Source organism: Podarcis pityusensis (assembly GCF_964106645.2).
Source record: "Podarcis pityusensis genome assembly, chromosome: 1".
Taxonomy (NCBI): Eukaryota; Metazoa; Chordata; class Lepidosauria; order Squamata; family Lacertidae; genus Podarcis; species Podarcis pityusensis.
Window position 1 is genome coordinate 134,143,409 of NC_138028.1, and position 124,321 is coordinate 134,267,729.

At 44.9% G+C, this 124,321-nt stretch overlaps 3 protein-coding genes across 7 annotated transcripts; 2 read left to right on the plus strand and 1 right to left on the minus strand.

The window, feature by feature from the left end:
* The first annotated feature begins 9,749 nt into the window (after positions 1-9,749).
* Positions 9,750-92,180, plus strand: MLPH (melanophilin). Of its 3 annotated transcripts, none has more exons than XM_081016916.1 (17): positions 9,750-9,951; positions 25,371-25,499; positions 35,127-35,348; positions 36,580-36,716; positions 40,470-40,508; positions 42,021-42,112; positions 43,032-43,151; positions 44,298-44,499; positions 48,804-48,967; positions 61,179-61,262; positions 63,044-63,247; positions 78,414-78,569; positions 79,102-79,194; positions 80,560-80,652; positions 81,903-81,960; positions 88,290-88,387; positions 89,614-92,180. In XM_081016916.1, exons 2-17 carry the CDS (start codon positions 25,387-25,389, stop codon positions 89,638-89,640), a joined length of 1,902 nt encoding a protein of 633 aa, XP_080873042.1. In that variant the 5' UTR covers positions 9,750-9,951; positions 25,371-25,386; the 3' UTR covers positions 89,641-92,180. The 3 variants fall into 3 exon arrangements, with proteins under 3 accessions (XP_080873042.1, XP_080873041.1, XP_080873043.1); XM_081016915.1 differs by lacking the exon at positions 9,750-9,951 and adding an exon at positions 10,463-10,509; XM_081016917.1 differs by lacking the exons at positions 9,750-9,951; positions 80,560-80,652 and adding an exon at positions 10,463-10,509.
* A 3,573-nt stretch (positions 92,181-95,753) lies between these two features.
* Positions 95,754-100,137, plus strand: PRLH (prolactin releasing hormone). Of its 2 annotated transcripts, XM_081021613.1 has the most exons (4): positions 95,754-96,166; positions 97,732-97,920; positions 98,912-99,081; positions 99,889-100,137. In XM_081021613.1, exons 2-4 carry the CDS (start codon positions 97,871-97,873, stop codon positions 100,050-100,052), a joined length of 384 nt encoding a protein of 127 aa, XP_080877739.1. In that variant the 5' UTR covers positions 95,754-96,166; positions 97,732-97,870; the 3' UTR covers positions 100,053-100,137. The 2 variants fall into 2 exon arrangements, with proteins under 2 accessions (XP_080877739.1, XP_080877738.1); XM_081021612.1 differs by having other exon boundaries at positions 95,754-97,920.
* A 2,823-nt stretch (positions 100,138-102,960) lies between these two features.
* On the minus strand, positions 102,961-115,236 carry RAB17 (RAB17, member RAS oncogene family). 2 transcript variants are annotated; one of them, XM_081019425.1, is made up of 6 exons: positions 115,083-115,236; positions 109,497-109,674; positions 106,940-107,091; positions 105,543-105,668; positions 104,942-105,035; positions 102,961-103,163 (listed from the first exon to the last, which is right to left on the minus strand). In XM_081019425.1, the coding sequence occupies exons 2-6, from the start codon at positions 109,669-109,671 to the stop codon at positions 103,039-103,041; spliced, it is 672 nt and encodes a 223-aa protein (XP_080875551.1). In that variant the 5' UTR covers positions 109,672-109,674; positions 115,083-115,236; the 3' UTR covers positions 102,961-103,038. The 2 variants fall into 2 exon arrangements, with proteins under 2 accessions (XP_080875551.1, XP_080875552.1); XM_081019426.1 differs by lacking the exon at positions 115,083-115,236 and having other exon boundaries at positions 109,497-109,693.
* Between the last annotated feature and the right edge of the window lie 9,085 nt (positions 115,237-124,321).

Below are 124,321 nucleotides of genomic sequence, written 5' to 3' on the forward strand. Positions count from 1 at the left end.
TGAGGCAACTGCCTCACCTTGCCTCATGGGTGGGCCGGCTCTGCCTCTAACCGCTGCACTGCACTGCCTTCATACTAAAAGTGGAGTCTCCAAGCAGGTATGAAAGGCGACCCTGCTCTCCACATTGAAATAAGGTGACTGAATGGTGGAAGGACAGGAATAAATCTCCCCCAAAGTTTTCATCAGTCCTTGCCCCTGCCCAACAATTTTGTGCTACTTTTATATATTTTATGGTAATATTTGTACTACTGTGGTTTTCCCATTAGTGATGTATGGAAGTGAGAGCTGGACCATAAAGAAGGCTGATCGCCGAAGAATGGATGCTTTTGAATTATGGTGTTGGAGGAGACTCTTGAGAGTCCCATGGACTGCAAGAAGATCCAACCTCTCCATTCTGAAGGAAATCAGCCCTGAGTGCTCACTGGAAGGACAGATCCTGAAGCTGAGGCTCCAATACTTTGGCCACCTCATGAGAAGAGAAGACTCCCTGGAAAAGACCCTGATGTTGGGAAAGATTGAGGGCACAAGGAGAAGGGGGCGACAGAGGACGAGAGTGCCTGGCGTGCTCTGGTCCAGGGGGTCACGAAGAGTCGGACATGACTAAACAACTAAACAACAAACACACACACACACACACACAAATTATCTCCAACATCTCAGTATCAAATATTTGAATATTTAAATGCTTGCTTATTAGAATGTATGACTATGCAGGAATTAATTTCTGTAGATCTTGCTTCTGTGGATCTGGAACAGTTGGAGAGGGTGCTTGATGCACCGGTATGCATTTAAGCAAACTTAATTATAGTAGATTTGAACATGCTCAACTCATCCTGGATTAGAACCAAAGCATTTATAAAAAAAAATTACAAAGACATGTTACTGCCCTCCAAAATCAATAGTAATTTTTATTTTCCATAGGGATTATAAATACAATGACCCAAATTTTATTTTTGAATGTGTGTTTAACTTGAATTTTCTTGTAACTGTACTGTTTCCTTTTTATTTCCTCTTTATTTCATTAATACATTATTAAATTGTGGTTTTTTAATTAAATAATTAAAGATAATAATAATAATAATAATAATAATAATAATAGAAGAAGAAGTCTGTGCTCTGGATTCCACACCCACAGGTTCTACTGGAAGTGGCAGCTCTCCAAAGCGTCATGAATGGTTGGATGTGAGATGACCATGCAACTTCCATCTTCAGGCGATCCCTTTTCTGAAGCTGTGGGTTAAAAGAGATTGAAAGAGAGCATACTTTGTGTATTTGTCAGGGAGAGGAGGAGTTGCGTCTTGAGCTCTTTCAAAAGCGAAGTTTCCCATTGTTGAACTTTTATTAAATGAACGCCCCAAGGTCTGAGCAGCTGTCTTAGGAACATAGCCTAGATAAGTCCCCTCCAAAAGACCCAGAGGCTGGAGACAGATGTTTCCCATTGTTCCCCACTGCTGGGACTCTAACATAACTCCCTCCTTGATCACACTGTTTATGAGAAAGCCATGTACACTATAGTTTTTTCTTGCTTTAATGGAGGGTTACACAACAAGTAATAAATGAAATTCCCCTTTCTGGCACCCCATCTTGCTGCTCTGGGATTGGCAAGCTACATCTGGGTTGGGAAGAGTAACAGAATTCTCCTTTCAAGGCAGCAGCTGGGCCCATTTTGGTTGAGAAGATTTAAGTAGGAACAGCAATGCTTAAGGAGGAAAGATCTTGACCCTTTAGCTGAATATTGCTAATGCGTGTTTGCAGCTGAAAAAATAGAGGTTTAGATTTGTTTCCCTTGATGCAGATTCTCCTTTTCAAGCATATGCAATTTGCAGAAGATGATTAATTATCGCTACATGCTCCCCAGTTCCCCAAGCACCGAGAGCTTCCATGGGCAAGGATTCCATTTCACTTGGATGTGAAATCACTAGAAACTTGTATCTTGGTAATATTTGTTCTGTTTACAAATATACAAGCAAAGCATAGCAGAAGCAAGCAGACAGTTCTGCAGTGGGAAGCAAATCCTTTAAACTTGCATCAGGTTCCCAGAGATCAAATGCTACAGCCCAGCGCTCTGCAAACAGGCTGACCTAAGCTTAGTCAGCTCCCTCTTGAAACTCCCAGCTTGCTTTCTCTTCTCTGTCTATCTCTGTAACCTTGGGGTACAGATGCTTCAGGTTACAGACTCCGCGAATCCAAAAATAGTACCTCAGGTTAAGAACTTTGCTTCAGGATGAGAACAGAAATTGCGCAGCGGCAGCGGGAGGCCCCATTAGCTAAAGTGGTACCTCAGGTTAAGAACAGTTTCAGGTTAAGAACAGACCTCCAGAATGAATTAAGTTCGTACCCTGAGGTACCACTGTACATGTAAACTGGAAGTTGCTTCTTTGCCATCCTGCTAACTTGGAGAATGACACTTTCTGAAGGCTGGGTTCAAGGCCATCCAGAAAACCTGTTCCGCACTTGTTAAAGGCAGACTGTGTTCCTTTCATTACAGTTCCTCACCGCTCAAGACATCCCAACTCACACAAAAAAATATTGTCAAGGTTAGCTCAAAGCACAGAAAGGTGCCATGCCAAGGTGTTGTGAGGGGTGTATGAGGGCCCCTGATCAGGGGTGTAGGATGGGTGGGCGGTCTGCCCCCGGTGTCATCCATGAGGAGGGTGACAAAAAGGCACACTGCAGGACCCTGCGCACGGTGGATCGCCCTGCCACCCCCCTCCCCCCCGGGTGTATGGCATGGCTACCACTCTGGGTACCTGCGCAGCTAACTCTGCCACTGTCCGTGATCCCCAGGTCTTTTGCTGTGGACTCTGGCCTGTTCTTTAAAAACAACAACTTTGCTTGTAGGCCAGCTGGGAACACAGCAAAGTCCTGTGTTGGCAAAATCCTGGCCACCCATCCCACTAATTTCCCAGAGGCATTGATACATATGAATTGTTTCTGCAGATTTTATGCAAATTTGTGCCATGGTCCTGTGCCTCAAGTCCTGTAAGACGTAGCAGCACCTCTGGAGCAGTGATACGGCAAATATTGAAGTGTTCGGAACAAAAGATACATGATAATCCAAGAGGTTAGTCCCTCTTGAAGAACTTCTCTATTTGACCTGGGCCTTGCTAGAGTTTGAGACTTTTACAACTGGATGTTTAAACAACTACTCTCCTGTAGATTAGCTATGGAAATAGTTAAACTTTTCCTTAATGCATTTAGAAAAACACACCCACAGCTGCATAGCCTCAATTCAGGGGATAGTTGGGGAAGAAAGCCATAATAATTTATGATGTTAGTTTACAGGGCAGTATGAAAATTAATCCAAGTATGTTGAAACTGATGGGTCTTTCCTTTTTCTGGGTTTAAGATAAGGCCTCCAGAAGAGCTGGGTACTTAGAGTTCTGCTATAATTTATAGTGAGGAAGTCTGCTTGTGTAGGAAGAAATTTGAATTGTCTGCATTTTAACGATGAAATGATTGCTCCACCCTCACCCCCACCCCTTGCTACTATGGAGTACAGTTTCATACATTAGCCTTGACTGTGTGCACATGCAAGCAGCTCAGTCTGCACATGTGTAGTTGTGTAGCACAGTTCTGTGAGTCTATGAGTTGGCAAGTACACCAGTCAGCTGCCTGGCAGGAAAAGGAGACAGAGGGAGCTTCTTCCAGCTCCTTGCTCGCCTTGCTGAGCACCTAATTCCCACAATCACTGAATATCTGAGGCACCTCTTCACGTGTAATTCCAGCTGCTGGACTGGGCTGCAGAATCACTGGTGCATTCTCTATTTGCAAGTGTGTTTCTTCATCTAACAATGGTTATAATGCAGACGAGGAGAATTGTAGAGTTGAAAGGGACCCCAAGCGTAATCTAATCCAGCCCCCTGTAATACGGGAATCTCAACTGAAGCATCCATGACAGATGGCCATCCGACCTCTGCTTCAAAATCTCCAAGGAACCTCTCGTGACAGTCTATTCCACTGCCAAATGGCTCTCATTGTCAGAAAGTTCTTTCTGATGTTTAGTTGGACTCTCCCTTCTTGTAACTTGAAGCCATAGGTTCAAGTCCTACCTAAAACAAGCTTGTTCCCTCTTCCATGTGACAGCCCTTGAGATATTTGAAGATGGTTCTCATATCTCCCCTCAGTCTCCTCTTCACCAGGCTAAACATACCCAGCTCCTTCAACCATTCCTCATAAGGCTTGGTTTCCAGTCCCTTGATCCTCTTGGTTGCCCTCCTCTGCATGTTCCAGCTTGTCAACATCCTTCTTAAATTGTGGTGTCCAGAATTGGACACAGTATTCTAGGTGTGGTCTGGCCAAGGCAGAATAGAGTGGGACTATTACTTCCTTGATCTGGGCATTAGACTTCTATTGATGCCACTGAGAATAGCATTAGGTTTTTGTTGTTGTTTTTTGCTGCTGCATCACGCTGTTGACTCATGTGAAGCCTGCAGTCTACTAAGACTCTGAGACCCTTTTCACGTGTACTACTGGTAATCCAGGGGTCCCCCATCTTATATTTGTGCAGCTGGTTCTTTTAGGATATTGTGATTTAATCACACAGATTTACAACAGCCTCCCACTCTGCCAAGATTAAACTCTGCAGAATAAAAGTAGAGTGTATTTTGGAGGCAAAGCAGTCGGGTATCAGTCCTATTGCAGGGATGGGTAACCTATAGACCTTCAGTTAATGTTGGACTCCAACTCTGATCAGCCCTAGCCAGCATGGACTGATAGGAACATCTGGGGGACCATAATTTCCCCACCCCTCTCCTACTGAGAGCAACAGAATTCAAGCACACGGTTTCATTTTGATGACATTTATGTGGACAGATTTGTACGTGGAAGTTTGCATTGAACTTCCAGTGTTATGAGGTGGGACAGGATTTCTTTCCATTTCCCTTCTCCAGTAACAGGAACTCTTGAGAGAAAAGCCTTTTGTTGGGTTGGCTAAGAAAATAACTGAAGCCATTTACACTTTACAAGTATATAGATGTAGAATACTGGATGGGAAGCCACCATAAGGGCCGTCCCACCCATGAGGCAAGGTGAGGCAACTACTTCAGGTGTCAAGATCCACAGCGGAAGCAGATATGGCCTCCAAGAAATGCATTGTCTGCTGCTGCCGCCACAGTAGCTGTGACACCTGTGGTGCACTCCTTGGAAGCTGGATCTGTCATTGTCTTGGTGGAACCCCAAAATGCTGCTTCTGTAGAAGTTCTGTTGCTTCTCTCATGGAGAATAGGAGGTGCTGCTGGTCCCCCACCCCACCCACCTTGTTCCCAGTGTAGATCTTCACTCACACCATTCAGTGGTTCCTCTTGGGTGCCAAAATGCCTTGAGCCCTGTGTATCTTGTGGCTACATAGGAGGTTTCTGCTCCACCAAATGTTTTCCAGAGCTGGTTTGTGTTTTCCCTCCTAGGAAAATCCCTTCTATTCATATATCCACGTGGGCCTCAGAGCCCACACAGATGATGAAACCATCCCGAGGAAGCAAGACAGAAGTAGAGGCAGAGTTATCCTCAGGGATCTTGGTCATTCCATAGAATCATAGTATTGTGGAGGTGGAAGGGAGCCCAAGGCTCACCTGTATTGCTCTGCCAAGTGATGGGAATAGGTTTATCACCCAGCAACAGCCGATGTGTTGTGAAATGTTTATATGGTTTGTCTGAGAGCTCTTCTGCACATCACTGTGCAATTTGGGCTACAGGTGGGTGTATGTTTCCCCCCCAATGCTCTCCTGTGGAAGAAGCTCATCAGGAAACCCTTTACCTGAAGTGGGTGCAGGAAGGGGTTTTGCTTCCTTTGTCCGAAAGCCTTTCTTAAAAAGCCAACCCCCTCCCCCCCGGACTCTGAAAGTGAACACGGCCCAAGAACTCAGGCACCTCACTCCACCACCTCCTGCTCCCTGCACAACTTGTCAAGCAGCTTGCAGAGTCCTGCTTCCGAGCCACACACACTTTTCCCTGGTGCGCTGCAGAATATCAGAGACCGCCTATTTACTCTTTTTAAAAAATCAAAACATTTCCAGTAGAATTTGTTTTAAGAAGAATAATCAGCAAGATGAAAGATTTAAGAAGCTGCTGAACAGAAACATAAACTATAAAAAGTGAATCAAAGAGGGGAAGGCGACCACATTCTGAAATAAAAGAGAGAGAACCTGCTGAGAATCATATCTGGCAAATTAGCAATGCGGTGAACAAGAGGAGTGACAGTTTGTTTCCTCTTCTGAGTCTGATCTCTGGTCACAAGCCACCAAGCCAGTTCCAGCAAGATCGGGGGAGGGACGCACATGGCAGCCCACATGCCGCTTGTTTGGTGTTCCAGAGAGGAGCAAGATAAATGGAAACTCGTTGCAGGGCAGATCAATAATCAGCTGCCCGGACATTTGGAAAGACAAATTGGATTCTCCTTAGGTGGCCTTGCTGAGAGCATTTGCACTGATGCACCCAATACGTTTCCAGCCGTGGAGAATTATCAATGAAATGCATGTTATTCAGATTGTCCCTGAACTTCATGCAAGCCCCACTCTCCTCCCCCATTCACATCTGTCCCCCCCCCAGTGGCAAAGCTACCTGCTCCAGCACTGGGCGCGGCGTACATCCAGGGGCGGGGTGTGCATCCCAGGGGGCGTGGTGAGCGCTGAGTGTCACGGGGGGCGGGGGCCATGATGTCATTCCCCCCCAGATGGTACCCGGGACAGACCACCACCCCACCTTTGTCTGCCAGTGCCTACACAGAGAGAACAGGCCAGCAACTTGTGAGAATTTGATTATGGCTGAGATGCTGCAGGGAGGGAGTCAAACCTTTCACAGATGGGGGAAATGGCTGTTCTGTTGGTGGAAGTAAATTCATAATGGGGAAAATGCCAAAGGGAAAGGGAGCCATGATGAAATTTGAGAGGGGGGGGGTTGCACTTCCTTTAAAGGAAAAGCAGAAACATCTAGTGATCTGAAAACAGCTCTCGCATATGTCACTTAATTTGGCCTTTTCATGGGCCCCTTTGTTGAGCAAAATCAGTTGAATCTGACTTCACTTATGGATGATGGTCTGCCCTGAAGAACAATGAATGGCTTTGTTCAGAGCACATAAAGCGAGCACACAAAATGAGAAGGGGTTTTTTTTGGAGGAGGCCTTGTTTTGTACTTAACTGATGTGTACAACATAGTTTAGAATTTACATGTGACTTTAAAATTGCTGTAGAATCATGGAATTGTGTCATTAGAAGGGACCATGAGGGCCACCTAGTCTAACCCCCTGCAGTGCAGGGATCTTTTGCCCAATGTGGGGCTCTGAGATGAAGAGTCTCCCTCTCTACTGACTGAGCTCTCCTAGCCTCTTCCACTTCTTGCATTGACCACACAAGCAGCACAAAAAGAAAAGCAAAAGGTGCTTTCTGTGTCGTCCATGAGGGTGCCTTTGCGTTTTGGGGGGATACTCCAGAGTCAATGCAGATGAATGCTAGACACAGGAATACAAAAGAATACAGATGCAATTAAAATATTGTTGTCCCATACTAGAACAGATTGAAAAGGAGCCAGTTTGTACATATCCTGATAACATTGCAGTGATTAATAGAATGCAGCATGGATTTGTCAATAATAAATTTTGCTAGATTAGTCTCATGTAAGAAGGCTGTGGCATCAAAAAGGTAAAGGTAAAGGTACCCCTGCCCGTACAGGCCAGTCTTGACAGACTCTAGGGTTGTGCGCTCATCTCACTCTAGAGGCCGGGAGCCAGCGCTGTCCGCAGACACTTCCGGGTCACGTGGCCAGCGTGACAAGCTGCATCTGGCGAGCCAGCGCAGCACACGGAACGCCGTTTACCTTCCCGCTGGTAAGCGGTCCCTATTTATCTACTTGCACCCAGGGGTGCTTTTGAACTGCTAGGTTGGCAGGTGCTGGGACCGAACAACAGGAGCGCACCCCGCTGCGGGGATTCGAACCACTGACCATGTGATCGGCAAGTCCTAGGCGCTGAGGTTTTACCCATAGCGCCACCTGCAAAACATTTGATAACGATCCCTAATATTTTGGTTAGCAAACTGATTGAATATGGTCTAGACAATAATATTATCCAGGGGATTTACAGACTGTAATTTCAGACTGTAATCTTTGAATATTCTTGGAGAATGTTTAACGTTCACACAGACTGGAGGTGGGCAAATGTTGTCCCCACCTTCAGAAAAAGGGGGAAAGAAGATCCAGATAACTAGGGATGGCTCAGTCGGTACAGCATGAGACTCTTAACCTCAAGGTCATGGATTCAATCCCCACTTTGGGCAAAATATTCCTGCTTTGCAGGGGTTGGACTAGATGATCCTCATGGTCCCTTCCAACTCTACAATTCTACTCACTTGACCCATTGATACCAGGAAAGGTCTTAGAGCAGATAATTCAACAAGTCAGTCTGTGAGCACTTAGAAAAGGATGCTCTGAGTACTAAAACCCAGCATGCATTTCTCAAAATCCATGCTGGGGTTCCTGCTGCACTTGGAAGGGGGGTGGACTGATGGCTGCCAAGAGCCCTTTCAACTCTACCATATCTCTTTTAAACCAAACCAACAAACAGATTCAGGTGGTTAAATGTCCCTTTGCCACGGGAGAACACATCACCAGTGGGGTATTTTATAACTTTGCATATTTTATTAACCACATGTGAATAATAGTGCAATCCCTTTACATAAAAAATCAGGCTGACAGCATTTTTAATTGATTATACCTCCAAGTCAGTCCAGTTGCCTGGCATTGAAAAGGTTGCCAAAATAATTGCCCGCTCAGAGCGACTTGGGGAGTCACCCACAAGGGCTAGTCTCCAGCGCAGAGTTTTCTATTGACACAAAGCGCAACTCAGCACAAAGGAATTCAAAGTATGAATTCACTTTTCACATTGTGTTTGAACAGGGAGATCAGGTTTAGCTGATAAGGAGTGAAGAAAATAACACAGCTGCGAAGAGCATTATGCAGCCCATGAATGTGCATGAGTGAGCTCTTTGCAAAGGGGTGTTTAGGAAGGCCCTCTGCCTGCGCTGCTCACACACATATTTGAAGAACAGGGCAGCAGGTATTTCCCACTTTTGTCTCAGAAGATGGGAAAACCCTGCTGAGTCTTGGATGGAGCATCTTGCTTCCAACCGTGGGCAGCAGCGGGATGATTCGAGAAACCCGCAGGCAGGCGAGTGAGGCAACAGTCTCCGTCTTTCTCTGAAGACACAACTTTTCTCCTCTGGATCTCAGTGCGAGTTGCTTTTCATTCGCCTCGGGCTGGATAGCTTACCGTTTTGTATATATGGTTTAATGGTTGCGTTGTTAACTCACTGTGATTTCAGGAAAGGCGGCATTAAAATATTTCAGATGGTTAAATACGAGGGACAGGCTACTGCCTCTGCAAAATGAAGGTTCATCCTAGCAGCCATCCTAGCCTTGCGCAACCCGATCTCGCAGTGGATTTGCTTAACCCGCTAACCTGCTTTTTATTGATGCAGTTTAAAAAACCTTGCTCTTTCAAGTCCCACTCAGATTTAAACACCGAGTGACTGGGCCATTTATTCCCGCGCCCTGACCAAGTGCCCCACATGTGCCCCACAGGTAGCCCAAGCAATCTTCCCCGTAGTTATTTAAAAAGCTGCCAGCGGCTGCAGCTCTCCCGTCGCCTTTCTCCTTCTTCTTCTGCTGCTCCTCTTCTCCTTATCGCTTTAGCTGCTGCTGCTGCTGCTGCCCAGGAAGTTGACTGGGAGGCCAGCGCTCGTGGGGCCATGTGATCGCTGCGCACCGATTAGGTGGTTGGATCTGGTGAGCCCTGGGCGAGGGGAGAGGAGGATGGGAACCCAGCACTGGAAGCATGTGACAGCCACATAGTTTTGCACCACCTTCTAGGACAGGATTTCCACCGAGAAAGAGACCAGAGAGAGGGCTGAGCAGCACCCAGGAAGCAGCAGCAGCAGCAGCAACAGCAGCGAGCATTGCAAGGTAACCGCAGCTGCGCAAAGGGCGATCCCCAGGGGGAGAAGCGCACTTGCAACCTGCTGCTTGCCTGGGCAGGCTCCAGGGGGCTTGTTTGCCAGGGGCAAAGGCAGTGAGCGGCAGCCGAGCGAGGACCTGGCGGGCGTTTGCAGGGCTGGCACCTGCCGGCCTGGCTGCCAGGTCGGGGGCAGAGGAAGGACCGGGAGCGAGGGGCAGGAGGAAAGGGCTGTGCATTAGGAGAAGGGCTGAGCTGGAAAGGACGGGCGCATCTCCGCGCGCCTCTCTGCCCGCGCTCCGCGCACCAGGGATACGCGAACTGGCAGCAGTAGTTCTGTCACAGTGAAACCAACCTAGAGGAGGGATGGGAGAGTCTGCTGCTGTCCTGTGACACTGAATGCTCTCTGGCGCGCAAAGAGCTTGTGACTTCCTGCTCATGGGGACGCCTCTTCGCCAGAGGCGCCCCGAGGCCGGTTGAAGGTTAATTTGGGAAGCAAGAAGCGCCATGGCTGCACATGGCTGCAGATGACTCCACATGCGCCCTTTCTGGCAAGGCTGCCGACTGGGGTAAAAAGAGCAACTTCCTTGACTTCTTCTTTCCTTCCGGAGATTTAAATGTGGGTTCATTTTTACTGTTGACATGTTGTAACTGGAAAGGCACATTTCTAATTTATTACTGATTTGTTCAATGCAAACTATGGAAATAAAGCCAGTGCAAATCTATAAAAGGGTTCCCCTCCATGGAAACTCCCCTTTCAATAACACTTTATTGAAATATTTATGAAAGTGCTTGAAATAGTTTTGTCCAACAGCGGATCTATCTCGTTTTTTTTTTTTTATATATATAATTTTTTATTGCGTTTCTTTTCATAATTTTATACATTCCAAACAATACATAAAGTAACTAGTGCAAGAAACAATTTTATGACTTTTTTTTAACAAAATAAAAAGAAAAACCATTGGACTTCCCCACACCCTCCTGGTCCGCGTTCTTTGTAATAGCAATATCAGCAATTTGTTACCTTATTTCAAACCTTATTACGACTTTCAATTATTATGTATCCGTATTCAATATATCATTTCTCAATTTTGATACCTTTTAAATAAACATAATATGTTTGGTTCGCTTTATCTTCTTTTCCTCATTTATCACTTATTTTACCATTTACCTAATCATATTTGCTGAAAGCATAACATTTCCAATAACATGCACTATCTTAAGATTCATACACCTTGTAATTTTTTTGCAAATAGTCTTTAAATTTTTTCCAATCCGCCTCGACTGATTCTTCGTCCAAATCTCGGATTCTGCCGGTCATTTCAGCTAGTTCCATGTAGTCGGATCTATCTCGTTTTTGATCAGGAGTCAGGTTTCAGCTCCATGGAAGTTGCAGCAGTATTTGGACAACTCCTTCTGTTTATGGAAAGCTATAGGAGGCCAGTCTAACAAATAGACCCAAAGCCCCAGAAGTTGTTAATGGCAAACAACTCGAATATGCAGATCGCTCTCAACTCCAGCCAAGGGACTGCAGATTGTTTTCCAGACCTGCAGATCAGATGATGCCCAGAACTCACTGTCTGGAAACTGGTATGTGGCCAGCTGACTGGAGTTGGGGCTGATTTGCATATTTGTTACTTGTTCTCAATAAATCTAGTCATTTGTCATTAATAATAATAATAATATTTACCTTTTTACCTTTAATCACCACCACCATCATCTGTGGCTATGGCCTTTTGTTAGATTGATTATCTTTAGCATTTATTTTAGATTTCAAATTATATTAACTAGAAGGCCAAGCTTAAGACACGGCGAACGTTTATGCAGAATTTACCACCTGCAATTACAATCATATTCAGTGGTAACTGAGGGTACTCTGAAATTGTGTAAAGGACTGTAATATGCCATGGCTAGAATGATGGGACTGGGTGTCAGAAATCCAGGATCATAGAACTACTTTGCTAGAAAGTTCATTGATATGAATTGGGGAGCTTGACCTGATGTACCTATCAGGTTGTTGAGGTGCTAAAGCACTGCTTTGAACTCCTCAGAAGTGTGGCATTACAGTGGTACCTCAGGTTACAGACGCTTCAGGTTACAGACTCTGCTAACCCAGAAATAGTACCTTGGGTGAAGAACTTTGCTTCAGGATAAGAACAGAAATCATGTGGCGTCAACAGGAGGCCCCATTAGCTAAAGTGGTGCTTCAGGTTAAGAGCAGTTTCAGGTTAAGAACGGACCTCCAGAACAAATTAAGTTCTTAACCCGGGGTACCACTGTAAATGAAAATTGCATCTCACGTCTGTGGGGATTGTAGTTTGCTAGGATTCCACAACCCCATTAGAAAAAGTGTCCTTCGCTGTCTGTTGCTGATGCTCAAAAATATCCAACAAGTCCAAACTACTGTTGTTTATCTCCTCCTTGTCATCCCCCCACCCTTTTGGGTGTGACTTCAGGATAGCAGCAAAAAATGGGAGGTGGGCTGCAATTTCTCACAACTTCTGTGTGCCTAATGCACCATGTTATTTCTTCTCTCTGCAGGGGGGTTAGACAAGGAGCCAGCATAACCAATGTCACTGTGCAGGTGGACGGAGTCATATTTGACAGAAGCACGTCTGGCCTCTTTCAAAATAACTCCGCAGACCCACCCGCTAGTAGCCGGTCTACAGTCAGCACCCATATCTTTAGGAAGAGGCTTTTGGGCTGTAGTTATGGTTTAGCCCGGGGGTAGGTGAGTGTGGAGCTAGTCTGTTACCCTCCAGAGGTTGTTTGGCTCCCAACTCCCATCAGTCCTGGCCAGCACAGCATGCTGGGAGTTGGACTCCCAATAATTTCTGGACTCTGTCTTTGGTTTCCCCATGTCCGATCCTAGCAACATTCTAGTATTCTGGAATTTCAGCAGAATTTCCCACAAAGTCTTATTTTTGTTCTTTAAGGAGGCATGGCATAATGGTTGAGGTCCCCTTTGGATGATCACTGTTCTGTTGGAGGGATTTGGTCTCACACCAGCATGTTTAGGTTTGCCCAGTTAGCGTGGATTTAAAGCACTGTTGGGCAACAAACTAACTTTTAAAAAATCATTATTTTTATTATAAGGAAAGTGATGTTCTAGACAGTGAGGGATAATGGAAAAGTGGTATAATCTCCACACAAGCAATAAACAGATTGCCTGGAGAAGGCCTAAGAGACAGAGCGACAAATCAGGAGGTTCCTGTTCAGATATCAGCTCTGCCACCTTTTCTAAGCCCCAGGGCCTTCATAACATGGGGGTGATACAGACCTACCTTTCAGGATTGGTGTAAGAATGAAGTACTTTGAATGCTCTAAAGCACTGTATAAAAGTTAAGTAGTATTATTCGCTATCTTCCATTCTTAAGCAAGTAACAAAATGATTGACTTGACCAGGTTTCCAAATATGGGGTGCATTAACTTGTGGAGCTTATACAGTAGTGGTAGGGAGAAATTGCAACTGCCTGCTTTCCTTCTGGTGACCTCCAACTTTTTTTTTTTTAAAATAATATTTATTAAAGTTTCAAAAGAAGAAAAATCACATTAATAAAAAAATTAACAATAAAAAGGAAAAATACAAAGTAGAAAAAAGAAAAAAACAATTAAAAACAATTCCATCTTTTCTTCACTTCTTTTACGTTTACTTGTTTCCCGGACCTCCTCATACCTCCCTCTTTTGTATTCCAGTTCAATTTGTTAATCCAACAATTCCTTTCCCTCCTTTTTAGTCCTAATCTTTAATCTTGATATATTATAACATTAAATTTCTACATATTAAAAACCAATTTTTCCATATTTTTTTGTACCTATACCGCTAGAAACCACTTAACTTCAATCCAACATCATTCTAACATTCATTAATTTTGCAATATTTCTGTAAATAGTCTTTAAATTTCTTCCAATCTTCTTCCACCGACTCTTCTCCCTGGTCTCGGATTCTGCCAGTCATTTCCGCCAATTCCATATAGTCCATCAATTTCATCTGCCATTCCTCCAGTGTGGGTAAGTCTTGTGTCTTCCATTGCTTTGCAATAAGTATTCTTGCTGCTGTTGTAGCATACATAAAGAAAGTTCTGTCCTTTTTTAACACCGATTGGCCGACTATGCCCAGGAGAAAGGCCTCTGGTTTCTTCAATAAGGTATATTTAAATACCTTTTTTAGTTCATTATAAATCATCTCCCAGAAAGCCTTAATCCTTGGGCACGTCCACCAAAGGTGAAAAAATGTACCTTCAGTTTCTTTACATTTCCAACATTTATTATCAGGCACGTGATAGATTTTTACAAGCTTGACTGGGGTTATGTACCACCTGTATATCATTTTCATAATATTTTCTCTTAAGGCATTACATGCCGTAAATTTCATACCTGTGGTCCACAACTGTTCCCAGTCAGCAAACCTAATATTATGTCCAACGTCTTGTGCCCATTTAATCATAGCAGATTTCACCGTTTCATCCTGAGTATTCCATTTCAACAGCAAGTTATACATCTTTGACAAAATCTTAGTTTTGGGTTCTAACAATTCTGTTTCTAATTTTGATTTTTCCACCTGGAAGCCGATTTTCTTGTCCAAATTGTATGCCTCCATTATCTGATAATAATGAAGCCAGTCTCGCACTTTGTTTTTTAGTTTTTCAAAACTCTGCAGTTTCAATCTATCTCCATCTTGTTCCAAAATTTCCCAATATTTCGGCCATTTGACCTCCATATTGAGCTTTTTCAGAGCTTTTGCTTCCATCGGTGACAGCCACCTTGGGGTTTTATTTTCCAATAAATCCTTATATCTTATCCAAACATTGAACAATGCTTTCCTGACAATGTGGTTTTTAAATGCTTTATGTGCTTTGACCTTATCGTACCACAGATATGCATGCCATCCAAATACATTGTTAAAACCTTCTAAATCCAAAATGTCAGTGTTTTCAAGAAGCAGCCATTCTTTCAACCAGCAAAAAGCTGCTGATTCATAATAAAGTTTGAGGTCTGGCAGGGCAAATCCACCTCTTTCCTTTGCATCTGTTAGTATTTTAAATTTTATTCTGGGCTTCTCGCCCTGCCAGACAAATTTAGAAATATCTCTCTGCCATCTCTTGAAACAGTCCATTTTGTCCACAATTTGCAATGTTTGAAACAAAAACAACATTCTAGGCAATACATTCATTTTAACCGCAGCAATACGGCCCAGCAGTGAAAGCTTCAAATTTGACCAAATTTCTAAATCTTTTTTCACTTCAGCCCAACATTTTTCATAGTTATCTTTAAATAAGTTCCCATTTTTTGCTGTCAAGTTGATCCCCAAGTATTTAACTTTCTTGACCACTGTTAAACCTGTCTCATTCTGAAACCTCTCTCTCTCTATTGGTGTTAAATTTTTCTCTAAAACCTTAGTTTTTACCTTATTCAATTTAAATCCTTGACCAAATCCTTGAATCAATTCTAAAACCCTTTTGGTACTAGATTCTGGCTCCTGTAACGTCAGTACTAAGTCATCTGCAAATGCTCTCAATTTGTACTGTTTGGCTCCGACCTGTATACCTTGAACCAACTGGTCCCTTCTAATCATGTTCAGCAAAACCTCCAGGACCGAAATAAAAAGCAGTGGGGAAATTGGGCAACCTTGTCGTGTCCCTTTTTCTATCTTAAATTCTTCCGTCACCACATTATTTACAATTAATTTAGCCTTTTGTTCTGAATAAATTGCACTTATACCGTTTTCAAAGCCTTGGCCTACCCCCATGCCCTGTAGATTCTTCTTCATAAAACTCCAAGAAATGTTGTCAAAAGCTTTCTCCGCGTCCACAAATATCAAAACTGCTTTAGTGTTTATGTTCACTTCTAGTTTCTCCAAAATGTCAATTATGTTCCTCATATTGTCAGACAAGTGTCTACCCGGGAGAAAGCCCGCTTGATCTTTATGAATCTCTTCCATCAACACTTTTTTCAGTCTCTTAGCCAAAATGTCTGCAAAAATTTTGTAATCCACATTAAGTAATGATATGGGGTGGTAGTTCTTAAGTCTTTTCAGTCTCTGTTTTCGGTACAAGTGTAATATAAGCTTCTTTCCATGACTCTGGTGCTCCAACTTTTCTCATTATTTTGCTTCCAATACCTTGAGCTGCTGAGAGTGGCATGATTATTAATTTGAATCACAGGAGAGAGAGAGCTTAGATTGATGGGTCGCATTGGCAGCAGTGATCTGGAGTCTCCAGTCTCCTCTAGGTTGACCTTGTTCCACCTTTGCAGTTCTGTTGCAGGACGGAGGGCTTTCTGGCAGGGCCAGGTGACTTGGGTGTGCTGGGAATGCCTTGCACAGCTGCCCTTCCACCTGTAGGCCGCTTGAGTGTCCCCACTCTGACCCTCGCTGGGCTCGTTCCTCTGTGTTAATAGTGGGACGGGGGACTTAAAGCAGAACCATCTTCTCCCATCAGCGCATCACCCAGAAGGAGAAAAGACACATTTTCTGAAGCCACTTTTGAGACCCTTCTCTCTCCACCTCCCTTCCCTTTTAAAGTTCATCACTTTATATCATGTTTCAGGATCCATTTGTCCCTTGCAGTTTCTTTTGACTAGGATAATTGTTCTTTAGAATTGTGTTAAGTCAGTAAGCAACAAGGCATAAATATTAGGCCAAGTCTGCAGAATGTAGGAAGCAATACTTTCTCTTATGTGTGGCTGTGAGATCACCAAGGGTGGGGTGGGGCGGTTAACCATGGGGTGTTCACTCTATTTTGCCTTTGTCAGACCCCGCCTGGAGTCCTGTGTCCAGCTCTGGGCACCACAATTGAAGGAGGATATTGACAAGCTGGAAAGTTTTCAGAGAAAGGAGGCAATACCAGGAGAATCCATCCTGGATTATTTAAACTGAAAGGCTAAAACTAGTCTATCTAAGCTTCTCTTTAAGTTGCAAAGGGATGGCACTCTGCTCACGTGAGGAAGGAAGGATAATAGCTAATAAATATATCCTCTCCTAGCATCTAATTCACATCCCAACATAGGTTATGGGCCAAGATTAGATTATTTTTGAAGTATTTTGGTGAATGCAGCTTAATTCTCTTAAGAAAGAAGAGAGGTCCGAAGCAGAACTCTTTCTTTTGTTTCTTGGTGAGCATATGGTGACTCCATTGTCTCCACTGTGAAGAGAGATTAGTCCCCACTTCCCTCACAGAGCAGTACCTAGGTAGTGAAGATTTTTGGTCTTAAATTTTCCTTTGGAGACTTTGTTCTGGTTTTGAATTTAGCACATTTTTCTCCAACTTTTGAGTTTTGGACATTTCCTCCGTTTTTGAGATGGCCAATGAGGTTTACTTCAGTGATGCAAGCCTCAAGATGCCCAGATTACCATCCTTACTCAATGGGGAAAGTATCTGTTGTTAATAGCAAAGAAATACTAGGTGGCATTAAAAGTAAAAGGCCTAAAGGCAATAACAAAGAATCTAGAGCTCCAATCAATGTATGAGAACGGCAGAATAAGCAAGCAAGAGCCACAACTTTAAGCAGCATTTCAGATGCCCAGGTTGTGCATATTAAGGAGACTGATACTGCAGCCCAGATACTTGAGGCCCTGGAACTTTCATATGGATTTGCAAGCAAAAGTTTCCATAGACAACGGATGCAAGATTTGCTGAGGCTCAGGTTGAATTCTAAGGCAGATTGTCCCAAATATGTGACTGAGATCTTAACACTTCTCGAGAAACTAGAACTGTCAGAGTACCCAATGCAGGAAGAGCAAAATATCTGCGATTTCCTAGGGTCACTAGAACCCAAATTTGGGACTTTTGCAACTCTAATGGATGGGAAAGAGGACTTGACTTGACTTTCGAAAGATTAATTGCCTGTTTAAGAGAGGAATGTGTACAAAGGAGAGAAGAGTCTCCAGTCAGGAGTGCAAAAGCCAATGATTCTAGTTATGTGTCTAAGTGTCAAATGAAGGGCAAAGCCATATCTATGAAAGTTGTGTGCTTTAATTGTAATAAAGAAGTACACATAGCAAAAGCAGGGCAAGCAAGGTTCTGGAAACCAAGCCTTATGAGGAACAGTTGAGGGAGTTTGGTTTGTTTAGCCTGGGAAGGAGGAGACAGAGAGGAGGTATAAGAGCCACTTTTAAAGTGTCTCAAGGGCCGTGTAAGTCCTAACCGGATTAATTATTATGCTTGCTGAAGCAGGAGGCTCATATTTAACCCCTTTAACTCCTAATGCTCGAAACCTGGAGGTAATGTTAGTTTGTGGGTGGGGAAAACAATCATCCAAAAGTGGATGTAGATAATTTTATACATGTAATTTCAGATGCACATTTATGTTTGTTCAATTGAATTGAATTGAATCAAAATCTTTTGACATTTCCATTTGTGGCGCTTGTTTCACAGCACACTGAAATTATCAGCCATAAGCAGATGGATGAAGGGATGGAGCACTGAAGGCTCCTCAGCCTTTAGATCCATCCCTTTCACCTGTGGCCACGTGAGAACAGACTGATAGGTATCTACCATATATGTGGTGCTTTCCAGAACAGACACTGCATCTGTCTGCTATACTAAAAAAACAACAACAACCCCAAGTCTTAAAATCCATCATATTCAGCAAGACTTACTTCTGAGTAGACCTACATAGATTTGAGCATTCTAACTAGAGTTGAAGCCATGGTGAAAATTGAGGCAGAACATTCCTTATTCTGGACGAGTTAATCCAGAACGCTCTCAGCTCTGACTCTGGCAGCTGGCAGCAGCCTCCTGAGGGAATGAGTCTCTCCCTTGACTCGAGGGGAATGGACAGCCAGAAGCAACGTCAGCCCAGCAGACACGTGTGTTCGCCTCATATTCATACCATGCCTCCAGAGAAGTGCCAGGCGGCCCCTGCTCCTGCCTGGAAGCTTCTTAGCTTCTCCCTATCATTGTTGATACTGAAGAGCACCCCAAAGATCAGGGGGCCCCAGAGCACCATCTGTTGTGTCACAAGAAGCTGCCGGAGCTTTTCTGGAGACAAGCCATTGAACACAGACAAACATTGCCAATATCTGTGACTGTATGGCTAAGTGCTTGGGAAAGCTCTTCCCGCATCACAAAGCACAGAAATGTCAATGGGAAGCAAAACAGAGGAGGCAAATCATGCTATTTTGATATGAATTCACATTGCAAGCATTCTTCACACATAGGTGGCATGCATGAGAGAAGGGCCGCAGATCAGAAGTAGAGCACCTGCCTTGCATGCAGAAGGTCCCAGGTTCAATCCCCGGCAGGGGAGAGCCACTGCCAGTCAGTGTAGACAGTACTAAGTTAGGTAGAACAAAGGTCTGACTCAGTTCTATGTTCCTATAGGTGGTGTAGTGGCATTGTAATATCTATGGCAGAGATCTGTAATGTCATCCTTAAGAAGACTTCCCTTGGACTCAGAGGGGTTAAACCCAGTGGCAAATATCCCCTTTCTGGGCAAGGTGCTTGAGAAGGTGGTGGCGCCCCAGCTTCAGGCATGTCTGAGGAAAACTGATTATTTGGATCCACTCTGTTCCAGTCTGGTTTCAGGCCTGGTCACACCACTGAAATTGCATTGGTCACCCGGACTGAGGACATTTGTCAGGAGAAAGTTAAGGGGAGTCCAGCCCTGCTCGTTCTCCTAGATCTCTCTGCAGCTTTTGGAACTGTGGGCAACTGGAGGATACTTCAGTGGTGCCTCAGGAAGGTGTGGATGGGGGGGGCACTGTCCTAAAGGGCTCCTAGGAGGCTCCTGGGAATTATCCTGGGGTGTCCCACAGAGCTCCATCTTGGCCCCCATGCTATGTAACTTCCAAAGGAAGCCTCTGGGAGCTGTCATTGGGAGATTTGGAGTGAAGTGTTGTTGAAATGCTGGTGACAACCAGCTTCATCTCTCTGTTCAGACTGAATCAGGAGAGGCAACTGAGGTTTTAGACCAGTGCTCAGAGGTGGTGAGGGGCTGGATGTGGGCCAGTAAACTGAGGCTGAATCCTGGAGAGACAGAGGTATCCCAGCTCCTCATGTCTGTGAGGTGTGGAGGCGGCCTATCCTGGATAGGTTAGCACTCTCCTGGAAGGAGGCTCAGGTAGCCTTGATGGCTTGGAGCTCCAGCTGGTTCACTAGTTATAGCCCCTTTTCGACAGATTACTTGGCCACTGTACTCCCTGCTCTGGTAACTCCCAGATGGGATTATTAGAAGGTGCTCTACGTGGTGTTGCTCTTGAAGATGACTTGGAAACTTTGGTTCATCCAAAATGCATTAAGCAGGCCAAACTGGGGTGGGATAAGGAGAGAGGGAAAGTTCACTATGGGTAGCGTTCTTGGATATTTATACAGTAAACTGAATATAAGGTGACTGAGCAGCCACCACCTCTCTTACAGGGTGACTTAACAGGGTGTATGTTGCACAGCCTCTCTTTAAGCAGAAAGCACAGGGGTATGCAATATACAGGCCTTCCCTTTGCTTAACAACCATCATAACAGTAGTCATTTTGCTAGGTTAACATAAATATAATCTGATCTTGATTGCATTACTTCTGCAAATAAGTTGTGTGCTGGCTTGTTCACTGGAAAAAAAATGGCGGAAAATCAGCTGACAGTCATGCTGAATTCATTTTCCCTCTCACAAAAGGGAACAGTCTTATACTTACTTGGGTGTTGGCTGAGTGATCCAGTTGTGCGGCTCTGTAAGATCCCACTAATGGACTCTAAATCTTATAACCAGGTCATCTTGTCTTTGTAAAAATATACAGTGTCCATGTTTAAATACTTCAGATGCCCAGTGTTGTGTGATAAATGCATCGTCTAAGTATGACTTGCACAAATAACATTCACTGGCAAGTAAAGCAATAGACCGCTTACCAGTATCAATTGGGAGCAGGGATTGCAGCCGAGTGGGGCCACCAAAGGTCTGGGAGGCTTTTGGCCTCCTGCATCGCCAATGGATGACGTCAGCTCCTCCATCAGCCGCTAGGGTGCTTGTGTCCCCCCACAAATTTTGAGTTTAAACTGCTTATCAGGGCAAAGCAAGCAGGCAGTTTCACAAGGGTGGATCTGACTGCTACGTCAGTCAGGTCCACCAACTGACCATAAACACAGGCTGTGCTGGCGCTCTGTGGATCTTCTAGTCCAACCCCCTACACTACAGGAATTTCAACCAAAGCATCCATGGCAGATGGCCATCCATTTTCTGCATCAAAACCTCCAGTGAAGGAGAACCCACCGCCTCCCAGTCTTTTCCACTGTCAAAACAGCCCTTACTGTGAGATGTTTAGTCAGAATCTGCTTTCTTGTAACTTGAAACCATTGGTTAAGGTCCTTCTTTCCAGAGCAGGAGAAAACAAGCTTGCTCCACCTTTCATGTGACAGCCCTTCAGGTATTTGAAGATGGCTATCATACCTCCTCTCAATCTTCTCTTTTCCAGGCTAAACATACTCAGCTCCTTCAAGCTTTCCTCATAATGCTTGGTTTCCAGACCCTTAATCATCTTGATTGCCCTCCTTTGCGCATGTTACAACTTGTCAACAGCCTTCTTAAATTGGGGGTGCTCAGAATTGAACACACTCTTCCAGGTGTGCTCTGACCAAGGCAGACTAGATCAGTACTATGACTTCCCTTGATCAGGACACTCAATTTCTGTTGATGCAGCCTAGAATAGCATTCACCCCCCCTTTTTTTTTTTTGCTGCTACTGCTGCATCATCAAACTGTTGACTCATGTCAAGGTTGTGATCCAACAAGACTCCTAGATTCTTTCCACATGTTCTGCTAGTAAGCCAGATGTCCCCCATCTTATTTTTTTTGAAGCTGGTTCTTCCTGCCTTAAGTGCAGAACCTTACATTTGTCCCTATTGAATTTCATTTTGTAAGCTTGGACCCAGGTATCCAGTCAGCTAAGGCCATCTTGATCCTGATTCTGTTTTCTGCGGCATTAGCTGCCCCTCCCAGTTTGGTGTCATCTGCAAATTGGAGATGAGCATCCCCTCAATTCCTTCACCCAAGACATTTATAAAGATGCTGAACAATGGTCCCAAGACAGAACCCTGTGGTAGTATCCTGTGGCACCCCACTTGTCACTTTTTTCCAGGACAATGAGGAACAATTAATGAGTACTCTTTGGGTGTGGTCAGTTAACCAGCTGCAAATCCACCTAACAGTTACCTCATTCAACCCACATTTTACCAACTTCCTCGTAAGAATACCATGGGGGACTTTGTCAAAAGCCTGACTGAAATCAAGATACACTAGGTCCACAGCATTCCCCTGATCCACCAAGCTTGTGACTCCATAAAAAAAAAAGACATGAGATTTGTCTCACATGACTTGTTTTTGAGAAACCCATGCTGGGTCTCACCGCATCCTTTTCTAAGTGCTCACAGACAGACTGTTAAATTATCTGTTCTGGGCCTTTCCTGTTATTGATGTCAAGCTGACTGGTCAGTAGTTGGCTGGGTCTTTCTTTCCTCCGATGGAGACAACATTTGCCTGCCTCCAGTCTGCAGGGACGTGTCACCTGTTCTCCAAGATTTTTCAAAGGTAATAGGCTCTGAAATTACCAAATTTTTCCGTCTATAAGACACCCCCATGTATAAGACGCTTCCTATTTTGGGGGACTCAGATTTAAGACAATGGGGGGAGATGGCCCAGAGTATAAAACACCCCCAAATTTTTGACATTATTTTTTAGGGAAAAACCTAGTCTTGTACACGGAAAAATATGGTACATCTGCAAGTTCCAGTAGGACCCTTGGATGCAGCTCATCTGGCCCTGGTGATTTGAATTCATTTAAAGTAGCTAGGTGTTCCCTTACTACCTCTTTTCCAGTCTTAGGCTGCAGCTCCCTCCTTACATCATTTATTCTGTTATCACCAGGTTGGGCATCACTTTCCTTTTGGGTGAAGACAGAAGCAAAGTAGGTGTTGAGCAATTCCGCCTTCTGTCTGTCAACCAGTAGCATTTCTCCATCTTCTCCACACAGAGTACCTACCATCTACTTGTTCTTCCTCTTGCTTGGAACATGGTGGAAGAAACCTTTATTACAGTGGTACCTTGGGTTACATACGCTTCAGGTTACAGACTCCGCTAACCCAGAAATAGTACCTCAGGTTAAGAACTTTGCTTCAGGATGAGAACAGAAATCATGTGGTGGTGGCGCAGCAGCAGTGGGAGGCCCCATTAGCTAAAGTGGTGCTTCAGGTTAAGAACAGTTTCAGGTTAAGAACAAACCTCCAGAACAAATTAAGTTCTTAACCCGAGGTACCACTGTATTATTATTATTAACCTCTTGTGCAAGCCTGAGCTCATTCTGGGCTTTAGCCAGCCTGACTTTCCTGCTGCAACTGTTGGTGTATACTCCTCCTTTGTGATTTCCCCCTTCTTCCACTTTTTATAACTCTGCTGACTTGGAAGCCCCTTATGCAGCCACACCGGTTTCTCTACATTTTTCTTTCTTGTTGGAATTGTCTGCATTTGACTTGGGTCACTTTATCTGCTTTCCCAGTTTAAATGGGCCTTTTCTCTGGTTTGTTATCTAGATGCAGTTATAAATTTAATTCAGACTCATAATGAAGCAATCTTCTATTTCCGTAAACTGAAATGACCTGACATGTATGGTCAGATAAAGGCCCTGTTGTTCATTTTGCCCTTGGAAATGATAGCAGCTCATAAGGAGTGCCTCTGCCTGAATCCATGCTAAGCAAAGTTGGCCTGCGTGTGTGAGATCAGCAGACTTTCTTGGCAGACCTTTCTGTCTCTTCACTGGCATCCTCCACAAGTTCAGTTTACCGGATAACTTCCTGGAGAAGAAGCAGCTGAACTAGTTTTTTTCCTTCTGGAAAGAAATCTACCCAATGTTAAGTCTGTCCTGTGTATTATTGCCAGTTCCTTCAACTCTGTGGCTCTGTAGAAAGCCCTTCACACTACAGTGCCATTAGCCTTATCCAGTGTGCGTTGCTTGTTTGACAACTGTGCAAAGGTAGGGGATTGCTGGCTGCCTGACGTGCATTTCAGGGCGACGGGAATGCAGTTCTCCCTTCATTTCTCATGATGGCTGCAAACTGTCTTTTGACAAAGTCCACCATGAACTTCTTGCAGAGAAGCTGGTAAAATGTGGGTTGGATGAGGTAACTGTTAGGTGGATTTGTAGCTGGTTGACTGACCAAACCCAAAGAGTACTCATTAATGGTTCCTCGTCATCCTAGGGAAAAGTGACAAGTAGGGTGCCGCAGGGCTCTGTCCTGGGCCTGTTGTTGTTCAAAGTCTTTATAAATGTCTTGGATGAAGGAATTGAGGGGATGCTCATCTCCAATTTTCAGATGACACCAAACTGGGAGGGGTAGCTAATGCTGCAGAAGACAGAATCAGAATTCAGGCCTTGGTGGATCACAACCTTAACATGAGTCAACTGCAGCAGCAAAAAAAGTGAATGTTATTTTAGGCTGCATCAAGAGAAGTCTACTGTCCAGATCAAGGGAAGTCATAGTCCCACTCTATTCTGTCTTGATCAGACCACACCTGGAGTCCTGTGTCCAGTTGTGGGCGCCACAATTTAAGAAGATGGTGGTGGTAGCCTCATTTAATTTATTTGCGTGTTCAGACCCAGAGACCTCCCCCTTAAATAAAGACACATTTGACTCAAATTTTAGTTTTGGTTTTTGGCAGAATTTAGGCCACAACTTTATTGATTACAGAAAACTGAGTGGTTGCATAGGCTCTGGTTCGACTAGCTCCCTACACCCTTGCAGGTAGCACTGACCCAGAGCTCTATCATAGGTAAGCCAAGAGTGAACACCTGGATAGGCGGAAAGCCTGGAAACAGACTCTGTTCACTCCCCTGGACTCAGGCACAGGCACAACTGGCTTTTGGGGTTGACCAAACCAAGTTGAGTCCCTGGATTCCTTTAACGGAATACCCTTCACATAGGGATGGCAAGACCATTCTCCCATCCCTATCACCTGAACCAGTGCCTATCTGCAACCTTACAAGTTGTAATGAATTGCTACGCGGCAGGCGAAAACCAAATGGCAACAGCAAATCAGTCAAGTGGGGGAAATTCCTGCCATGCCCCTGTCCCAACGACAGACAACACACGACGGCATAGCAAGGTCAATCGCAAAAATGCCCTAAAATTAGGGAGAGGTGGGCGGGTGTTCCGATGCATGAGCCGAAAGGGGAAGCTCTGGGACACGTGCAAGGGATTATATAGGTCCCTCGATCTGTTTAGACTGCACCCCATTGGCCAGATTAAACCCAGCAATGAGGGACCTACCAATCGGGTGTTGTGGCTATCCAATAGACCCACCCACAACCAGGAGGTCAGTCTCCAGGTCTCACCACAACACGTGCCCTCTTTTAGGGAGGAAACGATTTATTTTAATTAAACAAATATTATTGGAGAATAATGAGTTCTAACCTGTTTGACACAGTTTACCCGACTTTTGTTCTTGATTTTTAGGTGCTGTTTTCTAAAGATGGGAAGGCGGAAACTGGATCTTTCCAAACTGACAGATGAAGAGGCTGAGCATGTTTGGGAAGTTGTTCAGCGGGACTTCGATCTGCGGAAAAAAGAGGAAGAGCGTTTAGAGTAAGTGGCTAAAACACGAGAATAGGAACTTTGATGATTCTTCAAAAGGGAGGCCTTTAGTATTTGTCATTTTCAAGCTGTTTTCCAGCTAGCTTGAATTACTACTGCTAGACACATGTTGGGGGGGGGCTACAAAAATGGCTATGGGATAATATAGATAACGTCATCACAGAATTTGTTAATATTTGTAATGATACAGTTTAATTTAAATTTAAAACTTCCTAAATTTAAATAGGAAAATTCTTTTACCACTTACTAGCTGTTGCATGCTAGATCTTATGAAACAGAAAAAGCAGACTTAAATACATGAGATTCAGGAAAAGACAGGCATTTAGTGAATGGCTGGAAAAATATGTACTGTACTTTTGTATTTTGCTTGGTCCATAGATTTATCTTGTAGACTTCTCTAGGAGTTGGTTGGTTGGAAAATGCAGCTTATACAAAAACACTCCATCTTCTCAAAAGTCTCAGTTATGTGCTTCTGAAAGTACAGGTTACAATTTTTACGCCTCTCTGGCTCTCTGTTTCAATGTCAGCCTTGACCGCGTGCGGCTGTGATGTCACTTTGGCACAGCAAGGTCAGAGCTACCCTCACAGCTCCCAGAATGCCAATTTAAATTTTTAAAAAGAAATATCTGTTTTTTTCCAGCCCTTGTTGTTTTGGAGATCTATTTAAGAGCCAGGCAGCAAGTGCTTGACAAAGCATCAGGAACAAGTTTAGGAAGAGTCCTTTCCACGTGGCAGTGAATCATGTCCCATTTCTCATATATCCACGGTGCTGTTAAATTATGATCATCAATTGCTTTTTTAATCATTCCCTGGAAGAGCACAGGATGCTCACAGTACGTGGCGCTTTCCCTTTCTCTTCAGAACAACCCTGTGAGGTCGGTTAGGCTGAGAGACAACTACCATATTTTTCGCTCTATAAGACGCACCAGACCACAAGACGCACCTAGTTTTTGGAGGAGGAAAACAAGAAAAAGAATATTCTGAATCTCACAAGCCAGAACAGCAAGAGGGATCACTGCGCAGTGAAAGCAGCAATCCCTCTTGCTGTTCTGGCTTCTGGGATAGCTGCGCAGCCTGCATTCGCTCCATAAGACGCACACACATTCCCCCTTACTTTTTAGGAGGGAAAAAGTGAGTCTTATAGAGCAAAAAATACAGTAACTGCTAGTAATTCTTCCTCAAGTGTTCAAGACTGCCCTGGGATGGATGGAAGGAACATTTCCATGGTATTGTTTTGCAGTATAATTTGAAGTACAGAAATGTATAGTATTTTTCTAGGCACAGAAGAATTGTGAATGCATAGATGTAAAATGGAACCTTTAAGGAGTATATCCACAGCACTGCAGAAACGGTATTCTGGCAGTAGGGAGAACAGCTTAGCTCTGCATAAAATTCTCAAACAGCAACTTTTGAATGCTAGAAGGAAATGAAGAGTTAGAATAGTTATTTTTCTTTCTTTCTTAATCCTTACAACAGGAGTCAGGGCAGAAGGGGGAGCTGCAGGAGAATTGGAGCGGCTTCGTCAGGGTTTTTAGTCCTCTTTAGAATAATTTAGTTTGATGGTGTTTTTACCAGAGAGGACCAGCTGCCGTACTGCAAAATTAAAAATAAATCAGTTATACAGTTGGGAGTGCCTGTACCCTGCCTTGAAGAACAGAGGTGAGGATGTGAAAGAGAAGCATGCAGTTGCCATGTTTTTTGGGAAGAGAAGGAAAAATTAATTCACTCCTCTTAAAGGAATTATTTACTTTGAGGGAAGAGGCAGGAAGTGAGTCATCAGATGGATGGCTTCTTTAATGTGTGCACTGACATTCATGGTTTTACAGTATCCATAATGAGAAAAATAAAAACTTTCCTATGTCCATGTACTATGAGTGGTCCAGGAGGAAATGCATTTTTAGACCATTATAACCCTTCTGGGCTTTTGTCAATCTGCTATAACCCTTTCCCTGAGGAGAATTCATTATATTCATTCCAGATTCATTCTCTCAACCTAGATTTCCCAGGAAGGCAGTACAAATTATATTCAAATACCAATAGATCTGTTCTTGCAATCTGGAGAGTTTTTGATCCCAGTAAAATTACACGACCTCCTTTACTTCTACTGTTTTTGTAAATCTTACACCCAGTGTTTAGGGCAATCCTCCTTTCCCCCCTTGCTGCCTCCATTGCATCCTCTTTGTACTCCCAAGAGGAGATCTTTTGAGTGGTTTGAAACTAATTATACACTAGCCCGGGGGGGGGGGGGCACTCAGTGACCTGCTGTGATTAAAAATAAATCAGTTACACAGTTTGGAGTGTCTGGACATGCCTTGAAGAACTCTTTGTATGAGTTTCAGTTGATGCCGCTCCAGGATGTGGAAAAGGCGCTTGGCCAGGATTGTGTGGCCACTTGTGTGCTTCATGGCTTACACTACCCAGCAAGGAGGTGACGGGGTGGGCCATGGAAATGACTATTGCCTTGTTACAAGAGGGGGTGGTTGCAGGCCACCTAACAGGCCACTGGGTGTGGCCGTTCCTGAAAAGAACTTTCCATGGATCTTGAAGATCCAGATCATGACAGACCACTTGCAAATGTTCCCTCTTGGGTGAGCTTCTTAAGCTGGCAATCTGCAGCCAGGCCCAGGCCCTCCAGGATGAGTGATTTTCTGGGCCCAGTTCAATGTGGGTTGAGGCCCAGTTTAGGCACTGCAGTTGTCTTGGTTGGCCTGTATGATTATGCTTGTCAGGATAGAGGCGAGGAGAGTGTAACACTGTTGATGCTTGACCTCTCAGTAGCTTTCGATACCCTAAATCATGGTATCCACCTGGAGCGACTGTCTAAGTTGGGGTGGGCAGCACTGTTTGCAATACAGATGACATGCGACTCTTTTTCTATGGGAGTGGTAATACACTGGTGCTTAGCTGCTCTAAAAGACAGGATAAAGGCCGATAAACTAAAATTCAATCCAGACGTGGCAGAGACACTGTTAGCAGGTGACTGCTGTTCCCCCAGATAAGTAGTGTTTACCCAGTCCTGGATGGGGTTGCTCTCTGATGACAGTTCATGTTAATAGATTGTGGGTACTCTTGCACCCCTTGTTGTCAGGTGGCCTCCATGGTTTGGGGTGCCTTCTAGCAGGTTCTGTAGATTTTTTAGCATCTTATCGCTGCTTTTGGGGGTTGATCATTTTAATGGTGATCAGGCTTACGCTTGTAGGGGGAAGTGAGGTCCCAAATACTGTGTAATCACTTTCAGGGTTTTAGTGGCTAATTGTTTTGCACCTTGCAGGAAGCCATAGGGACATACAAGTGAGCAAAGGCTCACCATGAAAGAGCACCATGTTGGTGTATGTTGCTAAACTCACACCAACCCGACTCCCCTCTTCGCTGACAGGATCGGAAAGAAACCTCACAGCACCAGCTTGGCATTGCATGCGGACGAGTGTTTGTGGTTTGATTGTCTCCAAACAAGCCATGAGAGGAGGTAAAGGTTTGTTATTGGCTTCCTCCTGTGGTTTGTCTGGAGAGAAACAAATGTGATGCTTGTTCCCCTATAGTGCTTCAATGGGGTGGAAATGAAGTCATACTTTGTAACTATAGTTTACTCTGACGTAGGACTTGTCTCTTGTCTCTTTCACCTTCCACTGTTGTTTGTATCTGATCCCTACAGCAGCCTCTACTTTGCTATGCTACTCATGGTCCCGATGCCTTGGAATTTAGCCTACCAATTGTGTTCTAATTTGCTGATGCTAACTTTATGGTCCAGCTAAGCCCTAGTGCTAAGAGTTTTCTGACCCTAATTCTGCAAAGACTCAGGGACATTTCATGCATTCATTCTCAGTTTAATACTCTCCAGTCAGAGAAAAGGTACTATGGGGATTGAAATGTGTATTATCACTATGTGGGGATTTCTGCTATTGCCACAGTACCCAAAAATGGCTGCAGAGTGGCTGAGCCTATGGTTGCCTGTGGATAGTTAGGTGGTTAGAATTGTTTCATGAACCACTTAGTTCCCAAGGGATCTCCTGCATGTGGGCAGCCAATGCCTCCTGCAATTGCATGGGGATAAGTTTGCATGAGCCATCACTTGTGCAGATACATCACTGCTCTTCTTGTAGTTTGGGGAACTGGGAAAACTGCTGCAAAGCTTTACAGCCCCCCCCCCCCCCCGTGATTAGAGGGCTACACCTGGTTGCATGGATGGGAATCTGTGAATTGGCTTGCCTCTAAGTATGTCTAGTAAAAGTTGTTCCTTACCAAGTTCAAGAACTGGAAACAAAGATATTCAGATTGCAAATCTGACTCCAGGAGCAGTGAAAGAATAGAGAACAGCTTTGGAACCTAGAATTGGGCTTGCATGTTGATGAGCTTGATTCAGTGTAATGAGGATTGATCTCTGGTTTTTCCTGACCACTGACTCTGAAACCAGCTCCCCCAAAGTCTGCCCCTTACGATTTGTAATTGACACAATGCCAAGGTTTGGAACACATGGTTGGGATAAAACATTTACAGCAGGTCCATTAATGCTTTTAAAGCACTTGTATTAATGAAGTGCTGATAAGATAGCTGATATTCTACCATGCAAAAACAAAGATGAATTTATTTACCATGGTTGTTTGGCATTGTTGCTCAGTTTCCAGAGTCCTAATGACGTTGAGGTATGTATACTTTTTTGAGGCAGCAAACTAGTTCCAAACCTTCATGTAAAAATATGATACGAAGGGAGCAGCCGTGCCTGCTTATTCATGGGTCTACCACATGTTAGGCTTAAAGAGGTAGGAGTGATTTTTTTACATCACCAGGGATGTGAAGGTGAGGAGAGCTGAACCCGGCTGCTAGCTCCCCATGCTTTGCCCATGCAAATACTCTTCACCCCCAGCTCAGCTCACTTCTGGTGTAGGAAGAAAAGTACCTGAAACAATGGAGAACAGAGTCTGCATGGGAGTGAGGTGGAGGCCCAGATCTTCTCATCTGTTCTCATTTTGGTGTACAAAGTAGAGCCCCATCTCAGCTTCATACTTGAATGAGAGGTGTCTGCTCTCATCCCACTCAGCTTGGCTTTTGGGACTGCATAATGTGCACGAGGCATTTTCCAATGACAAAAATGATGGATTCATTTAAAACCACTAGGTTAAATTTACTTGGAGTTTATGAATAAGCAGATATGAACAGTGGTAGCTTTTCCACCCACTAGCTCTTGTAGGAGAAAATGTTCCCTTCATTGCCTCAACACCCAGCTGTCTGCCCCCAACACCTTGCTGTTCTGAGTAGGTCCAAATGAATTTGGCCAAAGAAATGAATGAATGAATAATACACTTTTGGAAGGAAATCTGTTACATTTTTGGAAAATCCAAGTTTATAAATACACAACACATAAGCATCACTTCTTGTATCCCTGACGACAAAAGGCCTGCTTCATTGAAGGGCTGGATAGGAATTTCCAAGACGGGGAGTTTGTCACATCCTTGCCGTCCCTCTTTGATGTGTTGAGTAGTACCAACAGGGCTGCCCCTTAAGCACTAAAGCGAGTGCCACTCCCATCTTCATCACATCTTCTGCTTAACTGAGAGTGGGTGTGGGGTATGGAATCACAGAGTGAGCAAGGCTCAAATCCCCACTTAGCCCTTTTGCTGGCGGGGTGGTTTTGGACCGGGCACCGTCTCTCAGCCCTGTCTGTAGAGGGTGTGGTCAGTGTGGTCCAGGGGCTGGAGTGTTGGACCCGGTTCAGATCCCCACTGGGCCAGGAAGAATGACTCTGGCTGACCCTGGGGCAGCCACTATCCGTCAACCTACCTCACAGGGTTGTGGTGGGGATTAAATGAGGAAGAGAACTATGGACCCCACCTGGAGCTCCTTGGAAAAAAAGGGGCCGGACTTAAGTGCAATAAACGCATAAATTCATGAAGACATAAATAAATGGAGAGGGAGGACTGTGCACACCACTCTCAGCTAAGGGGAAGGGCAGAATAAAAACAAAGTTTCCCATTCAATGCAGTGGGATGTAAAAGTGGTTCTGTTTGGCTTCGCAGTGGTGTGGGTCAGTATCTGCTAGCCTCATGTTCTCCAGAAGTTTGGGACTCACTCCCATCGGCTCCAGCCAGCACATCTGGAGGGCACCACATTGGCAAAGGCAGATTTTTGTGTTGAGAAGGTTCTTTGCATACTTTGCTCTGTCTGCACTTCATGGCTGGCTTTCCACCTTTTCTCAAATGCTTATTGGACATTTTGCTATTGTGACAAGTGAGAAAACTGCTGTCCTGTTAGTACTCCTCTGCCCTGTCTTATGCAACCTGCTGTTGCCACACAACTTGGCCTGCCTTTGGGTACTCTGGTGGTGCCCTCAAGCCCTCCATCCCTTTTGGCCTGGGCATCCTTGGGCCCTGCCTCACTTGCTTTTGCCAGCTGAAGAGGTGAGGAGGGTGGCACCCTGGGTTTGAGTCACAACTCTTGCACATCTCCCCTGTCCTGGAGTCTTCTCATCTAGGCAAATGCCCAGTGCTGGCATAGGCTCAATGGCTGGGCTAATCTCGTGGACCAAACCAGAACCCCAAACTGTCAGGTCTTCTTAATGCGTCACTTAAGCATTCATGTATACAGAAAAGTTGGCTTTCTGCAAGTCCTAGCTAAGATCAGTATCTTTTTGTCTGTTTCTTTGGAGGTTTCTGTAGCTGGTCACACTCCCAGACACAGCCTTAAATAGGAAGAGAAAACATTTCAAAAAGGTGTGCGTCAGTTAATGTACCACAAGAGCATTGCTAATTACTCTCTAGGTGAAAAATTTCCAGCCCTGCCTACATGCCTCCAGGGGCCCATCCTACTAACCAAACATTGCACTTCTTACTTGTAGCCCCAAAGGCAAACAGAGTGCCGTGTCTATTTCTGGTTGCTCTGAAAGCAAACAGAAACCTATCGCACAGCCTGGCAGACCCTGTCCTGCTATAATCCAGTACAAAGGCATTCACTTTGGTTCGAACCTCACCAGAAGGGGTTTTTAGACACCACACAAGGGTGTTCTGCTTGGAGTAGAGTTTCTAGAGTGGTTTTGCTTTCACATTGGCTGCATGTGGATGTCATGATAAACAAATCATAGTTTAGTGTGTCACGTACCAGCCTGTGGAAGTCTTGGGCTTGTTGCTGTCTCCTCTTCTAGCACGGCTGCAAGAAGAAGTTCAAAAGCTTTAGTTTCCATTTTAAATTAACTGCAGTTTTAGCTAAGATTAATAACAGGATTCAGAGCTTAACTATGGCTTGTTGAAACAAGCCACCTTCACAACCCATAGTTTGCAGCAGGGTTGTTCTGTTCTACTCTCAACCTTTCTGATAGTAAAAGCTTTTTGACTCTCCTTCCTTGGAGGTTTTTAAGCAGAGGTTGGACAGCCATCTGTCATGGATGCTTTAGGTGAGATTCCTGCATTGCAGGGGGACTACATGACCCTCGAGGTCCCTTCCAACTTGACAGTTCTCTGAAACAAACCACAGTTGAGATTTGCCACAGGTTAGGCCGACATAGCAAGCCACAGATCAGCATAGGTCCCACTTTGGCTTGCAAGGCTGTTTTCTCCAAACCCCAAACTATGCCCACGGCCTACAGCTGGTATCCTATGTGGTGTCAGGTGAGATCCAGTTTCCCATCCCTGCCATAATGAAAAGTGAAAGTGAAAGCTTCCCAACATTGCTACACTAGCAGAGGGGAAGGGAGCGAGAAGGTGCGTCAACCAGAGGCTCCAACAAGCTCCTTCTCAGAACTGGGGGAAATCAGGCCCTGCAGGTGAATCCAGCCTCCCTCCAGGACTCTCTGCCCAGCCCTTGGGACCCCCACCCCACCTAGAGCCTGCTCCTCCCACTCAAGTGCTTTTGCTTATCCTTAAGGGGACCTTGGACTGTGACCATTCCTCTTGTTTGCCCTGGTGTGCAAGTGTCTGTAAACCCCGACTTTTGCATGGTTGGAATGAATCATACCATGCAAAGGTAAGAGCACATCCATTGCTCAGCCACTTTTTGGCTCCGGTCACGCCCACTTTTGACTAGCATGTGTGCTCCAGAAGGTCATCCACAAGAGAATGTGGTCCTTGGATGGAGCAAGGTCCCCCACCCCTGTGATTGTACCCTGGTTTATCATGATGCCCCAATGCAGCCACTTTCTGACAGGTTGAAGCATTTCTGTTTTCAGCTAAGAAGGAAAAAAATCTGTTGAAGTACCGTGCAAGAGACGGACATTCGTAGGATTGTCACTAACAGCTTTGGTTTTTAAAGAATTATGGAAAGTGAAAGGGTGTCAAAACTGCAAAGCAACTTCTTTATACAGTGGTACCTCGGGTTAAGAACTTAATTCGTTCCGGAGCTCCATTCTTAACCTGAAACTGTTCTTAACCTGAAGCACCACTTTAGCTAATGGGGCCTCCCACTGCTGCCGCGCTGCCAGGGCACGATTTCTGTTCTCATCCTGAAGCAAAGTTCTTAACCTGAGGTACTATTTCTGAGTTAGCAGAGTCTGTAACATGAAGCGTCTGTAACCTGAAGCGTCTGTAACCCGAGGTACTACTGTAGATTATTTTCTTGTTGTGAGCAGGTACCATCTTAATGGTCCCCTGGAGGATGTCCCAGGAGCCATTGGAATGAGAGGTCTGCCCTTGGATTCCTTCTGAAAGGGATGGTGGAAATGCCCCCCAAGAGCTGTGGGGGTGGGGCAGAAAGGGTGGGGGTTTGATTGGATCCCTCTTTAATATCAGGATAATAATACTGGTCACCTTTGCAGGGCTACAATTACAGCAAGGAAATATATGAGACGTACTTTGAGTACTGTACTCTGAATCATACAATTATTATTGCTATTATTGCAGCCAAAACAGTCATGTAGGACAGATTCCCAACCTTCTTAAGAGGACATATGTCTGCTTGTACTTTGAGTGCTTTGATAATATACTGTAGACAGTGATGATGTTGCACTATATTTATTTAATGGAAACCCATAACGTTTTTCTGAGTCATGAAGCTGAACGTTGGGTGTGGGTTTCAACAGAGTTCCATAATGGTTTGCCACTAATCTGGACTCTCTGTTCCTAAACAATCATCACTGGAGCCAAATATATGAAATCAGGCAGAGGCAGATTGGGAAGTTTTCTCCATGAGTTTTACCACCCAGATTCAGAACTCCCCATGTAGTGCTCTCTTAAAGTCCAAGCCATCGGCTCACCACTCACCCTGAAGCAGTGAGAGAGATACATTCAGTGGCCAGAGGGAAATACTAGGTTGTCCTAGCCTTGATAGGTGCAGGTTTGTTACTGGTGAGAATTGGAGGATTGTAGAAGAGCCAGGAGATTTCCAGTTCAGATCCCACCGCTGACACAAATTCACTAGTCCTTTACCCATCAACTTGCTGAGGGTTTGGTTGTTAAGAATTACTCAAACAGTATGTGAAATGTTCTGAACCCCTGAAATGTGCTAAGTATTAACTGAATACAAACATTTGTTGGAGCCTGAACAAACCGTTTTCTCCTGTTGAGTTCTGAACCAGCTTTTAGGGCAGAATCATCCAACTTCTCTTCTGTGCCTTCTGGCTAGATCTTGAAGCCTTTTTGCTCAAAGCTTACTTCCTGTATTCAGATGCTAAATACTTCTATTATCATTTTTTCAAAGGGAACTGAAAGGCAAGATTGAAAAAGAAAGCACAAAGCGTGAGCTGCTGTCCGGTCAATCCCACCTCAATGAAACTCATTGCATTCACTGCCTGCAGCCCTTCAAGTTCCTGGTGAACAACAAACGCAAATGCTTAGACTGCCACTTACACACCTGCAAAAATTGTAGCAGCTACAATAAAAAGGAGGAAGGTTGGGTGTGTGATCCTTGCCGTTTATCCAGGTAAGTAGGACAGATTCTTGCTGTTGCTGCAGTTTGTATAGTAGTGGGCCAAAGTAGATGTGAGATTGGGTTCTGTCTGGTACTAGAATTTCTCACAGGTTTCAGTGTTTATCCACCTAGCCCTACAAAGAACACCCGAAATGATTTTATTTTCATTTTTTATTCCTTTGCGTGAACCTTCTTCAAGTTCCACTTAATACTCCAGTATATCCAGAACAGGATTGAACTGGTGTTGGAGGGTTGGGCAGGTGAGTGGTTGCAATAGGGAGGTGCTGCGTTGTCGTTTGACTTTTCTGTTTTCAAAAACGGGCAAAATGAAATGGTCATTGTTTCATTTTTATCCCATCCTTTACCTAGACAGCTCAGGGTAGCTGCACACACCTCTCTTCTTCCCCTAGCCCTGCGGGATAAGTTAGGCCTAGGGACAGGGATTGTTCTAAGGTTAAAGTCCAGCGCGTAAGATGCTCTCTTAGCAATTCATTTCACTTCTGCTTTGCTCAATCCCCAGCATCAATTCCCTCAAGCTTCAGGCACTCATCTGCCAGCAATGTGACTTGAGGATGCTTTCTTTAGTTTTCACAACAGGCCTTTATATTTGGGTATTTTCCCCCATTACAGTGGTGTGAGGGGAAGCACAGAAGAACACCTGCTGATCCCACCCAGTCCCTCACATCACCCTATAGCATGAACTCCTATAGTAGGAAGCCTTTGGCGCTTGTAAGACCAGCGTGCCGTGTTGCACAAGGAGGCTGCCCAAGTGAAAAAGTTCATGGAAGGAGGTGGAGCACTTGCAGAATCTGTTGTTGCCGAGCACCAATCTTTTTTCTCTCTCATTCCATGAACTTGGTTGCGGAATTCCCTGCTTCCCTCAGAATGTTTTATCCCCAGGCTTGTGTTACCTACGCAGGACACTACTGGTGCCTAGAATAAGGAGCTGGGCTGCATCCATGGCTGGGCCGGCCATGTTCCCCAACAGCCACTCATTGAGCACAGACAACTGAAGAGGAGCCCCTGGACATGAACAGCTGCTCCTGCCAGGGAGCAGTCAATTTGTGGATGGAGAGGCCAGGGCTAATCTGGCTCCATGGCAATGGAAATGTTACCTTTTTGTGTGTTTTGTGTTTGTGTGGTGCAGTCAAAACGGCACTAAAGTCAACAGGTGTGTTTTAATTGATTGAAGGTTTGGGATCATACCTGTGTACATAATCCTTTTTTTTCTCCTACTGGACAGGATTGTGAAGACTGGATCTGTGGAATGGTATTATGAGCATGTGAAATCTCGTTTTAAGCGGTTTGGAAGTGCTAAGGTGATGCGGTCGCTCTACGGAAGGATGACGCATGGACAGAAAATGAATCCTACCTTGCTTGGTATGGCCAGGGGTCGGGGGGGTGTCCTCTCAGTATCTTTCTATACAGCACTCTGAAGGTTCCACAGAGTAGTAAAGGTAAAGGTCCAGTCGCAAATGACTCTGGGGTTGCGGCGCTCATCTCGCTTTACTGGCTGAGGGAGCCGGCGTACAGCTTCCGGGTCATGTGGCCAGCATGACTAAGCCGCTTCTGGCGAACCAGAGCAGCGCACGGAAACGCCATTTACCTTCCCGTCGGAGCGGTACCTATTTATCTACGTGCACGTCAACGTGCTCTTGAACTGCTAGGTTGACAGGAGCAGGGACTGAGCAATGGGAGCTCACCCCATCGCGGGGATTCGAACCACCGACCTTCTGATCGGCAAGCCCAAGAGGCTCTGTGGTTTAAACTGGGTACCAAATTAACTGTCACCACAAATCACAATAATTACATCTGAGTAGCCACAGTCTGTTCCCACACATTTGGAGTGAGTGACGTGGCTCCAAAGTTAGAGAGTGTGGTTTCTCAGCTGGCTTGAATCCCAGCACCTTTGCTTTTAGAAATTAATCACCACTGGTGAGCGGTTTGGAAAAAGTGAATTGCAATGAGCTGTTTGCCCTTTCACTTAATGCTAAAATTAGGGGCACACACTTGGAAGTTAACTGCAGTTGATTTAAAGTTAATCCAGCAACAATTTTTTAAGGCAGAACCATTGGTTACAGTTCCTGGTAGCAACCAATCTAGTGTTTAAGGGTGTCATTAACATTAACTATTGAGAGATCGATGGCAAATCTTCCTGGAGCATCTGAAGGTGGTCTCTGTTGAAGAAAGTCAAATGAGGCTCTTTAGGAGCTATGCAGGTATCAGGTTCCCCACAGCGAACAAGATGCATAAGACTGGCCGAGCTGCCATCTGTGAAAACACAAAAATTGGTGATTGCCCAGATCTGTTTTAATTTTGCAGGCCAAGTAAAACAAAATGTCCAAATAAGACATTATAGAAACAAAATAATGGTAGTAACAACAACTACTTCTACTTTTACTACTATTTCAAGCAATTGTTGTCAGGTCGTGTATACACTCATCTCTCTGCAGTTTTCAAGTGAACAGTCTTTGCATGTTTTTGTAGTGCTTCTAAAAGTCACAATGGGTGGGAACAATTGGACCAAAGAAATGAATGTGTACCATCACCTGCCAGCGAGTGTAGTATAAAATGACCTCCCATGAAGCTGCTGTTCACCATTTTTTGGGAAACGTAAATGGCACAGCAACCATTACATGCATGTTTTTCCTCACAGAGCAAATGGCAATTTAGGGACTGAATTACTTGGGGGAATGGACCGGACAAAGGGTTGAGATCCACTAATTCCCATTGCTGTGATGCAGGTCCAGATTGCCCCAACCCTGGATGAAACTGCAGTTTGCCAAAATTTAAAGAAATGGGAGGTCTGACCACAGATATTTGCCACCTTGCCTCATTTGGCCCTCAGCTGTGAGGGAGATATTTCAGAACACACTTATTGTTGGCATCCATCTGTCTCGGGAGACAATGGAAGAAATGCAGACTAAACAGGCCTCTCTGGGCTCATCCACACTTTTGCTTGTCCCTTCCTTTCTAGGCACAGGTCTGAGTGGTTTTTTTGGTTTGTCCTACCACTTTCCCCAGGAAAAGCTCACTGTTGAATCAGAACATCAATCTGCAAAAAAACCAATTGACTTTGGTTCTGATTTAGCGGTGGGACAAGCAGAAGTGTGGACAAGCTTTCTTTGCCTGACTGTCCTCCAGGCCTGCCTTCTTAAGTGAGCCAGTGAGCCAGTGTTGCATCTTTAAGGCTGGACATTTCATCCTTAAGTCTTGTGCAAGAAAAGTGAAACCTGATCCCGATACGTTATTTTGCTCATGTGGAAGTTTGTGCAGCCTCTTGCTTAAGCAGAATCGCTATAGGTCCTACCTTTTTAGCCTTGTGGAAGACTGCTAATGGTTATTTTCCTTCTGCTTAGAATTCTTTGAACCCAGTCCAATAGATCTGCTCTGCAGCTGGAACATAATGACTTGCTGCTGGCTTTCCTGGGACACATTGACCTCCAGGGTTCATTCCAGTGAAGCATTCTCTAATATGGCCAAAGCTTTCTAATGGCTGAAACATTTGCTTCCGGCTATGAAGCCTTGTTTTGTCTATTTGTCTCTCTATCTTCCTTTTCTATCTGTCAAATACTGATGCAGTAGGCTAGCCCATTGGGAGCCACTGTGTAATGAAGACCTCACAGTTTGTGTTACCAAATGCATCACTGGAAGTTTATTGTCTATGTACTTACGAAGACTCCTTGCTTATCCAAGAACTCTAAAGCAAATTAGAATAAAATATGGAATATATAATGAACAGCATTATTGAAAGTAATATAAAAAACAATAATTCTGGAAACCTACAAACTTAACAATAATGATATGTTTAGGAGAATCTCAGATTCTTTCTCTCATGCTTGTTAATTCCCCCACCCTCTTTAGACCTGCAAGAGTTTAATGTCTGAAACTGAAGGCACTCTTAACTTTGGAGCACATCTTAATCACTGGGACTTAACTTTGGAATACATGCACATTATCAGGCCTGAAAGTGTGTGCATGTGTCTGCATAATGCATTTTGTTTCTATTGCTCATACTTGCTGAATTGTACCTGGCCAATAGATGGCAGTCTTGGGCAGTCTTGCAGGTTTGTCATGTGAAGGCGAGCTGCCATTTACAACACACTCCATGAGAAGTGACATTTGGAAACCTCTGGCTCATTAAGGAAGAAGGTGTTTCTATGGGTCTTCCTTGTTTTCAGCATGGGATCTTTGGGAAAATTTGTATCCCTGTTCACTTTTAAAATGACAGCACATTAGTTTTATACAAAATCATACCAAAATCATGCCACGGATGGGGTCATTTACATTAGATCCTCCTTCATTTGACTGATGATATCTGGGGTTTGGGATCATTAATAAGCAGAGATCAATATGGTTAACAGAGCACCCTCTGATTCTGGCATGCTGACAGAGTGGCAGCAGAATCCTCTGCAAAGCAAACCAGGGAAATCCACGCTGCTCTGTTGCCCCTTGGTTATGGGTCTGCTGCAAAAGTTGGTTGTAACATATCAGGTGCATTATATTGTACTCATACAAATGGCTTCATGCAGGGCTGAAATTACCACCCTCAGTTCTCCACGCTGTTTTGGCATGGGCTGCATTTCTAGCCTGATGCTGATGTCCTGGGGCCATAGCATCAACCCAGGACCAGGGGAACCCCATGCTGTTGTACGATGGGGAGATGCCTTTCTCATGTTCCACATTTTGGCACTGTGGTGACCCCAGTTATTATTCCACCACATCTTTGTAAGTGTTTGCTAGCAGACCGGGTTATAGGAAAAGCCTACAGAGATATAAATATATCTACCCTGTATACATATTACATGTGTCAGTGGATGTTGATTTAAGTGGAAATCAGGCACAAGTAACTGTTTCCTAACAGGAATTGCCGACCTAAACTTGAATTATCCCTACAAAAGGTAGCTGCTCTCAAAGCCAATACAGCATTTTTTCAGGAACTAACTTGCATGTGACCACAAGCTTGTTGGTTTTCAGTCTAAACTGGGGCTCCAGGCTGATAATAGATGCTATTTTTAATTGTCTTTACCAGTTGTACATACATGCTCAAAGGGATAATTATTCAGTCCTACATCAGACTTACTGCAAAATATGTTTTAAAAGTATTTATGTTGCATTTTCCTCTTATTCTAGGTCTTCATGACAGAGTTTATAGCTTGCCAGACATCAACAGTAAGTGGCTTAAAACAAACAAGCAAACCTATACACCCTGCCCCACCAAGAGATGTCAGGATTGAACCTGGAACCTACTGCAGGCAAAACAGATATTCTGCCCCGGAGCTATGGTCTGTCAAGGACAGAGGAAGGGGACTAAACTGGCTTTGGCATCCCCATAACATGGGAACAGCAAACATTCAAGCCACAATCTGAGCCACTTACCGTATTTTTCGCTCCATAAGATGCACCTAGTTTTTAGAGGAGGAAAACAAGAAAAAAATATTCTGAACAAAACAGTGGATGTATGATTTTTGTGGTTCATGCTGTGGCCACAGACATGTGATCTGATGGTGAATTCGGGGTGACCCAATGCAAAAATCCTGAGGATCCATGTGGATCCGTGCTTTGTAACCACATTTTTGCACCATTGCAGCCCCAGGAAACAGTGAGTGCGTGATATTTTTTTGGTGCAGGCTGTAGCCATGGACATGCTATGTGATCTGATGGTGAATTTGGGGTGACCCGATGTAAAAATCCTGAGGATCCATGGGCTTTTACCTCCCCCCTCCCAGGCAGCCTCCGCTAGCATCCCTTATCTCTCTTCCGTTCCCACCGATCAGCTGTTTCCTTTCATCACTCCCTTCCCTCTTGTTTGCCTTAGTGTCTTTTCCTTAGCTGGAGCAGTTTTTTGCTCCTCCTTTTCTTCTAATTTCTCTCTTTATTGCTTTAGTCTTCCTGTTTTCCCCCTTTGCAAGTTTGCTCCCCCCTCCCAGGCAGCCTCCTTTATCTCTAGCATCCCTTATCTCTCTCCCCGATTGGCAAACGATCAGCAGCTTTGTTTCAACACCCACTTCCCTCTTTCAGAAAAGAAAAGAAAAGAAAAGTGCATGATCTGCTTTTTGCCCCTGGGCAATTTGGCTCCAGGGACCATGCATTCGCTCCATAAGACGCACAGACATTTCCCCTTACTTTTTAGGAAGAAAAAAGTGCGTCTTATGGAGCGAAAAATACGGTACTTGGAAGTGAGCTCCATTGAACTTACTTCTGAGTGAAATGCCTAGGACTGAAACAAATGCTGTGCATTCAGAAAATCTATAATAGCAATGATCAGAAATGAGGATAAGGTGGTCTTAGGCTGAGTCAGACCACTGGTGCCTCCTTCAATATGCAACCCTTTCCCAAAATCTCAGAAGCTTTCCCTCATCTTTGGAGGAGAGCCATAGCTCAGCTGTAAGTGCATTTGCTTTGCATGCAGATAATCCCAGGTTCAGGGCCAAGCAGCTCCTGGACTGGCAGAGAGGCCTTCTCAAATGTTGAGCTGCTGCCATGGCTGGACCAATGGTCTGACTCTGTATAAGGCAATTTCCTATATTCCTGTGTCTTTCCTGCTAATACCCTTCCTAGTGGAGATGGCTGACACATTCTGAATGTAAAGCATGCATTCTCCTGCTAAGCTACAGCCACTTCCTGAGTGCACCTCACATGCCTGATTTGACCGACCTGAGGGCCCATCTCTTTGCTGCCCAGGTGACTGCCACTTCTACAGCGGGAATGAGGACAGTGAGGAGGGAGAGGCAGAAGATGCTATCGATGGTGGAGAAGCAGAGTGCTATGCAAGGGTAAGGGCACCTGGGAATGGACTTTCTTCCATGTTAGCACTGAGAACTCGTTTATATATCACGCTGGGCCTTCTTGAATGAAGATATTACTCCTTTTTCTCTGGGAAAAGGCGATCTTTCTGCTTTTGATTTCTGATATAAATCTTATTTCCTGTGGAGTCATTTATTGGAGCCCTCATGCCTCAAGCTGGCTTCTGGGTGATGTTCTCTCATTTCTGTGCTCACAGTCTCTAGGAAGAATCTAAATTATACCTCTGCATCCACTGAAAATGTAAAAAAAAAGGAAACCCACCATTTTGCCCTTCTATAATCATTTGTATGGAGTGTGCAAAAGCTGTTGAAGTATATTAATGAATGACCGACTGTTAGCCAATAAAAGTTGAATGATCTTGAGTCATGGACCCAGTAGGATAGCCTCACCCATATAAATGATTTTTTTTAGCAAGGATTGTTATTTAGGTTAGGAAAAAATTCTCACTGAAATGTTAAATCCTCAAATTCAGATCTTTAACTTCAGCTTTGGCATTTCAATATATGTATAAGGAAATCAACATCTGAATAAATTCCAAATTCAGAGTGCAGAATCCTGGATCTGAATGTTTTTGTCTGAACTTATTTCTGCCCTTTTGGGAGAAGTAAATTGTTTTCAAAGGAGTTTTTGCATGTTTTCTATATAAATCTATAGGGAATAGCCTTCAGCTGCCCCTGTTCCTTATTGACCTGAAAAGCGTCCCATAGGAGAGAACAGCAGGGCTGGACTTGAACTCTGGCATAGAACTAGGAGGAAAATCCCCTGCAGAGCACTGCGTGGAAAGTAGCAAGATGGTTACTAACCTTTCCAAGAGACCTGTGAAAATATTTCACTATCAACTGTATTTACAATGGAATCTGGTTTCTTAAACTCTCTGTGCTTTCTAAGATGCGCAAGACCAAGCGCCTGCTGTCTGTCCATCCCTTTGATTTTGAAATGGACTCGGAATATTCTTCTCAATCTCGCCGGCAGTCTGCGCAACTCTCTCCTGGGAATGAAGGTCTTCAGGTATTACGGTGGTGTGCACGCCTTCCTGCTCGCTTGCATCATCCTTGGCACCTCAGAATTGCTCCCCTCCCTCATTCTTCTCATTTTCTTGACCTTTGCTAGTCCAGCTTGTCGTATAAGCATTTTCGTCTGCCCTGTGAAATGTATTAGTGAAAGCTACAAGTTGGAAATAGGCTAGAAAGTGAGAGAGCAGATTCAGATGTCAGGAGGCTTTTGTTTGTTGTCACTTTCTGACTGTAGCATCAAGCAGTGAGTTGCAAATGTGACTCAGCCTTCAGTGATGGAGCACCACAGATTATCACTTCCCTCACACAAACATATATATGAGTTTAATTTTTTCCCATGGGGAATTATTTGAAACACAACGACAGTAAAACAGCAGGTATTACATAGAAAGCTTCATACAGTCCTATTCATGCTTTTGGTAAGTGTTTACGATCTCCTTATGTTAACTCAAGCACAACACTTCAGTGTAGACTGTTCATGCATTTAACAGCCACCCAACTTTGAGTGGGATGCGGGTGACGCTGTGGGTTAAACCACAGAGCCTAGGACTTGCCGATCAGAAGGTCGGTGGTTCAAATCCCCGCAACGGGGTGAGCTCCCATTGCTCCTGCCAACCTAGCAGTTCGAAAGCACGTCAAAGTGCAAGTAGATAAATAGGTACCACTCCGGCGGGACGGTAAACAGCGTTTCTGTGCGCTGCTCTGGTTCGCCAGAAGCGGCTTAGTCATGCTGGCCATATGACTGTATGCCGGCTCCCTCGGCCAGTAAAGTGAGATGAGTGCCGCAACCCCAGAGTTGACCACGACTCGACCTAATGGTCAGGGGTCCCTTTACCTTTACCTTTAACTTTGAGACATGAAATGGGAATTACTATTTTTCCTCTTGGCAGCTACCAGACTGACTGTGGCTGCACATTGGAAACCTCCTCCTCCTCCTCTGCAAGCCCTCTCAGAGTTTCCCACTCACTATCGTGATTTGGGGGGCAGTGCATGCAAAAAAAGATCATTTTGATCAGGTGTGGTATCAATTCACCACATATATAACCAACACTGAGGAAGTGCCCCTCCTCCAGACACTTACCTGTCAATGAGAGATCAAACTGCCTCCTTGTCGACGCTGATGGGCACTGTTTCTTCTTAGAGCTTTGCAGGATTTCCCGGTGCCAAGGAAGACCCCTCCCAGAGGGAATCAATGATTGCCGAAGCTGACCTGGCGGCAACGTTCCACCACCTCCTGCAGGAGCAGGGGCAGCACCTGCCGGCCCCTGAACAGGAGTTCAGCACCGAAGTTCGGCTGACCGTCAACTCACAGCCTAAAAGCCTCGAGAGAACTCCCAAGGCTGGTAGGTTCTCCTGTAGCCAAACACCTGAGAAAATGCCTTCTCAGCACTGTTTATTTTAAGAAGAGCTAAAATATTAAATGTACAGCCTTTTGTAGATTTCTGTCTTTTAGTGTGAATCTAATTTACATGCAAAAATCACGTATCTCAGAGGATACAGAGGATGACCAGGAATCTCATCCCTAGGAAATGGTTGCAGAACAACATGGATCTTTCTTGCCAAATCCTTCCTGCCAAAGTGTAACGAATACCACACTAATACGTTATTAAAAATGAGCCCTCTTGCAATGGACTCTGTGAACTTCTTTTGAATTTTCAGATCATTGCTATAGTTATGATTTATTCTCATTTACATAAAGACCAGGAAGAACATAGTTCTCCAAGAATCAAACATGATTTCTGTAATGATGCTTAGCAACAGCAAACCCTCAGTGCCACCCTGCCAAAATGGTGGAAAAAACAAAATAACCTCCACCCTGCCAATATTATATATAATCAATATATTAAAATAAAAAGGAAAGACGTTTCACTAAAGCCTCTTTCTGAAGACACTTCAGATATTACTTGAAATTATCAGAGTGAGAGAAACAAATTTGTATTATTTGTGTGTTTACACTGGGGAGGGGGTCTTCGTTTTTTGATTTTTTTAAAAATAAAAATTTAAAATCTTTTTAAAATTGCATTTTGAAATGGTTATACTGTTACTGTGAACCATTCCTCCCCTGTGCTAGCAGCCACTGAGCTTGCCGAAGAAGAGGGAGGTGCCAGGGCCACAAGGCCTGGGATAAGTTGGTGGCCCCCAGGATAAAGGACAAGCCACGCAGCCCAGACCAAAACTTTTTCTAAAAAAAAATAATATTTATTAAAATTTCAAAAGAAAAAAAATCACATTAATAAGAAAATTAACAATATAAAGAAAAAATACAAAATACAAAAAAAAGCAGTTAAAAACAATTCCATCTTTTCATCACTTCTTTTACATTTACTTGTTTCCTGGACCTCCTCATACCTCCCTCTTTTGTATTCCAATTCAATATGTTAATCCAGCAATTCCTTTCCCTCCTTTTTAATCCTGATCTTTAATCTTGATAAATTATAACCTTAAATTTTTACATATTAAAAACCAATTTTTCCATATTTTTTTATACCATTACCGCTAGAAACCACTTAACTTCAATCCGTCATCATTCTAACATTCATTAATTTTACAATATTTCTGTAAGTAGTCTTTAAATTTATTCCAATCTTCTTCCACCGACTCTTCTCCCTGGTCTCGGATTCTGCCAGTCATTTCCGCCAATTCCATATAGTCCATCATTTTCATCTGCCATTCCTCCAGTGTGGGTAGATCTTGAGACCAAAACTGCCCCTGTGCTTTCCGTACTTCAGACTGTGGGGAACTACATGATGAAATATTCCCTTCATGAAAAAAAATTCCTAAACTGATAGGACAAGAGCAGCTTCCTTTCGGGTAGCGTGCATCATGTTTCCAATGCACAGGAGCTGTTTAATTCACATCATTCCTCCTAATAGCAAAAGTGGCTGGTTAAGGGCCTGTCAGTCTGCAAGTGAAATGGGACCTCCCAAAAATAAGGGTTTGGCACCCAAACACTTAGGGGAGCACTTCTCCCTAAATTAAAATGTTAATAATAAATTTAAAATAATGTAAGAAGAAGAAGAAGAAGCAAACCACCAAGCCCATCCTAAGAAGGATCTGTGAACCAGTGTGGTGTCGTGGTTAAGAGCAGTGGACTCGTAATCTGGAGAACCTGGTTCGCTTCCCCGCTCCTCCACATTCAGCTGCTGGGTGACCTTGGGCTAGTCACGCTTCTCTGAAGTCTCTCAGCCCCACTCACCTCACAGAGTGTTTGTTGTGGGGGAGGAAGGGAAAGGAGAATGTTAGCCGCTTTGAGACTCCTTTGGGTAGTGATAAAGTGGGATATCAAATCCAAACTATTCTTCTCCTTCTCCTTCTCCTTCTCCTTCTCCTTCTCCTTCTCCTTCTCCTTCTCCTTCTCCTTCTCCTTCTCCTTCTTCTTCTCCTTCTCCTTCTCCTTCTCCTCCCAGTTTCCTGGCATGTATGTAATGTTGAGTAGTATTTTGTTTTGCAGAGGGGAGAGGAAGCAATGACAGACGGAGTGATACTTGGAGTATAAATTGTAGGGGAATTGGTAAGCCCCTGATAGTTTATATGCTAAGTACAGTGGTACCTCTGGTTGCGGACGGGATCCGTTCCAGAGGCCCATTCGCAACCTGAGCAGAACACAACCCGCGTCTGCGCAGGTCGCGATTCGCCGCTTCTGCGCATGCGCGTGACGTCATTTTGAGCATCTGCGCATGCGCGAGCGGCAAAACCCGGAAGTAACCCGTTCCGTTACTTCCGCATTGCCACAGGATGCAACCTGAAAAGATTTAACTTGAAGCAAACGTAACAAGAGGTATGACTGTATCCTGGAGGGGGATTAGGATTGTGGGGATGGGAGCTGTGAGGTGAAAGAACTCCAGTTCCTGCATTTCCCTTTCCCACTCTCTGGAACTCCCCCCCCCCGGCTGAAATGGTGAATGCTAGCAAACCAGCTCCAAGCCTGACCCCAAGCCCAGTTGGAAGAGACCCCAAGTCCTCCCCGCCCCTCCTGAAACCCCCCTCTCCCTCTCCCTCATGGTTCAAGGCTGGCTAGAACTTTGAGGCTGCCACACCAGCAATTGTTGCAGGTCTATAAACTGTACATGCCCCCCCCCCCAATGTGGCAGTGCATTCAAATCAGTCTTCCAGTCTTAAATGGTACAGACAAGACAAGTTGGCCCACACAATAAGCTCTTGATCTGGAGTGCATTTCCAAAAGGGCAATTGGAATGAATTCATCGCACAGACCCTCCAAAAGCATAAGCCCAAGCCATCGCCAACAGCCTACAGTTCTGGCAGATGGAAGACCTTCTTTCTTGGCACTTGGGGATGGCACGTTGATTTACGCCTTTTGGCAAGGTGCAGAACGCCATGTAGCAGGACAAAGATATCTCTTCTTCCTAGGCTCACATTGCCCATCAGAGGTTTGCATTTTAAGTAAAAATGTCTATGGAAATGGATCCTAGTCCAGTTACTCTCAGAAGGTTTTGTTGTGCCACAGGGTTCAGTGCTTTACAGTTACTATAAATATCTGGAAAATGTGATTATTGGAAACTAAATTATCCCTAATGTGGTTTCTCTTAACAAGGTAACAAAACGGAAAAGTGCATGGAGCAGAGATTAGACACCTGCAGCCTCTCAAATGCTGCTCAGTGTGTTCCTCATTTGTTGGTTAGGTAATGCTGCTCAGAGTTCAAAGGCCGGCAACAAACCAGGGCTGAGCTACTGTGGAAAATACGGGGACAAAACTCCAGAACTGGTGACAAGAGCCTTCCCCTTGTAGTTGCAGAGGATCTAAGCAAACTTGAGAAGGGTCCCCTAGAGTGTGATGTGTTTGGAGAGTTTTGCATAGGCCATTGAGGGCAGCAGGAATTTCTGTGAGCCTGGTCTCCTGCCTCTTAGCATGGGGCATTGAGGAGCAATGAATGGAGAGGAGTTATTGCCCAGTGGGTGGACTGCGTGCTTCACAGCATAGCAGGGTTTATCTAAGCACTGTTTCCCCAATAAACAATCCCCTCCCTCCCAATCCCCAAAGTGGCTTTTTGCTCCACGAGATAAAACTTTGGGGTACATATAACTTTCTCTTAATAGGTCAAATTGTCAAAGAAGGTGGGGAAAGCACAGGGACAGGGTTAAGCCGCCCCTCACTCTTGTAAACTTTTCAAGAAATAGATAATCTGATCACATATCTCTTTCATCTAGTTTGCCCCTGAAATAATGGCCACACTTTTCACATATTTTGATTTTTCTGGATTGAAAACTGGCAAACAACAAGCACCTGGCTATAGAAATATTCTATTCCTTGCAATTAATTTGCTTCCAGCTTTTGATTTGTTTAGGGAAGTTTTTAATGTCTGATGTTTTATTGTGCTTTTAATTCTGTTGGGAGCCGCCCAGAGAGGCTGGGAAAACCCAGCCAGATGGCTGGGGTATAAATAAATTATTATTATTATTATTATTATTATTATTATTAATTATTATTATTATTATTATTATTATTATTATTATTATTATTATTATTTTGTCCCCTGTTTTTGTAAACATATCTAAGGCCAAAGTGAATAAATTGAAACTTCTTCCAGAAAGTTTCAGAAATTAGTAATCTCGCTCAGATTGCCCTGAAACACAAGATTTGAGTTTTGAGTCTATTCCTCTGAATCCCAGCCTTGTTCTGTTCCCAAAGGCAATCCCTGGAATGAGCAGCATCCATCCCAGTACTCAGCTGATCTGGACACTTCTGAGGAAGACATGGAGGGAGCCCAGAAGACCCTTGTCTATCAGCCCCACCACACAAAACGCAGGAGCCGAGCCTCATCCCAGGAGACCGTAAATCCATCTGGAAATCAGGTAAATAAGGAATTGGACACCTTCCTTCGAAACGTCTGCCACTGAAGTAAGCCAAGAGCTGGGATTTAAGGGTGACTCTTGCCTCAGAGTAAGAATCTGTGTCCAGGAGCAAACTAGAAACTAAGGTTGACTGACAGAGAGAACACAAGATTGCATTGCCTGCCCAATGAAATGTTTTTATATTTTTCCTGTTCAAGGTGTCAGAGAAAGCACGCTGCAAAACAAGGAAACTTACTTCCCTTCCTCTTTGATGAGTCTAAAAAGGTTTTCACAGAGCATCTTACCCATGTTCAAACATTCATAAATGGACATGAAGTTATAGGCTGTAGCACTATCCCATTCACCCACTGTTAATCTTGTTGCATTTTATGTTCATTAATTGGTTGAATTTTGGTTCCAAGGCATGTGTTTTAAATGCATAGGATTCAATGGATTTCTTTTGGAGCACAAAACAGAACAACCCCTGTTGATGAGTTGTAAAGTGCTTGAAATCTTACCTGCAGGATCAATGCTGCTTTATCCATCTCTGAAAAGTTGCAAGTAAAAATGTAGCACTATTTTTAATGAAACTACAGGAGGTTACCCACCTTGGTTCTGATTGTCACCCAAACTGGAGATGAGAAGTACAATTTAGAAAAAGCATTCGTGATCTAACTGACCTCTTTCTAGCGTTGTTCTAAGTTTCTGCAACAAGACCAAGAATTTTATGGACTTTTTTTCCCCCTGTAGACCATGGGGCGGGGGGCAACTACTGATCTGAAGCTTCCCAGTTCTTCCACCCCATTGTATAGTTCTCTTTCTCCTTATTTTTACTGGCTTTTTAAAGCTTTTGTATCTCATTCCAGAACAACTGGAAGGAGAAATAGTTTAAGAAAAACACATTGATTAAAAAACAACAACAACCAAAACTATGGCTATACAATTTGGGCGAAATAGGTTTTTACCCCATCTATCCAAAAATAGCTTGGTAAGATTAAAAAGAAATTACTTTCACTGGTTTTCCAGACCAGTAGATTCATTGGTCTTTTGTAATAAAAAAAAAATTACAAGCCTCCTCCCTGTTCCCCTTTAAGTTTTGAGTAACAGGTATTTTGACAGGTGAGTGGCCCTTCCCTTTTATCAAATTTGGCCCACGAAGCAGTTCATGGTAAGGATCTGGCCCATTGGATGGATGGGGTGAACTGCAGAACCCCAATTCATTTACACTCCTGCAACTGAGAGCGTTGAAAGTGCCTACCCAGGTCCTTTAATTATTTCTCTGCAAGTGACATGAGAAGCCAGATTCTCTCCTCCAAGAACATTTCCCCTTGAATCCAACTGTTTATAGCTGACGTTTTTGGAGGCCGTGAATTGTTAATTATTTTTCCAGTTTTGTTGTTGTTGTTTAGTCGTTTAGCCGTGTCCGACTCTTCATGACCCCATGGACCAGAGCACGCCAGGCACTCCTGTCTTCCACTGCCTTCCGCAGTTTGGTCAAACTCATATTAGTAGCTTCGAGAACACTATCCAACCATCTTGTCCTCTGCCCTTCTCCTTCTGTCCTCAGTCTTTCCCAACATCAGGATCTTTTCCAGGGAGTCTTCTCTTCTCATGAGGTGGCCAAAGTATTGGAGCCTCAGCTTCAGGATCTGTCCTTCCAGTGAGCACTCAGGGCTGATTTCCTTCAGAATGGAGAGGTTTGATCTTCTTGCAGTCCATGGGACTCTCAAGAGTCTCCTCCAGCACCATAATTCAAAAGCATCCATTCTTCGGTGATCAGCCTTCTTTATGGTCCAGCTCTCACTTCCATACATCACTACTGGTTTTTCAAGTTTACAACCAAGCAATTCAATTCATTCAGACATTCAAATCTCAATGAAAGTTTTACTTAAGACTCAGTTCTGTTTCACACTGTGAAAACTTGAGATCAGTTCCAGCATAGCGTCTTATTCATTTGTTTGATTGCATATTAAATGTGTACATCTTAATGCTTATCCACAATTGCTTCCAAGTTCTGAACTGGAATCTGGAGTTCAGAAAAGCCATGAAGACACCTGGGACTTTAAACCTAGTGTGAACCAAGGCCTAGTGGGGCCAAGGACCAGGGAAAGTACCTCACATCTCCAACAGTTAACATTATACCAGTGGGAGTTGTCTTGACTATGGTGGGATTAATCCACTGCCAATATGCCATGGTCCCAATCCTGATCCCCTTTGCTATTTAGAGCTGGTGGGTTACCTTTTTTGGCCTGAGTGCCACATTCATCATTGGACAGCCCTCTGGTGGTTCAGGGGCGACATTTGGTGTGGTCACCTTATTGCAGATATTAATATTGCACAGCTTGAAGCAACTGGATGCATAAAAACCTGACTCCTTTTGGAACAAAACATTGTCCAGACCCACAAATATTGTTCAAAGCTTTACTAACCAGAACTTCTTCAAAACAGGTACAAAAAACATGGAAGATACATCTACATAATACCATAAGACATATGCCCGTCCAAGGCATAGGTTCATCTTCTTAGAAATAAAATAACTTATAACCAGAGCTGACAAACATAGCTCTCTCTCACACACATAGGTTCCATTAGCCTAAGCTCCTGTTACACTTCCTTCTCCCACGGAGCTTGGAAACAAAGAAAAACTCTTCCAAGATGGCGAATTTGCAATTGAATGCCTTCATCAAAGTTAAACCCTCAGTTCATTATCAACTAGTTAGAGCTCAGAGATGCAGCCAGTGTTAGCAAGATACATTCAGAAATTCTCAATTTCAGAGTCAATTAAATCATTATACTTACACCTACTCACAACTCTCTCTCTCTCTCCCCCCCAGCCCTCCACCTTCAGCTGCTCTGGCAGCAATCCCGTCTCCCTACTCAACTGATGAGGGAGATGTTCCCCATCTGGCCTCTGGGCTTTCTCTGCCCACCATCTACTTTATTTTTTCATTTTTGCCACCTCCAGCAAAATCAGTGAGGTCCTTGGCTGGGCCAGACCCTTGGCTCAGGTTTAGTCACCTCAGATTTAGAGTGTATTGGGACGGGGAGATTCACAGAAGTTGGGGCTGTGTTTTGCCCTGTTCAGCTATATTTTTATCTGTGAAGCAAAGATGTTATGGCCCACTTTTGCTTCTACTTTCCTGGAAATGAAGCCGCAACATGTTGTCCCAGAACTGGTTCTCATAGTCTACCACTGAATGCTAAGTAACTAATACTGAGGAACAGGCCCTTCCATCTTTGTTACTTTTCTTACTGAGAAACACACTGCATTTTATCTTTCCTCTAACAATTCGGCTCTTCTCTTCTTTTGGCGTCATTGATTTTTACAGACATTCCCACCTTTTGAAAGCCATCAATTTCACAGCCTTTTATGGTTTTCTGTTGGCTGCCAATGGCTTCCCCCACACTAGGCATCTTGAAAGTGATCTTACCAGGGCTCTTGGATCAGGGACAAATCTTGGAGCGGGGCATCTAAGCATCAAGAACTCTCTTCAGTGCTTCCTCCAAGTGTCCAAATCACAGCAGAGCTCGGTCACAGTGACTTGTCACTTGCTAGTCTGACTGATGCAACTGAGTTGTTATTTTTCTCTGTAAAATGAGATTTATTATCTCTTTACCCAAGACCCTTGAGCTACTTGGAAAACACATGTTGATTCTGCAAAAAGTTAATTATACTCAGATACAGTAAGCATTTAGTGTTTGTAACAAAACAAAAAAAATGAGCAGATTAAAGCTACTTCTATTCCATAACTCTTAGATCTTCTCTTGTCTGAATTTGTTTTATCAAAGTAGCTACTATATGGTGGTCCTCTATAATCAGTAATCTCAGTTACTGAAAAGCTCATTTTGTACTTTTGTATATCTCAATTAGAGTGTTTCGCTATGAAAAGAGCAAATAGTCTTTCACAACGGACATTCCCCGTATACCAGGATTCTTGCAACTTCACTTTCCAGCAATGACAACTCGAAGCATTTTTCAATCCAGAGCAGACGCTAGCCAGCTTCTTGTCTGCTTTAGATTAGACTCCCACAGTTGACCTGGATTTGAATTATGGAAAGGGTTCTTCTCTTGAATACTCGCCACCAGCACCACCTCAAATACAAATTCTGGCCATGACCCAGAAAAGTGGGCAGTTATTTCTTCCTGTTCAAGCCACACACACCATGCCATGTGGAAAACTCCTTTTGAAAAGGATGAGACATTTGAAAGGGACTTGTGCCCTGAGCCAGGCTTGCTCCAGTGCTTGGCTGTGCCTAAAAAGAGGGATTTGGATCTGAATTACTGGCATTATAACCAAAGCTGTTATTAGTTTGGGTTTCGCAACAGAAACACAATTCTTCAAGAAACTACAGCAGGAATTCACAGTGTGCAAATGCAAGGCACATAAACAAATTTCATTTTCACAGAATCATAGAATTGGAATGCAGGAATAGGCAGCGGTCCCATGCAGGGATCGAACCTGCAACCTTGGTGTTATCAGCACCACCCTCTAACCAACTGAGCTATCCAGGCTGAACTTAACTTGGTGTTATTTTTGTCATATATATTGTTAGCCTTTAGACAGGACACATCTTAAGAGGAATGTTTTTGGCATTACCATTGCCCTGAGATATTAAGATTCTTAGCATTGAGATTGTTTTAGCAGAGAGGATACGGCATCGTTTATACAGATATAGCACATGTGTCAGAAATGCCGTGCTTTAGTTCCAAATGTTTGTAGTCTGCTTTCGTCATGAACTCGTTAAGCCTCACAATTGGGATTTATTAGGAAAGAGCCAAGCTTTCTTTAGCTGCAGAGATTCAAATACTGAGGTCTAATGAATTGTGCTGAGCTAAGGGGGTAATCCAATTATCCTAGCTAGCTAAATGGCTTAGAATTGGCCATGATATAAGAGATAAGGTGAGTGTAACCCTATTATTCCTGCCATGTTCACAGTCGGGGGCAAATTCTGCGCTCTGGAGAGCCATGCAGTCCCTTTGACCTATGCGAGGATTTACCGTATTTTTCGCTCTATAAGACGCACCATAAATATCATTTTTATTTTTAAATGATATTTATTGCATATTTTTTAGAATTACAGAAAGAAAGAAAAACAAAGCAGAAAAAGAAAAAAGAGAAAACAAAGAGAAAACAAACCACATCACACAATACAAATTCAAAAAACAAAAATACACCACAAACAGATAAAAACAAATCCATCATTCTCGAATCCTCAACTTTCATTACCTTCTTTCTTTGACCTCCTCCTCCTCCCTTTTTTTGTATCCTAGTTATTAATTATCGCAGCAAATGCTTTCCATATTTCATAATATTCTGTCATTACATTACCTTAATCTATTTTCATCTTATCTTATAGAAAACCTTAAAACTTAAAACTTAAATCTTATTTTTACCAACTTCTCATAACCATAATATTCTTACCTAATTCTTTAAACATTTTTGCTAGAGCCAAGTAATTTCGTTCCAACATTTTTCTAACATTCATCAATTTTATAAAACAATCCTAGTAATAAAAAAAGAGAAATAAAGACAATCCAATCTTCATCCAGCGTCCCTTCCTCCTGGTCCCGGGTTTTGTCAGTCCTTTTTATCCCATTGATCTAGCGCATTAACCTGGTAACCTTATATCCGAGGCCCTTAAGTCTCTTCCATGTCCCTTCCGCGGCTCTTCTTCATATTCTCCTTTCACTCGTGGGAACTCCAGGTTGGTAATGTTTTTGACCCTTCTCAACAAATCAGCCCCTTTTCCATAGTCCAGACTAAACTCCATGTGGTATTTAAAAACATGTTTCAGAATCCCTCCAAAATTAAGAGCCCCCACAGCCCCAAACATCTCACGGCCCATTGCCAGACTTGGAAAGTCCAAACATCCTTGCATAGGGGGGTCTATCCAACCCCCCATTTCCAAACCAGTCCAAACTTTATCTTTCCAAATCTGGCTTTTTCCAAGTTCATTTGTTAAATCCAAAAGCTCATGTTCCTGCAGGGCCACAGCTCCCTCCATCTCTGGCGCCCAAGATTCAGCCACATCATCTTCTCTCATCTGTTCTGTCAGGGCACACTCCTGATTTAATTCCTGGGTGGGCTTCATATAGTTTCCCACTGCCTGTTCAAAAAGTCTGACCGCATTAGTCATCAAATCCGTTTTCTCATTTAACTGTTCCAGTAGGGCATTTGTTTTACAGAGAGCACACAACAGAGCTTCTGAATACATTGTCCTACAAGGTCACAAGCCTATTCCCACGATTGTAATCTGTAACAGCTGCAAGCTCCCTGGAATTAGTTACAGTTTCACAGTCTCCCTCTAGGGGGAAAGCTTCTATTTGTTCTTTCTTTTAAGAACAAATCTAGCAACAAAGTTTCCTTTTTAAGATATTTTGTCAATATTTGTTCCTTTAAAATGCGAAAGGGAACAGTGGAATCACTATGTTTCTCTTCTTTTAGCTATCAGTCAAAAACATTTGTCTCTGGTCAATGAGCTTCAAACGTCAGTCCTGACACCCCGCTCCAGGATCAGAACGGTGGAAAGTTACTTTACTTTAAACTCACTTCTGCAGGTTTAAACAGTCCGAAAAAGATCCCCCTTCTTCTCCTGCTTCCGAAGGGGGGTTCAACAATTTTAAATGATGAAAGTTAATCTTTTAAAAGCGATTTTCTGAGCTCTAATTTACGTTGTCTTTGCTTTATTCTGTCTACAAAGAAACGGAAGGCTGACTTCCTGTTTAGACCTTCCCGTTTCAGTACAAATTGAAGTAAATTTTTAAGTCCAATTCCTTTCTGCTCGCAAGTCCTTATTTAAAGTCCAATTGTCCAAAATTTAAGTACTCACGGGTGATTATTTTAGAAGCCAAATTGTCCCAGGAAAAAGGCAGCGCTCTCCGGCAACGGCTATGCGGCTTCGCTCCACGGAAAAAGCAGTTGACTCTCAGCACCGCGCCACTTCCCCCTCTTCGCTTCGGAGCCCGTTAGTGGGTTCCTTTGCGGGTTGGGGGGGCGCTAGGGGTGCCCGCCGAGTCCCATGGTCACAGGCTTCATCTGCCTGTGATTTTTGAAAGGGTCCCCGCTTCGCCGTAGCGGAAAAGACCCGTTTCGCACGGAGCTAGTCCCTCCAGTTCAGAGGGAGTCCGCCATTGCCGATGGCGCCACCCCGGAAGTCGCACCATAAGACGCACCTAGTTTTTGGAGGAGGAAAACAAGAAAAAAATATTCTGAATCTCAGAAGCCAGAACAACAAGAGGGATCGCTGCACAGAGAAAGCAGTGATCCCTCTTGCTGTTCTGGCTTCTGGGATAGCTGCACAGCCTGCATTCGCTCCATAAGACTCACACACATTTCCCCTTACTTTTTAGGAGGGAAAAGGTGAGTCTTATAGAGCAAAAAATACGGTAAGTGAAAGCAGAGCCCAAGAGTGGGGCTAAGCATGGTTTCAGGTAGAGCCAACTCCAGAATAGAATTTCATTCCTACAGGAAATTCCACTGTGTTTGAAATTTTGTTTCTGCTCCAAGGGAAAAATAGAATATCGGACTCAAAGTTCTGAAGTGTTTCAATGTAGACAACAAAAATTCATCTGATTTTCTGTCATTGCTCACAGGGGATGTACATTTTGTTTTGTTGTCTGGCAAAATTTTGATATACTTTAAAATTTAAACAGCAATAGGAGAAACGCCCTTACATTAGATTGCCTCAACAAATATTTGCCAAACTTTAACTAACCAAATTTAACTAACCAACCTTCTTGGGTAATAAACAACCCTCAGGTAGGCCCTTAAAATTTAAATAAATTTGTTAGGGTGGTTATAGCCTCTTCCTCCCAGTCTGCTCGGGGGGGGGGGCCTCCAACCCAGCAGATTTCATGGGAAACTGGGGTGCAGGTGGAGGGACAGTCCCCCAAAATGGCCTCCCCCCTTCCACTGATGGATGCACCTGGGCTTTCCATCCCTGGAGGCTTTTAAGCAGAGCTTGGCTGGCCACCTGTCCTGGATGCTTTAGCTGAGATTCTTGCATTGGCAGGGGTTGGACTACAGGACCCTCGGGGTCCCTTCCAACTCAAAGATTCTAGGATTCTGTGAAGGGACACCAACCAGATACCAACCTTAGCCTTTGCAACCGAAGACCTTTTGCTATATTTGCTGCGACAGACTCACATGGCAGACTCTGGAATTTGACAGTTTTATCCCGCTTATTACGCAGCTCCCTGGCATAGCCCTTGAAGTGGTTTGCAACAACTTGCAAACAATAAACTGCAATGCAATCTAATAATGCAAACAGCCATTACCTGAATCACAACACATTCGTGCAAAAAACAATTAGCAGCCACATCCATCCTTTGAAGGAGTAGCTGGTAATGAAAGCTAAACAATGATGATGCCAGCTATCTCTTGTGTAATCACAGCAAACCACAAGAGGCACCTCTCCTCTGGATCTCAATGCACAGGCAAGCAGGTTTAGGTATCTGTTAGTCATTAAGATGCTAGGAGATGCTTACAGGGGTGCCAACTTGATTAAAATGGGGGGGCAGGTAAGCGCCGCTCCACATAATTGATCACAAGACATGGTGCATGCGCACCATTTGAATGGCAGTGCCCATCAACTTGGGGTGTGTCCCTCTCAACTATTTTACTGGGGGGCAAAGGGACCTCGGCCCCTAGGAGTTGGCTTCGGCACTTCAGAATTGCATGAGGAGCTTCCAACAAAATGTTGCCGCATGGTGCTTCGGTCCAGCTGACCAGTCATTTGTTTTTCAGATATACTCAGGGTCATTTCTGCTCTCCTTGGTTCCTTACCACCCACCCCACAGCAGTCAAACAGCATTCTGTCCTCAGTCATCTTATTTGATGGGTCCCCCCCCCAAGCTTTCTTTCTGAAAATTTTTAAACTTACGCAAACCTTGGGTTTTCCCCAAACTACCTATACCTGCCACTTGTTTGTGGGTGCCGCCCTTTCGGCTACCTAAGAATGGGCTCTCGGAGCAGGAGTCCACTAGCGTTATGTGCCAGGAAATGACAACGCATCATTTGTCTCATCTCTCCTTCACATCCCTGTGCGTCTCTTCCTCTGTCCTTTCCCAGGATACGCCATTCCTTTTCCTCTCTCAACTGGTTTCCCATTTTCCCTCCTCTCAGCAATTCAGCATTCAGGGCAAAGGGGCAGGGTGTGCCAACACCCCTCACAAACCCGCAACGCTCCCTCTTGCACCACGTGAACCTCAGGGGATGCGGCCTCGGTGCGCATGAGGAGGGCTGTGTGAATGACCCTTATATGAACAGGAAAAAGGACCGTGTATTTGGAGGAAAGCTGGGATAGGAATGAAGGAAGGGAAGCACTTCTCATAAGCTCATTTGCTTTAATTGAAAACTGAAAAAGAGCTTTTAAAAATTAGTGGCTAAACTTAGGTGAATAGAATATTCTGACACAAGCTGAACTACAGAGGAGTTTCAGCCCCATGACTGTCATTTCCCCACAGCAGATGGAGGAGGAACCGGCCCATCCCAAAATATCCCCACCAGCATGGACCACCCATTCCCTCTGCCACCCCTCCCCTCATCTCCTCTCCCAACCCACAAGGGGAGATGTCTCTGGTCTTCATTCAGCCCTGGAAAGGGCTTAGAGAAATTAGAGCCAGCAAATCCTAAACTGGAACCATGGCAGAGAGAACTCATATTTCTGATGCCCTTTAATCTGCCACAAAGTCACTTGTGCTAGACTTTACAAAGTATTTGTTTCTCTGGTTTTCCATCTGAGAGATTGCCAGCTTCATCTGGTTAATTTGTCAAAAGATTTGATCAATGTTGTGCTTGCTTCTAGCTGGACTCAGTTGCTGAAAACTCACTTCAGAATTTCATGAAACGTTGCCAGGCTGCATATTCAGATCCATTAGAAAATATTTTCAATTAAGGATATGGATTACAGCATTACTTTGACCCTAGCCAATTTTACAATCATCTTTCCCAGTGTGCTTTAATCTGCTATGCAGATCCATATGGTAAAAATTATCCATGAGGGAATTAATAAAAAATGAGGCAATTAATCACAAAAGCATAAGAAGCATAAGAGGCCCTACTGTAAAAGCACTCAGGGGGTCTATTGTCCTATTGTTGTTGTTAAAATTTATATACCGCCCTACAACCCACAACATTATTTTAGTTATAAATAAAAAGAATCAAGAAATACATAGGCAGCAGGAAATGTGCCCTTCAAGCATTTTTAACCAATGCAAATGAATCACTTCACAAAGTGTGGGCAAAGAGGGGAAACGGCCTCTGCCCAGTATACCTGAAGGAGCATCTCCACCCCCATCATTCTGTCCAGACACTGAGGTCCAGCGCCGAGGGCCTTCTGGCAGTTCCCTCACGGCAAGAAGTGAGGTTACAGCGAACCAGGCAGAGGGCCTTCTCAGTAGTGGCGCCCGCCCTGTGGAACGCCCTCCCACCAGATGTCAAAGAGAACAACAACTAGCAGACTTTTAGAAGGCATCTGAAGGCAGCCCTGTTTAGGGAAGCTTTTAATGTTTAATAGACTATTGTATTTTAATATTCTGTTGAAAGCCGCCCAGAGTGGCTGGGGAAACCCAGCCAGATGGGCGGGGTATAAATAATAAATTATTATTATTATTATTATTATTATTATTATTATTATTACTACTACTACTACTACTACTACTACTTAGCCGGATGCCGAAGAGAGCAGTGAGGCATCTGGGCAAACAGATTTGGTGGAGGAAGGCTCACAGTTGGGCTGCAACCACAATAAGCCACCCCTTCCTCATTTCATTTTAATAAAGCAAAGCAACAGAAACAGAATGAAAGAGAAGGAGAATTATGTTTCCTCACAAGTTAGACAAGGCATTGGCACATAAGTATGAATTATCAATTACATTGATGACACTAATAATAATAATAATAAGAAGAAGAAGAAGAAGAAGAAGAAGCACCCTTCATACAAGTATCCCAGAGCGGCTTACAATATACAAACACAGAAAGAAATAACATGGTGTTATTTGCCGTATGCTTGAGCCCCAGGCCAACAGAGGAAGCTGCCCTCACAGGGGGCAGTTCCCTCTTTTGTCTCCTGTCCCCCCATCTTGAGAAGGAGAGACCTGCATTCAAACTTAATATAAAACTCAAACTTTGGAAGTTATTGGGAAAGGCAGTTAAACTTGCACAATCTGGACATTCCTCCCTTCCTACTTAACAAATAAAAAACTTTATTGTTCACCTTCCAATGGAACAAGTCCAAGTCCTTGTTATTCCTTCATTCTCCCCTTAAGCCCCCCTTTTAGGCATTATGCATGAAAGTCTGTAGTAATGAAAGATGCAGTTCTTCCACAGCTGGATTTGCGCTACGTAAGCATTGTTTGCATGGTGATCCTGGGAAGAATATGTTAGCACAAAATGGTCGTAATCTGATATAGCAAACTGCAATGTATATTTTCACCAAAAATGCTACTACTCTCCTGCTCTTAAAGCCACCATCCCAGAATTTTGTTGTTAAATAAAATACTAATGTCCTGATCCACCACATTGCTCCTCTGTAGCAGGGGTGTTAGGGAAAGGAAAGGGGGGGGGAGGACTTTGAGAAATGAAATAAAACATATGGAAGCCACAAACCATAGAGCAGCTTTCTCCTTTACCACATGTGCCTTGATTGGGGTAACAGATTTGTAGTTTTTGGGAACTTGAGTGTCGAACCCTTGTGTGAAAAGCCTGAAAAAGATTACCTATAAATAATCTGGCGTTGTTGAGTCCAGTAATTTCCACTGCACATTTACGGTGTGATGAAATTTATATTACTCACTTCATTTATCTTCGCAAAAACCTTTTTCCCATTTAGCTCACAAAAGGGTAGCAAGTTAAAGTATACAAGTTTATAACTGATCTGGAACTTAAATCAAGGCTTCCCAGTCTCAGTACATGGTGTATCAGTTCACATGGACAGTCTGCAAGTGCAAAAAAACAGGAAAAAACAACTCACATTTATCATCTTAAAAAACAAACTCATTTGGGTTTTTCTGGTAACATTACAAGGCTTGTCTTGCTGTTTTTTAACAGATTAAAATTAGCTGTGCTGCTGTTTTTGCTTTTGTTTTATTGCAGTGGCTGGGACTGCAGATCTCCTGATTTCTCCATCTAGGGGCAAAGGTGGCGGAAGCTATTCTGCACTTTCTCTTTAGCTGCTAAGAAAACTGTGGTGGTGGGCTCTATCCTATGCTGTCGTCTTTCCTTTCTCTTAGATTCTTGACCTGAACAAACGCATGTCAGCTGTCGAGCGCATGCTGAACCGTCTTGAGGAGAAGATCCTAGTTCACCCAGATGAGGTAAACTCAGGAAAGAGGACTCCCCCCACCCAGAGGTTGTCCATCCTATTATATCATAAAGGGAGTGTTTTGGATATTGTGGCCGTCAGAGAAGACTAGCATTCACTTCCTTTTGGGAAAGAATGGGTGAATAGTTCATCTCCTTCTTCCTCCATTTGTCTGGTCCTCACACACCTCAATGTGGTCCATGTCAACCATCCATTGGCAAAATGGAAAAATAAGAAGATCAGAAAACCCAGAAAACATTAGTTTCCCTTCCTGAGAAAGCACCATGTTGGAAGCTGATCACCTCCTTCAGAATTCATCATGGAGCACTCTCCTTTCCAAGAACTTGCCCTGACACAACAAATACCAGCACTGACCTAATAATGCAGTCAGCTGAAAACACTAACTATGTGAATATTGTTGCAAACAGTGCTATTTTTCTAGAAAAAGAGGTGCTGGAACTCACCGTGAACGCCTCCCTTATTCTTTTAGAATGGCAAAGGTGCTGGAATTCAGTTCCAGTGAGTTGTGGCTAGGAAAAAAGCCCTGGGTGTAACAGGGTTCCTCACCCACTTAGGCCTGCTGCGTATGGTGCACAGACAGGTTGGTTTCTGCCAAACACTAATCTCATGCGCTGGGTGCTCCAAACCTTTAGAACAGGTGAGCAATTAAAGGCATGCATTGGCCATGTCATGTGAAGTGAGAACTGCCTTGGAGATGTTGTGCGTGACAGAGCCAGCACCCAAGAAGGCTGCAGCTGCTGCAAGTGTAACTTTTCTCTGTGCTTTTAATAGGTGTTTGACACTGTTTTTTGTTAGTGATTTTTTTCAACAGCAGCTATGCTGCCCATTTAATGTACAAGTGGAAGTCAACCCCTATTTTATGTCTCCACATTGAAACTACTTAATGGGCAGGTGGCATGGTGTGGTTCTTCTTCATTTCCACACCACCGAGTTAAATGTTCAGTGATGGCAAAAAACTGGACTTTCTTTCTTTCTTTCTTTCTTTCTTTTCTGCAAAAGGGAAATGTGTGAGCCCAATGAGGACGCTCAGACTGGCCGTCATTGCATTCACGTAACAAGAGAGCTCACTCTGTGGTGGCTATGCCACATAGTCATGTATTTATGAAGGCCAGAAAGAGTCCTTGCTCTCTGCAGATTATAATTTATCAGCAAAGGAAAACTTTCTCCCAACATGGCTCAGGTTGCAAAACTTTCCATAGATAGGAGCTTGTAAATATGGGGGGGGGGGGGGGCTGGTGTTTGAAATGATGAGTGTGGCTTAGTCCTTGTTTCCAGGCTTTAGAGCTCATCATTTTCACCTTGTGATGCTTACTAAAGAGGCTGCCACTGACTCCGTGGTGGGGTGGGCAAGAACAAATAAATGTAAGTTCAGAACTTGCCATGGGAAATCAGGTGGGTGGGCAGGCAAGGCATGGGGCTTGGACAGGGATGAAAGCTCTCCAAAGGAAGACTGGCCGGGGGAGGGATGCATGGAGGTAGACAGGTGGACAAGCGAGCAAGCGCCAGCCTGACACCTAGAAGCCCCCTCAGCTGGGCAGCCAAGCTGCTCACTTGCCTGCCTAGTCAGCCTCAGCAGGGAAAGCAATAGAACCCCCAGGTTCAGGGATAGTCTACCTCTGAATACTAGGCAGGGCACCATGTTCTTGTTCTGCTCAAGTGGGAAAATCTCTTGGGTTGGTCCTGAGGCACATTAAAGCATGAACTGGATGGCTGAAGTAAACTGAGTATTGCTGGTCTGACTGTCTGTCTGTCTGTCTGTCTGTCTGTTGCTAGCCTCCAGCTCCGGAGTCCCCTACTGATCCTAGCATAGAAGAGAAGGAACTGAGGAGGAAACTAGAAGAGCTGGCAAGAAACATCAGTGACAAAGCTGTTTCTTCTGAGGAAGAAGAGGAGGAGAAGGAGGGCAGAATGAAGCAGGAAGGGTCCATACCAGAAATAAGCTCGTCTAGCGATGACCCGCGTACTGATGCCAAGAAGGTATGGTCTTCCTTGCATTTGGCTTTCTTTTCCTTCTGCTTGTTATATTTTACGGAAAGTAGTCTTCATGCATCTAAACTAACCTGCCTTCTGGTATGATCAGCCTAACTCATCTAGCTAGTTGCTATAACGCAGGTCTTGGGGTGGATTCGAACCGCCTAATTGTGCATCTTGCAGGTGATGATTGCAATCTCTGCTGAAATTGTCCATATGTTTGAATGGAGATGATGATTCTGCAAGGGGGTGTGTGGATGATATTCATAATCACCATGTGGGCAATAAGGTTTTTGTAAATCCACCCTTAAGTCCTACTAACAAATAACACTTAGGGTCACACCAGATGTGGCACTGGGAGATTTATGAACATATCTCATAGTGTTTGGATAGCAGTCATGGGGTCTATGGCCCTGGGGTATTTGCATTTAATCTTTCCCTCCACTGAATTTCCCCAGTTTTTGTCCCATTGGGGCAAGCCAGGCAGGTACCAGGTGAGGCAGAGGCAGCAGCTTTGAGGGAGGGCCCTAGTTTCATGATTAGAACAGAATGAAGGAAGAGGGTTTGTTTAATTTTATTTATGTATTCATTGAATTTATATCCCACCCTTCCTCCTTGGGATACCCTTCTGATGACTGGATCCTGTGCAATGCCCTCTGTAGCAAAAAGACAGATCTAGGGTATGACCCACAGTATGTTTTGGGTGTGTGATGCATTGAGACAACTCCATGGTTGTCCTGGTGGCCATGAAGTCTTGAGTTGGCCCAGACGAGGCATCAGCATGGATGTCCCTCAGAACAAATGCCCTGGGGTTCTCCAACACTGCACTGAAGACTGCCTCTGCCAGCTGCCAGCTCAGCCAGCTGGGTGGACTGAACACCAAGATCCCTGTTCTGTCTCTGCTTCCCAACATCCAAATACAAACCCTCATGTCAAGCTCCCAGATGGACTGGTCTCCTGGTGACAATGGTGGGGTTTTTATGGATCACTGCCATGCTCCCCCCTTGCTCCTCCAAAATTGACTGGTGCTGCACTGAATATCCAGGTGGGCAAAGCTGGGCAAGGTCACCCACCCACCCTGAGCTCACCCAGCTAGGTCTCTGTCATGCACAGCAGATCAGCCACTTCATCCACGATCAGATCCGTTCTATTGCAGACTGAGCTGGCATTAAGTAACAGCACCACCAGATGGGAGAGCAGACCAACATGGCTACTCCAGTCTCTGTTGGGGGCTGAGCAGGGGCAGCAAGTGTCAAGTGGCTCCATTCTTCTATGGCAATATTGCCTACCCCCCATTCTATAACTCACCGTCCCGAAGACCCTAATAACAGCAGTCCCCTGAACTCCCTCTGACCCAGGCAGATGGTGCTGTTACTGGTTCCCCTCTCTCCCCCAGGACCCCTGCTCAGTCCTGCAACAAGAGAGCTCAAAAATGCATTACCATCCACCAAGCATCCGGCAGATGTATCCATGAATGGGTTCCATGCTCCAGGGGTGTCCATTTTCACTGCCTCAGTTCCATGAGATCTTGCCATTAGCTGCCACCAATCCTCTGGTGGCCGTGGCAGGGGCTGGTGGGGCACCACCCCATGGGATTCGGCCACCCGAGGCGGCTGCTTCAGTCTGCTCTCGTGAGGTCACTATCCCTCAGAACCCCTCTCTCACCCAAGAGGCTGGCTTAAGTGCAAAGAAACCATGCTGGTGGTTCCTGGCACTCACTCCGGAATCACATCCATTGTCCGGTGTTGCAGCCCCACTTGGATCCAGGGCCTCCCCAGAACTGCTACTCCACTTTGAAATACCAAGTGGCATCTCTGATCGCTGGCCTCTTGATACTGCATCTAGTTGCACCCTAAAAGCTGGAATCCTAACAATACTTACTGTGAGCGAAGCCCCATTTGAAACCTGCAGGACTGACCTTTGAAGAGCGACTGGCTGTTTAGTATGTTTACAAACTGGTTCATGCAGATCCTCACTCCATGCATGTTACATATATCGTGTTTCAAGCAAACCGTTAAACTTAATGTCAGCCTGTTATTTTCAGGCATTTGCATGTCGGAGCTCAAGGGTTCTCCAACTTCCCATGACTACATATATATATATATATTTTAATAATTTTTATTAAGGTTTTAGACAACAAAGAAAGAGAAAAAACATACACAATACATATAACAACATCACACACAAAAAGCAACACAAAATTCAACAATAAAGAAAAACAAAAAACATAACAATTAAAAACAATATCTCTTTTCCATTTCCATTTTTAAATTACTTATTTTCTGGACTTCCTCATACCTCCCTCTTTTGTATTCCAATCCAAATTATTTGTCCAGCAGTTTCTTTTCCACTTTTTTAATCCCAATCTTTAGTTTAATAAAATATTAAAATCTATAACTTCAACTTCTTTAAACCTAATCCTTGGTCTTAGTATCATATAACGTTAAAATTTTCCCTCTTAATATCAAATTTCCATTTCTTTAAACATCTTTAATCTTAATCTTTAATCTTAGTCTATCATTAACTTTAACCTGTACAGCTGGAAACCACTTATTTTCAATCCAACATCACTCTAACATTCCTTAATTTTGCAGTGTTTCTGAAGATAGTCTTTGAATTTCTTCCAATCTTCCTCCATCGACTCTTCTCCCTGGTCACGAATTCTACCAGTCATTTCCGCCAATTCCATATATTCCATAAGTTTCATCTGCCATTCCTCCAGCGTGGGAAGTTCTTGTGTCTTCCAATACTTTGCGATGAGTATTCTTGCTGCTGTTGTTGCATACATAAAGAAAGTTCTATCCTTTTTTACCACCATTTGGCCGACTATGCCCAGGAGGAAGGCCTCTGGTTTCTTAGGGAAGGTATACTTAAATACCTTTTTTAATTCATTATATATCATTTCCCAGAAAGCCTTAATCTTTGGGCACGTCCACCAAAGGTGAAAAAATGTACCTTCAGTTTCTTTACATTTCCAACATTTATTATCGGGCAAATGATAGATTTTCGCAAGCTTGACTGGAGTTATGTACCACCTGTATATCATTTTCATAATATTATCTCTTAAGGCATTACAAGCCGTGAATTTCATACCTGTGGTCCATAACCGTTCCCAGTCAGCAAACATAATATTATGTCCAACGTCCTGTGCCCATTTAATCATAGCCGATTTTACCGTTTCATCCTGAGTATTCCATTTCAGCAGCAAGTTGTACATTCTTGACAGATTCTTAGTTTTGGGTTCTAACAATTCTATTTCCAATTTGGATCTTTCCACCTAGAAGCCAATTTTCCTGTCCAATTTAAATGCCTCCATTGTCTGATAATAATGAAGCCAGTCTCGCACTTTGTCTTTTAGTTTTTCAAAACTCTGCAATTTCAGTCTATCTCCGTCTTGTTCCAAAATTTCCCAATATTTCAGCCATTTGACCTCCATATTGACCTTTTTCAAGGCTTTCGCTTCCATTGGTGACAGCCACCTTGGGGTTTTGTTTTCTAACAAATCCTTATATCTTAACCAAACATTAAATAGCGCTCTCCTGACAATGTGGTTTCTAAATGCTTTATGTGCTTTGACCTTATCATACCATAGATATGCATGCCATCCAAATACATTATTGAAACCTTCCAAGTCCAAAATGTCAGTGTTTTCAAGAAGTAGCCATTCTTTCAACCAGCAAAAGGCTGCTGATTCATAGTAAAGTTTGAGGTCTGGCAGGGCAAATCCACCTCTTTCCTTTGCATCTGTTAGTATTTTAAATTTTATTCTAGGCTTCTTGCCCTGCCAGACAAATTTAGAAATATCTTTCTGCCACCTCTTGAAACAATCCATTTTGTCCACAATCTGCAAAGTTTGAAACAAAAACAACATTCTAGGCAATACGTTCATTTTTATCGCAGCAATACGGCCCAGCAGTGAAAGCTTCAAATTTGACCAAATTTCTAAATCTTTTTTCACTTCAGACCAGCATTTTTCATAGTTATCTTTAAATAAGTTCCCATTTTTTGCTGTCATGTTGATCCCCAAATATTTAACTTTCTTAACCACTGTTAAACCTGTCTCATTCTGAAACCTCTCTCTTTCAATCGGTGTTAAATTTTTCTCTAAAACCTTGGTTTTTAACTTATTCAATTTAAATCCTGCCACTTGACCAAATTCTTGAATCAGTTCTAAAACCCTTTTAGTACTAGATTCTGGCTCCTGTAACGTCAATACTAAGTCATCTGCAAATGCTCTCAATCTTCCCATGACTACATATGAGTAAAACAACTAAGAATCTAATCTTAAACACATCTAATAAATCTATCAAACTCTGTAGGACTTCCTTCTGAGTAAATGTACTCTATAAATTTTCAGCTTTGCCAGATCCATTAGCCTAGGCAGGAATGTTATTCTTCTTAAACTGAAAAGCCTTTGCCAAACAAATGGTTTTTGCCATTGCTAAAACACTGCTCTAAGCCATTACTATCTCCATGCAGTGATTAATGAGGCATTTCCGTCTCTGATTCCAAGAGTCTATGGACCCGTATTGATAGTTTTGGCCAATATGTGTCTGGTTGTAACACATGAAGGACAAGGAAAGATTCAAGTGTAATTTTAAAATGGAGGAGTGTGTGTCTGGCATCTTTGTGAGCACTTTTCCTTTTGAGGGGCTACATTAACACAAAATGCAAAAAGTTGCATTCCTTTGGGTTCCTAATGGCTTCTTTGTCAATCCTGCCCTGTTTGATTGTTTCCGAGTCTCATTCTGCCCCTCTGAATGAACAGTCATAGCACTGATCTTGAGCCAGGCTCTCTATATCACTCTGTGAAAGGCGACTTTCATCTTCATCTAAGAGCAGGAGCTTTTTTCTCATGAGATCTTTCATGTTGTTCATCAGCAGCTTGTGGGGTTGGGCTAAAAGATCTTCAAAAATGTAGATACTCGGAAGAGAAAACGGTGAGATGCTAATGAGAGGGGTGATTAGTAGATATTTTAGATAGGGTAGTGCCTCCTACAAACACACAAACATCCAATTCAGAAATTGCTCAGATGAACAGAAGTAATTTTTCTTCGTACCTGAACTTAAATTAAAATTACTGTTTTGAACATCTGAAATATCCCTCATTATCCCCCCTCCCAGGCACACATTGCTGCATTTCAAAGACACCTGGAGCAGGAGTTGAGCTGACCTGGGCATCCAGTTCCATAGCCTCTGCCCAGGTCTAGTATTGCCAACAAGCCCAGATCAAATCTGGCCAGAAAAAAGACTCTGGGGAATGGAAATCTGATCCAGATGAATCCCCAGGAGCCATAATTCCAAACCTGCCAGCAGATTCCAATATATTCTGTAATTTGACAGTGACTCTATTCAATATTAATTCAACATAAAAAATCGCAAGGTACAACCCACCTCGAATTTGCACATCTTTAATTGGAATCATGGAATCCCCTCCAGAAGATGGCGGACGTAGTTCCTAGAGCGCCCCTTCTTAAACATGCCAAGGTGGGCGCAGCATTCATGCTCTGCTTCCTTGGTAGTGTTCAGGATGATGCTGAAGTCTGTACCAGGCAGTTTCGTCTTGCTAGAGGGCCCAGCAGCGTCATATTGAGATCTCTGAAGATTCTTGCAGAGAGCTGAGCAGGGTAGCATACAAAATAAATTCTGAAAAATCATCAGCTTGTAAGGCTTTCTTAATTTATTTATACTTCTACTAGTTTACTTACATTGCATGTTTTGTTTCTGTTGCACTTTCACAAATGAAAGTGAAAAGACAACATTTTTGCAATAGTGAATGACAAACGCAAGCAGTGACTTTGCTGGCAGCAATTAACCTGCTCTTTACAATTTCTCGGCCGTTGTAATATCAGGTAAAGATTTCACTGAGTTTCACATGTATATAGCCATTGTTATACATGACCATTCGTCTCCTACAGAGACCCTGCACACTGCAGTAACAAGCTGGACTTCAAGATCTGGATCAGTGTTTCATTGCATTCATTTCAGACTTCATTACCATCAAAGGCATCTTTTTTTGAATGTGCAGCAGCCACAATCCCGAAATGCGCATGCCGTGTGAAGCATTGTCATTCAAAGCTGGGTTTCACTGAGATGGCTCTAAAGATGGATCACTCTAGTCTTTTTATATTCATCCAGACTTACGAAGTGGAAATATTGCAAAGCTGCTTAGGAAACGTTAGTCAAGCAAAGTACATAAAAACAGTTGTACAAATAAGAAATGTGCTCATGAATCACTGTTGACAAACTACAAATGAATACATGCAAACTTCATAGGCAAACGCCACATCAATACACTGTTGAACGCATCAGATCTAAAAAAATAAGATTATTTTTTAAATCTGCAAACAAGCAGAAAAACGAAGATAGCATATTTTGGCAAACCCACCGTAATCTATTTGGGGGTTCTCTTGCTTTCCACCTTCATCATTTTTAATGGACACCAATTAAAAGTCCTAATATTCAGTGTTGCCTACACTAATTTTAATTGCTTTCTGTGCATACATTAGTTGTTCAGCAATTGTATATCAAATTAGCACTCATCATGTAGCGCAGACATGCCTGCTGAGATGCTGTTTCTCTTTTTGCCCTTGGTCCCAACCCTGAGGTTGACCTCAGAAATGGGGGCAGGTCCATGTAGTTTGTGCCCACTAATTGCCATGTACAAGCATCAGCAGGGTTGTTCCTTGGGAAATCTCATCTCCCAATTTGGCCTTTTTTCAACCATCCCACAGATATTTAGCTTTAGTTAGCATGTTTAGTATTCTGGGCATCAGCCCTAGTGATTTAGCAAGTTTGATCAGCCTCTTGCCAGCCCCCTCCCCTGCCCCCCATTCATGCTGCCCCTCCATTCTCAAGAAGGAAAGTCTTTAGAGATGATGCAGACCTAGGATTGCCATATTTCAAAAAGTGAAAATCCGGACACCAAACTCATTGAGCTTTTTTTGGAATATCTCAATGAAGAAGAAGTTTTTGAGCTATTTTAAAGAAAACTCACCTAAATCTACACTTCCTGGACATATCAGTTATTTCTGCCTGGACACTGCCAAATCCTGGCTATGTCCAGGGAGTTCTGGATGTATGGCAGCCCTGTGCAGACGTAAATTAGGGAGGCTTTGGGCCAATGTAATCATGCACAATTGAGGTTGCACATCCTTTGTACAGGGCCATGTGATAATGCACATACAACCCTGACAACATTTACATCCCCATCATCCAAACCACATGAAGAGATGTGTCTAAATTAAAACATTAGCATCTACTCAGTTCAGCCAGCAAATTGCTCATTTGTGGACAGAATCCTTCTCAGAATCCTTCTCAGAGTCTGAACACCAGCCAGCTGAATGAAGAGCACTTGTGAATAGAGCAGCCATGAACTGTGTTAGGGATTTCTAAGACACCTGTGGAGCAACAGGTATCTCAAACAGAAAACAGAGGCAAAAGGAATCAACCCCTGATTCAAGTTTCATCTTCATATCACATCTTCCTAAATCTGAAACTGAGGTTTTAACTTCTGTTTCCCTTTGTGCCAGGCAATTAAGAGTGCCTCTGAGATGGGATTTTCCATTTCATTTATAAAAGTGAACACTCCTCTTCAAATACTTATGAGCAGGGTTGAGGCAAGCAAACTCCTGCTTATCTGGATCCTCCTCTTACCTGGATCCTGCAGGCATATGGACCCCCTTCCCCCAGGGCCCCGTCACTTATCTGGGCAGCGAGTGGGTACTCCCACTGGGCTCATTTTCCCCACTGGGCTTGGGACTAGGACTGCCAGTCCCAGAATCCTCTGCACAGAGTCAAGTTTTCTGTTAATGGATACTTGGACTGGTAACCCCAATCCCATTCCTGGGATTCCTGTCAGGAAATGATGCTCTGCCTGGGGAGCAACTCCCTGTTCCCTGACCCAAGGTAAGTTTTGGGTGTAACATTATTGACAGTCTGCCTCCCAAGGGTGAAGATAATAAGAGCCTGGCCGGTCCAGCATTCCGTTTCCCACAGTAGCCTCCATGCTAAAGGATGGGGGAAATGTAGACGAAGGGTTTGCTTTCAGAGCCCCATCATTACCACTGCACACAGGGTGCCTGCAGGCCTTCACCCCCATCACTCAGCCCTGAACCCTCTGCAGCCCCACTGCAAGGAGGGCAAATGCCAACGCCTGCCGTGCTAGGCAATGTACGGGTGCATCTGCACGGCCAGCCCAGCTTTCTCTTTGGCAACCCCCCTCTCTGTGAGAGAGTCACCCCTTCATAATGGTTACAGTCTTCTCTTGGGAGCACTCCAGGACAAGCAGAAAGCTTATGGATACATTTGGACTATGTTCTGTGTGTGGCTGAACTGTGTGATGTGTCAATTTCAAAAGTACACAATTAAGGAGAAATGTCCGATGTACGGTATCGATATTGTTTTGCTACCCTGACAGTGAAAATTGCATTATGCACAATGACAAGGATCCCTGGGCAGTAGTAACGCATCATCCAGCTTCATCCTTAAGCACTGCCATATATCTCTATTCATCTGACTGTACTTGATGAGCTCTGTGATATAGTCATTTTGCTGAACTGATATGCTTGGTGGCTGCATTGTTTATAATCTGCCGGATTAAAAAGTGGCAACTCTACTTTCTGGTGTTCCTGTTGGTGTCTGCCCAAGTTGGTGAGGTTGGGGAGGAAAGGGGCTTGAAAGGAAAGGGACTGATAAAACAGGCTTCACTTGGGGAGGCATTGTCCGCCATGAGCCATGTGGCTGGGCAAGAGCCCCGCTCCCTGGGCATGTCTGCCCCTCCAGGTGCCTTCCCTGCCGGAAGAGCTGTCTCTCAGTGGCAGAGCACAATCTTTGCAGGCAGAAGGTCCCGGGTTCCATCTTCGGTATCTCCAAGTCAGGCAAAATCACGTTTTACTGCCTGATGCAAAACGGAAATGTGTTGCCCCTCGCCCCATCATTCCCATGCCCCGTTGCTGAAGTCAGCAAGGACTGAGGTATTCTGGCACAAGGCTTTCTGGCATCAGGACAAGTGGGTGGGGTGCTGCCTTCTGCGCTTCCACTGCCTGAGGCAGGTGCTTCACCTCCCCTCGTGGGCAGGCTGGCTCTGCTCCAGCTCAGCTAAGACTGGGAAGAGCCCTGCTGCAGCTGGTCGGTGCAGTCAGTGTTGAGGTAGATAGAGCAATGGGCTGACACAGGGCAGCTCCCTTGTTCCTTTCTTCTGAGAGAGCAGCACCCCGTGACAGCTCTGCCATCCACCTTTGGGGTATAGTAGGGGCAGCCCGTTCTATTTCGCCACCTGAGGTGACATGAGAAGGTGCCACTATTGCTGCTTCATTTCCTGGGGTCACACAGCCGGCAGTGGCTGTTCCCCGAAGCTGGAAGCAGGAGCGGGGGGGGGCACGTGTGGAGTGGCTCCCCCAAGGGATTCCACCGCCCAAGGTGGCTGCTTCCATCTGCCTCATGGGCCAGCCGGCCCTGGAAACATGAGCCTTATTAGATAGGCAGAGTCTCATGGGCTAATGACCTGTGGAACTCAAGATGGCTACAGAAACATTGTTTAATGAGAGAGACCACTTTTTACCTGGGGGTGGGGTGGGGACAGCACAGTGGAGACCTCCAATGAGTAAGTAATCCTTCACAATGCTGCTTGAAATTCAGAAGTGACATTCCAAACATGAATATGATAGTGGCTTCAGTACTGAATTCAAGGCAGCAGAGATGACTACCTTGCCCTGGGCTTCCTAAATCTGAAATCATCTTAATTTGAATATTTTTTGACTGGGGGTGGGGTGCTCATATTCCTCAGTTCTAAAATCAGTTCAGCATGAAGCTTGCAATGCAATCACTGAAATGTCCATTTAATATGCAGATGGTGATGATGGCGCATGTAGAAAGTCAAGATTTGAATGCTGTGGCGACATGCTGAATATGTATTTCAAATGTGTGAATTCACATGGTATAAATCCTATTTCCCCAGCCCTCAGCAGTCCTCCATCTCCATAATGATCTGGTTTCCTCTCAGCCCACCTGGCATTGTCCTGAGCAGAAAAGAGAAGTTGCCCCTCATAAAAATTCTTCCCATTGGGCACAGATGCTCCCCAGCATGAAGAGGTTCTCGTGTCTCTAATGGGAGCTCTTCACTAGCATACTGAGGTGCTGCCTTTGTCGCAGCTGCCTTGAGTGAAGCATTATCCCAATCAAAGCATTACGTGGACAGTTCCTCTTGCAGCTAAGAGCCCTGCGGGGACAATGAGGACCCTTTAATTAAAGATCGACATATGTTCCCGCTCCTTGCCTGTCTGCTCTTGCCTCTCATTCCCCCATTTCCACTGCACAGCACAGGGGTTAAAATGCCTCTCTTTGGCTGAGCATAGAGGTTGCAGAGGTCACTGGCTAAGGCTTTGTGTGGCATCACAGCCCAAGCGCTTAAGAGCCATTAACGCCCAAGAAAGAGCCCTGCATGACTCATTGGAGGGATAAAGGCATTAGGAAGAGGGCTCTGTTCTTGGATCTTGAGAAAGAGGTAGGAGGAGTTGCCTCTAACCTATCAAGGACTTGAAAGAAACCTATGAGTCGGATGTGTGTCTTAGGCGGATAAATGAAATAAGGCTGTTTAGTCTGTGCACAAATAATGGACAAGAGTTTTGTCTTTCACCTTATAAATATGTAAATGGGGATTATAAACTAGGAAAGGATCACATGAAGGTGCCAGGAGTTATAGCCATCCCAGTTTGCTGGCTACTAATATCTGCTGAAACTGGTGGCAATATGAAGAGGTGGGGGGGGGGGGAATTCTTATCCATAGAGTAATGCAAGCAGAAAAGGTGGCTGTCTAGTGTAGTGCCATATTTTGCACCCCCAATTTCAATCTCACCTCAGCCAGGAATTTTCTGTGTGACCAGCACCAGACCTACCATTGGGCAGAGTGAAGGGGCCTCTTGTGTGCCTGAGGGGAGAGGAGCGTTCAGAGTTCCCCCAGCCACTCTTCCTGCCGGGTCCCCTGCTAAGCTAGCCTCCAGGTGCAGTGGAAGATGCCTGGCCCATCACCAGTCCCGGAATAAGATTCAGCTCCCAGCCTGGTCAACTTCTGTGGCCCTGCATGGGCGAGTGAGGCAGCTGCTGTTAACCAGAAGGCTGATGTTCTGAGCCCATGCAGGGACAGGTTTCCTGCATTCCAGGGGGTTGGACTAGATGACCCTACAATTCTATGGTTCTCTAAGTGATTTACAGAAATGTAATCAGGATGATGCTGATGAGTGCAAAATGTAAAGCTGCACATGCTCACAAGCCGTGCCACCTGGGCTGCCCTGGGCCCTCTAGGAGCAAAATGGCTTGGGCTGACCCTTTGGCTCCCCTAAGAGACTCAACATGCAGAAGAGCTCTGGAAACAACTTCTGATGGGTTGCTTCAGTGTCCTTGCGAAGGGAGAGCCCTGCTAAATCCACCCAGAACCACACAGTGGCCGTCAGTCACAAAGATATGCCACCTCACTCTCCCCGACCCTCACCCTGCACGGTGACATTTTCCTTCCATAGGGGGCTTGCAAGAGGTCCATGAATGTATAAGTTGGCCTGGCGGGGACATAAAAAGAGCCACACTTTCAAAGCTCATCGTGTTCTGGAGCTTCAGAGGTAGCCTGAAGGGTCACGTCAGATAAGGCTGCTTTCATAGAATCATAGAATCTTAGAGTTGGAAGGGATCCTTGGGATCAACTAGCCCAACCCCTGCAATGCAGGAATCTCAGCCAAAGCATCCCTGACCATCCAACCCCTGCTTAAAAGCCTCTAAGAAAGGAGGGTCCACAAGCTCCCACTGTCTGCTGTTGAACAGCTCTTCCTGCGTTACTTTGATGAAGGTCCATACTTCCAAAGCAGCCTGCTTTGGGCTCGGAGGCTGGGCTTCTTCTGAAGCCTCTGGTGCCTCTAGCATTTGTGTTCATTCACACATAGGAAAGCTGAGCATAAGTGGAGGCAAGTGGAGGCGCTTGCTCAGCAGGCAGCAGATCCCCAGGGAACTCCTTGTGCAGCCCAGCTCCCCACACTCTCCCTTCTGCACTTTCCAGCAGCTCCATCAAGAAACTCAGCAATCTTTCACTTTCTTTCTGTCTCTGCCCTTTCAAAGTCCCAGGCTGCTGTTTTTCACATACACAACCTGCAGAGTCATCTGCTCAGACCCCACTCCTGCAGATGAATTTCCCAGTCAGAGATCTTCTAGGATCACTAATAAACACTAAGAAGTTTTGCCAGCTCCCTGACTGCTCATTCACAAGCCAGCCAAGTCTTGCAAAGGGCAAAAGGCTACATTTAGGGCTGTGCACATTATGTGGGTGCTTGGCTACTGGATTGTTTTTTTCTTTCAAAACAACAGCTTCAGGGAGATGGGTTTGACACACACACCATGGTCATACCAAAAATCACCAGTCTTGTAGCTACAATTTAACCAATGTCATCTTCCTTGTCAAAGCTTAAGGGCAGGGGGTCATTGGGACCAAGCTGCAGAGAACAGTATTAAATGCCTCCCTCCCAGCTGTTGTGTTAAAAAGAAAACACACATACAATCCTCCCCACCACAAACACACAAATCCTACTGAGTTAAAAGCAACCAGGCCAAAGTGTTGTTGCTTCTTTGGCGATCCCTCACAGCCAAGTAAGATTGTCTTCCATGAACACGGTCTTAACAGTGAGTCCGTAAGTGACTGTGGAGGCCAATTCTGGATCCACATGTCCTTCCACAAGGGGGACATAGGTTTCCGTGCGGGAGTTGATCACGGTGAGGGTTTGCCAAGTGTGCCTTCCTCTCTTCCATCCTGAGTTTGAGCGTCTTCAAAGTCCATGACTGTTTTCCAATTGGAGCGCTCGCAGGCCAGTGTTTCCCAGTTTAATTGTGTTTTATGACCGCTAGGTGGATACCCCGCTGGGTGTGGTAATCCAGTCATGGAAAAAGGGAGGCGGACTATGTTTAGGGCACCTTTTCAGGGTGAGCAGAGTGGATCCTAAAAAGGGCTGCTCAGTCTTGGATACAGCTGCCAAGCTGCTCAACTGCCTTGTTCCTTGAGTCAGAGCGACTGAATCTGTATCCACCACCCATGTGCTGGTTCATGACCAGGGGCTTCCAGATTTCACAGTCCTGCCCCCATTACCATTTGCCGATTACCATGGGACTTTGTTGGGTTTGAGATGGGTTTTTAGAAGACGCCTGTGCGTTAATTTGTTTTGTGTGTGTAGATCAGTGCACACTGACCAACGCACAGTCTTCGCAGTAAGACTCTATTCTGATGGCCTGAGTAAATCACGACGACCAGTAGTTTCTTATCTGCTGCAGCCTTCATCTGCCTTCATAGCCATTGTAACATACTGCTTGTTATCATCTGCCTGCTCTGCCATTGAGGACTTCTTGGATCATTCTTTGTCTAGCTCCTCCCCTTTGACCTTACCGCCTTGGGTGACCCTGCTGGGAGTATGAGATTCCCGATGGCTTCACTCACAAGGGTTATAGGAATGTGCAAGCCCACCCACCACAGCAAGGTGATGATCCAGCGAGTGAGAGGCCAAAGTGCACCTGTTTGCTGGCCCATAAGATATTGGAAACCATGTACAGTCATACCTTGGCTCCCGCACACCACAAACCTGGAAGTGGGTGTTCCAGTTTGCGAACGTTTTTCAGAATCCGAACGTTCAACATGGCTTCTGATCGAGTGCAGGAAACTCCTGCAGCCAATTGGAAGCCATGTCTTGGTTTTTGAACCATTTTGGGGGTCAAATGGACTCCTGAAACAGATTAAATTCGAGAACCAAGGTACAACTATATATGAAACTATCTTCCATGGGATCTTTGTGAGAAGCAGAAACAAAGGATCTTCATGTCATTAGCAGGGCTCACTGGTCAGGCACAGCTAATCCAGGGCTTTGGTGGGTTGTAAAGTACACCTTTGACTGTGCCATTCATTCATTTTTATTATGATCAATAGACCAGAACCAGCAATAAATTTGAGCTGCAAGCAGTAAGGATATTGACTTGAAACTGAGGGGGAAAGAAAGAAATACAACTTAAATCTTAAGCAATAAGTAGATAGCAACAAATAAATCCCATGGAATAAATAAATAGATAGATAAAAAGCTATAAGGACATGTAAATAGAATATTATGGGGTGTAATAAAATACAGCATTTAAAATAGTTGGCATGAAGGCACACACCCCCAGTCACACTGCCATCTCGCTAAGAAGAAAACCTTCAAACCATCCGCTGTTTTATCACCCTCTCTGCCAATGCTAAAAACTTTGCAGCTACCAAAAAGAGAGAAAACCTTATATAGTAAATTGTTGGTCTGCCAGGTAAGGGACCCATCAGGTGACTAAGCAGGTGTCTGAAATGCCAGAGCAGAAGTTGCAAAGCAAACAGGGGCCGATGTGGCACAGTTGCCACCTTCTGTGGCTGCCCGGGCACTGGCTGCCCCTCCGCTTGGAGGCTCAGTGTCATCGCCATGGCCCAGAGCCACTGATAAACCTCCCTATTATTCAGTTCCCTTCTCCAGTTGTCTGAGCTAGTGACCGTGTCTTGTAACCATGAATTTCATGGATTAACACTGCCTTACGTGAAATGACTCTTTATTTTGTCTCTCCGGAATTTGCTCCTAATCAAATTAATTAGACGATCCTAAGTCATGTCAAAGTGCAAGTAGATAAATAGGTATCGCTCCGGCGAGAAGGTAAATGGCGTTTCCGTGCGCTGCTCTGGTTCGCCAGAAGCGGCTTAGTCATGCTGGCCACAGGACCCGGAAGCTGTACACCAGCTCCCTTGGCCAATAAAGCGAGATGAGCGCCACAACCCCAGAGTCGTTCGCGACTGGACTTGACGGTCAGGGGTCCCTTTACCTTACCTTTTTAAGTTCCAATATGAGAGGAAGAAAATAATTTGTCCGTCCACTTTTTCCACATTCTGCCTACTTTGAAAAACCTCTATCCTCTCCCTCCCCTAGTCATCTTCTTTTTCTAACCCCAAAGCCCCGAATTCTTAAGCCTTTTGTCACAAGGAAGATACGTTGACCCCTTGATCATTTGGGCTTCACTGTTTCCAGCTCCGTTATAGCCTTGCCTAGATAGGGCTTATGGGACTGTAGACATTAGTCCAAATGTGGGAGATAATATTTTAAAAATCTGTATCTGGAAGGTGACCTAATATTGTTGGCTCCAGGTGTTTGTTTCTGCGGGGAAAGCATCTGGGCTAGAGAAGAGGCCAAGAGACCGAGGCCATGGTGCCTATCACAGCACAACCACCGACTCGGAGCTCTCTGAACTTGAAGACAAAGTGGCCTTTGCAGTGGCGCAAGTGCAGCACACAGAGAGCGAGGTAATCTTTGGTTTGGGGAAGTCAAAAACTTTCAAAAACAAAAGCAGAAAATTAATCATTATTATTTGTAAATATAGATCACCCTACCTCCTGAAGGAGCTCAGAGTTGCGTACAACATAAAAAAACCTGATAAAACATCCGCAATTCAGTGAGAAGTTACAATATATGAAGCAATATACCCCAAAATGTTGCCTACTTTTGTTGTAGTGGGTCTCCAAGTGGTCATATGTTCCTAGCTCAAATCAGACTTAACTAGTTCCTTTGGCACTTGAAACCCCCTTACGGGATGATTCATGAGGATACAGGGGTGGTGGAAAAGTAATAATTGGTTCTAATAAAAATGTAGTCTCTTCCTGTCATGTCTTACCACTGCCTGCACATGACTTCCATGTTACTGATGTGAAATCAGAGTGAAACCCATAAAACGCATTGATTGAAGCATACTTTTGAGAATGTCTGGTGTTTTATGTCCTGCTTACCTGGACCATAACTACCTTCACTGGGAAATGACATGGACTGTTTGCTCTCAAGGTATCCGATATAGAATCTCGAATAGCTGCTCTCAGTGCTGCTGGCCTGACTGTTAAACCAGTGGAAAAGTCTAAGAAGAAATCAAGCACCCAGGTGAGTAAACTAGAGTTTTGCAAAGAATGGGAATACTTTTTCATGAACTCTGGAAGGAGACCTTTTGGTAAATGTAGTTCAGTTTAAAACCGGTTGGAGGCCATTAGTATTGCAGTAATAAATAAAATTCAGCTGCAATAATGGAATGGTACACTAGCATTTCCCCACAGCTAAATGTGGACGTGGTCAGGGACTGAGCTTAGAGTCATGGAAGGCTTTCCATAATTGGGTTTCAGTGAAGAAGACACTTTGCCTGTGGACAAGACTTTGTTGCTTTCTAGGGTTGTGATTCTAAGCATACTTCCTGGCAGTAGGTCCGATTGCACTTGGTGGGGTTTCAGACCAGGCACGTTCAGTATTATGCTTCACACCTGAGTTCTTAATCATTTCATTTATATGGCTCTTTATAGGGCAACATAAGCAAAAAATGGGTCCCTGCCCTGAGAAGTTCACACTTCAGCTTTCGAGAGGTTTGGGAAGGAAGGCAAGAGCAGAGTAGGAGAAGCATATGCCATTACGTGGACTTAGGCTTTGTTTCCCTTGGGGATAAGGACCAAGGAGTTAAGTCAAGGATATCTTCGTTAAGATGCATTTTGCATTTTGAAGGCAGAAAGGCAACGTCTGAGAGATGTTCTGGGAGGAAGCTATAGGCATAAGAGGCAGCAAAAGAGAATGGGTAGAGAAAGCAGGTTTGTGGACAAAAGTAAAAGCAATTGCTATGAAGTAAACTTTAACAAATATTAATAACAATACTAATAATACTAATACGTACCACTGTTTGGTGGTTACCGCTCTTATCCACAGCACTGTGAATATTATGTAGGAATCAAGATTTGCCTAAGTTTAATCACCAAAGGACGTAAGCCAAAGGCCCATGTAGTCCAGCCTCATGTTCTTACAGTGACCAGCCAGATACCCATGGGAAGCCTGCAAGACGGACACCAGCACAACAGCCCCTCTCCCTGCTTGCAAGCCCTGAATTCAAAGGCAGGCTGCCTCTGACGCTGGAGACAGAGCAGAGCCACCATGGCCAGTAGCCCCTTTGCTACAAGAATAGCCCCAGACTCTGCATGCAAGCGCCAGGCACCAGGGCATACTCTTGGAACAGTCTCACTCCTTTTGCGACATTATATAGATACCTCATTTTAGTTTGGCTTTGCACATAGCAGGTGGAGGTGCACAAGCCAGAAGTCAGGTACTCTCTGAACAGGACACCAGCCGGGGGGGGGGGGCTGAGGGAGCAGAAAAGGGAGGGGTGAGCCATCTTGACGTAACCTGCCAGTTTCTAGTTGAGGTGTGCTTGCTGGTCTGTTTTTTGCTCTACAGCAAAGCAGAGCAATATGTTTCATTTCTTCCATCCCCAAGGTGTTTATCCTTCAGCCTCCCAGGAACTCTTATAGTTCTCTAGAAGATCAGAGTCCAGACACTCCTGTTGCAGCATCAGCCGGTGACTTCAAAGTGAGTGCACGTGCCTTACGGAGAGGCAAGCAAGACCAGAATCCGTTAGCAATTTTCTGGCCAAGAAATAAATCTGTGTTAGGGGCCCCCACGGGGATTAAACAATGCAAACTGAATAAAACGGGAAAAGTGACAAAACGGGATTATGCTCGGAACAGAACATTGGCATGCGGCTTTGAACCTCTCTCTGTTTGTGTTTTTGTAGGCTGGTTCAAGGGCTTCCCTGGCTTTCTTAAAAACAATGTCTAGCTGCTTGCTGTTGGTCACTGACGTCCTTTGATTATATAGTCCTGGAACCAGCCATGCTTTTCAGCATGCCACCATTCCTGGGTTTGTGTGTGGCGAAAAAGATGGCTGCCCCCAGGAGAGTGTCCCTTACAATGGCCTTGTAAGGAGGGAAAGGTGGCTGTGACCCAAGCAGCCAGATTTTTTAAAAAAGTAAAAAGGAGCCAGGACAGCCCTCAGATCATAAGCGCTTTCAAATTTTTGAATTTTTTTAAAAAGGGTGTAGATTTAATTTTTAAAATATTTTTTAGAATTATTTTTTTAAAAAAACCATTTTGCCTAAAATATCACAATGGATGTTTGCTGGAATTGATATGCAAGGGGCCATATTAGGAGCACCCCATCCATCCCCATCAACCTTGACATAAATATTAAACAGGATAAAAATACGGAACCAAGATAAAAGTATAACTACACAATATGTAGGACTGCCAAAAGCCTTAAAAAGGTGCAGGACTGGACCCTTTCTCCTTGGAGTGCCTTATATATAAGGGTGGGTGTGCTTATGCATGGGGCGGGGGTGTTTGTGTATACCCCCCCCCATGAAAGAATAGCTGGACATTCCTACCACTCAAACTGTACCCCAGGAACCTCAAAGCAGAAACCTTCCCTTTCCTTAACTATGGAATGCGAGTCCCAAGGTCTTAGCAGTACTTCTGTTGGTCTCTTGACACCCAACATTATAAAACTGCAAACAGGACTAGGCTGAACGTAGTTGGGACCCACCATCCCATAGAGGTGAGGGGGTGGGGAGGAGAGAAGAATAGGTTGCTTAACATTCCTAACATCTCTAACTGTGCTCACACGCCATAATATAAATGTTAGGGTGGGATGGGCAAGACAGTCCATCAGGTGTGAATGAAGTTGCAGAAAAGCTGTGCTTCAGCTGAGGTAGAAGAGCCGTGACGAATGCTGGTCCACACATTGGCTTGTTTGCACTCTAATTAAGTTTGTACTCCTTTTAGGTAATGTCTATGCCACATGTGTTGAGGAGAAAATTCAACACTTCACTTGAAACTGCAAGTAAGACTTGTGCTTATTTATGTATGAAGTAGAGGGAAAGGCTTAGTGTTTTGGAGAGGGAGAGTTTTTTGCAGTAAGCCTGGGAATCCCCCGCTTAGGAACGGCTGTCCAAAGTATAGCTAGAGTTCAATTATTGTCTGTTGGGGGTCTCTGAAGTTGTGGACCCTGATCTGTCCACATACAAAGAAATGTTCTGAGCAACTAAGAAAACCACAAAATCTCTCTCTGAAAGTTAGTCTTTTTACAGGATTGTCTGATAATATAAAACACAAGACAGCTTTAAAAGTATAACTTTCAAAAATTAATCAATTTCCTTGAGAAATTTTGAATTGCTCACAATGAACTAAGAAAAAAAGGAAAACATAAAATCGACAGATTTACAAATTCTTGGCCTGACTTCAAAAATTCTACCTTTCAGATTTCATTCTAAAATGGGCTTATACTGACTTGTAGCCAAGTAAAATTTAAAGTCTTGAGTAGGCTAGGAATGAAATGTTGATACGTCTATCCATGCCATGAGCCATTTCTTCTACAGGTTTTCTGTGACTCCCCCCCCCCCCCAATTTTTTGGCAACAGTGACTCTTCTTAAAAATTCTAACAAAGTTCAAACCACTGTGTTCAGCTGCCCACCTGCACCCCTGGGTGCCCCATGTTTTTCCCACATTGGTAAAATGCTGCAAATTTTCCAAAAGTAATTTCCTGTGGCAGCTGCACTGCTTCTGAGTTAATTGCCTCTTGCTTCCTTATTCACAGCTCATCTCAGTCACAGCACTGAAGTGGCCAGAAATGTTTTGTCTGTGGTTTTCATAGATCTATAGTCCGGTGTGTTGAACACTTGAAGCACACTGTACACGGGTTTGGTATTATTAAATGCTAATGATAAACCCCTTTTGTAGAAGGGCTGGTGGGGAATGGGAAAAAACAGTCATTCTCCCACAGAGCCCTAGATCCTTACCATTAAACTTGAATGGTGAAGGAGTGTATTTCATGATCTGGGCTGTGCAATGTCGTTTGTATTGTTCCGGAAGAAGTCACCCAGTCTCGCCCTTAAAGGGCAGAAAGATAAACTGGCTGACTTTTCACTTTGCTTATGCAGATAGAGTGAAAATATAGTCAAAGGAGAGTAGCCTAATCACTCACAGTTTTCAGACTGGAAGGGGAGAGGAGCCACATCTTCCTGCCACTCTCTCCTGGGGGTTGATGATGTACCAAGTAGCTGAGGGAAATATGCAGATAGGAGAAATTGGAAACAGACAGTAGTAAATTGGAAGATTATTTTGGAAGAGATTCAAATGTCTGACTTCATGCATTTGTCTTTCATGGTGCTACAGTCCCATCCCAGAGGGAGTCCTGATGGGATTTTAAAAGCAACAGAACACCCCAGTGTGAACACTATTTATTACCTTTGCATGACATGAATCTGCAAACACAATATTATGGTGTTGCTGCTTTACCCCCTATTTCAGGGAGGCCTATTGGAAAAAATGCGTAAGCTTCTAAGGAACCACACTGAATCGCAGAAGTGTGTGTGTGTGTGTGTGTGTGTGTGTGTGTGTGTGTATTGCAGGACTCTGCTTTCCCTTTGGCCCATCCCACCCCCCTGATTTTGTCTTGCTGGCAATACTTTTCTGATTAGAAATCAGACTTCGTGACTTTGTGCAAAGGTTTCTGGCAGAATAGTTCCATCCAAAGGCTGATCTCCAACATAGTTCAAATTGACTCCTCCTCCAGCAATAGGACCTCCTCTTTCTTCTCCTCTTTCAACCTTCCAGGTTGTGCAAATCTGCTCCAGAGGAAGGGGAAATCCCACAGCATGAGGGGAAGTTTGTTCCACTCCTAGACAGATCCAGTTAAGTGTCACCCAAAGCATTTATTTGCTGCCACAGCAAGAATAAATGTAGAAATCCAAGTAGCTAAATAATGAACACTTGTACCAGCCCTCTGGTACCATGTTTCAAGTTGCTGATTTAAACAGCTGCAGCAAAATCTTTCCCCCTCCATTTGCAGAATAGTTCAACTGTTTCATACTTCAGACCCAAAGACTTCAAACTACTTCATGTTCAGGTGTTTACTTCTTAAAATATACATGCAGAATCCATGGAAACGAGGTCCCAATTATTGTCCGTGCAAATATGCTGGCACAAGTTCTATATCTGGGCACCATTGATGCCCAAGGTGAGGCATATGTGCCCAAGGTCAAGAAGTGTTGTCAGAATATGTCCCAGACCACTTGAGTTCTTCTATGGCAGAGTTGCTTTTGTTCATGACTGCATGGTAGATCCCTGTGGACGTGTGCCACCAGAAGGGGTGACCTCACAGCTAGTTTTTGGCCAGCTAGGCTTTTGCAACTTGCTAAAAACCAAGTACAGTGGTACCTCGGGGTAAGAACTTAATTCGTTCTGGAGGTCTGCTCTGTACTTGAAACTGTTCTTAATCTGAGGTAACACTTCAGCTAATGGGGCCTCCTGCTGCCGCCGCTCCCGCTGCCCCTGAAGTGTCTGTAACCTGAAGCGTCTGTAACCTGTGGTACCACTGTATAACTCTTTCAGAACAAGGGGAAACTTTTTTGTGTGTCAAAGCTCATTTTAAAATGACTGGGTGTTTCTTGTTTTGGTCATCGTTACAGTACTCTTTTATGCTATGAATTGTATGTGATTTTTTTTTTGTGGTGGATAATAATAATAATAATAATAATAATAATTTATTATTTGTACCCCGCCCATCTGGCTGGGTTTCCCCAGCCGCTCTGGGCGGCTTCCATAGAAACCAAAAAACACTAAAATATCATACATTAAAAACTTCCCTGAACAGGGCTGCCTTAAGATGTCTTCTGAATGTCAGGTAGTTGTTTATCGTTTTGACATCTGATGGGAGGGCGTTCCACAGGGCAGGCGCCACTACCGAAAAGGCCCTCTACCTGGTTCCCTGTAGCTTTGCTTCTCGCAATGAGGGAACCGCCAGAAGGCCCTCGGCGCTGGACCTCAGCGTCCGGGCAGAACGATGGGGGTGGAGACGCTCCTTCAGGTATACTGGGCCGAGGCCGTTTAGGGCTTTAAAGGTCAACACCAGCACTTTGAATTGTGCTTGGAAACGTACTGGGAGCCAATGTAGGTCTTTCAAGACCGGTGTTATGTGGTCTCGGCGGCCACCCCCAGTCACCAGTCTATCTGCCGCATTCTGGATTAATTGCAGTTTCTGGGTCACCCCCAAACGTAGCCCCACATAGAGCGCGTTGCAGTAGTCCAAGCGGGAGATAACTAGAGCATGCACCACTCTGGCGAGACAGTCCGCAGGCAGGTAGGGTCTCAGCCTGCGTACCAGGTGGAGTTGGTAGACAGCTGCCCTGGATACAGAATTGACCTGCACCTCCATGGACAGCTGTGAGTCCAAAATGACTCCCAGGCTGCGCACCTGGTCCTTCAGGGGCACAGTTACCCCATTCAGGACCAGGGAGTCCTCCACACCAGCCCGCCCCCTGTCCCCCAAAAACAGTACTTCTTTCTTGTCAGGATTCAACTTCAATCCATTAGCCGCCATCCATCCTCCAACCGCCTCCAGGCACTCACACAGGACCTTCACCGCCTTCACTGGTTCTGATTTGAAAGAGAGGTAGAGCTGGGTATCATCTGCATATTGATGGACACCCAGTCCAAACCCCCTGATGATCTCTCCCAGCGGCTTCATATAGATGTTAAAAAGCATGGGGGAGAGGACGGAACCCTGAGGCACCCCACAATAATTGGCTATATTAAGGAGTTTCATGGTTTAACATGTTGATGTGGGTTTTAATTGTACTTTTGTGGTTTTATGTTGTAAGTCACTTGGAATACTTCTGCAGATAGACAGACGAGCAGGTAGAGTCCCCCAACATCTGCAACAAGAGTGCAGTTTGTCAGTTCTTGTACTGGTCAACCAGAATAGTCCCATTTTCCCTTGTGAGCAGTTTGGAGTGTCATCCTCAAGGAATGCCTGGACTTGGCTGCAGGTGGTTCCATTTCACCAGAAAACTGCCTGATCATCACACAACATATGTTCTCTCACCGTTGTAGTTCCATGAAGGTTCAGGAGTTTGCAACTAGAGCTCAGAAGTGGGGTTGTGTTCTTGCAAGCATAGTCTTTGCCTGAATGATTCTTATGGTAATAGCATAATGTCATAAGCCCAGTCTGGGCTAGCAAGCAAAAATGTTATGCCACTCACTCTGAGTCATCCATAGTACACTGAAATCTTGTCCTGCTGTTTTATTTACATGTGCCAGATTCACCCTACAGCAGAAATAGGCATGCTTTTTTAAAAAAAGATGGGACTTTGCAAATTTGGCCAGTGCAGTTTTTGAAGTCCTATCTTTGCCCATGTGTAGCACAGACTAGTGGATTGATTACTGGACAGTGTCATGAAAAGTGTGGGTTCAGTGTAGTTAACTAGTGTGTTGGGCTTAAAACAAGTCGATCTGGGATTAAATCCCCACTTAGCCATGAAGGGACGTGGGTGGCGCTGTGGGTAAACCACAGAGCCTAGGACTTGCCGATCACAAGGTTGGCGGTTCGAATCCCCGCGACGGGGTGAGCTCCCGTTGCTCGGTCTCTGCTCCTGCCAACCTAGCAGTTTGAAAGCACAAAAGTGCAAGCAGATAAATAGGTACCGCTCCTGCGGGAAGGTAAATGGCGTTTCCATGCGCTGCTCTGGTTCTCCAGAAGCGGCTTAGTCATGCTGGCCACATGACCCGAAAGCTGTACGCCAGCTCCCTCAGCTAATAAAGTGAGATGAGCGCTGCAACCCCAGAGTCGGCCACGACTGGACTTAATGGTCAGGGGTCCCTTTACCTTTACCTTTAGCCATGAAGCCACCAAGAGATGACAGACCTTCTCTCAGCCAGACCTCCCTCAAAGTGGGGGATGGGTAAGTCTCAGCATCATTGTTCATGAAAGGGGAATGAAGTCTTCTCTCACTGGACTAGTCTGAGGTTTGAAGTGTTGCTATGTCCTCTGAATCTTAGAAACAGCCACTTATAAACGGGTTCAGCTGTTTCCTTCATTAGGTTTCACAGACAATTAGATTTGATCCATAGTCATTTACACCCGGTCATAAGAGAATGTAAAATGTTAACCACATTGAGTGGTACTCTGGCCTGGTATAAATAACTTCATGCGGTATAAATTGCTATATAAATGTGTCCTGAAATGCTGCCAGCAAGATACATTTTGTGCCCATGTTGTGTCATTCTCCACACCCTGAAATGCCAGCCAGCTCCAAGCTACAGAAACCAAGTCATCTGTGTCCCTCTTTAGCTTGTGCCTGAACTCACTGTGCTCAAAAAAATATTAAGAGCTGATGCATTGAGCTACGAATTGGGGAGTCCTTGCTTCACATCTTACCTCTGCCATGAACCGAGGTGGCCTCAGGAAAGAGACCTTCCTCTCACTCAGCCCCCCCCCCCCAATATGGCAGGAGTCATTCTCACATCACAGAACTGTTCCAAAGATGACAGCAAGATAATGCTTATGAAGCACTTGGCAGCACTGTGCACAGGCTACATGTTAAAATATTTGTATCGGTAATGGAGGGCCACAAAAAGAATTCCAGTGTTGATAAGAGCGAGCGTCTGAAAATGAATAGGAAGTCACAGACTAGTTCAGCTTAGTGTCCTGTGACTAGGGATGGGGAAATCTACCCATCTCGCTTTCCTCCTGTTTCTCATTTTTCCAGGCTTAAGTTCAGTTCTCCTTATTTCCTTATTTCCACACCAGTTTGCAGTTTACCGTATTTATTTTTAAGTCCTCATGAAAATTCATCAGTATTTTAATTTTCAGATTTCTCCTTCCATTACATATTTTTGTGTGCCACCTTACCTAGCATACACACTTTTTGCAAAACAATTTCCCTAATATTTTGCATGTTATTTTCTAAAATATGCATGATTACGCACACCATGTCCCAGTAGGTGCATTTTTTTCACATTACTTGGCTGGAGAACTGCAAGATTCAGAGAAGGGCAAACTTCAAAAGATGGCTGTTCCAATCCATTCCATTCACTTGCTTTTGGGGAAAATGCAAATTTGGTACTTTCCCTTTTAAATGTGGACTGAATCGGACTTCCCCCCCCCCCCCACTCCCTGTGACTGAATAGACCATGAATCACTCAGTCAGCAAAACTTCTGAATGATGGAGATGTGGAGAAAGCCATCTGACCTGTATGGATAAATGGGCTCCCAGATAGGCCTCCTGTATTCCAACACCTCAAAGGCTTCCTCTCCAAGCAGATGGTTCTAGAAAAAGCAAAACAGTCAGTCGCAATGTCCTAACAAATGCCTCTGCCTTCCATTTTTCAAGACAATGCTGAATCATTTGCTCGAAACTCCAATTACAGAGGATCTTTGACACAGCGAAATCCAAATGGAAGAAGCAGGAAAGCAGATCACATCTTTGCGGCAAGTATTCAGAATCCAGCTCATTGCCCTTCTATAAGCTGAAAGGTAGTAGACTAGCCAGGGACAGCAGAGAGGAGTTAGTGCAGGCCACCCCAAATCGAGATGCAGAAGGAAAACAGAGTTTTGTTTCTTGATCAGAGATTATAAGTATGTAGGCAATTCAAAATGGAAGAGCTACAATCTTTCATGAGTCCAACTCCTGTTAATACGAGAACATGCATATCCTTGAATTATGCACAACTCCTTATCAGACATAAAACCTCAGCGCCTAGGACTTGCCGATCGCATGGTCAGCGGTTTGAATCCTCGCGGCAGGGTGTGCTCCCGTCTTTCGGTCCCAGCTCCTTCCCACCTAGCAGTTTGAAAGCACCCCTAAGTGCAAGTAGATAAATAGGTACCGCTTTATAGCGGGAAGGTAAACGGCGTTTCCGTGTGCTGTGCTGGTGCTGGCTCGCCAGAGCAGCTTCGTTATGCTGGCCACGTGACCCAGAAGTGTCTCCGGACAGCGCTGGCCCCCGGCCTCTTAAGTGAGATGGGCGCACAACCCTAGAGTCGGACACGACTGGCCCGTACGGGCAGGGGTACCTTTACCTTTTACCTTATCAGACATTAGACAGAATGAAAAGCAGCTGATTAGAAATTTCACAAAATGAAAGTACCATGACTTTTGGTGACAGCCATATAATTGCCCAAACGTTTTGTCCTTGACATGAGTGCATTGCTGGGTTCTGCTTTAACCCTTTAACTGTCTTAGTATGGTTCCTTACATTGCCTTGGGGTGCTTCCAAGACAAGAAAGATAGCATTGTGGATATCTTTTTTGCTATAACTTTATTAGTGGTAGAACCCTGTTCTGTGAAAAGGGTGCATACAGGCGACTCTCCATTTAGGTGGGGTTACATTCAAACCCCTGTGCACATCAGTGAAATTGCATAAAATGGGGAATCGCCTGTATCAGCTCAGCAATTGCACAGGGAGGAAGTTTCCCCTCATGTCAGCTGTGTAAGCCCCACTGTCCCTCTGGACTCACGTGAGCTGAAGGGACGACAGGGCCTGCACAGCTAACCAGAACAGCTTACCACCCTGTTTTGTCCCTGCTCACTGAGTATCTCTGAAATGACCACCTTCACACCCTGCAAACAGTGAAATGGGGAATGTGGGTGAACAATTTTGGCCCATCCTCATTGATACCAGAAGGGTTCTCATCAATGTTTTGATACTTTACAGAAGCCTGTGATGACCCATCGCTCTTGAACAGAATGAAGTCTTCTAAGACCTCAACTCAAGATTTCATCCCTTCATTCTATTTTCTTTCTTTTCTTCTTTCCATCTGTTCACCTGCAGTGCTAGATCTACACATTTTCCTTCAGGGGTCAAAAGCCTGCACTGCTCCCTCCCTTTGCCTGAGTCAGGAAACAGGAAAGAAGCAGGTTGGAAAAGAATTCTCTGGGCAACATCCCTTTGAAATTTGGTTCCTACATTCATACTAAGAGCCCAACTTAGTAAAAGGAATTTCTGTTCTAGGATTGACTTAATTACCTGCCCACATCTATTGAACAGGACTCATAGCTAAAATGTTTTTTCTTCATGCACTGCTAAAGTATGCGTCCATATTCTGATCATTTGGGCTGGTGAATTAAAGTCATGTCATGCAGGTTTCAGTGGTCAGCACTTCACAGTGCCCTGCAGTAATCAGGAGGGTTTTTTCAAGGGTCTGGAATATGGAACCAGAAGGCAGAATGCTGGGCTTTCATCCTTAGCTGCCTTTCAGTATCAGATGATACAGAACCCCCAGAACAGCACGCAGAGGAGAGGGGGAACATTCTGTCTGGCAAGCCAAAGTGCTTGCTCTGATGGAACGTTTGATCGCCTTAGTGCAACGTGGGATTCTTCCCCAAGTGTCCTGTGGTTCCTTGAAGACTAACAAATTTACTATGGCATCGTAAATGAACTAGAGCCCATTTTGGAGCCCCATGGCAACGCAGGGCACAAGGAGAGCCTTGCTAGACCAAACCATTTCCCACAGTGGCCAACCAGATGCTCATGGGAAGTCCACCAAAGAGAGCAGGAGCAGCACAGTCCTCTGACCCTCTTCCTCCCCAGTGACTTACACCACAAACACATAGGTTTTTGTCAGCCTTCAAGGTTCACAGAACTCTTTGTTGGTTTTGGCATGCCAACGTCTTGCAGCTCTGCCTCGTTCTGGAATATATTAGGGCTCTGGTGCTTAGCCAGGAGTGCAGGCCGTGGTTGCACAGGCATTAATCAGAGAGGCTTTCTGCTCAAATTTCTCCATGCAAGGCATCTGCCTCTTCAGAGTTGCAGAAATGGTCTGTGCATTTTAAAAAAGTTATGGGGTGGGGGAGAGAGAGATGAGAAACCAAAATGGCAGGAAGTAAAATGGCAGAAACAGTGGAGCAACCATGGCAGAGTGGAAGGTCAGGACTTTTCAAGGTCTGGTCCCTGGTACCTCATAGACAATACTGGGCAGAGCAGAGGCAAAGATGCTTGTATGATCATGCCATTCCTTCCATGTTATAGTAGCATGTGTCTTTGCAGAGCTTTAGGTGGATAAAGAGCAGGCTTATGAGTAACAGAGCTTAAATGAGATATGAAAAGAATCCCCTATTCCATATGCTCTAGCAGAGGAATGCAAAATTCTTTCTCCTATTTCTGATAAGCACATTAAGTAGAGGCTCAAGGAAGCACATCTGAATTGCTGCTGAAGGCCAAACATTACAATAGGCAGATACGCTCACAGTTGCAGACCTGACTTCTTCCCTCTGCAAGTTGTCATGATAAATAAGTGATAGGATAGTTAGCTTTCAAGCCTGATTTCAGCTTACTTCTGAGTTGTATAGAATTGTACTGTCTTCTTCAGGTATCCTTTGAATCCTCCTCAGGATAAATCAAATGTTATGACAAACTTGCAAATTTATCCCCAAAGAAATTGGTACCGTGAGCCAAATGACACAATTACATTTCACCCTCACGTAGTCCATCTGGAGTTTCTGTTAAAGTGCATCAAATTCCACATTCGATTCATTTCCATTTTTATTTCTTTTCTTTTACTAAAATCCAAACCTTTTTTTTTTTTTTTTTTAACACAACCATACAGTGTCATCCTGAATGTCCAGGATTTATATGGCACCACTCCTATATGACTGGCACTCAGACACATGGAGATACAGGAATGCAATTTTTACCACACTGAGGGGTATACAAAGGACCCTTAAAATGTGTGCACCTGCCTCCTTTGCTTGTAAAGCTTTGCCCTATGAACAAAGCACAGAAAGCGCCAAAGGCTCCTGCTAAGACAGCTCACTGCATCGCTGGCAGGAATCCTCTTATGCTAGGAAGCATTTCCCCCTTGCAGCAGCACCCAGAAATGTGTCTCATTTGCCATCAGCCTTCTAAGTGTCCCACATCCTCTCCAGTGATGTCCATTAGTTTCATGATGCAATCAAAGGCAGAAGTGCGTGCTGCCTTTAGTTCCACGGTTCTTTACCCCAGGGCTATTTTTATCAGATAACGTAGCTGTTGCGCAAAGGACCAGTGGAAGGCGGGGGCAGCAATGACGACCCCCAACCAAAGGCTCCTCACAACTGCTTTACCCATTTAAAGAGAAGCCCTCGGGACAAAAGATGTAAAGAGCATCGCCTCATGTCTCCTTTTGGCCTAAGATAAAACATAGTCATTCTGCTCATCTAAGCCATTGACCTCTATCCATGTATCTATCATATGTATATGCTAAATCATACAATAAACACTGGCATTGTGTTCCTATTAAGAAATGTTTCCTGCAGTATCTTTTTTTTCCTTCCTGATTTCTGGAGGGAGATGGGGAGGGGAGGGCACTTCATGCCTACCAGCTCACACTTACGCCTTAACCAGCTAGTGCTAATAATGTCTTATTAGTAATAAAAAAAAATTAATAAAGGAAACAAAGTTTTGATGCCAAATTGGAAAATGAAGAAATCAGGTAGTGAGAAATATAGTACACCATCCCTTTATATTTCCATCTTGCTTACCACACAGGAGGAAATTATTTCAGGTAGCAGACCGAATACTGTCCAAATCTGATTTGTGAGATTTTGAACCACAGAAGGTTTGTTGTCAAACACAGGTCTTTTAAGCAAAGTAATATACTTTATATTCTTGAATGGAAAGGCTTGATAGTTTATCAGCGCACAAAACAAAAGAGGCATTTTGTCATAGGTTTTCAGGCCAGCCTACAATGCTATGTAATTCCTAGCATTTCAAAATGGGATGGTGTAAACCTAATAGTGGAAGAGGCTAGGGACTTCCTGAAAAGCCAAGGCTGCATGGGCTGTGCCTTTAAAAGAGTTGTTGCTTCATTACAATTCTTTGCTTGTGTTTGGATGATCTGACATTCCAAGGATGTCTCAGAGAAGATTGGTGCAGTGGGATAAAATTGAGATTCTGCCTTATCTCCTGGAAGTGAATCATATCCAGTCATTTCAGGACTTGTCTAAGTTTCTGCACAAAAGTTTTATTTGCTGGAATGCCACTAGAAAATCCTCCCAAGAATCCTTTTTATCTTCTTTTTTTAAAAAAGCACTGGGCATTGCCATTAAGGTGGTGTGCATGTGCCGTATCTTGTGATCTATTATGTGGGGAAGGGCTTACCTGCACACACACCCCCAATATATTATTCAAGTTGACACCCCTGGAGCCATTGACAGCTAGGGCTGGCAATCTTAAGTTCAGTTCTTCGCATTTCCACAGCAATTCATGATTTTTTTCTCTTTTTTAAAAAATACCTTGAGAAAATTCATCAGGATTTCGGTACAAATTTATCCTCCAGCACATTGCTTTGTATTTTTCTTATGCAATTTCCCCTATTGTGCACATTTTGTAAAGCAGTTTCCTCATACAAGCATATTTTTGTATGTTGCCTCCACTGATATATGCATTTTTACAGTGGTGGACTCTGGGCTCTCGGAATGGTGCCGCCGTGTGCAATGCTAGAATTCAGCTTCGCTGCCTCTTGGGCTCCATTCTACAGCATTGTAGGGGCTCCCTCTGCAAAGTGGCCGGTTACACTACCCTAAAACTGCACTACCCTAAAACTGCCTCTGATTTTTGTGCACAGCATATACATTTTTGCCCTCATAACTTGGCTAGAGAATTCTACTGCAAAATCTGAAGAAGGGTAACTGTTTTTTGGTTTACTTCCTCACCCCCCCCCCAAAGTGCAAACCTGGCAGGTTCACTTTTAAATGCAAACTGAATCCAATTTCTCCTCCACCCCTATAGACAGCTCTTGTGGCTGCTTTGCCTGACCCCCAATATCACTGCTTTCCAGGCCAACTCAGTCTTGCTCCTAGCTGCTCTGGGTAGGGATAAATAAAAGTACCTTTAGTGCCTTTCAAACCAATTTTTGGAAAATCAGGTGCTGCTTTTGGATAAAATAGTATATTTTGAAATGCCTTGGTTAGTTAATTCTGGTATGTTGACACATACATTGCCTGTCCAATCCTTGACACATTACCCTTTTATCTAAAAGTCCCATGTGGGAAACTCGCTATTTGCTTGAAGTCCAGAAGAAGACCTTCATTACTGGGCAGAGAATATTATGTTTCCTAGTTGCAGCTGCAACCCGCTAGAGAGAGAATAGCTTGATGTACTGTTTGCTCCAGACAACAACCTAAACATTAGCATATGGTTATGGTAAACATCCCCGCAATTCTCTGTGCTCAAAGAGGCCCCCACTGCAACACAGCTAATACAAAACACAAACACCACAAATCCTAAAAACCTAACTTTCATGTCTTATGTAGTACTAAAAACTAAACACGACAGACCTTGGCAATCAAAATCTAAAGTATCCTGAAACCACAAAACACAACTTTGCAAATAGTGGAGAGTTTGTCCAAATGAATCCCAATCATGCAACTATAACAAAAATGCCACTGAAGTATAATTTATGGGTCTGAAGCAAGCTCCCAGACTTCCCTGTGCAAAACTTGGATTTGGAGACACCCTCAGGTCTCTCTGTTTTCACTGAGACAATTATGGTACCAGAGATCAGGCCATCCCAGCTCCCCTCCTGTCCTAGGTATCATAGCAGCCACAGGTTTATATTACAGACTAGTGTTCCTTAACCATTTAAACTACGTGTTGTTCTCATCATCTGTCAGCCATCAGAAAAAAAGATGCAACATAAATACACTTTTCACTCATACAGCACAAAAACTTACAGCCTGAGGTGGATAATTATCCACTCCCAAGAATGTTATTCCCTCTGGGCCAGAATTAAACAGGGATAGGGTAAATTTGTGCTTCCACTCCAGTAAGTTTTTGCAGAACCAGGAATAAATCCATTGTGTGGCACCAAAACTCTGGAAACCCATGATTCCATAGTGAACACACACACACACACACACACACACACACACACACACACACCCTGTAGGTGCACATGCAACTACCAGGCCAGAGAGGAATGGCTGCTTGCATCTTTATATAAGAGGCAAAGAGAGGCAGGATGCAAGCAGTGGGTGGTTTGCTGTGCTGCGCACCCCATGGCTGAAGATCAGCCCAGAAGAAGAATGGAGAAAAGATGGCCTCCCCCTCTTCTGATCTCTTTCAGTGCATGCATTGAAATGTAATGGATCATGCTCATGGTTTCCATTGTATTTACAGTGACATGGGAAGCGAACCCTACCATGCAGAGAGGAGCCCAGAAACGGCACGATAGATTTTGTTGTATAATTCCTCTCCCCTCTTGATAGGAATCCCCACAGTTCAATGTAGGGAGTTCTGCAGGCCACAGTCATGTATTCCAAGTTCCTGAGAATGAGGGTCTCTGGCTATACCTCCCATCTGCCAATACACTCCTATTGCCTGTTTCTCAGTGGAGTACAAAACAATTTCAAACCATTTTAGATGTGGGTGTTTTTAATCCCTGTTAAAATGTTTTGCTTTATGGTTAATTTATTTACTTTTGCTACTTTGCTGTTTGCCATCCTTGGCTCCTTTGGAATGAAGGCTGAGATAGAAATTTCATCATCACCATCATCAACATCAAGACAAACTGGAACAAAATAATTACACATTTGATTCCAGCATTGCAAGGGGTTGGACTGAATGATCCTTGTGGTCCCTTCCAGCTCTACAAAGCTATGATTCTATGAAAACAAACAAGGTGTACAAATGCATTCATGCAATTTTGCCCAACTTATTCTAGTTAATCAATGTGAACTAAGTGGTCACACAATATATGGAAGATGACATAGTACACAAAGGCAATTCATTGGCAATGGTCTCCATGTGGACAGAAGGAAGGAACGGGGGGGGGGGGGAGCTTTGAACATTTGCAGTTTAATCTTGGAGTACTGGTTTTTAGGCTGCAGTCATATAAAATGTAATGTGGTGCAGTGCACATACACATTCTCACCTGGGAGAAAGTCTGCTTGAACGTGGTGGGATTTACACCAGAGTAGGCATGCTTAGGATTGCCCTGTTAATAACCAAATATGCATTTTGGGTTATTAGAGTACTATACAAAAGCTGAATTCTCAGGTGCAATATAATATGAAGAAGGACCCATCTTTTGCAGCCCATAACATAAGTTGTTATGGGATGATGGGAGGATTATGCTGAGATGCCTTGTTCCAGTCTTGATGATGTCACAGGCAGCCATACATAGACAAAGGGACAGCATAAAAAGGAATAGAGCGACCACCGGCTCTCACCGCGTCACTCACTGAAAAGAGAGCGGAGCAGTGCCACTCTCCGTCACTCTAGGAAAAAAGTAAGTATTCCTCTTCAGTTCTGCTTTTCATTGCCTGTTTCAGAAAAAAGTCGGGATGAGTGAGACTAAATAGAAGGCATGCTTTGTGTGGCACCTGTAGCCTCATCAAATAAATTTGGGGAGCGGTCTGAGTAAAATGGCTTTCCATCCCATGCCCACCGTGAGCATTTTCTAACTTTGCTGCTTTGTTGTGTGTATGTGGGCTTGTAATTTCATTTTAAAGTGATAATGGCTTGCTAGGGTAATAAAAACCAAAGGGGTTTCTAGCTAGATCTTCTAACAGCTTACTTTTATTTTCTGAAACCAAAGCTCAGGTATCCCCTTTTTGAGATAAACTAGTGCTGCTCCCAGTAAAACAAAAGAAACAGTAGATGATGCAGTTCAATAATTTAGGATTTTTAAGATTTTCAAGAATAAAATTGTCACTGCAATTATTTTAGGTATATAGCCTAAGATATTGACATAAATGACAATCCACTGGGAGGCAATTATTATGCCAGCTTTCCAGTTGGGAAACTGAGGCTGGGAAGCAGCAAGTGACCCAAAGCCAGTGTGTGAGTTCCATGTCTAAGCTGTGGTTTGATTCAACCTTATTTCCATTTAGGCTTGCTGGTTTTCAGAATGAACAGTTTGCAATGTATTTTGCAGCCAATAAATACAACAACATGGTTGCTTTTGGCGAGAAGCCTTTAAAGGTCAGGCTATTATGTGAGGATAAACAGGAAATGTGCCAAAATGCATCAGGACTTGGGGAAAGATGCCCCTAGTTCAGCAGGTGTGGTCAGCACATAGGAAAGAAGTTTCCAGACCCAGGAGAGGACCCCTGCGCAACAAGTATGATGCTTAGAAATGGTAGAAAGCGTTGTGCTTTCTGTTGGGTCAAGGCTGCACACAGATCAGTTTTCACAGACCCGACTCCCTGTGCTTCCCTGCAACTGAAATCTGCACAGTGGCTCACAATTCCAATCAAATGTTAGCTGAAATGTCTTACCAGTTTAATTTGTATGATAAGTGCTGGGCATTTTTTAAAATTTGGCTACAGTTATCCTGACTACAGTCCTGCAAAACAAATGCATATACATGTGTATATGTGGGAGAAGAGCTTCACACACACAGCCGGAAGTGCCTTTGAACTTTCTGCCTCAGCTTTTTGCACAGCTGAACAGGCGAGCAAACTTTAAACTTGTAAGAGTTTCATCAAGGTGCTGGAGCCATTGCAGTAGAAGTTTCAGAAGCATCTCCAGCTCTGCACAGAGTTCTCCCCTTGCACTTTCATGCCATGCTGTAGGACAGCAGCTCTAACTATGAGCCAGGGCACGTCTGTTTTCTTTCTCTCACCAACAAAGGATTCAGGGAGAGACATAGCAAGAAAAATTGCAGACACCCTGAGAGTTAAAACAATTCTGGTTCCTTTTCAAAACACAAATTTACCTTAAGTTCTTTTACTTAAAGACTGCTAGAGAATGATGGCAGTTGTTCTTCCAAAGGTGAAAAACAACTTTTATTAGCTAACAGGCTAATGTAGAGTGAAGGTTAAAATGTCCACATTTTGAAATACTAAATAGGAAATATTGAAAGTAAACAAGGGGCACCCCAATCCAAATATGTGCGTGTGCACACTGCAGCTGCCCCTCTCCTTTGCCTGCGTCACAACTATGATGTTACATGTGTACATGAGGACTTCGTTCACACAGGAGACCTTTCATGGTTATGCCTCCCGAATCTTCCTCAGAGTTACCTGTCGGCACCAGAAGGTGATGCTTGATAGGATTTGCTTGTGCTGTATGTTGTTGTCTTCTCCCCTCAACTACTTCTTCACCACCCTCCAGATGTTCTGGAAAGCTGAGGTCCTTTGCGGAGGCTTTTGTCTCCATGTTGTGTGTGTGTGTGTGTGTGTAACTCTCTTCTTCTGCTGAGGCTTCCCACCTAACAACTTGAGAGCTTCTGATCCCGGCCTATAGGACCAAGTAAATCATTTACTTATTTTCATTTTATCGTACTTACTCTCCAAAGAGCTCCAGGCAGAGCCAGGGACTGGCTCTCTTTGCCTGAGAGGGATTTGAACATAGGATAGGGCTTCCCACTTTAAACATGTGATGGACTGGGATGTGTAGAGTCGATTTCAGCTTCTGCTGGAGAATTGACAGACTTCTGGGTGATGCCTTTTTTAAAAGAGAGAGCGAGCCCATATTCTTCCTGGATGTCTCGATCAGGTATTGTCTCAATCAGATATGTATGGATAGACAAGGATATTCATTTTCATTCACATTCTCCCTCCCCAACCCCAACCCCCCCCCCCCCACAGACAGAGAGGATTTAGGCATAAAAAGCACCAAATCATGGAAAAAGTAGAAAATTTATTTTAAAAAAATACTCTGTTATGAGCAGAGTGCACTGCATTGTCAGAGACCCAGACTGCATGAGGAATGCTACTCAAATTCAAGCTCAGGGATGGTGAGGGACTGAGGACAACCTGCTCATGAAGACTTGAGGACGGGACTTGCATGTGCTCACTTTGAGCCTTTGCATGTTCAGGCAAATACCTGAATACAGCTGAATACCCTTCCCTTCCCTTCCCTTCCCTTCCCTTTTCACATCCCCCACTAATAGTTCTTGAAATGAAAGTTGCAAACCTGTTGTGCATGTTGTAGAGTTTTGTGTTACTGCTGTCGCTCATCCTGAAGCGCACTTTTGAAGGGCACTTCCCTTGCCTGAAACTGATAGACCTTTCCCTTGTGACTGCAGTTGGGGCCCGAGCTTCACCAGGTTCCCCTTACGAGTCACAGAACCTTTGAAGAAGGAAAAGGAAACAGACATGAGGCTCTTCATCATCTGCCTCTTGTGCTTGCTGATGGACTGCCTGCTGCTGCCTGACGCCGAATGCCGAATCCTTGAGCGATCCATGGAAGTCAGAAGTAAGTTCTTGGGGACTGTACGGGGTAGAAGACAAAACTTTTAAAAGCAGCTGTGCTGAAGAGAACCTTTCTGAGGAAGCTGTTTATCACTGTAGCACTGGGAAATGGCCAGTGTCCCCTGCAGTGAGTTAAGGGACATGACAACCACTGATAACTGGATGAGCAGCTAGACCCGAGTGATGGGTGTGCAGCACAATCATCAAACTAGATGAAGTGGAATGTGAACTTTCATAAAGGAGTTCAGCTCAGGATAGGGTTCGCTGATCTGTAACATGCACTTGTGATGAGTCTTGAGGGACTTTGGGAGACAAGAGGAGGGAGCGCCTACAGAAGGTGGAGGGAACCTTTGGACCTCCAACTAGAGGTGGAACATTTTTGGAAGTTTTGAAGCCAGGGAAGAAAAACATTCCCCCTTCCTGTGTCCCCCCCCCCCAGGAAAAGTGGAAATTATTGGTTGGTTTTTCTGATAGCATTCCATATGCATAGAAAGTCACTTTGCTACATGGTGTCCTTCCTTGTGTGCTTCTCTTTCACTCCATTATTCCTGCCACTGCCACTCCTAGCGCACAACCCGCAGGCGTATTAGGCAGGTGTGAAATTAGACAGGTAGAAAAAATGCCATCAGCTCAACAAGGGTAGTCTTGCAAAGAAGCTTTGCTAGTGATGAAAAGCTCACATTGCTTCCCCACAAACAAGTGTGCCAGTGCTTTAGAATATGGCAGATCAATGCCAGGTATTGCGGTGCAGGAGTGGGAAGGACTTATCTTTTTCCTAGGCTCTCAATACCACCTGGGCTTTGCCTTCCAGATCCAGACATTGATCCTTCCTGGTACACGGGGCGAGGGATCCGACCTGTGGGACGGTTTGGCAGAAGGAGAGCAGCTGGAGAGAATGCTCAGAAAAGTGACCACCGGCCCCAGCAAGCCTGCTTCCCCATAGAAGACAGCGATGAGCAGCTGCAAGATGAATGATGCCTCAGAAGTGAACGGTCTCCCATCCCGACAAGAAAGAACATCGCAATCTCTCCAGAGGCCAAATAAAAAATGTTGGACTTTTTGCCCTGTCTCTTTTATGTCTCATGCCAGAGGAGTAGAGTTCAAGAGCAGGGTTTGGCTGAAGAATTTCCTTAGACTATATCTCTCTACGCCCTCACATTGTATTCCTTTTACTGTCAAATTCATTTTCAGATTTCTTGCACCAGTAAAGGCTGTCCCTTTTGTGAACGACTTTAATGTGTTGCAGAACAACTATCCTTAAACTCCACTCCAAAGCACCCATTTGTTGATGATACAAGTTTTTGTTTCATTTACTTGCTTTTATAGTACCAGAGGTGTACATTCTTGGGACTTAAAAAATGTAAGAGAACAGCTCCCTGCTCCCAGGCTCTCATAGCCCAAAATTTAATACAACAGAGTTAACAGAGTAAGGGATGGGGAAGGAGAGTCAGTTGTAAATAAGGAATTAATATGAATTTCTTTTAAATACATACAGACTTTGACCAGTTAAGACCCAGTCAATATCAACACCATCCTGACCTTAACAGGACACCAAATCTAATATATTCCAAACTGAGCATTGAACCGGGCATCATTAGAAACAGTTTCCACAAAGCTCCAATTTGCTCATAGAAAAAAGGTCTGTGTATGGATGTTCAATGCATAACTGCCCCAGGTGCCCCCACTGAGGGGAGTGACAAAATGGTGGGTGGCACTCACCACAGGGCCTACAGCACGCCCGAGCCATGTGTCTCAGGCTCCCGCAGGCTCCACAATGTCTGCTCACTGCCTCCCCCCAGCTGTAGGGCAGCTGAGGCCCCAGCCCATGTGGCACGTCCTGTCCCTATGGGCACTGCGTGCCCCATCCCTATGGGTGTGGCTTGCCCCGCCCCTGGGTGCACCGCTCCAGGTGCCCAAGAGGCTTCCTCCACCGCTGCAAGGCTCCCCATTTTCAAATTTCATGGAGTCTTCAACACTACCTCTAAAATCAGAAAGGTAGACTGCCGAGCATTGGGGTGGGTGGTCCCCTAGCAGAATCCTCTCCTAACTCAAGAACCCAACACTACAGGCAAACACTCAAGTTTAGTGGACTGTTGGACAGGGACCCCGATCATGGAGGTTTAATCTTGACCAATCATGGCAGCACCCATTCTTCCCACCCATCAAGTTGATGCTGCACTGAGAAAGCCTATCAACAAAGCTGAGAGAAGATATTCCCACCCCCAAAGCCACATCTCTGTCATGCAAGTCCGACTGACATCCTCATCTGGGATTAAGTGGCAGAAGGCAATGGTTTTACTATTCACCAACACTGAAGAGAATTATTCACAAGCTTGACAAACTAGAATAATAGAACCATAGAATTGTAGAATTTGAAGGGACTCCAAGGGTGACAGGTGGCCATCCAACCTTAAAAGCCTCCAAGAAAGGAGAGCCCACCACCGCTCATGAAAGTCTGTTCGACTGCTGAACAGCTCTTACTGTCATCATGTTCTTCCTGATGTTTAGTCAGAATCTCCTTTCTTATAATGAAGCCACTGGTTCAGGTCCAGAGAAGGAGAAAAAAAGCTTGATCCATCTTCCATGTGGCAGCCCTTTAGATATTGGAAAATTACTATCTTATCTCTTGCGTGCCCAGGCATCCCCCATAAATAATGAGACCTGTTGTATTTGGGTGAAATCAGACTACACCTTTACTGACTACAGATGTAAGAGGTTTGGCACTGGCACTGGGTAGAACCCCACCCCTTCTAGCCCATCTGCTGGTAGGACCTGGGGAGTGCTGTGACCTAGCCCCCACCAGGGCATCTGGACAGAAGCATCTGCCCTGGATCCCTTTAACAGGATATGCCATTTTCTGTAGGGGAAGGCAGAGTCAACAACCTCTTCTCCAACCAAGACTACGCCTATCCAATGCCTAAACCACCACTCAAGCAAATGCTCACTGCCAAACCACTCACATCTGAAGCCAAGGCCTTAAGCCTCCCACCCGTAAGTCATTTCACACTCCAGACATGTGCACCCATCCTGTTGGAATGAGGCCTCTCAATTGAAAGCGATACCAGGGCACCGAATCACCCAGCTGCCCAGCAGCAGCACCTTGTGTTTTATGGCTCAATTCCCTTTCTTTCTTTCTTTCTTCCTTGCCTTGTTCATGCCTGCCAGCTCATGGTGTTGCCCCTCTGATCACGCCAACACCAACTCTCCAGTAGCTTAGATCCAAGCAGCAACCCTTTGAGATGTAATCAAGTTTAGAGTGATGTGCGTCGGGGCAAACCATCCTAATTTGACATATATGCTCAAGGGATGTGAACTGGCAGTGGCTGACCAGGAATGTGACTCTGGCCCACTTCACTTGTGCCACCGTGGGAAGCAGGTGGCTAGACAGGATAGACCGCTACTTTGGTCTGATCTGGCAGGGATCTTCTCATATTCTTATGAAATGACACAATGCTATTTTTTACTCTTCTGTTTATTCTCTTTATTACATTTGGATACCAAAGAAAAACTATACTATGGAAAGCTTTTACAAATAATTTGGAAGTGTGTGTTGCTTTTATGATTTAGCTGCTCTGAGCCCGGCCTCAGCCAGGGAGGGCGGGATACAAATAAAATTTTATTACAGTGGTACCTCAGGTTACAGACACTTCAGGTTGCAGACTCCGCTAACCCAGAAATAGTACCTCGGGTTAAGAACTTTGCTTCAGGATGAGAACAGAAATTAGCTAAAGTGGTACCTCAGGTTAAGAACAGTTTCAGGTTAAGAACGGACCTCCAGAACAAATTAAGTTCTTAACACGAGGTACCACTGTATTATTATTATTAAAACTTTTTAATGTCTTCTCACAGTGAAAAGGAATGAGGTAGGCACATAAAGCAGAGCAAACCCTCCGGCTTGGAGGAGGAGGAGGCATCCATTTTTTACTGCAGCAGCAACCCCAGTCACATGGAACAACTAATCTCAGATTGCTTGGCAGCATTTCGTTTGGGGAAAACTTGTTTCTCGCAGATCAACATGTGATTTCTTCCACTGTGTTGATTGAAATGTCTTCTCTTTCTGTTGTTCTTGTTTTAACAATTCATGAGCTTTGTGAGGAAGGGAGAAATGGTTATTTTTCTGTGAAATATAAGATTTACAGCCTTAATTAAAAGTGCAAGTTTTTACTTATCTGCTTACATGGAATAACAATTGTCCATGTGCAGCTGTTTCCTCCACCACATCACCAGTTGGTGAGCCTGAACCTGTTTCTGGGTTTCAGAAAGAGTAATGTGACGTCTCTGACCCTTGAAGGTCAAACAGTGGCCTTCAGATGCCCCCTGCCCTTTAAAGGCTGGAAGAGGCAGCTAGAATCATCATGGAGTTGATGGCCAAATAATAGATCATTGGCCCAGTTTGCAAGACACAGTAAACCATAGTTAAGAACAAAACTTGGCTTCCATAGGTGGCCTTTTGGGAGAGAAACAAACCCGGTGGATGGCGTGAGAGGCCAGACTATTGCATTTCCCAACAAGGCAGCAGCAGCAGGACCTGAGAGGATGGGAGTGACTGCAGTTTCAGCCATGCCCATCAGCGTGCTGCTCAACCACCTAAAACGAACTGTGTGGTTGTTTTGCAAACACGGCTATTATTCTGGAGCAATGATGTTAAACGGTGTGGACATAGAAAGTGGCTTTTCTCATCTATGCAAGAGTCATTTTACAGCCTCCAGCTCCACCTGCTACAATTGTTTCTTACCACTCTTATATGTTGAAGAGAAAGCAGGTGATGTGCTTTGATGGCTGAAGCAGACATAAGATAAAATGAGAACGTGGAACAATTTCTACAGTTGTGCTCTCAGATCACCTTCAGAAGCAATCTGTCTCACATGCAAGCAAACTGAGCACGGGCTCAAGGCCTTTAGTCTTTCCCTCATCCAGCGGGCAGCAGCAACAGGAACCAAGGATGGAAGAGCCAAGACTGAACGCCATTCTCAACTACACAACTTTCAGAAGACATCTGAAGGCAGCCCTGTATCGGGAAGTTTTTTTATGTTTGACATTTTATTACGTTCCCACCCTGCACTCAGTTCTCACCTGTGGCTCCTAGAAGCTGTCAGCAGGCAACAGTGACCACACCCCAGGAAATGGCTCCAACAGGACAGCTAAACCAGGTGAGGGCAACCAATAGGTCTCAAACCCTTATTGAGTTAGGGACTTGTCTATCCCCTGCATGCGAAGACAGGCTCTGGTGGACTGAGAGGACGAGACCAAGAGAGGGTCTAATGGTCAAGAGGGTAGTTTCTGCACAATCTGTAGAGGGAAGTGAGGGGTAGATGGGACCTGTCAACCTGGGAAGGTAGCCCATCTAGGAGAAGGAAAACTCCAACCTTAAACCTCTGCTGCCTTGTGGGATATCTTCAGGAGAAGAAAAAGCTAAAGAGTAAACCCTACACAAATCCAGACTGGAGTCGCTAAGATGGTTGGATGGTGCCTTGTACGCCTCCTTCTGGCAACTCCTGCAGCCAAGTTGCTCCCGAACATCTTGCTCTGCTTTCCTTTGGACCCCATCAGCGAGGCCAAGACAGGGGTCTTGTCATCTGGGCAGCCCAGGACCTCTAGGCACATGGCCCAAACTTGTGCCCCAGGAGGTCACTTCAGTGCTGCTACACAGCAGTTTTGACAACATCCCCCAAGATGCACTCCATTGTCTCTTGGGACATATGGATGCCAACAACGAAACAAGATTAGTACTTGAAAATGAAATAGATTTTACGTTGGGTATTCTATCTTGAGAGAAGCATAAGAGCATAAATCAGAAGCGTAGGCAAAATTTTGAGAGACAGAGAGCACCTTTTGTTAAATGTTAACTGTGTAAATTAACTTACCCAGAGACACGAAGAGTTCTGTCACTTGGTAATTAGATTTTGCAGAGGTTTCCATGTACTGCAGGTTCTTTGTTTGTGCTAAATCCTTTGCCTCCTGGAGAAACAACAGATCTATGATTTCAAGGAAGTAGACTGTGTGTGTGTGTGTGTGTGTGTGTGTGTGTGTGTTTGTGTGTGTGTGTACCGGTATATATATGAAACCCACCTTGAGTTGCGTAGAGGGTGTGTTGTGTGTGTGTGTGTGTGTGTACACAGATATATAGATTCATATTTAATCCTATAACACACCCTCTATGCAACTCAAGGTGGGTTTCTTATTTATTTATTTATTTGCCTTCTTGAGTTAAGTGAGAGTGGTGTTTATTATTAAAAGGCACGGATTTGCAGCAGGTTGGACTAGATGACCCTTGTGACCCTTCCAACTTTACAATTCTACGATTCTGTGATGGGCTGCCACATACATGAGAAACTCCAAGACAGCTATGTGAGATTGAGTGTTTCAGCAGAGGAATGTGTATATATGTATGAGAGGGAGACGGGGGGTAGTGAGAAGGCCTACGTTTGTAAAAGTCATTGGCCTAAATACAAGAATAACGTCTACCTGTAATGTGACCTCCCGTTCAGCAGAAAGGTCCACTTTATTGCCAACCAAAGCTATAATTATTTCATCAGGAAGGAATTCCTTCTCCAGTTCTGCCAGCCACACTTTTGCTTTCTCCAAACTTTCCTGAAAAGACAACTTATATGTAAATAACTGATATACAAGCAATAATGGAGCTATAATTTCTTAAGAGAAATTAGGTTCTGTATTAGTGTGCGAAATGTGTCATGTGCAACCAAACAACATTAAAAAATGTGCTTAGTAATGAAGGATGGGGTTATACTCCCTCTGAAGGAGCAGCTATGTAGCTTGGGGGTCCTCCTGGATTCTTTGCTGTTGCTTGAGGCTCAGGTGGCCTCGGTGGCACTGAGTGCCTTCCATCAGCTTCAGCTGGTGGCCCAGCTATGCCCCTATCTGGACAGGGATAGCCTAACTACTGTTGTCTATGCTCTGGTAACCTCAAGGTTAGATTACTGCGTCATGCGGAGGGCTGCCCTTGAAGACTGTGCAGAAACTCCAGCTAGTGCAGAATTCAACGGCCAGGTTGCTCACCGGGGCAAGAAGGTTTGGCTCGACTGCACTAGCTGCCAGTTAGCTTCTGGGCCCAATTCAAAGTGCTGGTTTTGACCTATAAAGCCTTAAGCGGCTCACAGCTGCAATTCCTCAAGGGCAGTCTCTCCCCATATAAACTGACCTGGACTTTGCAATCATCATCTGGGGCCTTTCGTCGTGTGCCTCCCCCATAAGAGGTCCAGAAGATGGCAACACAGGAATGGGCCTTCTCTGCAGTGGCTCCCCATTTGTGGAATGCTCTCCCCAGGCTATGATTCTATGAACATTTCCATACTGCTAGCAGCCTCTTCCATACATCTCCACAAGTTAACGGGCTACTTGAGACAAATTATTGGTAATGAAAGCTGTTCATTTAGAGAGGGCTCCTGGAGCAGAACTGAAGGGCAAAGACCATCAGAGGTCACAGCCTTACTTTGCATAAAAATTCATAATTCTCCACAATGTCATCATATTCAGCAAGTTTGACATCCTTCATTTTAAGATGTTTTCTTTGTCAGTAACACTTTCGTGTCTGATTCATACGTTATTGTGTGTGACAACATCAGCCTGGTTGACTTTTCTAGATTTTGATTTACTCTGTTGATATTGTGATTGTTCCAACATGTACCCAAATTGTCCTGGTTTAAGCCACTTTTAAAAAGGTTTTCCAGGACTTGAAGGTACAAAAATGCACCAGAGCAACCTTTTCATACAAATATAGAAAAATATGACAACTTCTCCTTGGAAAATAAAGCACCATTTGGAAATTATGCCAAATTACACATTCAGAAATGGTGAAATGGGAAAAGGGAAGGGAAGGCCTACGCAGAGCATTCCTGCCTTACCTTCCTCGTTATATCATAAACCAGAACAGCAGCATTCGCTGCTCTGTAATAGAGATGGCAGACACTATGGTACTTCTCTTGGCCTGCAGTGTCCCAGATCTCAAGCTTAATTGTGGTGTTATCCAAACTTAGAACCTGAGTGAAGAAGGAACCTAAAAGCAAAAGAGAAATGAATCGCTTTCCAGTAGAAGCTGCAGACACAATGGAGATTAGATTTTTGTTAACTAGATGGCCTTGCTGGCCGTAAACCAATCCATGGCTTTGCACAAATGCACAAGTGTGAGGGCTCTAAGAAAGGAGATCACAGCTGCTGTGTTCCTCCCCTGGTCCTCCCGTTGCTGAACTGCCATGAGCAAAGTCTTGCTTGGCTTGAGATGTTGTCTGAGCCCAGACTCTTGGCTTGTTTTGCTCCAGACAAACTGTGCAGAGTAAACCTAAGAACAACCTTCAGTTACTAGACAAGTTACAGTATTGTTTGGCTGGAGTGAGACAAGCTGCAAGCCCGGGGTTGAATGACATGCTAAGCCAAAACATGGCTTAATGGTGGCAGCACAGCAGGAGGGAGGAGGGCAGCAAGCGCCAGGACCCTGCCCACTGGCACGAGTGCCCTAGACCAAGGCTTGGCTCAGGGCAGCTTGCTAACCAAGCCTCTTGGACCATTTGGTCAGGCTATATAGATATGAATTTTTATGAGTCAACCGCTTAGCCAATTAATAAATAAAGCTATAAATAAAGTCATAACGCTATCAGTGTGAGAGAGAGTGCAGGGATTGCCTCTTTCAGGATGAGAACTGCTTCAGCCATGTGTACATCAATGGAAAACAATGTTCAGGTCTATTGGTTTTTTTCTCATATCCAAATAAATGTGATCAACTGATTTGCACTTCTATCAACTTCCATAACAAGGTGTGCCATGCTTGTTGGGGAGCCTTCCTGGTGCCAGCCAGATGCAGAGGGCCCTGTCCACTGGCCAATCGCCAGGGATGATGGGAATTGCATGTAGTCCATCTGGAAGGCACCAGGTTGGGGAAGCCATCCCTGTTAAAAATGAAGTGGTAATAGACTATGCATCCATTCATATTACAGGTGACTTTAATTGTAGAACATGCTGTCTGTCACCTGCATTCCCAAGGTGCACAAGAGTGCAGAAATCAATTTTTATATCAGTATATCAAGCCATCACATAGCTGAGAACCAAAGTCACTATGATGTTGCCCTTCCCAATGAAGGAGTCTGCTCAGTGCTTCTGGCACTGCTGTTTCCCATTCCTGCATGTAAGCCACTTTCCCAAGTCTCCTTCCTCAACAGCCCTTCCTAGTTTGTTGCTTCCTTGCACATAGAATCCCAGAGTTGTGAAGTTGGAAGTGACCATGAGTATCATCTAGTTCAACCCCCTGCAATGCTTCCCTCAGCCTCTGTCTGTTGCTTCTTTAACCCTGGACTATTTTGAAAGCATGTGAACTCCTCCACAATCACTTCCACGTCCACTTCATTTCCTAGCAATTGGCTGATAAATACTGGTAAGGGCAACTCTGGGCCGCTCTCAATGTCCTCATGATGCTTTGCAGGGAGGGGGCCCAAGTGGTCCCACTTTCAAAATTGCTTGCGTATGTGACATTAACATATGAGAGTGCTGGAGGTGAAATAGTTAAACAGGTTACCCAATCAGAACCCAGGGGGTGGAGTCAGAGGGACTATAAAACCAGCTCTGGGAGGGGCGAAGGGGAGAGTTCGTTAGGAGTTGGGTGGCTGGTTGGAGTGGGAGTGAATTGGGATAGAGTCTGTGGGTAGGTTGAGTTAGTGTAGCCAAATAAGCTGAGTCAGGAACAGTTAGGGGCTAGGAAGACAAGTAAATATCTGAGAGGTGGTTTAGTGAGTGAGAGCAGGTAGCGGAAGTTATAGGTCTGGATAGGCACCCCATGATTGTAATTGACCAATACTGTTTATGAAACCACACACTTGTTAAACTGCAATAAATAAACAGAAGTTTATGTTCCAATTTGGCCCTGACTTGACTCAGCATTTACCAGGTAGGGCCTGGGGGGGGGGGGTGGCAGTGAGAAATAAAGTGGTGGCACAGGGATCAATAGACGGTGAAACGTCCAGAGACCCTGTGTGAACGCCACAGCGTCTACAAATACACAGACACACCAAGAGGTTTTTCCGTGTCTTCTGGCCACGTTCTTCACCTCCTCAGCCGCTGCACTTCAGCAGCTGGGGGGTGTGTGGATAGATGTCAATTAGCCATGCCCCCCCCATCACATGATGATGTTCAAGTTGTGCACTGTGTTGCTTTTATCACTGGGTGTCACTCTGTCACTACAGTTGCAAGGAACGAGATAGTGCTCCATCCCTCTAGGGTGTTCTGTCCATGGTTGCCATGGAGACAATATTTCATAATAAAAATAGCTGAGGCTGTGCCAAAGCAGTTCCTCAGCCAAATGTTCATGACTTGCATCCTTGGCCTTATTCTGAGTAATTTGTAGCATGTCGGTTGATGCAAAGGGCAGGGCCCCTTCAGCCAGCATTGAGGTCCTACTCAGCACCATTCACTTACAGCCCACGGTAGGCAGAGAGTCCCGGAAGTCCTTCTTCACATAACGATAGGCTAGGCTTGACTTTCCTACAGCTGTGCTTCCCAGAAGAACCACTTTGAAAATGTAAGAATCTTTTAGGGAGGGGACATAAAGGTAGGGTGTGGCCTCCTTGTTCTGCACCCTTCTCTGAGCCATGTCCTGGAGAGAAAAAGGGAAAGGAAAGGGAATGATCTGGCAGCAATAGAGGCTCTGGAACTGAGAGAAAGAGGAGACGAAGCCTCACAACTAGGCTGCAGTAAATGGAACACTTTGCTGTTGGATAATGACATTTCTCAACCTTTGCACCAAGTACAGTGGTACCTCGGGTTAAGAACTTAATTCGTTCTGGAGGTCTGTTCTTAACCTCAAACTGTTCTTAACCTGAGGTACCACTTTAGCTAATGGGGCCTCCCGCTGCCACCGCTGTGCGATTTCTGTTCTCATCCTGAAGCAAAGTTCTTAACCCGAGGAACTATTTCTGGGTTATCGGAGTCTGTAACCTGAAGCGTCTGTAACCCGAGGTACCACTGTAGTTCCTTTCAGGTGTATTTTTTGCCTCTGAAGAATGCATTATCAAAATGCATGGAGTTTTTTATATTCCACAATTAAGTTTTCCACATGTGGGCACACATCACACCTCTTTGTTCTGAGTGTTGGCATGCAACCAAGGAAACGGGGGCAACTGGCAGACCCCCAGCTGGCTTCAGCCCACCGGACGGTGTGCCGGGCAATCTCGAGTCCTTGGTGCAGCATCTGCGACTGAGCTTCAGAACCTAGGGCACGCTACTCTGCAGAGTCAACGCTATACAACAGAAGTGGCTACTCTGCAGAGTACCGTATTTTTCGCACCATAGGACACACCGGACAATAGGACGCACCTTGTTTTAGAGGGGGGAGAACAAGAAAAAAAATTCTCCCCCTCTCTGCCCAGCACCCCTTCAGCGAAGCGGCAGGAGGCGCTGCGCAGAGAGAGGGAGAATTTCCCCCCTCTTGTTTTCCCGCTCTAAAACAAGGTGCAGTTTAAGGTGCGTTCAGGCGGCTACCTTGGAAGCCTGGAGAGCGAGAGGGGTCGGTGCACACCGACCCCTCTTGCTCTCCAGGCTTCAGGTTCCTTTCGACCTGCTCTTTGGGGCTGGCGGGGGGAAGCCCACCACCAGCCCCAAAGAGCAGGTCAGGGAGCAGCGGAAAGGCGCAGCGGAGAGGCTGCTGCCATAGTCGCACGTCACTTCTCCAGCTGAAAGAGGGTCGCGGGGCTATGGCTTCTTTAGCCCCGCACATGCTCTCCCAGCTGAAGAGGTGGCGCGCGGCTAAAGAGGCTCCTGCCATAGCCGCGCGTCACCTCTCCAGCCGGGAGAGGGTCGCGGGGCTATGGCATCTTCGCTCCATAGGACACACACACATTTCCCCTTCATATTTGAAGGGGAAAAAGTGCGTCCTATAGAGCGAAAAATACGGTAAATGCTACGCAACAGAAGTGGCTGTGTGAGCATATTTACAAGCAGTTTATTCAGCATACATCAGGACAAAAGGGAACACGTCTGATCTCCTTCATGTCCAAAGCAAGACAGCAAAAGCTATACACAAACGGGAATTCCCAGCAAGCTGTGCTGGAGTGTAAACAGACATGTGACACACAACAATCCACACGTCTGTTCTTAAGGTGGAATGGAATATCCCAGCACTGAGAGGCACCATGAGGATGGAGTAAAGAAAAGGCCTATTAATGCAACCGATGACATTAAGTATCTCCTGATCAAATAACATAATGATCCAAAGTATGGTGTTACTTTTAAAATGCCATGTAAACTATGATTTCCTTAAATACATTTTTATCTTACTTTTTGATCAATATGATTTTCTTCCTGGAGTTCATGCACAGCTTCCTCGCCTCTCATGCCTACTTGGCTGAATAAAGTACCCCCCACCCCCGGTTATGTTCCAGCTTGGTTTGGGGGCTTTTTCATTGAGTGTCTATTTACTTGCCTGTTCAAAGCACTTAGATAGTGACAGCTGCTAAAGTGAGTGCTATCAAGGGGGTGCTAGTGTCCTTGTACCTCCACTGCCAACGGTGTGTGACCTCGGATGAGCCCAGAGGATCAGTGCCAGTAGCTCATCCACTTGCCTTGCCTTGCCGTCCTTGTGGAAGAAAATACCTCTGACCTGGACAGAGTGAAGCATCTCTTGAGGAAGCTGAGAGACTTGAGTGGGGACCCAGGGACTAGAGAATGGGTTGGGGAGGGCGAATGTCCACAGATCACGGGGCAAGAATAGAAGAAGCAAAAAACTGACATGGCTCTGAAAAGCTGCTAAATCTCAGGGGCTACAATGGAGAGGTAGATGGTGGCAGCTGCTACTGAAGGGGAATCACGTTTTTCTGGGATATCACACTTATTCCCAAATGCTGCAAATAACAGCACAGGTTATTCTTTTCACTTGTGCCCGGACACTGCTCAGTGCCCCCCCCCCCCCCGCTTTTGTGAGCAGTACCTATTTATCTACTCGTGCTGGTGTGCTTTTGAACTGCTTGGTTGGCAGGAGCTGGGACAGAGCAATGGGAGCTCACCCCATCACGGGGATTCAAATCACCGACTTTCCAATCGGCAAGCCCAAGAGGCTCAGTAGATTAGACCACAGTGCTACCTGCGTCCCTTTTTAATGCACCTGAACTTGGCCACCTCCACTCCACTTCAGAAGTTGGACACATGCTGTCAGGGCTGCCTCAAGTCTCAGCTCACAAAAGACCAACGCCAATCTCTTCTTATATACAAAAGTGTTTATTGCAGTTCATTGTTTGCTTCACATCCGAGGCGCGCAGCCCCACGTCTGTTACGCTTAGACCGTTGAAGTCCCCTCTGAGTCAGTCCCTCCCCTGCACCAGTTTAAGAAGCTTGCGCTGCTCCACCTCTTCCTCTCTTTCCTTTTCCGCAGGGTCTTCCTGCCCCCTGGGGTTTCGCCCCTCCTGGATTCCCCTGACGCGGAATCCCCAGACTGCTCTTCCCCCCTCCTGCGGGCTTTGGGACCTGGCTCTTCTTCCGGGCTCCCTGTACTTCCGCGCGCCTCTACATTTGAACTTGGTGCGCGCTCCCAACCTCTAACCTTCCTTTTGACAGTTACACTACTCCCTTCACTACTCCCCTCCCCTTCCGGGAGGGTGGCTTGCTCCGACCTCCCTCCCTTCTCTGCTGCCGGAGCTGCTTCCCCTGATACACTGGAACCTCCACCCCCTTCGCTGCACTCTGGCGGGGAGGCTGGTCCTGACGCCCAGCTGCCACTTTGGGATCCCCTGCTGGCCCCCTGTTCCTGACACGTCCCCCCTGGGGCTCCCCTGGCCCTGACCACCGGCGCCCCCTTCTGGGAATCCTCTGATTCGCTGGAAAGACTCATGGAATCTCTTGAGTCATTGTCATCCTCTTCCTCGCTGTCCTGGGATTCATCCCCATCGCTCTCCATCTCCTGCCTACCCTGTGCCTCTGTCCCTGAACCCCTGACACATGCCTTTACAGGATAGTGCAGAAGAAATAAAAGGTCAATTTTATCATACAAAGTACTTTTTCTTTTTTTTTTAAGAATTGTTCAATCTCCATTCTGAATGTTTCAGAGGGTCACTTCTCCTGGAGCTTAAGCTAGCCTCCAAGTTTCTAACACAGCAATACTTAATAGGATGTAATCTTGCTGAAATTTGAGTCTGAGGAGTAGCAGGTCCAGCACCAGCAATTGACACCCCAGGGATCCAGGAGGGCCCACCCCCCACGGTGCCTCCAAGCCGCTATTTTAATTTCCTCAATGCTCAGAGTGGCACTATGCTGTGGGAAATTAAAATAGCAGCTCCCCGCTTTGACTGGTGTGCTGTTGTTACTACCAGGTGACTGTGGGGGCCCTTCAATATAAGGAGGGGGCCCCTCAGAGAATGAACAACTTCCATCCTGCTAGGATGTGCACATCATAGTGAGCTCATCGTTCTCTTTCCATCGAGATGAAGCAATCATTTCTTCTCTTCCTGCCCACATATTCACACATTTCTTAGAAACATTCTGCAAATATAATTCCTGGGATCTTTGCATAGTCCACACAACTCAGCAGTGGAAAATCAAGAGGTTGAGCCAAAAAAGTTGAGGCTATTGCTGCAGGTCTGAGGTGAAGAGACTGGTAGTAAAATAGAGGTCTTGGGGCTGAGGAAATCCACCCGGTCAGAAGGTAAGGAGAGCCTTGCCAGGGCCCAGCCATGTGCTAGCGTGAGTCTTCTTTCTCCTGCTTCTGCTCATCCAGCTCCCAAGAGGAAGGACCACCAAGTCAACTTTTCTGCTGGGTCTTCCCCTTCCAGCAACCCCCTCAGCTACAAACGGAGAAGAGAGGAGCTAGCCTGAAAGCAGGATGGAGGGGAAGGCCTGGAGAACATGACCCAAGAAGCAGCTGCAGCCTGGGACACCTCATGGCACCCCAGCACTGGAGGAGGAGAGCAAAGCAAGGGAGTAAGGAAAGGTAGCTCTGGGCCCATTGCAAGGAGGCGGCTGGGGAAGCCTGGGAAGGGCACAACCTGTTGCACTGCCAGGATTGCAATCCTGCACAAGCCACACAACTTGCCAACGTGCAACAATGACAGGGGAGTGGGAGGCATTATTTATCCCAGGCTAACCCTGGGCCAATCCCCAAAGTGGTAAAACTGTCCTATTTAGTAACTATACTGCTTAGCATTTATTACATGTTTGAAGCATATATCTTGTTACAAGCTTTAAAAAGAACCGTGGTTGCATCGCCTCCCATATTGCAAACAGGAAGTTGGGTTAACTGAGTTCAGGTCATAGGGGAGATTTACGTGAGAACTTCCTGAACTGTAGCTGAGAGGGCTGTCCAGTGGGATCCTTGCACAACAGACCCTCTCCGCCCCCCCCCCCAAAAAAGTTTTGTGATAAAGAAAGTGACAGGAAAATGCACAATAAAGTGCAAGACACTTCCTTGATGCCATGTCCTCTAACCTGCCCACAACAAATGCAAATGAATGATCAGCCAACATCATCTAATCTCCCTGCAAACAAATCTCAATGAACAGGTTACCAGGAAGGGCCCTCAATCTTTAGCTGTTTGATCCTATGGCTATTTATTTGCCCCAAAGGAAATGTTATTGAATTCAGTGGAATGGCAGTCCTTAGGAGTGCTACCCCAGATACTAATAGCCTAGTTGAGATTTGTAGTTTGGAACAGCTTTGGTTGTGGAAATGCTGTCCTAATGCCTGACAGAAATTATCCACACTGAAAGCAAAATGGTTCCTCTTGCAAATTCACCGTGCAAGTCCGTATGGAGCCTGATTATCCCTTGTATATTCCTGCTAGTTTTCTAAATGATACAAGACCCATTTTATGTGAGGACTAATCTAACCAGTTTCTCTTTTAGCTGAACATTCACCCACCTCTCATCCAGGCTGTCCATATCAAAGCAAACAAACCTTTCTGGTAGCTGCATGTCACAAGTTATATATTAGCAAGTCCCGTTCCTCTCATGGGTCACTGAGTAACCGTTTTGCTGAGTTTCTTCTACTAAGCATCTGGGTGCTTCTCTCTGAAGATCTTACCTTTCCAAATGTTCCTGCCGTGTTCTCTCCTTTTCAAGATTTCTGCTCATTTACTCGGGGGTGCTGAGGTGGGAGAATGGGCAGCCTCGGCAGTGGCACAACAAAAGCAAGACTTCTCCAGTCAGGGAAGGGCTTTTGCAACTTTCCCAGCCTCCTGCCGCTTTTATCAGCAAGCTGACCCAGAGTTTAAGGTCCACTGATTTCCCTCTTGGACAGTCACCTTCAGAATTGCGCTGTAAAGAATGCAGAGCCATAAAACCTGATGATCCAGGTGAGTTGCAGTTGGCAGGGGGTGTTTCTCACAGGGTGGAGCCCTGCGCAACTCAGTGAACCTCAAGGCAAAACCTCTGCCTGATACCTGTTCCCAGCCATTTCCCACAACTGGTTTATAGACCACCTCCTGTTTGGGTTTTCCTTTTTTAAAAAAACTGCAAACACTAGAAATCCAGGGGATAAACCAGAACTACTTATTTTGTTAATTTATTTTAAAAACAAAGAGAGTACCCTCATCATATTATCATATCACAACGTGGTGTTATGGGTCTTTGCACTGACGTTGTAAGGGAGTTGATCCCAGACCCTAAATAAGCACACAAAAAGGCTTCCATGTGTTTTTGATTAAGCCTAGCTTTGTGTACCATTCAAGACCAGAGCGCCTTTTATCTAGCTCCTCGCTGTCTGATCTTACCTGGGCTACGGCCAGCCATTCACCCCATGGCCTCCTCCTCCTCGCCCTTCCCTGCAAGGAATGAGTCATTCTTGCCGTCTGCTGAAAGCGTTATGTTAGGAGCCACTTTCTGCAGCCGTGTCAGTCCACTGAGTGACAAAGAGTCTTGCGGCATCTTCAGAAATAACAAATGTTATGGTGCAAGTTGTGATAGCGCCACTGTAAGACTCCACGAGACCCTTCATTGATTAGGAACCAAGTTTTGCCGAAACTTTTACCCACCTAGTTTGTTCTAAAAGTCTTCAAGAAAACTTTTGATAATGCACATCAGATAGAAAAAAATGCAAGAAACAACATTCTGGCTAAACATTAGGAAGAGCTTTCTGACGATAACAGCTGTCTGACAGTGGAACAAACTACCTTGGAAAGCAGCAAACCTTCTTCATTGGGTGTTTTTTTATATATATAAAGGTTGGCTGTCCATCTGTCATGGATGTTTCAGCTGTGATCCCTGCATTGCAGGGGTGGGACTAGATGACCCTTGGGGTCCCTTCCAACTTCCCAGTTCTATGCCTCAGTGAAAGACAGTGAATATCCAATGGTCAACAGTCTCATGTATTGCACTCTCATTCTGCCTTAGCCGCTTGTTGCATGAAGAACAGGAAGGAAAATGTGGCAAGCATTTCTACAATCCTAGGAACCAACTCCTAGGGCCTGAGGTCCCTTCGACTCTCCCCGATAAAATATTTTAGGGGGCCACTCCCCCCAAGTTGATGGGCATTGTCATTCAACTGAGGTGTGTGCATCAATTATGTGGGGCAGGCCTTACCTGTCCCCCCAATATTTTAGTCAAGTTGGCCCCCCTGTCTACAATGGTCATTTCCAATCAAATACAAGCTCAAAAGCTAGCTTGAAAAAGCTGCTATCTTTTAAAAACAGCAACAGAAAATGCCAAATAGCAAAACTCTGGCAGATTGTTTTCGGATTGCAAAGAAAAGCCCCAGGTCCATCTCCTCAGCCCAGCCACACTTGGCTTATCACTAATCTTGTTTCTTTCTCACTGAATGTATGGTTTCCCCAGCCTCCTTCTCCAGAATCTTTTCTGCTGTGAGCATGCAATTTGCAGCCTTGGGTAAAAAAGCACCTGAAGTTAGAGGCAAGGATTCTCTGGATCTTGTTTTGTGTAGTTTCATTGTGGCTTTCTTTTGTGGTGTCTTATGATCCTGTCCTTTTGTGCCATTCCTCTGTTTATCAGAAGCCATATGTCTCATCCCACGGCTGAGTGTTGGGAGAGGGCAATTTGTCTATGGAATGAAATCTGTGGTGTGCATTTTAATTTCTTCCCTCTGCGCTGAATACTAATTCCCATGATGTCACACAAATGACATTGAACGGAGCTAGGAGGCAGCCCGGCCTGTCTGTGCCAAGCTGCAGTTGCCTTTCCCAGCTACACCACAGCTGCACTCCCTCCTCCCCTGAAGGAATGACCTATATTTGGTGCTTTGAATTTTTGTCCTCTTCTGGGGCCAACTGCAGCCTGAGCAGAAGGAAGAATCACAGAAAAGTGGCATTTCCTTCTCCTTTCAACGGAGAGCTTGGAGAAATGACACAATGCACATAATCCTGGCATGCTGTGATGTTGCAACATGTGCCCCACTGTTACCCATTTCAAAATGACCAGTGCCATGAGGGGAAGATCTACAGAAGCTGCTTCTCGTGTTTGTTTTTAATGCTACAGCAGATCTTGCATGGGGTGCCTACCATTCGTCCGCTGGGTACTTTCTTTTGTGCCGACAGTGCGAAGCATGATGAATTTCAGAAATGGACATGCTCAGATTATAAATTAGCTGGAAGCCAATTCACGTCACATGGCAACTGTGCTCCCAGCAGTCAGGTTCTGGATTCTCACCTCTTGACCACCCAGTTGGTTTTTACTGCAAGCCTGGTAAACTGAGCTCTGGATTTCAAGGGCTTTATCAAGGCTGTAGTATCAAGGACCCCACGGGCAAATCCTGACCCACTAGGCCCTGGAAAGTCCTAGCCTCCGTGCTTGCTCTGCCATCTAAGCAAGTGCTCTCTTGGATGGTGACATTGACTCTTGGATCTCTTGGATGGTGACATTGACATTGACTTGGATGGTGACTGCCTTTCCCTGGTGGGTTCTTTGGATCTCGGGCCCAGCCTGGCTTTGACTGAAAATCTGCTTCTGGCTCATTTTGACTGATAACCCTCTCTGGAGAGCCAGCGTGGTGTAGTGGTTAAGAGAGGTGGACTCGTAATCTGGTGAACCGGGTTCGCTTCCCCACTCCTCCACATGCAGCTGCTGGGTGACCTTGGGCTAGTCACACTTGAAGTCTCTCAGCCCCACTCACCTCACAGAGTGTTTGTTGTGGGGGAGGAAGGGAAAGGAGAATGTTAGCCGCTTTGAGACTCCTTGGGGTAGTGATAAAGCGGGATATCAAATCCAAACTCTTCTTCTTCTTCTTCTTCTCCCCTGGGTCCTGCACCTGTAGCATGGAGCTAGTTATACTAGAGGTTAATTTTTTACAATGTAGTGCAGATCTGGGAGACTGTTGGCCTTCCAGATGTTGTTAGACTCAACAATGCCACCAGCCCCAGCCAGCAACATCTGGAGGGCAAAAGGTTCACTGAGCCCTGGCACAGTGAGTGACGCACTCCCAGACACAAGAGTTCACCAGTAAACAAAAGCAGAACTGGCTAAAGAGCAGGCCCAGATGTTTCTAAAGGCTGTCAGCACATTGTTCTCAAAGTTCAAAAAAATGTTCAGACCTGACAAGCTGCAAGGGGGAGATTCATTCTCTCTCTCTCTCTCTCTCTCTCTCAATAAATGATCTCCTGTATCTTTAACAGGCACAGAAAATCAGTAGGTGCGGCCTTGCCCATCAGTGGGTTGTCAGAGGCACAGCTTTCTAGGCTTGGCTCCATGTGAAATTCCAGTCCCTGTCCAAGCACTGTTTTCTCTTTTTTTGCCTCGCTGCTTTCCCCAGGAAAACCTGCTCTTTGATGCTGAATTGGGGCACATGGCGATCCAGGTTTTCAGCAATGAAGAAAGGGTTTTTGCAGGAAAGCACCAGGGCAAAAACCAAACCAAGCAAAAACCCACCCACACTCAGACATGGAGCTGTAAAGCCTGAACCTGTGAAAGGAAAAGCATGAAAGGAAACCTGGATGAGCCCTCAGAGTGATTTTTGGAAGATGTAGGCCTACATGTAATTGGAGCTTAGACCAGCAAGTTAGATAACAAACTTGTTCATTTATATATTTGGGTGTTTTTCCAGTGAATCTGTTTCATGGAAATGGCATATTATTTATTTTATTTCATAAAAACATATACATCGCTTGATTCTAAAACCTCATAGCAGTTTACAAAGCTAAAGCTGTAAAATCAAGAAAAAATCACAACCCAAACCTAATTTAAAGCATACCAAAGTTACAATACTAAAACAGATTAAAGTTATTTCAACTTTCTAAGCATCTGGGTAAAGGTAAAGGTATCCCTGACCATTAGGTCCAGTCGTGAATGACTCTGGGGTTGCGGAGCTCATCTCGCTTTATTGGCTGAGGGAGCCGGCGTACAGCTTCCGGGTCATGTGGCCAGCATGACTAAGCCGCTTCTGGCGAACCAGAGCAGCGTACAGAAACGCTGTTTACCTTCCCACTGGAGTGGTACCTATTTATCTACTTGCACTTTGACGTGTTTTCGTATTGCTAGGTTGGCAGGAGCAGGGACCAAACAACGGGAGCTCACCCCGTCGCGGGGATTTGAACCACCAACCTTCTGATTGGCAAGCCCTAGGCTCTGTGGTTTAGTCCACAGCACCACCCACATCCCCAAGCATCTGGGTAGGCTTCTCTAAGCAGGAGTATTTTGGGCAGACACCAGAAACAGTACTGTGTAGCTGACTGCTAGATCTCAATAGGCAGGGAGTTCCAAAGTGCAGGTGCTGCCACACTAAATGCCATTTAGTGTAAACTTACTGAACCTCAAAGCTATTATTTGCCTCACAAAGAAATCTTACAGATTCAGAATTTCATCATTAGGTAAATCGCAACCTGGGGTGAATTCAATAAGGAAAATGAGAATGAGTTAAACACTCCTTCCCCTGCTTCATGGTCCTGATTCAAATCACATTTCTACTACAGTTTTTTCCCCTTAAAAAAACAACAACAACTGAGACCCCTCTGCTGCGTCTCATACAGTCTGGTCCTTGGGATGATTGTGAACCAGCAATCTTCTTAATTTCCATGTGGGGGGATCTAGAGGGAGAACTGAGGCACGAATAATCATCAGCATAAAAAATAATTAATTTAACAAACATACTATTAGATACCCAAAGTTGTCAGCTTGGAAGTCTTTTAACTTGAGCTCATTTTGCCAAGTGGACAGTGTCTCCGTTTATTAGGTTCCCTGCCAGGGGGGATGTCAGATCTGCTCATGTGGGCACAGAGCTTTTCTCGGCTCATTTCTGCAGAGACTGTGATGACTTCAGCTCTCTCATTTCCTATTATGTCTTCTTTGCTTTTCAGAATGAGAGCACCCTTTCTTTGTGCCTTCCCGTAGGTATGTCTACATAAAAGGAGTATTTTGTTTTTGTTTTTCGCTTGCTGTGTATAGAGATTTACTTAGTTCTCCAAGAATGCTTTTTTTATATAAAAAAAAGGAAACAACAAATAATATGCATTCATGACATGAGCGCACAGCAGTTGAATTGGTTTTTCTTGCCTCAGCTGTGCCTAGGAGGGGATGTGACATTATTGAAGTCTGGTCTTTGAGGCTGATGTGTTCTGATGGCTTGTTCACTGGGACATTAAAATCATTGCCTCTGTCTGTGTGAAATACACAGCAAGGAGAGGGATGGGAACACAGGTCAGAAAAGGATTGTTTGCCCTCCTTTTATGGTATAGGATGTCACACAAAGAGCTCGGCGTGCCTCCTCTTCCAATGTCACCCCTTCTAGTGAGCTAAAAGACTATGGCAAAATTGGACTATTTGTATTTGGCGATTCAGTGACAAGGATCCAAAGAGTTCCTTTAGGAACACCCAAGGGCTGGTGCAAGCCCAGTGGGATTTTGAGTCCTTTTCCTTCAACACCAGCCCGCCCTTGCTTTCACTGGCCACAAGGCATAGCAGTGGGGCTTAAGAAACAAAAGTTCAAAGCCTCATTGCACATAGAATTTCAATTGCTGGCCAGTATCTTCTTGATGCATAAATAGTGTTTCACAGCCAAGCTGAGACTAAAGAATACAGAATTAGAGCAGAGACCACAACACAGACACACTGTCAAGCATCAAAATTGGTTGCAGGAATGATAAATACGTTTGTATTGTTCATAACTTGATGTGCAAAACTGAAAGCTGAACAACCTCACTGTACTAGACCCCGGCATAGGTAAAGGTAAAGGGACCCCTGACCGTTAGGTCCAGTCGCGGACGACTCTGGGGTTGCGGCGCTCATCTCGCTTTACTGGACAAAAGAGCCGGCATACAGCTTCCAGATCATGTGGCCAGCATGACTAAGCTGCTTCTGGCGAACCAGAGCAGTGCACAGAAACGCCGTTTACCTTCCCGTCGGAGTGGTACTTATTTATCTACTTGCACTTTGATGTGCTTTCAAACTGCTAGGTTGGCAGGAGCAGGGACCGAGCAACGGGAGCTCACCCCGTTGCGGGGATTTGAACCGCCGACCTTCTGATCGGCAAGCCCACAGCACCACTCACTGTCCTGAACCCCAGCATACCCAGAGGTAAATCCTGATGGTGCTCACAGCCCCAAGAGCAACACTAGAGAGGAGGCAGGCCGTCTAAAGGGTCAAATATCGGTCCAGGTCCAATACAATGAGCAAGGTCCAAAGTCAATCCGCAGAGTCAGGTTCTGCCCTCTGCAGAAGATCCAGGATTGGAACACCTGGGGTCAGCCCCAAAGTCACAGTCCAGTGAGGTCCCCAAAGCAGCCAAGTTGTGCTCCAGCAGCAGAGAAAGTTGAGAAGACACAGTGCCTCTGCCTTGTTTCTCTTTTTCTTCTGCCTACGGTAATCTTATTTGATGTATCTGAGTTTGTGCCAGCCGTGCAGCTATGACCCTCACCTGCCCTGAGCCTCATCCAGCTAAGTGACCAGAAACCTCATCCCAGAGCTAATGAGCCCTGTGATCTCCACCTGATTCCCTAATAATAATAATAAATTTTATTTATACCCCGCCCTCCCTGGCCAGAGCCAGGCTCAGGGCGGCTAAAATCACAGTAAAAACATAATAGGGGAAAAAGCGGGGGACCCCAATTTAAAATACAGGTTAAAATGCAATTTAAAATGCAGCCTCATTTTAAATTAGCTGATAAATCAAGACCATAAGAGGAGGGAAACATAAGACCGAGTCCAATCCAAAGGCCAGGCAGAACAGCTCTGTCTTGCAGGCCCTGCAGAAAGATGTCAAGTCCCGCAGGGCCCTGGTCTCTTGTGACAGAGCGTTCCACCACGTTGGGGCCAGTGCTGAAAAGGCCCTGGCCCTAGTTGAAACCAGTCTAACCTCCTTGAGGCTCGGGACCTCCAAAGTGTTCTTGTTTGTGGACCTCAAGGTCCTCCGCTGGGCTGGGTTTCCTTGCCTGCCTCAGTCTCCTGGATGCACTTATTGCTGTTCCCAGCTCCTCAGAGATTGCCGTGTCCCTGGAGATGGGGGCACCTCTGGTTCTAGTGATGTGTCCCCCTCCCCAGGCTCTCCTGGCCCCTGCAGCAGCCTCTCATGTCCTGTAAGTACCTCCTAAGTCCCCAACCTCCCCTTCCCTCTCTTCAGCTTATCCTGATATGTACCAATCACAGCTACACCCTTCACCAGCATCCTTCTCCCTTTCCTTGGTGTCCTGCCAGCTCAGGACACTCAATTTCACTGTTGATCTATTGTTTTTGAAGTGGAACTTGGATCCCAAAGCTGGCAGAATCAAATTCAGAGGGAATTTCCAAGTATCTGGAATCACTTATGCAGCTAATTCCCATTAGCTATACACAAAGGTTCTGTTCACGTAAGACATACATTGTGTGCCACAGATATAGACTATCTCAGTTTGGGTACCAACTACAGTGGTGCCTCGCAAGACGAAATTAATTGGTTCCGCAAGTTTTTTCTTCTTGCGAGTTTTTCGTCTTGCGAAGCACGGTTTCCCATAGGAATGCATTGAAAATCAATTAATGCGTTCCTAGGGAAACCGCTTGCCAGGCTGGCGGTGCGGAGAAGGGCTTTTCTCCCCACCGCAAGCCTTCAGGACAGGTACGGGAACAGAGGGGAAGGCGCGCAGCGCTTTCCCTCTGTTCCCGGGGCTTGCGTGGGAGGAGGGTTTTTCCTCCGCACCGCCAACATTCAGAACAGCATTCTGAATGTTGGCGGTGGGAAGGAAAACCCTCCTCCCACCCCAAGTCTTCAGGAAAGCCATCCGAAGCTGGGCGGCGGGAGGAGGCGTCCCCCCCCCGGCATCGGAGCTTCGTTCCGATGCCGGGCGGGGGGAGGAGGCGTCCCCCCCCGCCCGGCATCGGAGCTTCGTTCCGATGCCGGGCGGGGGGAGGAGGCGTTCCCCCCCCGCCCGGCATCGGAGCTTCGTTCCGATGCCGGGCGGGGGGAGGAGGCGTCCCCCCCCGCCCGGCATCGGAGCTTCGTTCCGATGCCGGGCGGGGGGAGGAGGCGTTCCCCCCCCGCCCGGCATCGGAGCTTCGTTCCGATGCCGGGCGGGGGGAGGAGGCGTTGCACCCCCCCGCCCGGCATCGGAGCTTCGTTCCGATGCCGGGCGGGGGGAGGAGGCGTTGCACCCCCCCGCCCGGCATCGGAGCTTCGTTCCGATGCCGGGCGGGGGGAGGAGGCGTTCCCCCCCCGCCCGGCATCGGAGCTTCGTTCCGATGCCGGGCGGGGGGAGGAGGCGTCCCCCCCCCGCCCGGCATCGGAGCTTCGTTCCGATGCCGGGCGGGGGGAGGAGGTCCGAGGACAGTGGGGAAGACGCGCTGCGCTTCCCCGCTGTCCTGGAGATTTCCCTATGGGCTGTCGTCTTGCGAAGCAAGCCCATAGGGAAATTCGTTTTGCGAAGTGCCTCCAAAACGGAAAACCCTTTCGTCTAGCGGGTTTTCCGTCTTGCGAGGCGTTCGTCTTGCGGGGTACCACTGTATATAATGCAGAGTGGACAGTACTGTCAAAGATGCATACAGAGAGATTTGTGTTAACAATCAAATTACAAAACTAGTACAGAATAACATGCTGCCATTGTTGGTTCCTCCAGAGCAGAAGGTCCATATCACAATGAAAGATGACTACCTTTTTTTTACTCTTTGTACATAACATGCCAGTCCCAAGACAACCGTCGTAAAAAGGGTTTTCCAGTAATTAGACTCAGCCAATGCCTCCATCAAATTCTGCCTTGGCAGGAGTGCCAAGCTTTGAAATGCTCATCTGCTGTGTTTTGTTAGCTGGCAGCCTCCCTCCTCCTTTCTTTCAGAATTCTGAAAATAATTCTGTAGCATCTTATCCTATGGCAATCAGCACTTCTCCTAAATTTCCCAGTTTATCTCTATAAGAAGATA

Coding starts and splice junctions, on each gene's coding strand:
- MLPH (XM_081016915.1), top strand. CDS start 10,478: ATGCGCCCTTTCTGGCAAGGCTGCCGACTGGG. Junction 36,717..40,469: donor AATGAATCCTACCTTGCTTG/GTATGGCCAGGG, acceptor CTCTTATTCTAG/GTCTTCATGACAGAGTTTAT. Junction 79,195..80,559: donor AGAAGAAATCAAGCACCCAG/GTGAGTAAACTA, acceptor TCCATCCCCAAG/GTGTTTATCCTTCAGCCTCC.
- PRLH (XM_081021612.1), top strand. CDS start 97,871: ATGGTTATGCCTCCCGAATCTTCCTCAGAGTTACCTGTCGGCACCAGA. Junction 97,921..98,911: donor TTACCTGTCGGCACCAGAAG/GTGATGCTTGAT, acceptor TTGTGACTGCAG/TTGGGGCCCGAGCTTCACCA. Junction 99,082..99,888: donor GCGATCCATGGAAGTCAGAA/GTAAGTTCTTGG, acceptor TTTGCCTTCCAG/ATCCAGACATTGATCCTTCC.
- RAB17 (XM_081019425.1), bottom strand. CDS start 109,671: ATGGCTCAGAGAAGGGTGCAGAACAAGGAGGCCACACCCTACCTTTAT. Junction 107,092..109,496: donor CTCTCTGCCTACCGTGGGCT/GTAAGTGAATGG, acceptor TTTTGCTTTTAG/GTTCCTTCTTCACTCAGGTT. Junction 105,036..105,542: donor AACGGGAGGTCACATTACAG/GTAGACGTTATT, acceptor TTGTTTCTCCAG/GAGGCAAAGGATTTAGCACA.